Source organism: Neofelis nebulosa, chromosome 8 (assembly GCF_028018385.1).
Source record: "Neofelis nebulosa isolate mNeoNeb1 chromosome 8, mNeoNeb1.pri, whole genome shotgun sequence".
Taxonomy (NCBI): Eukaryota; Metazoa; Chordata; class Mammalia; order Carnivora; family Felidae; genus Neofelis; species Neofelis nebulosa.
The window spans coordinates 23,724,532-23,868,710 of record NC_080789.1 but is presented as its reverse complement, the minus strand read 5'-3'; the positions used below and the strand labels follow the sequence as shown (position 1 = coordinate 23,868,710).

The 144,179-nt window shown below is 38.5% G+C and overlaps 1 long non-coding RNA gene across 2 annotated transcripts; it reads left to right on the top strand.

Annotated features, from left to right (window-relative positions):
• The first annotated feature begins 59,661 nt into the window (after positions 1-59,661).
• Positions 59,662-133,667, top strand: LOC131519044 (uncharacterized). 2 transcript variants are annotated; one of them, XR_009265429.1, is made up of 10 exons: positions 59,662-65,880; positions 66,450-66,558; positions 67,095-67,207; positions 67,742-67,927; positions 68,984-69,110; positions 103,896-104,100; positions 123,253-123,460; positions 127,167-127,257; positions 131,738-131,900; positions 132,001-133,665. It is a non-coding gene; the product is annotated as an uncharacterized LOC131519044 (long non-coding RNA). The 2 variants fall into 2 exon arrangements; XR_009265428.1 differs by having other exon boundaries at positions 67,742-69,110; positions 132,001-133,667.
• The last annotated feature ends 10,512 nt before the right edge of the window (positions 133,668-144,179 follow it).

Here is a 144,179-nt window from a genome sequence, read left to right as displayed (position 1 = left end):
CTTTGAGTTTTCAGTCTGGTTGTCTCATCTTCCTGAATGCTTCACTTTCTCGCTGTTGAAATGGGAATCATGTAGGAACTCATGAAGCTGAGGGGAAATAAAGGGAGGCAACTTCGGTAAATGTGCTAAGCAAATCCCTGTCATTTTCTCTGCTTCCGATAAGGAGGGGAGTGACCAACCAGGGGCTAAGGAGGTGATGACCCCCAACTATTCTTACCTGAGACAATAGCTCACAAATTCTTAAGAATAGTTTGGAAGTTGGAACAATGGCTAACCATTTTATTTCTGAAGGATTTTTCCTTGACTCTCTGTCTCTCCCTATCTCTGTCTCTGTCTCTCCCTCTGTCTCTTTTTTGCCTTCATGAGCATTATTCCCACTAGACCCAAACTCAGTTACAAAAAATTGTATTTGACATTAAAAAAAAAAGTACCAGCATCATGAAATAAATGTAATTTTCAAATGTTACATAACCTTTGGGCATTAAGGAGTGATAGAGCTCTACCTAATCTCTCCAATAGCAAAGGTAACACAATCAAAGAATTACACAATGTTACTGCCAGAAGGAATTTAAAAACCTGACAAATTTTTAATCTCAAGGGACTTTTAGAGGATTCTTACCAAATAGACCAAATTTAAGATGAACAGAATCCCGGGAAGCAACAACCCATTCTTTTAGAATAAACTAACCCTTCAAAATAAACTACTGCTAATTAGCATAAGTTGAGTATTTACTGTGTGCTGGGCAGAGTTCCAAGTGCTTTATGTGTATTAATTCACTTGGTGCTCTTAACAATTGAACATAGAATCTTGCACCATGCTCCTAAGGGCCTGAACCAGGATTTTTCAGATGATCTGGGTCCAGATTGCTGTTTTCTAGTATAGATGACTCTATGCTAACTAAAGAATTTGTAGTACAGTAGAGCTTCTGTTCCATTCTCCCCCTCCTGTGTGTACCAACACCCCAATAGCAGCTGTCACTGGATTTTAGACTACACCCCTTAGGCTGCTTTGCAGCTACGTTTGGCCTTATGACCACCGTCTAACCAATGGGATACGAGAGAAAGTATTGCATGGGAATCCCAGGAAGACTTTTTAAAGGGAGTTGATCCAACGGAGACCCACCTCCTCTCTGTCCTTCTGCTTGTGCTCTTTCAGGCTTGCAACTTGATGTGAAAGTTGGTGCAATCACACAGTAGTGTGACCTTGAGGTTGAAGCCACATGCTGGGGTAGGTGGAGTAGAAAGATAAAAGCCCCCATTCCAACTTTGGTCTGTTTATCTCCAGACTTTTTTTTTTTAAAGAAATTTCTTTAATGTCCAAGAGAGGTCTTCTATATATTTTTTATTTTAACATATATTAAAATGAATATTTATCTCATTAAAACACATATTTGTTTTAATATATTTATTATATTTAATATACACTTAGTATTTAATATATTCATTTAATATTTTATTTTGTTGAAATGTATACTTTTAAAATATATATAATATTTTTATTTATTTTTAACCAGGGTGATTTCCCTCATCATTGAAATGTTCAGAGGTTACCGTTGTTGTGGCCTGGAAAAGCAAATCCATTTTATTATTAGGGTAGGGTAAATATAATTAGAAAATTAAATATATTTTTAAAATCATGTAATACATTTTAAGCCCCAAAACAAGGATTTGGGGATTATCTGCAGGTTTGTATTTATCTATGCCGGTGAACTCCACCATGCAGGAGTTTATTCATAGAAAATTAGCAACTGGCTCATGTAATCCTAGAAGTATATTTCCTAAAGTCACTTTTAGTTACAAAGAAACAAAAGATAGGGGTGTCTGGGTGGCTCCCTGGACTCTTGATCTCAGCTCAAGTCTTGATATCAGGGTGGTGAGTTGGGCTCCACACCAAGCATGGAGCCTACTTTAAAAAAAAAAAGAAAAGAAAAGGAAAGAAAAAAAGAAAGAAAGAAAGCAAAAGGAATACTGAGAATGTACATTATGGAGTATAGTGTGAGCAACTGCTTTCTTCCTTGCTAGTACCTGGGAGTTTGTGCAGAGGTAAGAGTCATTATTCAGCTGATTAGAAGTTTCTAAGTATCTTCTTTCCATAGGCTCAGTGAACACCTCCCTTCTCAGAGCCTTCAGAGTATTTTACAGATTTGGGAGAGAGAAGTCCCTTCCGAGTTTTCTAATTCTTAAAAAAAAAAAAAAAAAAAAAAAAAAAAAGTCAACCAAGGAAAACTATCGCTTAAACAGAGCCAAGTGAAGTGACTTGACATGAAATAGTCTTTCATTAATGTACGTTTTCATTTCTTCAGGCAACATTTAGTCCCAAATAAAGAAGAGATAATATGATTTTTCTTTTATTTATTTTTCTAAAGTTTATTCATTGTGAAAGAAAGAGAGCAAGCGTGTGTACAAGTGGGGGAGGGGCAGAGAGAGAGAAGCTAAGGCAGGCTCTGTGCTACCAACTGCAGGGCCCGGAGATGTGGGGCTCAAACTTACGAGCCATGAGATCATGACCTGAGTTGAAGTTGGACGCTTAGCCTACTGAGCCACCCGGGCACCCCACGGTTTTTCTTTTAATGTTGACACTGTGAAGATTCCAGTAGACTAGGAAAAGGTGAAATCTGATTTATGTTCATTTCTTAAAAGGGGAACATCCCCAGCAACTGAAATAAAATATACCTTCATTTCTAAAACTTTTGAAATTTGGACAAATAGTGTTCCATCATCAGTTACCTGGGGAGATTTGCAGATATTCTGATAACATCCTGTATCTGCATTTATTAAATCATTGTGCCACAGGGATCTGTTAGTGTGAGAGGACAATAAAACATTTTCCTGGGCATCGAACTTTCTTCAAGCTTCCACTGCTATTTGCAGATTCCAGAGTGGCCTGTTGGGTATCGTAGCTTTATTTCCTCAGGATTTCAGGCGTCCTCTTTTAACCCTTTTCATACCACCTGAGTTTCTCTGAACGTTTCATTCTATTATCAGTGGCAAAGCTAGTTTTGATTTAGGAGAAGACATAACCTATAGTTTAAAGTAGACTTTCAAGAAATATAATTAAGTTATGTTCTGTGAATTATAAATTGTGTTGTCTCATCTAGGTAGTTCAGATTTTTGTTGTCTGCTCCTACAGTCTCCCCTTCTCTCTTTCTCTCTCCTTTTTTCTTACAATATTAAAAGCCAGTTCAATGATTTCCTTATCTGAGGAGACCAGCTGTTTCCTGGAGGTTGGATCTAGTCTCTCCTTTCTAAATCAATGTCTGTCATAGGGAGACAGAAATATGTGTATGACTTACAGGATTTGTCTTCGTAATGATGAATGTTTAGTTAGAACATTGATTATAAAAATAGAAACCAGACTTTGAAAAGCAATTTAAAGCTATGGTATCTGTCTGTTACGATCATTAAAAGCTAATGAGTATATTTCTTTGGTGTAGTTAATCTTTCCACAGCCTAACAACAGTGTTAATGTGGGAAAGATTACATTTAGTGTATGATAAACATTTTGCTGATTAGTCCCCAAATTATATGCTAACTATTTAGCCCATTATTTAAATGTGGTGCAGAGTAGAATCTGCTTTTTAACTAACAATCATGTGGAAAATGATCCAGATTCGGGCAGAATTGAAGGAACGTTTATGTGTTCTATACTTGAAGATACATTACGTGTGATTAAAATTTTAAATTGTTGAGGGAACAGTTGTTTTCAAAGAGATCAAAGGTTGGCTTTATTCATACCTCTTACCGCAGTTGGTTTATAATTATTTATCAAATGTCTGACAAGGCTAATGAGTTTTGTCTACGTTTTCCATCCCTCTTACTAGAATTATGGTTTATTCTCTCCACTTTTGAAGATCATAAATATGCATAAAGCCACAACTGGCAGGATTTTCTCTAAATTGGAAGACTTTGTCATAAAGCAAATAGCTTCCTGAAACACCTGAAACCCAAGTTTGAAACATCTAAAATTCAAAAATTGTATGTGATTACAGTTTGAATTTTCAAAGAAGTATGGGGGTTTTAGATCTGGGGTGTAAATAGATTCTCTAATTCAACCGCTCTGTATTTTTTTCAAAGAAAAAATATCGATGAGAAAGGTCAACTGGGAAGTTACTGTTAATAAATTATTTATTTATAAATTATTGTTATTCATAAATTATAAAAAAGAGTCCCTCTGTATAAATGTCCACATGTGGGAAGTACCCGTATATACGACTCTATAATATAAGTAACAGAAAATGTGAACTGACTTTAACCCTGAAGAAGATCTGCTGGCTTCTCTAACTGGAAGGTCTAAACACATGCCGGGTTTCAGGCTGGCTTGGTCTAGCTGTTCACCGATGTCCTAGAGATCCTGTTTCTTTCCCATCTTTCCTTATCATCTGCTTTTCCTGAGGCCCACCTCTCCCGTGCTGGCAGAATGCCTTGACAGTTTTAGGCTTTATTTCTCCATATCAGACCAGCAGATGAAAAGAAAAACTCCTGGCTGTATCAGTTGAACCTTCTTTCCCCAAAGCCCCCAGAAAACTACCCCTCATGTTTACGTTGGACCAATACCCCTGGCCAGAATCACACTACAGGTTGAATTGTCTAGGGCTGGGTTTATCTGACAGGTAGCCAGGGAGATGGATAAAACTGTAGGCTAAACTGTGGATTAAACCATCAGGGTATATGCCTTGAGTTGGAGGAAGACCTGTGCCCACTCCCCGAACCCTCACCACTGCCCCCTATTTACAGGGCAAACAACCACAGCGCATGCTACTGTCTGTGCATCTTCTACTCTCAGTATGCATGCAAGCAATTTATGCTCATTGTAGAAAATTTGAAAACTGCCTCCAAGAGTAATAAAAACATTTAAAAAATCACTCACGATCTCACTTTAGAAATGACAAACCATGAACATTTGGTGTATTTTCTTCTAATCTTTTTCAAAGAGGCAGTATGAAGACGGCACTTGTATCTGTGTCTGTCAGTCTGTCAGTCTGTCTATTTTATGTCTCTATCTCCAGTTTTATATCCTGTTTTACATTTCAGCCTGACGCTCTTGGAAGCCTTCCCGCATAACATTTAGAACCTTGACTTTTCAAAGATAGTTGAAGACTAGAATTATTGAGGAGATAGTAAACAGTTATAGGCAATGCTTTATTTCTCATCACGCTTCCTAAACCTTTTCAGCTTGTCTTTTTGCATTATTGGGCTGAAAAGGTCACTGAGACTTTACTTCATCTCTAAATGGTTCTAAAAATTCCCCAAGGTCCCAAGGCTTACTGTGGAGTAGGATTGCAATCAGTAGAGGTACAGAAGCTGTCAGTTGCTGGAAGAGGGCTTTTTTGGATTATGGCAGCTAAATGCTGAACTAGGAGACCACTGAGAACTGATTGGGCATCAGGACACTCGGTTTTGGTTTAGTCTCTGCCACTATCCAATGTGTGCACTGAGAAATCATTGCAAATCCTCTGTGCCTCCATTTCCTTATTCCGCAAGTGGCTTAAGGGTTCTTATCTACCTTGTCAGAATAAACTAATGAAAAGTATAACTATGAGAGTTATAATTAAATGATTTCCTAATATATATCTAAATGTAAATCTCATTATTGCATTATAATACTTTGTATTATTTTATCCTCTTGTGAAGTGTTGAGATTGATAAAGCAGATGTTATTAACCCCGTATGACAGATGGGGGAACTGAGTGTCAAAATGATATGACTAACATTGGCATCACTCTGCTTATTTAAGGCATCACCCCTAGTAAAAGCATTTGGTGGTAAAGATCATGATCACGATGGTGACAATCACGAAGGTAATACCTAACAGTCAAGAGAGGTTAACTAAGAATTAAGTCACCATGAATAACATTTGCAGTTACCTGTTTTAAAAACTGGGCTTAATCGTTTGATTTTCTCTCAAACAGTAGAATTGGTGAAAACTTATTTTATTAAAAAATAAATTATTGGCTTTTCTAACTTTTGAAAGTAACACATATTCAGTAAAGACAGCTTGGCGAGCACAGGGAAGCAAAAGCAAGAAGAAAAATATCACTTTTATTCTGTTCGGTATAGAAAACTGGTAGTACCTGGCCCAATAGTAAGTTCTTGAAGGAAGAAATCATAGAGAGACCTAGAGATGACTCCATAATACAATAACAGTTATTAAGTGCTAACCCTGATGACATTATCTTAAGTGCTTCAAAGACATTAATAGACTCTTCATAATTATTGCTAACAACTTATGGAGTCAGTTCTAATATTTATCCCATTTTACATGAGGAAACTAACACAGAGACAGATTAATCCAGGGGATGGCCTGGAATCTGAGGATTTGGGGTACGGACTTCTAGCAGCATTCTATGGACCATCTTTTGGCCTGCTTTGCTTCCTGCAGAGTATTAAGCAAGCTTCAGTCTCCGACTGGAGCAGCTGGGAAACCCATTGTAGTGACGGCAGAAACCCTGGCTACTCATTCATTGCAAGGAATTTGTGGGGTTCCATGTTAAACCAGTCTCTTCCCAGGAAATGGTCAAGATGGCGGAAGACTGGAATATATAAACTCTTTAGGAATATTTATAGGATCTTCTTGTAGAGTCTGCTAATCAGAATCTTTCACAATCACATTGCTTTTAACTTCCTGACTTGATACAGTGACAAAATATATTTTGATTATAAGTTAGTGGCACAGCCTAAAAAAAATCTTAAAATTTTATGTATATTTCTCAAATTCTAAATAATAAACACATGGCAATTTTTTTTTTGTAACCAGAAAACAAAATCATGGATACTATCCCTTGGGAGGGGCTATAGCAAATCCTAGAGTCGGACGCTGGTTTTATGTCTAGAGTCTGCCACTTACCATCTTGAAGTCTTTGATAAGTTTCTCAACATATCTGTGGTTTCCACGTTTATAAAATGGGGAAAAGAACCTCACATACTTTAAAGCACGATTGTGAGGATTCTATGAATGACACATTAATAATTGTGCTGTCACATAGCAAATGCAATCTTAGAAAATATTCTACAAAAATATACTCAGCCATATATGAGCAAAGATGTTTCCAGGAGTACCGATTGTAATAGTGAAAAACCAGAAACAACCAACATGTCCATCCATAGGAGCATAACTAAATATTAGCGTACTATACTATGGAATAGTGTGCAGCCATTAAAATTAATCAGATGGGTCAAAACTCTACCATTAGATTGTAAGGTAATGAAGAGAAAGATATTGGTCATTATTTTATCCTTAGGGAACAAGATTGGCACATGGACAGGTTCTCAGTGATTATTAATTAAATCAAAGAATAAATATTAATTAACACGAACAAATAGCTATTATTTTTTATTTTTTACATTTATTTATTTTTTGTTTTTTTTTATTTTTTTGTTTATTTATTTTTGAGAGAAAGAGAGAGAGAGAGTGTGCGCAGGGGTGGGGCAGAGAGAGAGGGAGGCACAGAATCCGAAGCAGGCTCCAGGCTCTGAGCTGTCAGCACAGGGCCCAACACAGGACTCGAACCCACCAACCGTGAGATCATGGTCTGAGCCAAAGTCGGACGCTCAACTGACTGAGCCACCCAGGTGCCCCTATGATTATTTATTTTTGAGAGACAGAGAGAGACAGAGCAGGAGCAGGGCAGAGTCAGAGAAAGAAGGAGACACAGAACCCGAAGCAGGCTCCAGGTTCTGAGCTGTCAGCACAGAGCCCGATGCGGGGCTCGAAGTCATAAACTGTGAGATCATGACCTGAGCTGAAGTTGGACGCTTAACCAACTCAGCCACCCAGGTGCCTGACAAATATCTATTATATATTAAGTGAAAATAAAATAAAGTTATAGATAGAACTTTCTCCCTCATTCTTTACTTGCCTTTCTTACCCTTTGGGTTTTAGTTTCTCTGAGAGTATTTTCTGATCCCATTGTCTAGTGCAGGCCCCCTATTTCAGTCCTGTGTCTTGTTTCCTTCCTGCGGCTGATCACAATTTATAATTATCTTATTTACATGTTAATCTGAAGTTGTTGCTTTTCTCTGTTTCCTTCCTTCACTAAAATGTCAGGCACCAAAAGGCCAGAATGATGTCTCTTCTATTATAACCCTAACAGCCAAACACATAGTAGGTACTTAATAAAAATTTACTAATGGAATATAGAATCAATATGGAAGGATTCACAATAAACTGTTAACAGTGGTTTCCTCTAAAGAGGGGAGAAACTACAGGAACTGGGTAAAAGGAGTTTTTATTTTTCACTACATCTTCTGGATAGTTGATTTTTCAAAATAGTAACTCTGAGTCATGTTTATCACTAGAATATAGAACTATGCCAAAACATGCAGATTTGACAAGGACAGAATTACTATTTGCTAACTTATCTTTTCCATGGCCATCTCCCCCCATGGAATTTTAGTGCGGACGGCAACAGTGAGGAGTAGTTTCTGCACCATCACCCCCTCCCTCCCAGCCCCCCCCCCCCGCCCCCGATGGCCCACATCCATGGGAAGGACCTTTCAGTTTCGTGAGAGAAGGTGAAAGTCTTGATAGGAGACTCGCTCTTTATGGGGGATTTCCGTTTCCTTTAAGCATGTTATTTGATTATATGTATTTTGCTAATGAGTTTATTTAAAATGCATTTTCTAAGAGCCTCTCAAGGTGTGTTGAAGTATGGCCACAGGTGGTTGGGAAGATTATTTACCTATTAGTGGTGATGAGTGGAGACATAATGCACGGGGAGACAGAAAGGCTCAGGAAATTAGTATATAGCAATGTAAGCTTAAAGAGAGAGTCATTTCCATCCTTGTCAGATGAACAGGTGCTGAAATTGGGGGTAGGACAAAAACATATCCGGGAGATGTGACAAAAGCGATGAGATACTTCCAAAGTGGTGACAAGAGGCTGCCCCAAATTGCAGCAACCAAAAAGCCCACCTGGAAATATTTTAATGACTCAGATTGGAGACTAATTTTATATGTACTATTGAAACCATCTTTTCTCCATAAACATCTGCTGTTCTTTCCATAAGGGCAGCCCAAAATTGCCATCGGTGATGACATCATTGGCAAACTGCTTACCTCAGACTCACTGACGAGGATAAGCTAGCTGATGCCCAGTGGGTGCCCGGATGGTGGAAGAGGAAGATAATACTCTGACTCTGCTAGTCCCCCTCCCCCAACACACTTGCATACACACACACACACACATACACATACACATACACATATACATAGGATGGCATTGTATCACTGTGGCTACACGCACACACACACACACACACACACACACACACATGCACAAAATGCTGTACTGCCTCTGAATCAGTTTCGCAACCTCAGCACCCTTGACATTTTGATCCGGAAATGCTCTGTGCTGGGAGACTGTCCTGTACATTTAGAAAATGTTTAGCAACATCTTTGGCCTCCATCTACTAGATGTCAGTCAGTAGCACCACCAGCAGCCTCAGTTGCGACAGTCAAAAATGTCTCCAGACATTGCCAAATGTGTCCCGGAGGGCAAAACTTACCCTGGTCGAGAACCATCTCTCTAAAGCACATTTTTTTTTTCTAATAATGAGAACAATTATTAGTATTAAATCTTTGTCTAGCATTTCATAGCATAGAAAGCCCTAAGAATATGTTTCAGAAAGTCAATTTTATTGCCACCAGGGAAAACAGTATGAAGAAGGGGACGACTGTGTCTTACAGCGCTCCTCCACAAATTCTTATCAGATGAAATTGTTGGCCAGCAGGAGGCTGATGGATGGAACTCACCTCTTGGTTTTAGTTCCTTCGATGCCACCTGCAGCTTGGAATCCTGGGGCAAGTTTTTTGTTCACTTTTTTTTCCTTTTTAGAAAATGTCAAAAGAAATACCGGCTGTAAAGAACAAGCTATAACTTAAATTATTAACTCTATTTCATTTGTTTATCTGTTATGTTCTTATTCTTCAGGGGCTTAGTGAGAAGCATGAAGAAAATAGTCAATGAAATCACCCTTTTCCCCAATAATCAAAAGCCCTTGGTCATATTCTATAAGAGAAAACCTAGAAAGTACTTTAAATACATTCAGCAGTTTGAGTGCCACATGAAACAAATTATCTTTAGGTCTTTTTTTTAAATGTTTATTTATTTTTGAGAGAAGGAGGCAGACATGAGCAGGGAAGGGGCAGAGAGAGAGGGAGATACAGAATCCGAAGCAGGCTCTAGGCTCTGAGCTGTCAGCACAGAGCCCGATGTGGGGCTCAAACCCACAAACCTCAAGATCATGACCTGAGCCGAAGATGGATGCTTAACTGACCAAGCCACCCAGGTGTCCCTAACCCTGGGTCTTTAAGGTCTTTAACCTTGTGTGTCTATTCCAATTCATGCTTATATCAGCTTTGTTCAGAGAATTTTTGCCCCATTGTTTAATGATTTTTTTTTCTTATATGTGATATTGTTTCCCTACAATATTGTCTCTTCTCTCTCAGTCTCTCCTTCTGCCTCTGTCTCTGTCTCTCACTCTTTGTCTTTCTCTCCCTCTCCTGAGATTCACCATCAAAGTGCTGTAAGAAGAAGGAAAGCTTTGGAGCCAGTTAATCCTGAGTTCAATTCTTGGTTTTAACAATTTCAGCATTGTGACATTGAGCAAGAGTTCTAGCTTCTTAGTATTTCAGTATTCTAGTGTTTATGGGTCAGGAGAGTAACGGCCATTCTATGGGTCAAGATTCCTCAGTTATGAGTGACATATAACCTTATTCAAACTGGCATAAGGAAAAAGGAAATGTGTTAGCCAATATGAGCTAAAAAGTCCATGAGTAGAGCTATCTACCTTTAGGCAGGGTTTGATCTAGGTCTCACTGTGCTTTCTTTGGTTGAGTATATTCTCAGGTCCATTTAGCAACTCCTGTCCATTTCAGACTTGCAACATCTGACCAGTATAAGAAAAGGTCGGCTTCCTAAATAGATCAACCAAAAGTTCTGGGCTTGAGTCTTGTCATTGATTATCCCCAGTTGGTTAAGAGTCCAGATGTGAACCCGTAACTGTGGTGAGAAGGTTGGAATACACTAATTGGCCTAGCCTGCATCACATGCTCATCTCTCAGCCTGAAGAACATGGTGAAGAGCAGTTTCTCGAAGTCAAAGTCAAGGGTATACCATAAGAGGGGGAGCAGAGAAATAAGACAAAATCAAACAAAGACAAGACAAGATAAATATAGACAAAATAACCTAAAACTTGTAAGTCTACTACAACTACCTTGAAATATTGAAATATATACAAGTATCTGCTGGGGTTATTTTCTCCTACTCCAGAATTTGGAAAAGGCAAGATGTTATTTCACTCATTTTAATATATTTTTGTAGTGTGTGTGTGTGTGTGTGTGTGTGTGTGTGTGTGTGTGTGTGTGTTTAATGGGCATTAAAGTCTTTCTCTCTATAGTATTTGGTCATTTAAAGTATGTATTTAGTTTTGAAAAAGGTATTTTTGAAATAAGCTCATACATTCCATTCAAAAGAAACAAAAGGAGATATTATGAGTAGTGTCCCCCCTCCAGATCTCTGTTCCTCACCCAACCTAGTTGTCCTCGCCAAAGGCATTAAGTCTTACCAGTGTCTTGTGTAAACTACTAGAAATAGTTTTTGTCTGTACAAATAGGGACCTATTTTATCTCCCCCTCCCCTCCTCAGTGGCCTCCTCCTTCTTCTCTCCCACTCTTCCTTCTGCTTCTACACAAAATAGTAGCATATTTTACATAGCCTACTTCATTTTACATTTTTCACTTAAAATATATCCTTAGACATTTATCTATAACTATATATAAAGAACATTTTTGTACTTTTGCATTATAGACTATCAATGTATTCATTTGACAGACATACAGTAGGTGTTTATTATATACCAGGCCTTAATGAATAAAACGGAAAACAGAATGGGCAAAAAATATCTAATGGATATTTCTAGAACATTCTAATGGGATCAGACAATAAAAAAGAAAGAACACAAGCCAGTCATATATGTTGATGGAAAATGATAAATGCTATGGGGAAAAAAACCAAGCAAGAGGGATATACTGCGAGAGGGCAAATGTTTAGATCAGGAAAGTCCTCACTAAATTGACATTTGAGAAAAAAGGGAGGAAAAGAAATTGAAGACAGGGAAAGAATCATACAGTTTTGTACGCTAAGACTTTCTGAGGCAAAGGAAGTAGCAGGTACAAAGGGCCCGAAGCAGAGATGTACCTAGTGTGTCCAAGAAGAAACAGAGGCCAGTATTGACTGAACAGTGAGCAAGAGAGTAGCAGGAAATGATGCTGGAGAGGCAGTGGGCAGATCATGCAGGGCCTGTGGCAATTGTGATGACCCGGCTTTTACTCTGCGTGAGTTGAAGAAACAATAGAGGGGCTTCAGCAGAGGAAGAATGTGATTTTACTTCCATTTAAAACCCATCACTGTGGGGGCTTCTGGGTGGCTCAGTCGGTTAATCACCCGACTTCGGCTCAAGTCATGATCTCATAGTTAGGGAGTTTGAGCCCCGCGTCCAGCTCTGGGCTGACAGTGCAGAGCCTGATTGGGATCCTTTATCTCCCTCTCTCTCTGCCCCACCCCCGCTTGCTCTCTTTCTCTGTCTCTCTCTGTCTCTGTCTCTCTCTCAAAAATAAATAAACCTTAAAAAAAATCACTGTGGTCAATTTATGAAGAAGAGACTACCAGTAGGGAGGGCCAAAGGTGGAAACAAGGAGACTATATTAATACATTTTTCCAAGTGTTTCTGTTTTACTATCTCTCAAGAACAGATGTTGAATTGTTTCATACACTTATTTTAGCATGTTTGGTTATAATTATGATTTTTATCTTTAGATCTTACTAACAGGGTGAATTATAGTAATGGATTTCCAAAGAAAGAATCAATCCTACATTCCTAAATAAACCCTACTTGGTCATAGTATACTGTTTTGAATATGCTTACTGATTCTCTATAATAGTATTTTATATGGGATTTCTTAACTTATATTCATCTTATTGGTTTGTAGTTTTCTTTCTGTGCAAACTTTTTTGGGGTTCTGCCTCAGTGTTTTTATATTACATTAAAAATATTGGATGCTTTATTCTCTCTTCTGTGATCTTGAACAGTTTGAAATAGCATGAGAATTAGCTATTCTTTAAAGGTTTGTTAGAACGTCTCCTGTGAACCAAGTGAGCCTTGGGCTTTTCTTGGTGAGGAGATGAAAGTATTTAACAATTGTTTTTATGTATTCTATACATATTGAATACATATTCTATACATATTCTATACTAATTGATCAGTTTAGATTTTCTCTCTCTCTCTTTTTAAATGTTCATTGATTTTTGAGAGAGAAAGAGAGAGTGTGAACATGGGAGGGACAGAGAGAGAGGGGGACAGAGAATCTGAAGCAGGCTCTACGCTGAAAGCAGACCACCCAATGCAGGGCTCAAATTCACAAACCTTGAGACCATGACCTGAGCTGAGGTTAGATGCTTAACCGACTGAGCCTCCCAAGTGCCCCTGATTTTCTCTCTCTTCTGAAGTTACTTTTGCCAAGGTATACTTTCTTAAGAAGTTATGCATCTCAATCAGATTTTCAAGTTAATTTGCAAAGTTGTTGATCTGAGTCATACAATATGATTGCTTAAATTTCCTCTCTGTCTGTAATTATTTCTTATTCTCTGTGTTTATGTCATTTTCTTGATTGTATTAGTTAGTAATTTGTAGTATTGTATGTGGATGTGTTTGTTGCATTTTAAAGACCATCTTTTGTATTTATTTGTTAGATCTCCATATCCTCTGTATTCTAATTTACTAACTTTTGTTTAAATAGTCATCTTCTGATTCCTCATGTTTATCTTTCTTTAAATTTTTTAATGTTTATTTATTTTTGAGAGAAAAAGAGAGAGAGCAGGGGAGAGGAAGAGAGAGAGGGAGACACAGAATCTAAAGCAGGCTCCAGGCTCTGAGCTGTCAGCCCAGAGCTGGACGCAGGGCTTGAACTCACCGGCAGTGAGATCATGACCTGAGCCAAAGTTGGATTCTTAACCAACTGAGCCACCCAGGTGGCCCCCTCATGTTTTTCTTAATCTGTAGTTTCATAAGAATGCTCAATTCGTTTATTTCATTTTTATTTATCAATATAAATATATTTATATAATTATATATTTTATAATTTATATATTTTATATATTATATTAATAATAATAATAAATAATAATTTATCAATAATAAATTTTTATAAATTAATTTTAATTATAATTAATTAATTTATAATTAATTTATAATCAATTATATATAATTATAATTATATAATTATATATTTAAATTATTTTAAATGTTTTTAATTTTTATTTCATATTTAATTAAATTTTAATTAAATATTGTAAATATTTTAAATTAATTATAATTAATTAATTTATAATTAATTTATAAATTAATAATAAATTATTTATTAATAATAAATAATGATTAATAGAAATAATTAATTTATAATTGATATAAATATAAATATATATTTATATAATATAAATATTTAAGTCTGATTTCACTAATGACTGCTGTTTTGGCTTAATCATACAGGTTCTTATATGTAGAGGTATTTTTTTTTTGTCAGTTTTTAAGTATTCTGCAATTTTTATTTATAAACATGTTCTTTGACTCAACAGGTGGTTGACAGAGAGCTTCTAGTTTTCCGGGGTTATGGGTGATATTGTTTTCTGGCTCTGTTATGTTCCATGGAGATCAGGTAAGATTTTTTTTTTAAGTTTATTTATTTATTTTGAGAGAGAGAGAGAGAGAGGGGGAGAGAATGAGTGGGGGAGGGGCAGAGAGAGAGAGAATCCCAAGCAGGCTCAGCACTGTCAGCCCAGAGCCCAACTCAGGACTCAATCTTACAAATCCTGAAATCATGACCTGAGCCGAGATCAAGAGTCAGATGCTCAACCAACTGGGCCACCCAGGTGCCCTGATGATCTCTTTTATAAACACAGTCCTCATATTTATTTTCATCTGAATCCTGCACTTAAATAGATTCAGTTTTCGCTAGTGGTCTTTTGTCAAAGATTTTTCTATTTATGTATGAGTCTGCTTAAGTTTATTTTCTAGTAGATTCTTCACAACGTTCTCGTGTGAAATATTCTCTGAATAACATTTTAAACTTTTGGTTTTCTTTATACTTGACTGGCATTTTGTCTAGCTTTAGATTATAGGGTGACATTGTCTATTCTTAAGATTTTGAAGGTTGTGTGTTGCTTTGGAGAAGTTTAAGGCAACCAGATTTTTAAATTTTATTATAAGTTACTTTACTATTTTGACTGGAGAACCAAAGTGTTCATGTTTGTATTCTAATAACTTGTTAGTATGAAGCATATGGAGTTATTTTTTTTCTGGTAATAATGTACCTTCCCAATAGGAAGATTAAGTTCTTTTGTTATTTTTGGAAATTTGTCTTTATATATTTTAACATTTATTCTATTTCATTATTTTGGTTTTCTTTTCCTGAGACTCCACTTATGTGTATGTTGGATTTTTTGCCTGTTCATAACTCCTCTTGAGTTCCTTCTTTTCTCTCTTTCCTCCTTTCCTTTTTCCCTTCCCTCTCTCCCCTCTCCTCCTTCACACCCTTCCTTTCTTCCTTCACATTCTTCCATTTAATTTTCTGACTTTTCTTATTTATGCTGTTTGTTGCTCTTACTGTGTTTCAGCGGTGTCTGTAGTCTCTAACGCTCCTACCAATTTCACCTTCATTTCTTTTTTGTTTGTTTGTTTGTTTTTGTTTTTTGTTTTGTTTTGTTTTGTTTTCCCAGATCTCTGGGAGTTCATGTTCTGTCTCCTGTTTCCTGACTTTATCTTCCCTGGGGTCATGTACTCTGGGTTGCATTCTTGCTTCATAGAAGCAATTGCCGTAGTAGTAATAGTACTTAACTCAGAGATGAATATTAGTCAAAGTTTTCATCTGCTCCACTGAACTATTTTCAAGATTGTTTCTGGTGAGTGTTCTTCACCTAGCATTGTGTTGTGATTCCTTATCTTATTTTCTTGATTGAAATATTACCTGTTTTTTTTTTTTTGATTGCTCATCTTAAAGCAGAAAAAAAATTTTTTTTGAATCCATGGTTTGTTGGAGGTTTCTCTGTGTGGGCAGGGAAGACCCAAAACCATGCTTGTGTTGAGTAGGAATTTTCTTTTTGACCCAGGTGGTGGTGTACCACCTTGTTTAGCCTTCAAGTCTCACCAGCTAATAGCGAAAGCCAACTCTGGGGTGGTTCATGATGTAAACTTTCGTCTCTCCCTTCTTTCATAACCCGCTTCTTGAAAAAGTTAGCTTTTCTATGTTTTTCTTCCTTCGCTTTTCAGAAGCCAATCAGATCTAGGGCAAGTCCCGTCTCTAGCTGGTATACATCACTTTGGTGGTAGCAAAGCAAGTAGTCAGGTTTTAACCTTTGTTTGAGAAAGAATAATAGTTCCTTCTGATTCCTGCAGCTTTGTCCCCCTGTAGGTAACTCCGTATGATCTACACTGCTGTTGGCCGTGTAGATTTATAGATCCATTTTCTGATTTAAGGTCAGCTGTCTCCTAATCTCATAAGAAATAGAGCTTAAATGTCTTATTTACTTTCACCCAAACTCTTTGAGGGAGGGGAATTTCCAACAGGATGAAGTGAAAATACTAACTTTATACCACCTTACTAGAAATATTTGTCTCAATAGTCTTAACCCAAACACTTGGTTAAGTACTTCCACCATGCCTTTTTGTTTTGATCAGAAATAGCCACATCTCACATAAACTACATTGACAACAATGTTTTCATTTAATAAAATGAATAATTTATCATGAAATATTGTAATGTACTATAATGTACTATGCATTATTATTAATTTTGTATTTATTAGTAATAAAAATTTATGATAATTATTAATGTTATATATTACATGTTATATTAATTAATATATTAGTATATAATATATATGATAAATGATCAGTTATTCTGATCTCTTTTCTTTCAACCAATTTTAATGATCAATACATTACTTACTGGTGATTTTTTTCAAAAATGATTAGGGGCGCCTGGATGGCGCAGTCGGTTAAGCGTCGGACTTCAGCCAGGTCACGATCTCGTGGTCCGTGAGTTTGAGCCCCGCGTCAGGCTCTGGGCTGATGGCTCGGAGGCCTGGAGCCTGTTTCCGATTCTGTGTCTCCCTCTCTCTCTGCCCCTCCCCCGTTCATGCTCTGTCTCTCTCTGTCCCAAAAATAAATTTAAAAAAACGTTGAAGAACAAAAATGATTAAATAAATAAAGCCAGATTTTACCTTATAAAATTTATATTTCAGCCTTTATTTAAAAAAAAATAGGAACTAATGGTCCCTAAGGTCTAAATGATTAAACATCTAATTTTTTTTAAGTTTTTAATGTTAATTTACTATTGAGAGAGAGAGAGAGAGAGAGAGCGCGCGCATGAGTGAAGGAGGGGCAGAGAGAGAGGGAGACACAGCATCCAAAGCAGGCTCCAGGCTCTGAGCTGTCAGCACAGAGCCCAACACAGGGCTCGAACCCACGAATGTGAGATCATGACCTGAGCTGAAATTGGACACCAACCGACTGAGCCACCCAGGCACCCCTAAACATCTAATTTTAAATTAAAATTTTATTTAAAAATTTAAAAATTTTAATTTTAATCTACTTTTAAGTTAAAATTTTAATTTTTTGTGTTTTTCTTAGTAAAATTCATAACACAACTAGAAATAATAATACCTTAAGCTGTCAGTGTTTGATAACCCAATGGTTTCTGAGTCTATTAGTCAAAAAGTGTTTATGGCTGTATAAAATGAACATATGGTTCAATCAGTACCATCAGTGTAGAATTCAATCCAAGCCCACCATATGATTAGTTTTATTTGGAGTGTCATGTCTAATTGGAGAGGTTCTAATAGAAAACTCACCCTAAACTATGTGATTTGGAAATAAGAGGAAAAAATCTTCAATGGAATTTTCAGAAATACTATCAAAATTATAATAATAAATTCAGAAAAGACAATCTATCACATTTCCTCTTCCGCCCTCTCTATTACTGAAAACCCTTAAATCATTTCCCATTCCTCTTAGGATAAAAAAAATCAAAACTTCTTAACACAGCCAACCACATTTACTGGTTCTCCAGTTCTATCTTACATCATTCCTCTGCACTACGTTTTTTGGAACAGAAGATCTTTTTTACTTCCCTTAAACTTGGCATGTGCTTTCTCACCTCAGGGCCTTTGCACCTGCATTCCCTGCCTGCAGAAATTTGCCCCTTTTTTTTTGCTTGTTTAACTAATGCTCATACGTCAGATCTCAATTCAAGCGTCTCCTCTTCAGGGAACCTTTCCCTGGCGTCCTTTACTAGGTGCCCTGTTACATTTTCTCACAGAATCTATGCCTTTCCTTTGCAGTTTTCTTGTCTCCTCTACTAGCCCAATGGTAGTTTTCATGTCTGGTCCATGAGCATGGCTCCTTTTGTATAGTATTCTAGTCCCAGTGCTTATCATAGAACCTATTACATAGTAGGCACTTTATAAATATCCGTTGAAAGAATTAATAATGATACTTAGTATCTATTGGGCACTAAATTTATCAGTCACCTGTGTTATCTTACCACAGGAAAAGCCGATTTTGCTTTTAGAAAATAGGAAGTAAAGCAAAGGAAAAAAAGGAAAGAAGTGAATCTAATTAAGTGTCCTTCAGGAAGAATTTTTGATCTTGTAAAGTTCTGCATATTTACTTCTTACGTTGGTTGAATATGAAAGGTACCCAGGAGTCTAGAATTTGCATCAAAACTATACAACTCTAAAAGTTATAAAAATGAGCAGGGAATATAACGATGGGTTTTAGAAGATGTATTTGGCATTTTCTGCTTATAATTGGATTAGAATTACAAGTAGATCAAAATTTCCCACATATTTCTTATTTCTACCCTTGATCCTATACTAAATCAGAAAGCCTAAGGTAGCAAGGGGGAAATACGTTTTTTTTTTAAATGTATTGTAATCAGGCCTTTGTCTTCTGGAACCTAATGAGAAGTTTGCTTCGGGTTTTGATTTTTAATTTCTCATATTTATTCCACTTTGCAGTGCCTGCTTGATATGGCCCCACATAGAGCTACTCTGCTTTTGAAAGAAGAAAGTGCAGAAATTAAAAATTATAGAAGGTTAGAGCCAGAAGGGGCTGTAGAAATGATTTGTTCAAAGCCTCTCATTTTGCAGATGAAGAAACTGCTACCCAGAGAGCATATGTATTGGAACAGTGGTAAGAACTCTGGTCTTCAGACCTCCTTCCTAAAGTCCATTCCCAGACACAGTTGGTCATAGAGAAAGAAAGGTTTAGACCCCCTGTTGAACCTTGCATATCAAACTCTTTCTTGTTGGGACACCCAGGTGACTCAGTAGGTTAAGCATCTGACTTCCGCTCAGGTCTTGATCTCACGGTTCCTGGGTTCGAGCCCCGCATCGGGCTCTGTGCTGACAGCGCAGAGCCTGGAACCTGCTTCAGATTCTGTGTCTGCCTCTCTCTGTCCCTCCACTACTCATGCTCTGTCTCTCAAAATTAAATAAATGTTAGAAAGTTTAAAAGAAAAACTTGTTTCTTATTGATTTGACTTAGTGATAGAATGATTTTTAAAAAATCACACCTTGAAAATACATGAAATTTATATAGACACCATCATAATAGCATAAAAGTATTTTAACTTTTAAATCTATTTTCCTTAAATTTGAATTTTTATATCGTATAGAAGGTACCACTTTGACCCCTTTGGTACCTGTACAGCAGAAAGAGCACGCAGAGCTTTGGCATAAACAGGTCTATGTTCCATTCCTGGCTCTTCCACTTATTAGCTGAAATGTTGGGAAAACTGCTTACACTTAGAACCTTGGTGTCTTTATATGCAAAATTAAAACATTAATACCTGTTTCATAGACTACCCAAAATATTCTTTGGTAACCCAGCATGCAGATAAATGTGTATTTAAGAAATAAAATGTTTTACAGATTGCTACGAGGAGTAGATGATATGCCAGTGCCCGTCCTATGAAAGTTGTCTGCCAAGTCTTCATTTCCTTCCTTTTCTGAAACTAGTGGAGCTGCTCAAGTCAGCTTAGGTGAAATTTTGCTTTTCATCCTACAGAGTCAGGCTATTTGAGATTTCATAGGAAAGGCACCCTTGGAAATATTTCATGTCAGCGTTACCTGACATGGAACACGTACGGAGATTTTTTTTTTTTTTTTGTACTGAGTATTTAAGTGGTTTATAAAGTGACCCCTATGGTGGTTGCTGCTGTAAATGACAGGAAAATGTGCACGACTTTGTGATTGAAAATTGCTACTTACCGGCACACCAAACTTTTGTTAACGTATTGTTGGAGAGTATTTGCATACTAGGTTTAAAGTTCTGTCAGTTTAATAGATTCGACTATCAACCAGAAAATAACAGATTTTTAGTATAAACCAGCAAGTCAAATTCAGTCTGCCTCATGAAGCAGATTAAATTCTTTGGAAGGAGGCAATTTCTACATGACATTCGATGAATATACCACTTCAGGCTGAAATATTGGTTCAAATGTACAGATTCTGGCTTTTTCTACTTAGAACCCTGTAGCCTTTAAGTACCATAGTAGAATGTAGTAGGATAATTACCACTGTCTTTCTCTAGTTCCCAGAACCATGAAGAAGGAGCTAAATTAGCTTCCAGGTGTCATAATGTTTTTGAAAAGCCATAGAACTAGAAACTTGGAATCTTAGGTTTTTTCCTAGTACTATGTGGCATTGGACAAAACTACTTACCTCTTTCAGTCCTCAGTTTCCTTATTAGTAAAGTCATAGACTTGGGTAGACTCTCACTAAAGGAATACAATTGTGAGTCTGCCTCACTTACTGGAAAGATATCTTTCCAACAACCACGAGGGTCCAGCACCTGTGATGTCATTGCCCCATAAGGTAGTCTATAATATGTTTGTTTATACCTCATTCTTCTTCCATATAACATGCCTTAAAGCTTCTAAAGACAGCATTTTGCTCCCCCCTTCCCACTCTTGTCTTTTCTAGGCCAAATGTCCTTATTACTCTACATACTAATGTGGTTTCAAGTTATCGTACTGACCTGGTTGTGTCCTCTGAATGAGCTCCCAGTGCTCAGCATTCCTTCATTGCCTAGACTCCTTGACTTCAACATAATACTCATTATAAAACTTGCCCAGGGCAGAGGACAGACTACAGTTTTGTAGCTAAAATATCTATCTCTGTTTTCTCCATCTTGTTCACAAGGGGTCTTAAGACAATGACCTGGTAGCCTGGAAAGCCCTTATCAAAGAAAAAAAAAATTCCATTCAGGACAACTCATTTTTTTTTTTAAAGAATCTAGGGGGATTTCCAATTATTTCCATTTCCTTTGTGAATTGCTCATAACCTACCTATTCAATCATCTCTATTAGAATTTTCTTCAGAAATTGATGTCAGATTCCTTGATCTGGTGGCTCAGGAATCTAACTTTTCTCCTTTTTCTTGGGTATGAATACATTTACCCACATTCCATATCCTGGATTATTTCCCATTTGTCTATTTACACTAAGAGGACCTAAAATGGTCCTAATCAGTTCATCACTTTCTTGACTTGAATTTTTTTTCAAAGTCCCTAAATGTTCATTTTTCATCATCTCACCTCTCAATCCCTCTAAATCAGAAACTGCAGAACTAGTGCTTGGAAAATCTGAATTAGAATGCCTTTGGCTGGGGCATCCATTGTCCAGTCCACCTAATCCTTACCAAGGATTTTTTCTGTTGTGGTAACCTAGCATTTTCATATACACTGGTCCATGAAGTGTTTTGAGTGTGAAATCCTTGTGAGTTATACCTCTTTCAACTTGAAGATTGTTTTCCTTAGTAGTGAAAAAGAAAGCACAAACGGGGTTGTCGCCAAAGGCTACCTTTGTCCACATTGCGCTCTGTCTAGAATCCTCTTCTCCACTTCTTCTAACTGGTCAGAATCTTTCCAGCATTATATCATATAATAGCAGTCATAACAACAGCTATTTATTGTACACCTTCTCTAACCTACGCACTGTGCAGGGAATATGGAAATGAATGAGACCTGGTCCCAAGTTCAAACCCTTGGTACAGCATGAGGAAGTGATATGTAAATCTGTACGTACAATAGGGTGCATACTATGGTGGTTTTGCACATAGACTCAGGAGTCAGACTGCCTAGGTTCTAAACCTGGCCCTGATACCTAGTGACCATTTAGCCTGCAAAAAGTTTGTTAACTGCTCTGTGCCTCAGTTTCCTCATCTATGAATGGGGGATAATAGTAGTCCCCCTTATAGAGTTATTGTAAGGATTCAATGAATTAATGCATATAAAGTGTTTAAAATAGTACCTGGCACATATAAAATCTCAATCGGTGTTTGCCATCATTTTTTATTATTGTTAAAGTATACGTGTAGTAAGAAAAAATTCTCTGACCCTCTTTCTGTCCCCTATAACAATTCTCATGTATTAGATATTCTTTCTCTTTGCTATATTACTCTGCATATATATTTGTAACAGCCAACGCTGAGATGATATAATGTTATGGTCTCCAAGGTACTGGCTGATAATAAATTGAAATCTTTCCTCTTGTTTGTTTTAAAAAGCTGTTGCTTCAAGGTCACCTTTTCACCAAGTGTTCTCATTCACTGTCTTTGTGGCAGCCCCAATCCCTACCTCTAGTATTCTTTGGACTTTTCTAAATACAGCAACTAAAAGGTTAATTCTTGACATAGCAGGAGGCTTTTAAGGGTCCCACCCCAAAGCCAGTTTCCAGTCTCTCATTCTGATTGGCCAGTGCCCCATCTATACAGCTGTAAAATACTTTGAATTTCATCCCTCTGCCATTTATATAGTATATAGGTCCACAACCCTTTATCCATGATTCCAAAATTAGAAAAAAACAAAAACCAAGCTTCTTTCTTTCCTCCTTCCTTCCTTCCTTCCTTCCTTCCATCCTTCCTTCCTCCCTCTCTCCCTCTCTCCCTCTCTCTCTCCCTCTCTCCCTCCCTCCCTTCCTTCCTCCCTTCCTTCTTTCCTTTCTTTCAATAAACTGATACTAAAACTCATTTGACCATAAATCTTAACCTGCACTGATATATGGAGTTTGCAATCTTTGTTATCCCATTTAGTATTATGCTAATATGTTTTGCTACAAAACTGTTAATAGATTTATCATAAGCACTATCTCAGACTATACATGGATATAATGAAATATAAGTGGGGGCACCTGGGTGGCTCAGTTGCTTCAGTGTCCAACTTTGGGTCAGGCCGTGATCTCATGGTTCGTGAGTTTGAGCCCCACATCAGGCTCTGTGCTGACAGCCTTAAGCCTGCTTCAGATACTGTGTATGTCTCTATCTCTCTGCCCCTCCCCTGCTCTCTCTCTCTCTCTCTCTCAAAAATAAACATTTAAAAATAATTAAAACATAAATGTGTGTACATTGTCTGATATTCCTGAAGTACAAAAAAACCCTGAATTCCAAAATATACCTGGCCCCAAGATTTTCTGATAGATTTATGAATTCTCAGGCTGATACCTTGAATTTAAACCTTACCCTTTCTATATAAATTGTGTGATATTGAACATTTAGTTACCCTCTCTACACATCAGAATCCTCATGTATAAAGTGGAAATAATATCAGTAACTACTCACGGAATAGCTAATAGGATTCCATTCTATAAGGCATGGAAGTTGCTTACAACAGTGCCCTGTCTCATGGTAAGCACTCATTTATTAGTAACTATTATAAAATTTTGTTGTTTTTATTTGAGGGCGAGGTGTGTGCTTTCCAACTTTATCTTTGTACCTAGTGCACAGTGGGGACTCCAGAAGAGCTCTTTGGATAACTGCATGAACGAATGACTCCGTTTTGCCTCAAGTAGTGAATTGATCCCTTTCTTGTTGTTCCTCAAAAAAACAGGTTAACCAGGTTAAGAAGCATGTTTGGTTTTTTACACTTTTCACACACCTTAACTCAATCAGGCCTTTTTCCTCCTGACTGTATCTTATAGCTCTTTGTCCTCCTGTCATTTATATATGCCTTTATTCAATCATGCACCTTGATTTTTTTTTTAACGTTTATTTATTTTTGAGACAGAGAAAGACAGAGCATGAACGGGGGAGGGTCAGAGAGAGAGAGGGAGACACAGAATCTGAAACAGGCTCCAGGCTCTGAGCTGTCAGCACAGAGCCCAACACGGGGCTTGAACTCACAAACTGCGAGATCATGACCTGAGCCGAAGTCGGACGCTTAACCGACTGAGCCACCCAGGCGCCCCTCAATCATGCACTTTGAAAGCATATACTGTCAAGCAGTGCTACTTTCTTCAACTTTTCTTTGTTTTCCCTCGCCCCTTCTCCTTTTTCTTCCTTCTCCTCCTGTTCCTCTTCCTCTTTTTCTTCTTCTTCCTCCTCTCCACTTCCTCTCCTTCTCTTCTTCCTTTTTCAAAACTGCGGTCCTAAGAATTTCTCATCGTCCTGGAGACATCTTCCCTTTTGTGGTCCTCCTGGAGCACAGACACCACGAGCACCCACCCCAGCCTCTGTATTTCCTCGAGCTTTCTGAAATCCGCATACACAGAGTGCACATTTCTCTTCTGTGGCTATTACAAACCAAAAGAAGTGGGAATGGTCTTGCTAGGATCCCATCATTTTAACCCTCAAAACATTATCTTTGGTACTTAGGTTTCACTTTTGGTTTCCAGTAAAATGTTTAATAGCATCTCAATACACTTTGTTTTGAAAGAATTTAATACTTTTAATGCATTAAGAATTTAATGCTTCCTTAAATCAGAGTGAAGCTTAGGGAATCTGCCCTGATCATTGCTTACTGCATCATGTGAGAAGTGAAATTGTCCTGAAGGTTGACTAGGAGCTATCAGATTGTTCTGCTTGGAATAGAAGGAGACTTTTCTAAACAAGTTACTTATTGGAGTTAAAATGAAGCAAAATTCTGAATGTATATTTGATTTTTTTCCCCCCGATAAACCTGATCCACTTGATCTGAGAAGGTACCAGCATGGGTCTTTGCCAAGAAAAAAACCACCAGAGATAATTAGATAAAATGAACGAGGAGGTACTCATCATCATCATTGGATGTTGGGATTACTCATCATTGGAGTTACTTATCATCATCATGTCTTTCTTCTGTAGTTATTTATTTTATAAATTGTCTTTTCCAGTAGGGAAATATACAAGATACCCCAGTGGCATGATTCCCCCTGTTCCTTTCCTCTTCCATTTTTATCCAAGTCCTTTCTACCTGCAGGTTCATACAGAGGCATCCTCTTTCTTGACATATTGTATTTTACTTCCACTTCTTCCATTAAGCTTATTTATTTTAGGCAATGTATACCTTTTCATAATCATGAGTGCTATCATGTCAATCATCAGGAATACTTCAGAATTATACTTGCCTTTTTTGTTGAATTTTCTATTTCAATTGATTGTCTAAATGTTGCTCATTGATATCTCTGTGTTGGAAGGTACATTTATTATTTGTGACACATTTCCTATTACTTGAGAACTCAGGTACCTCATTTCTACCATTCACTAGTAAGCATACATAGATTCTTCTCTACATTTTTGGGCCTTTTACTTTCCTCCTAAGTGATGTTTTATCACCCTTCCCATCTGGTTGAAAAGTCTCTGCTAAGAACGTTCTTTCTAGAACACATTATTCTCTACCAAGAGTCCTTTATTCAGGAAGTGTTTACCATGTTCCAGAAAAGCAACCCAGTCCTTGACCCCATACGCATACCTCTCAGGCCCTTAAACTTCCTTGTTGCCAGTGATCTATTTCTACACTCAGTCTCAGTTATGTACTCTTATGGCCATTACCCTTGGCCTTGATGGAGACTACACTACCTCTGATATCTCAGCCTCAACTATCTCATTTTCTTTATTTTTTTTAATTTTTTTAAAAAATTTATTTATTTTTGAGACAGGGAGAGACAGCATGAACGGGGGAGGGGCAGAGGGAGAGGGAGACACAGAATCTGAAACAAGCTCCAGGCTCTGAGCTGTCAGCACAGAGCCTGATGCGGGGCTCGAACTCACGGACCGCGAGATCATGGCCTGAGCCAAAGTAGGATGCTTAACCGACTGAGCCACCCAGGCGCCCCAACTATCTCATTTTCACACTTCCATTCTCATCCATTCACTTCAGTTCTTCATTCAATTTCAACCTTATCAGGTCCTAAATTCATGTACCCTAACCATTCTCATTCCTGAGAAGAGAGAGAAGTCTCCTTCTCCCTCCTTCCCAAAATAGGATTCCATAGTCCATTAACATAACCATGGCCTAGCAAATGCTCCCAGTTCATTGTATCTAATTCTCTTTGGCCTTTTTTTTCTTGGCAAAGACCTAGGCTGGTACCTTTTCAAATCAAGTGTATCAAGCTCACTGGGGAAAAAAAACAATCAAATATGCATTCAGAATTTTCCTTCATTTGAAATTCAAGATCATAAATCTCAAACTTGCCTGACAACCCTTCTATATTTATCTAGTAAACTCATCTTTTTAACCCATCACTGATAGACTGTCTCCATGACCAAGCTCCTCCAGGCTCTTTTGTGAGTAGGCCCCCCTTGGGCTCTGTCCTTGATTCATTTAGTCTAATTTTAGCAAGAATCCTACTGAGTCATTCAGTGAAAATCTATCACCCTTGGTATCTGATCATCCTCAATATCTGATCAAATTCCTCATCTCCCCCCCCCACCCACCCCACTCTTGATATCGTATCATGTTGACCTGCCTTCAACAAAAATCCTGTCAAGTTGGTTTAGCCAGAATCCTCTTTACCCTTGATGTTTCCTGTTAGTAATTTTCCATCCACTGACCACCCGTCTGTTCATTGGCTATAAATTCCCACGTGTCCTTGTTGTGTTCTGAGGCAAGCTGATCTTTCTCCCCCATGCGAAACCTCATTGTGGTGGTCCCTCTCAAAAAAAGTCTTCCCTACTGTCTTTAACAATTGTTATGAATAATTTTTTAACATAAGAGGACATATTTTTACTTTATTTTTAAATTTCAACATCATCTCTTCTCTCTTTGCTCTTAACTGATCACCTGGACTCACACTTCAGTTAGAACATAGAAGTTCTTGGTCGGTCAAGAACTTGCCTTGCCCTCCTTACCACCAAATCTACACACCTATCTACTTCTTCACCCATCTTCTCTTTCTTCTCTCCTGTTATAATGGTGGAAATTTCTCTTTTCCTAAAAAAGGGCAATCCTTCAACTGATGCTCTAAATCTCATCCCTTCTTGGCTTTGTCAAAGACTTGAGTTCTTCCCTCATTCTCTTTCTCCTCAATCAATAAACACTTCTTTATTGAATGGATTAATCTCATCACTGTTAACATGCTCCAGAATCTTACGTATTGAAAAAACGAAGGAAAGCTCCCTTGACTTCATCTCCTCCCCAACCACTACTGTACCGTATACTTTCTTTTATGACCCAGCTTCTTAGAGATTTGCCTAAATATGAGATCTCCACTTCCTTACCTCCTAGTCATCCCTTAATTCATTCCAGTGTAGCTTCTGCCTCCAACAATCCGTAATGTCACCAATGAACACTTGATCCAAAATACTTTTTATATTCTTGCCTTACTTGACCTCTTAGCAATAGTCTGCACAGTTGACCAATCCTCCTTTCTGAAATAGCCTCTTTTCTTAGCTTCTGAGGCACCACAGTCTCTTTGGGTTTTTTTCCCTACCTCTTTGGTTATTTTCCAATTCCTCCTTTTGCCATACCTTTATATACTGACATGTCTCAGATCTCTAGCTCAGGACTTGGGTTCTTTCTGTGCAGACTTTTCCCAAGTGATTCTTTTTTCCTGGAAGAGAATAAAATAGTCTTTAAATACTATCTATAATAATCTGACTCACAAATTTATGTTCCCAACCAAGACCATGTCTTCAACGTACGTGTAGGTGTCTAAAATCTAACATGTCCAGAACTGAACTTTTGTTCTTCCCACCCCATCAAAGATTTCCCTTCCTTTGTATTCCCCATTTGCAACGACTAGGAATTGTTGGCTCCTCCTCTGACTCACCAGCCACAGCCTATCCATCATCACATGCCGACAGTTGTCCCTCCGCTATCTACTCAAATCTGTCTTCATCTTCTCATGCTGACGTTTCTCCCTAGTCCAGGCCATCAGCATCTCTTTTCTGGGTCTCTGTAGTAATCTCCTAATTTGTTTCCTTGTTTCTACATTTATCTTGCTCTAGTCTATTTTACACAAGGCATCCAGAATGATCTTAAAAAATAGAATTTGATACTATCGCTTGTTTGCTTAAAACCCTTCAATGATACTCCTTTATGTTTAGATCTAAATTGACTTCCAGTTCCCTGTCTAAACAACTCATAAGCCACCATCACCCTTGCTCACCCTGCTGCATTCATAGCGGGCTTCTTTGACTTCTTCAAACATGCAGTGATCATGGCATGATCTCGCTGTATCTGGAACTCGTTCCACACAGCCTGTGTGCGGTAGCTTCTTTCTTTAGGTTTCAGATTACAAAGATCCTTCCCAGAGGCACTATAATTTTCTTTAACACAATTACATATTATATTTGCTCTCTCCTTTTTTTTTCTACCTACCTCCTCCCCAGACTAGAAGCTCCACGAAGGCAAGGATAATGTCTCTTGTCCACAAGTGAAGATACATCTACCAAAGCGTCTGGTATGTGAGGTGTTTTAAAAGCATTTGTTTAACAGACAAACAAAAAGCAGAAACAGACCCATAGGTACAGAGAACCAACCGATGGTTGCCAGAGAGAAGGGAGTAGGGGTGGGTGAAATGGGTAAAGGGGAGTAGGAGGTACAGGCTTCCAGTTATGAAATGAGTAAGTCACGGAGATTAGAGGCACAGCATAGGGAATACAGTCAATGATATTGTAGTGTCGTATGGTGACAGATGGTACCTACACTTGTAGTGAGCACAACAGAATGTATAGAGTTGTTGGATCACCATGTTGTACACCTGAAACTCATGTAACCTTGTGTCAGCTATACTTCAAGAAGGAAAGAAAGAAGGAAAGAAAGAAAGAAAAAGAAAAAGAAAAGAAATAAAAGCACCAAAAAAAAAAAAAAAAAAAAGAAAAGGAAAAGGTTTTGTTCCGTAACTGAATCTGTAAATTCTAGCTGACAAGATCTCTAGTGCTGCCTTGACTCCTGTTTTAGTCTCTGTGAAGTTCGGAAGAATGAATCCGAAGATTGGTTTGAGAGTTACATGTTAATTGTTACTTTGTGTCTTCTCACGCTTAACCGTGACCTTGGCCAAGATACGTTAAGTCAAGAGAGTCTCCATTCCTTGACCCTCAAAGAGCTTAACTAAAATAGCTGTCCATTTACCATGTCTACCCACCCCACCATCTCTTGGAATTTTTACCATATACATCAATTTATATTTTTCTCTTTCAAAATCCACTTTACAGCTTATTTTCTCTGATGAAAGTGAGATGAAAAGGAGAAGAAGAAATCTTATTATGGCACATAATTTTGTTCACACTGAATAAAAATTCAGAAATAGCTAGCCTATTTAGGCTATATGTTCTTTGGAAATTAAAAAAAAATAGCATGAGGCTGGGATAAAATATGTGTTGTAATAACCGTAGGGTAAGGCCCATAGATCTATATATCTTCTAGAAACTCAAAGATTTCATTATGAAATATATAAGAATATATTATATCTTAAGTACTTTCATAGAAGTGTCCTTTTTCTAAAATGACAATTATTTTTATGCTTATTACCATTTTAATAGCTTATTATATATAAATAGAACATGAACTTTAGCGGTAATTGGCAATGGTGTTATTTTTGTCACAATCTTAAAAAACACATTCAGAGCTAGAAGTTTACTTGTAAAACATCTACAGCATCGTGACAAGAATTCAATATACTTAATAAGTTGTTAGAGTACAGACATTTCTCTTAGGATTATAGCAACCTATGACTAGGATTATTCAGGTGCCAAGATTATTAAATAACATGAGAGTTGGAAGAAAAATCAGTATAACAGTTAACATTCATTTAAATGCTCGGTGTTCATAGGGAGAAGTACCTAAAACAACACAGAACTAAATTAAGGACTGAACCCTCACTTCACGAAGTGCCAGGCAGACATGCGTGTGTTTCTTCCACAAGTTTTTACTGTTTTGTGTGGACAGTCTGGATTAATTTAAAAATGCGGTGCCCTTTTTTTTTTTCTAACAGAAAAAAAAATAGAATCAGCTGAGAGATAAGAAGAGAATAAACACTGAAATAAACATTGCAGCTGAAACTAAAGTAACTGAAGTAAGAATGTTTTCATAATGAACTTTTATGTTGAACAAGCCCAGACACTTGGAACGGTGTAAGCTATATTAAACCCTTTTATGAAAGGATTATGTTTTGCATGATGAGTGTTTTAATATAAGTACGGTACACAGCGTAAAATACTACTACATTTAACTCAAAGTAATTACGAGAATTCAGTCAAAATTATTTTCTCCTGCACTTTCACATTGATACAGAAGGAAAAAAAAATGCCTCTGGAACCTTTCACCAACATGTCTCTGTTTCAATTATTTTTGGCAGTGTATATTGCGTCTCTGCCTCAGCTACCTTTTATATCGACAGTTGGTAGCACAAGCCTTTTAACGCACAAAGGGTAGCAGCTCTTCAGCCAATCTGTGATAAAAGGAAAAAAATGAAATCACTATGGAAACTGCAGGAAGGATCTAAAAGCTCTCTTTATAAAGTAAACGTCTGATGTTTGTGACTGCAGGGGTAAAAAATTCATAAATCTGTATGATGCTATCGTTTCTGATTTGTTATCACTGCAAATGCCAACTCAAAGTAGCCTGACCTTAGCTTCATTAAGTGCCGTCTATTCAGAAATAGTTACTATTCAACAGGAGGAAGACGTGGTCTGCAGAGAGGTCAGGGGTTTAAGGGGATAGTGTGGGACTGAGCGAAGAAACTAATTTGCTTAGAATGTTTCCTTTCTTTTCTCATTTGATTGTCTTTTTCTTTTAAATCACAGTGATTTGATGGAATCAGGCACACCGAATTGTTCTGCTCTGCGTTTGATTTTGATTTGTTTTTCGTTCAGAAATGGAGCAAATCTCAAACCCAAATTCAACTTAGGAAACTATGTCTGTCTGTGATTTTGAATTGAAAAAACAAAATAGCTAACCCTCTCCTTCCAATCAAAAAGCCAATAAATATGAGGGGGAAGCCATTCTCACTTCAGCACCCTGGACCCCCAGGAGGAAGAAAATGCAGGAAACTGCAGCTACGGAGACAACTGATGAATCTGATCTGACAGGCGGACAGCAACAGACACCTGTGTCATGGAGGAAGTTTCAGGGTGTCTCGACAGTTCTCAGAAGTTAAGTGACTTTCAAAAGATAGTTGTATGGTTGTTCAAATAGGAAGCTTTTTATTTGATAATAGGTCACCTGTGGAGGAGGGACGATGAGGTCAAGAGGACGCTGAAAAATTCTCAAACACAAAAGTCTGCAAATTCAGTAACAGTCTTGACTGAGAGGAAGACGAATATTCAAGTAAGTAGACCAGTTTCAGCATTGCATATGCTACTATGCTTATTTTTCCGGTGTTTACAACTGAATACTGCTTCATTAGTTAGGTTTTCAGGCAATAGAAACTATGGCTTTTTTAAATTAATTAATTTATTTATTTATTTAGTTAGTTAATTAGTTAGTTAGTTTATGGCAACTTTACCACAGTTACAATGCATTGAAATGTCAAAGATTGATGTGCATGGTAATTGATTTCCTGTCGTCATGCCATATTTAGACAATTATAAACATTGCTAATCTAATGTTTCAAGGTACTTATGAACAATTAGTGATTCTGCACTAGCATCTCAAACACACTTTTGATGATAATAATATACTGAGACAAGCTCTATAAATCCTAAAAGGGCTGTTGTGTAAATGATGATTAGGACAAAATTAGTGTTTTTTTCTGCCCCCCCCCCCCCCCAGTGAAATGATTAAGGCTTTGAAAATGAAAACACAAGTATTTTGGTTGTGAGCATGCAAAAATTCAGCACAATTAGCAGGGAGAAGATGTTACTTTATAGTGATATACTTGTTTAAAATGAAAGAATATGACTAACTTTATTGAACTTCTACTACCACTAATGACTAACTCAGCTGTTTGTGTAACCTTTACAGTCTCATATTAGGAGAATGTTAATGGTCAATGATACAGAATCAAATGGAAGTATGTGTTTGGGTACCCAAACATAAGTACATGCATACTTTCATTTGAAAATATTTAAATGCCTCATACATATTGACTACACTGATGCTTTTTGTGCATATAATGAAAACCAATTATCTGTGGAGAAAACTCGACTGGGTGGAAGGAAATTAAATTGGTTTTTAAAGACTTTCTTAAACAGCAGTAGCTAGGGAAAGGTCCACTAACATTTTAGCTCAGGATTATAATGACTTTGCTATATTAATAAATCATGTTTTATCCTGACTTTTATCATGGATCAGGCCACTCTCCCAGTCCCTGTGAAGCCTGGAAACCACTGTAGGAGAAGGCAGGTACATCCTAACTCACTCAAAGGATGGGATCCAGGACAACATGTGTCTGTTAACAAAAACTTTCAAATTGTAATTCTTGAAGGAAATGGTCATATCCTGGAATATTCTGTGATTTTTTTTTTTTTAAATGCTGTACAGGGAAATCTTTACCAACTTTTCTGCGTAATTCCCTTCTGGGAGTTTCCCAACTTCTATGAAATGCTTTTGTGTTGAGTATCAACTCTCATCAATCAGCTCCATATTACTTTTTTTTTTCATTGTGCTTAAGTCTGAGACCACTTAGGAGGACATTTATGGAAACATGGAGAACACATTGTTTCACTTACACGTGCAACAATGCAAATTCTTATCCTTTGTTACTATGCAAAATAGTAACATTCTGTTCTCTGTGGGCTCTCAGAGTTGACTTCCAGCAGCTATTGTAAACTAAGGAAGGCAAAATACTTCACTGTTACCTCAAAATATCTGACGGCTTACTAACTGAAGAGTAAAATATTTCATTGAGTTTTTCTGAAATCAAATATTTAATTAGTTTAAACTGTATGTCAGTAAGTTGGTCAGGTGGACTCTGTGACGTATATACATTATTGTACTGCAGTGAGGGGCTTGTTAGGGATCAGTGTGCATCTTTCCCTCCGCTAATTATCCAATGGCTAAACATTAAATATTGCAGGTGTTTGGGTGATGTAAAGTAGTCCCTGATCCTTTCCGTTACATTTTCGTTGCCTTTTCAGAGCAGTGCTCTCAGAAGTAGTGTTTAATTTAGTGGATTAAACCCAACTAGCCTTTACCCCATCCTGGATCTTAAATATTGAAACCTTTAGCTCTTATATTTTATGATATATTTTCTAATTACCCAGTTTTCACAATCACATTTTTAAGGTTTCAGTTTGGAATGTAATCATGGTTAATATTTTACTCACACCCCACAGAAATTTCACCTCTCATGTCTGTCTCTCTCCAACTCTCAAGAAAGTCAGATTCTGTGGGATAAGTCACCAGGGAATGCCTTCATGACACTGAATACCCGTGGTCTAAAGGGGGTCTTGGAAGTTGTTCGTAGTTTGGTATTATTTTCTCTCCGTTAGAAATACTTTGTAACTCTGCCATTCACTTCCAACTTTGCAACCATCAGAAATCTCAATTCCATATGAGCTTTCACTCTGAAATTTACTTTCTGATCTCAAATCGGCCCACTGAGATAAGACAAAAAGTTTTAATTAGAATTTTAATATGTAACTGAAGGCATTTATAGATCATACACACAGGTGATCTTCTATGTATTTAATAACTGTGTGGAGAACTTAGATAATGTTTAATTTTGTGCAGAGACTATTTTTAACTTTACTGGAATCGGGTTACCTGCAATGTTCCCGGAGTGTCTCTTAGAAGTTTTAACAGTGTGAGGTTTATTGTGTGAATGAGTAACTGTAGGTGTCTCTAGCAAGGCCTGGGGGGGGGGGGGGGGGGGGGGGGGGGGTTATAAAAATTGGAATATTCTTTAATATAAAGAAGCTATTCTGTTTTCCTTTCACATTTCTCCTGGAAAATCTAGCTTCACATCCCTCAGTTCAAGCATTGTAGATGAAAAGAGATAAATGCCCAGCGGAGTACCAGGGGGATTAGCCTCCCCCTTGCTACTATTAATGAGTGGTGCCCCTAACCTCATGTGTTTATTCCTTAAAAACCTAGCACATGAAACAGTTCTTTTTTTCTTTCAAGAAATAGTTGGCACTTTATCTTGGACTTCTGCTTGACATGAATTATTTGGCAAATTGGGGACTGAAGTGTGAACTATAAACTTGGGACTGTGTAATAGGCTTCAGGGGTATTCTAGGGACAAAGACATCCTGGTAGGGATGTCACAAAAACAAAGTTTGTTGAGAAAAAAAATGATCTTTTCCTCTAATTCATGAGACAACAACAAAAAAACGTATACCTTATACAGATACCAGTATACACACACACACACACACACACACACACACACACACACTCACACACACTTTGCTGGAGTGTATCCTCTGTTTTTTATTTACATGTGCACATGAGTCTCATTAATGTTGATAACCCTCTTCATATGCCTCCAGAAAATAATGGACCCCGACTGTGAGAACTGTCTGTATTCAGACATGTTAAGAGCTGAATATTTAAAATCTGTTTGGCACACTAAGCTTGGTTTTCTGAAGACAACAGAAGTTGGACAGAAAGATCAAAGGAAAAAAAAAAAAACTACTGTAAAAGATAATGACATCTGGATGGGGCCTGGGTAATGCTCTAATTAAATGTACTTACACCTAAGTCTTATCACATGCTCAGGAGTGAGAGCTTAGATGCTCCTTTTAAACTGCAGCCTTAGAGGCAGTCATGGGGGCCTTGCCTGGGAGCTGTCACCTCTGCTGTGATCCAGCTCGTTCTATATGTGGACCCATAATCCATCCTCCTTTCTTTCACTGAATGGGCTTCCGCTATTTTGCTATTCAGATAGTCATGATAAATTAGGTTATCCCTTAAGCTTACAAAGATATGCATGTTCTTTAAAATAGATTTGAAAAAAAAATCCGTTTATCCACTTAGAAAAAAGCAAGCTACAAGATTTCTTGCCTTGTTGCTGGTCGTAGGTAAAGGTGAGCTTCATAAGAAACCTTGGATACTTTTTTCCCTGTTTGGGTAGTCATTTGACATCCTTTCCCTTCTGAACATAATAGCAGCTCGCCCTGAGTACAAAACACAAAGTAGACTTTCAGAAGTCACTGAATCAGGCAATTTTAACTTCTAAAAGAGTTTCTAAAGCCTATATTAATTGCACAGAGTTCTTTTTAAATTGGCATGACTTGAACTGATTTCAGAATTCTGGGATTTAGGGCAAGAAAAAGGAGGGAACTGTGTTTTCTAAGTCTTTTTTCTTTCTTTTTTTAAATGGAGTTTTGAAACATCATGATGCAATCTCTGATTAGGATTTTATTTTTTAATAAATAAAACAAACCCTACATATTTAGAAGAAACAATTGGGCAATGCATAGACATAAACTGCATATCTCATTACTATTGACAGCCATGCATAGTTAAACCTCCCCCTATTGCGCAGAGCATTTACCCTCTGGCTTTGTAAAGTGATGCTTGAGTGTGGGTTTTACAAAGGAATTTCATAACCATTTTATAGACTCTGCAGCACACCTACAAAATCAGAATATGCACCACGTTTCTTGGTTATATGGTAACAATTAATGAAATTGGCGTTCATTCTAGAAAAAAAGTCTAAAGTGCTTGTATATTGAGTCTTTTGCGGGGTGGGGGGGTGGTGGAGAATAAGTCCATCTCTTATTTTAATTCAATGAGAAACTACTTTTTCTTTTTTTTCTTTTTCTTTTGTTTTTCTATGCTCTGCCTTCTAATAGTTCCAAACAATCAGATGCAAAGCATTTTGCCTTCTACCACTCCTTAGGAGAAAATTAGTTCATTAATACACAAAGGTGAAAATTAGAAACCCACTGTAATCCAGGAAGGTCCAAGAATTTAAACAATCAAATATACCCTCTGGATCTCAGAATTCATCAGGGAAAATTTAGAACAAGTTATTTTTCTCTGAGCTCCCTTAATTTTGTGTTACTGCCTTAGACATAATTTAAATACTAATAATTTAAATACTGGTGAGGTTTGGGGAAGGCAGATGGTTTTTTTTTGGGGGGGGGGTGTTTGAGAAAGCAGTAAAGTCTAGAAAGAGAGAGTTCAAAACCCTCCAGCCCCTAGGAAAACAGAGGTCTACCAGGTTAGGTTTTTGAGCGGGATGTAGTCAATGTGCCACACCCCTGTGCAAAAGGTTGGAACCTTTTGGCTAAGGTAACACCACTCATGTTCTGAAGTATATATATTTATATTCAGGGTGCTGTGAATAACCCCAGTTTCTGCCTTCCTTTGAAAATTGGCTGTGCTATTCATCTTGGATGTCAAGATTTTCTTCTACTGGCTAGGTCGTCCTGGTTTAATCTAATGTTTCATTTCCTCCCAACAAAATAAGATATTTGCATCAAATTCAGCATTTCAATAACAGTAGTGAAAAGTCCCTCTTTGTAAAAAGATACAGCATTACTTCCTGCCATGAGTTCATCCGCATCATCTCCATTTATTTCTCCTGGGTGATGAGAAGACCTTTTGCATTTGACCAAAAAGCGCTAGTAAATAAGGAGTTAAAATGAAGGCAGGCTCACTGGTTTGCTGAGATCTGTCAGAGTCTGACTGGCTGGCTACATATCTGTCTCTGGAACAATAGGTACCTGTATTCTGCACGGACTGCTGGGCAGCACTGACACTCTGGAGAAGGTCTGCCTCTGTCTGCGCTTTCCTGGTGAGAATCCCCAATGACAGTTCCACTTTTCAGTGGAGGAGAAAAAAAATATCTGTCTACTCTCTTGACGAAGGACAGAGCTTTGATCATTTTTATTCAGGCTTGTCGTGGCTGGAGGTTTTAGGTTCTTAGTCTCAAGTCAGCAGTCTCTCTCTCTCTCTCTCTCTCTCTCTCTCTCTCTCTCTCACACACACACACACACACACACACACACACACACAAGCACACACACACACATCCACTCCCTCCCTCTCTCTTACTCTCTTCCTCTCTCTCTCCCTCCCTTATTTCCCCTCATAGGTTCTATGCAGGCAGATGAGTGCCACAGCTGTAACTGAGGCACAGAATGATAAACACAGTGAAGCCAATTTCCAGGATGGCGAGAGGGGGCACCGGAGGTGACAACAATGACAAGGACCCAAGGACCGCCCTTTAGACAAGTTTTAGGTAAGAAAATGTGTACGCCCCGATTCTTGCATGTTTGCACGCTTGTGGCTGAGAGAGACGTTGAGATAGAAAGCGAGTCTCAGTAGGAAAATATTTTCGCGAGGGTATCATCTGTGCTGTCACTTGCCTGCAAACCTGTGTTCTCAGGGCTTTGTGTTACGAGAATCGTTGGAGGTGAGGCGTGAGCAGGGCTGGGCGGACGGGTGAGCTGCTTTTTATGTCTGTCTGCTGACATTTATCATGCTGTTTAAATTTGTATCTGGAAAAAATTCTGTTTGATGATAGTTAGCAATGTTTTGTGCAACGTAGAGCATATGGCCGTGTAGAATTCAAGTGATGCTCTTTCATTCTTAATTTGAAATTATTTTTATACTCAACTGTACTGAGGTCAGAGAGTTTTAAAAATTAATGAGATTCCCTGTGGAGTTCAAATAGTAATGTCTACGTGAGCTGACACAAAAAAGATAAGATATAGCTGGTATATTTTTAAGGTGGATTTAACTGTCTTAATGGAACCTACTCCATTTGAAATGTATGAATTGTACAATAATTTATGAAAACCTAAGTATTGGGGGATATTAGTCCTTAATTTTTTTTTTTAATGACCTGGAGACATTTTGTCAAAACTAGCTATAGAAGAGGAATATATTGTGTGGAGGCATTGCTAAAACTTGATAGACATAATTGTTCTGGCAGTGGAGAATACCTTACACTTTCGAGGAAATGACAAATAATGAATGAACCACATGCTAAAAAATATGCAAGAGGGTGCTTTCATCTTAAGTAATATATAAAAATTCAGGAGATTTTTAGGGTGAAAAACTGCTGGCACGAACAAAGAAGCAAGTGTACCCATAGATGAGAATTCTTTGTCACAAAAATGAATCCCGGGCATGGATTTAGGAGGTTAAGTGATTTCTACATTCTCAGTGCCCCACAGAAGGGGTGAGTCCAGACATTTAAAAATGTACTGAAAACTTTCATTTCCCACAATTTAAAAACATTGTTTATGTTCTTGATACAACACATTGTTTAAATGAAGGGGACTGAAAAGCAGTCTGAGTATACAGTAATCGGGGCTAAAGATGCTTTTTATCTGAGTTCCCCATTTACAAGACCCATTCTGAGCTTCCTGTGATATATTGTTATGTAAATACTGTGCAGCCGGGGAAAGCAGTACTATGGAGATTCAATTTACTTTGAAAGTTGTTCATTATAGCAAGGATGAATGTTATTTATTTGATGTGATTCAAAGGCTGGAAATGACTTTTTCATTGTGGCGCCTTTTGTAATGGGTGCAGGGTGATCTAATCTTTTTAATTTTGGCTTTCACACCAGTGGAGATGAAAAGAGATCTGAACTCATTTATCGGTTGCTAGGTCCTTCTGGAGACCCAAGTCCTGTTCTTGGTTGCTATGGCCAGTCTGACCTCAATCTCTGTGGTTTTGGGGACTTAGGCAGTCTTTTTTCTTTCTTTCTTTCTTTCTTTCTTTCTTTCTTTCTTTCTTTCTTTCTTTCCTTTTTCTTTTTCTTTTTCTTTTTTTTTTTTTTTATTGAGGAGCATGCACCTTGATTTATGTCCAAAATTGTGGCTGAATGTCTTTGTCTGTAAGTGATAAATGGTGCCAAAAAATTCATCAGTTCTTACAAGTAAACACCGCTGTCCCACTAAAAATATGTTTTGTTCTGAGTTAATGGTATGGAACAAGGCAGCCTCCGCAAACAGCTATCTTTTATTGCGGAGGGGCCTCTGAAACTTGGAGCAAAGTGGAGGAAATTGGCACGTATTTTCTTGTGCATTAGCATTTCACTTGTGACTCGGTGATACCACTTTAGGCGGATTGGGGATGAGAGGGCAAACCTTCCGTGTCCTCACTTTCTCCCTAGCTGGGGCTGCCTGAGACACAGGCCCTCCCCGGACGCCTGGATTCGGCCGGGGGGCCCTCGGAAGTCAGGCGGAGTCCCTGATGGGGATGGGGTGGGCCTCCGCTCTGCAAGCGCCCAGCGCTGAGGCATAAATGGGCAGATGTGGTGCGGCTCTGCTGCCTTCAGTCTCGGGCTGGTTCTTTGAAGGGAAAGTTGTATCCAATACTGGCGACTCCCAGGGATGTTCTGCTTGTGTGCTACTTAATGGTCCCTGGATGTGCTTGCATTCTAGAACCTTGTTAAGAAAGGAGCCGCGCTGATTGAGGGGTTGTGGAGTATACAGCCGTGCTTAGCAGATGAGCCCTCCTGCATTTCCCGCTCCCTTAAAAAGTGCTTAATTGATGCTGCAGGGAGCATACAGTCCGCTAATAAGGTGATGCTGACAAAACAGCTACCAGAACCAGGCACTTAATGCCTATAAGCGCCGTCCGCTTCCCTCTGAGAGACTGCAGCTTTGTAGGGTGGTTTTTTCTTTTAATAGTAACGTGCTAATGGTTTTTATCCTAAATCAGCCAGCGCTGAGTATCTTCAGGAAAAATGAGTTCCATAAGAAGTGGCATCCTCCTCCAATGGGAAGGTAAAAAATTAAACATTTTTTAGAGTGCGATTTTCAAGCCATTTCATGTACTTCTTGCCAGTAGCATTAGAAAGCCGCTTTCTGAATAAAACTAAGATTGGCGCCATTCTTTCTAGCCATAAGAGGTTTAAAGAAGAGAGTATTAGGGATTTTTATCGTCAGTCATTTTCTAAGGATTGTCCAGCTTTTGTTAGCAAAATGCAATCAGGTACTTCGTAGGTTTCCTGTCAGCCTTGAAAACCAGCAGGTTTTTGTTTTTTAGAGGGCATTATCCTTTGGGGGATCAATAAAAACGATCTTTATTTTATGTGATTTTATTCCTAGGACTGGTAAATAAGCACAGGGATTGGGTGATGTCGAAGGTCTTCTGTCAGCCTGAAAATTCCTCAAAGAGCACTAGTTTTCAGAAAGAAGGCATAAGGACGCCTTTATTAGTGTTAATTGAGCTTCTTTAACTGTTCAGCTCTTTTTCGTTGAGTAGCAGTTAAAAGTTCTGTGCTCTGTGGGACAGGTGACCACTGTGGCTGGAAGTCATTTTCAAAAACTGGATTTTTGGAGGTATTTTTTTTTTCTAGTGCTTTATGAAGACTTGGGTTTTGCAAAGCCCAACTGGGGCTCCTTAACTTGGGTTTCTCACTTCAGGTCTTCTTGAAGGTAATACTTTATTATGAGTGGCTAATTTCACGAGAAATGTTTAATTCTAGGTATCCGAAGGCAAATGTTTCCCAGTATGTGGTATGTATCTCTGTGTGTATGTGAACATATTTTAATATAAAATGTCTTATAAATTTTACATCGTGCTTTGCTTTGCTGTTATTTCAAAGGATTTAAGTGAATGTTGGATAGCGCTCAATTTCCTGAAATGATTAAATTCCATCTCTGAAGAATCTGGGGAAAAGGCCTATAATGACATTTTGATGACTTTCATTTTAAGGAATAATAGAAATTGAGTACAATATTTTAATAGCTATTCTCTAATATCTCATTCCAAATACAATGTTTTTATTGCTCATTCTAGCTTACAATTTTCTGGTGATAATAATGTTGGCTGGTAATTGTTTCTTATGTAGAAATCATTCTATCCTTATGTAAAAGTTATTTCAGAAAAGTGTTCATGCATTTATCTCAGCTGAAGCAACCGCATTGAACTCTTGGGATAAAACAGTGAGTATTTCCAGATTCCTCCTATTTTATTTTGTACTTCCTTACAAGAATTAGGTGTATCTTAAAGGGAGGAATATGACAAATGATAGCTTGTGGTATAAGAGGGAAAACAATGAGACAAGTCAGGAGAAGGCTGAGAAGACAGAATAAATATTATGCGCTATCACAAAATTGACTTGGCATCTCCCAGATGTCAGGTACTTTTAAAATTTAAAAACAGACTAATATCAAATATATGTATGTAAATATGCAGTCATTCTATCTGTCTATATTGAACAGGTAAATGCATGTATGTAAACTTACTGTAATTCCAGCTAATGTTACCAGGAACACCTTAGCACCTCAATTCTTTCAGGAGATGTAGACACAAGTAAAGTTAATCACGTAGCTTTTAAAGAATCAAATCTTTTGGGAACTGGAGTTGTGACATGTTAGATCAATTTTCACGTAACTCAGAATAAAAATCTTAAATCGGTTTTTCTGTGCAAGTTACACAAAGCCATTAGCTTCCAAACTGCGTTGTTCTAAACACTAATTAGAAAAATTTGTATGCAATTTAACTTGATTGTAGTGAATATTTACAGTCAGAATATTACATTATTGCCGAGTTAACACGCCATCCATGCAATTTTTTATAGAAGCAAAATTAAACTCTACTATCTGCTTATTCTCCTCTCTTAATATGTTTACCAGATTTCCCCAAGTTTGCTTTCTTTTTGCACTTCATACTGCCTTCCAGATACCAGTGTTGCGGAGAAATTAGTTACTCTTAGTTTCTTTCTGCCTACTATAATTCTGGGTTTTGTCTTTTTTGGTATGCCATTATTCTTATCTGTCATCTAGACAGTTATATTGACTTTGAAGCTATTTGTGTGACCTATTCGTCTGTGTTTGGGCGGGAGAAGCTTATTTCATTAGAAATTGTGTATCGAGTGCTGAAAGATTTGAGTTGCCTTTGGGATGTTGTGCAAGGGCCTCATATTGGGATCTAGAGTTTCCCAGTGGTAGCAAGTTACTTGCATAATTCAATAAAATCTTTCCTTCAAGCTACCTTACCTTATTTTCCACCAAGTGGCAAGCCTCAGATTTTCACTGAGCATCATCTAGGAAACTTAGTATGAGAAAAACTGGCAGGGGTGGGACCCTCTTGGATAGCTAGTGAAGGTGTCACTCTAGGTTACTCTTCTGAGATGTTGGCAAGGATACATTGGAAAGTTTTATCTACTGGTATGTTGTGTTTAATCACCTCTGTGATCCAACAGCAGATTTTAATTTGCATTACCATCAGTCAGATTCTTTTGTTTAAAGAGTACCAGAATGATTTAAGAAAATACAAGCTATGCTAAAAATCTTAATTACACACTCTCTCACTCACTAATAATTAATCGAAGCATTAAAAAATTTGTTCAGATTTTAAAATGTGAAAATTGTAGCTTGCTTAATGGTATTTATAATTTTTTTTTCATCAGGAGATGGCTCGTATAGAATCATAATCCCTGAGATTCTCTGAAGTTGGTAGACTTTATGATCCTACACCCTATAGTGAACAGAACTGTTTTACATTTTTAATAACATCTCTGAGCCATAATTTATGTTCTTAATGTTGCCTGGCATTATTTAAGCACAACGTACTTGTGATCTATAAATCTTTGAAATTCCTGTATTTTTCTGACGATCGAATTCACAGTTCAACTGCAGACTGAAATATACCATAAGGCTAAGAATTTCCTTAGAGAAAGAAAGACAAGGTAGCAGGCACACCATGGTCAGGAACATATGGTGTACAGTTAATTATCAAAATCTCAAGGGTTTTAACATAGTTTACTGCAGGCATCTTCAACAATACTGGATTTTCAGAATATGTTTGAAGACGAATTTGATTTGCTAGAAATTTGAAACCGGGAAACCAAATAAATTATTTTTAAAATGTTCTCCCATAAGGATTTAGAAAATGTTCATTCATTCATTCCATAAACATTTATTCAGTGCCTGCCTTGTGCCAGACACTATTCTTATGGCTCTTAATTTAATATTCACCATTAATTCAACAGTCATTATTTGCCTGGTTTTGCAGATTATAGGAGTCTCGCCAGTTAGTCATACCCTATCAGCTAATCACATCACAATCCATAACATTTTGGAACTTGTTCTTCAATGATCTGTTCTTTAAATGGCTTAAAATATATTCTCTGCATATATACCAATTTAGAAGAATATATTGGCAAAGCAGTCAGAATATGTTTTAAGAAGTTATCTTGTCGATGCGTATTTAGAAGTGTCCAAATGCATCCTTCCCCCCTCAGTAGCTAGGCCCATGATGCAGCAAATACTAAATGGGTTTGTTACATTTGCTTCCTTCTAATGCTGCTCATACTATGTTCAGGGACCTCTAATTCTAATTATTAATGGTTAACATTTATTTTCTATATGCCAGTCAAGGTACTAAATCCTTTACTTTTGTATTCTTGTTTAATCCTTCAATTACATTATGAGAAAGGTAGTGTCACTATCCTTGCTTGTAGAAGAGGAAACTGAGGTTTTGAGAAGTTAACTCCCTCGAGGTCACAGAGCTTGCAAGCAGCTGAGATGACTTAAAATCCAACCGTTTCAGATTCTATTCATCCTTCCAGTCATTCAACCGATGTTATCGAGCTTTGATGATGTCCTAGGCCTGCTCAACATGTTTAGAATAAAGCAGTGGCTAGAACAGGCAAGCCTCTGCCCTTAGAATAGGAGCACGTAGTCACTTGATACATTCATTATGTTATTTCCCTTTGCATCTATGGATTCCCCAGAACCAATAGCATAAAACATTTGAATTTCAAACCTTCTTTAGACCTCTCACTATTTGGCTTCAGTCTTTCTTTCCAACTGCATTATTTACAGATTTCAAAAGAGGAATTTGCTAACCCGGAAGACCGGTCTGCTCATTGCCTCCGCGAAGTTTGCCTTGTGTTTCCTCCCACCATTGCTGCCCCGAAACACTTTTGCCACTGCTTTCCCAACACTTCCCATCCTTCTGCGTCTGGGTCAAAGCCCACGGTGCCAACGAAGTGTGTCTTAGAAACGAAATCCTAAAGTTGTTTCATCTGCATTGATCATTTGACACATGGCATTTGCAACAACTAAAGAGAGATGAGGCTAGGTAACATTTCACGTGTTTCCTATGTCCTGGCTGCTTTAGTATTTGTACATGTGCCCAGCTGATGTGTTAGCAAAGAGTTCAGGGAACCAGCAGTAAAATAAGAGAAGAAAATAGAAGAGGAAAAGGACTGGAAAGCTTGGAAACAAGAGCCCCCCAGTCTAGCACAGTGCCTGGTATAGAATATGCAGTTAATGTACATTTGAGGCTGGGAAGGGGAGAAGAGCAGCACAAAGGAAGGAGAGACTGACAATAGGAGGAAAGTTAGCAGGGAAAGAGAAAATAATATTCCTAAATTGATAGCCCCAGGCCTTGAAAGATCTTTAAATACTTAATTGGTGTCAGAGAGCCCATTAAGGAATGCATAGATATGCAAAATCATGAAAGATACACACTTGCATGTATGTTTTTGCCTTTTCCAGGAATAAACTGTCCCTCTTATCAACATTAATACTTTAGATATGGAATGAACTTTCTGGTGTTTCTAAGAGCAAGGGCAATTGTGTTATGTTTGTGTATGCGTATCATCACTATTCAGGCCCACGGTACAGGGGACTCTAAGTTGGTTGTGTTATTTTATGCTGTGTATGATTATTTCTCTATCCCTTGGGACATTATTTAGTATCACAGAAATTGCTGGCCACCTTACCCCCCCCCCCCCCAAGAGACTTCCTCTTAACCATCATAAAGTTTTATTGGTTAATACTTTATGTCAGATTTTTTTTTTCAATAAAAGCTAAGTTCGGTATTCAAAATCCTAATGCAATGTCCCCTCTACCAACAAGCAACTCTTGTGATTAATTTTATTTATGTTTTTCCTCCATTGTATTCAAAAGCATAGCCTTGAAATCTCTAGAAAAATATATATGTCTGTATTTTGTGTGGGTTCTCAAATCAAGTGCTTAAGGTAGAAATTTTATTTCATAGGAAAATCCAGGTAGATATTTCTTAAAGCAACTACTATGCGTGACCTTTGCTATGGAGTTATTTTATGGACTCACTATAAGAGCCATGGCTTGTATACGTAGTTATGAGTTGTAGGGCTTACTTCAAGGATGGATCACTAATACATAATGTATTTGTACCGTGTATTAATCTCCCTGGGTAAAGTAAGGTAGAAAGGCTGCACCTTGAACCAGGGAACATGATAGCCTGCGTGTACCCTCTACTTTTATGGGAGTACTCTGTTGAAGCAGCCCCATTCTTTGGAAATCCCTACTTGCTAGTTGACGTAAGTGAGGATAAAGCTTTCTCCATGAGGCTTTGAGCTACATCCTGCTTTTAGGAAACAAGGAATATTTCCACAGTCTGTATTTGTAATAGTAGCAGTTGAACAGCCCATGAGAGTTCCAAAAACGAAAATGTGCTCCAAGTGCTTATCACAAGCAGTATTGATGTCAGTAAAATGCTGAGGATGAGCTCGTCTCCCCCTTAACCCTGACTTTCCATGGTCCTTTCATTTTGACACTAATTTCAGGCATGAACCTTGGCACTTAGCTATAGTGTGTAATTGTTGGTATCTCGCTGCCACCTGGGTGCACAATGGCGAACAATATTTAGCCCCTGTGATTTGCCATAAGAACACACCACATGCAGTTGGAGAGGGAAATATTTAATCAGCCAATTTTCTCCATGCAGTCATAATCCGTTGAGTTGGTTGAAGACTCTGTTTTCTCTGAATTGACTGTTTGTTTTGTCACTGCAAAAATAAAACCTTTGGCTCCCTCCCAGATTCTTGTCATGCAAATTGGGGGACGTGGTCTATCAATTTGAATGTCCAAACGAAACGAAGGTATTTTAACAATGCAAAATTAAAAACTCATTTTGGTCAAAAGATCTTTTTTTAAGTTCCTTGAGTCCTCCGGTTTGTTGGCTCACTGTGGACGTAACATGTGAAAGGCTGTGACGCATGAATGATACTCTTCCATTTTTAGGCATGATAAGGCTGTTGATCTTTAAAATAAATTCCCTTTGGTGACATTTACAAAAATAGTTTCACTTTAGCTGCTTTTAATTTTAATTTTTTAATAAATGACAAAAATGGTATAACTTTCCAGTGATGAGAAAGTCACCTAGGAAGTGGGTACTTACTTAATGGAAACAGGAAATACCCATTGCTTCCCATCAGATGCTGTGCTTATAATCAGTCCAGAGAAATAGCTTTGACTAGTAGGAAAATGGCATAAGAAAAGGATTGTCTGTCTAAACAGGCAGCATATCATCTTAAAGACTAAGGTCTATTTTTTTAATCCTGGTGCTTTCAAAGTGCTGGAAAGATTTGAATCCAGAACTTAGTCCTCATTGTACTTTAATTCTGCTAATTCAGTGTAGTGCAGTGTGATCCAGACTAACCTGCTTCAATTCACTGTTACTCATTGGATTTCTGATATTTATGAATATTTTAGACTTCCTTCTGTCAATTATCTCTTCGATAGTATTTATTTTTTTGGCTGGGTAAGTATAATAAGAGATGTTAGTACATAGGACAAAGAATTTCTCATCTTTACCACAGAATATAATATTTTAAAGAGTTCAGAATTTCTGTGTAGTTTGGGGGCTTTATTGTTTTCATTCTAAGCTGAATTGAAGTTGGTACAGTGTGAGACCTTTCTAACTAAAATGGTATTGTTTTTACTTAGTAATCATGATTATTGTCATAAATTGGGAGAGACTTCAAATCATTTATTTACTCAATTATTCAGTTGGCTTTTTTCCCCCTTAATTATCTTGTCTGACCAGTGTTGCTAAAGGCACTGAGGATTTTACAACAGGCAAAAATATGTTTCCCTCATCAACTATCATATAATTGGAGAGAGAAAAAGAACTTTCAAGAATTAATTGGATAATATAATAAAATTACTTTTAGCAATCATACTTCAGTTCTGTGAAGAGAGAAGCTATTCCCTCACAGGTAGAAAGCAGTATTAACAATCAAATGTAGCTTTTTGGCCCACAACATTGTTTCAGATTATTTGTTGTGAGAACAGTAATGAGTACGTTCAGAATAAAGGCTAGTTCTTGAAAATGGATTTTACAATTTTCAATTTATTTCATCAGCGAAAAGATTTCATTTCAAGAAGACTTAAAAAAAATTAACCATGTCACAGGGTTAGTTATGAACTGTCCAAAACTTACTAATACTTTATTGAAGGTTTATAATAAACAATGTGTGTGTGTGTGGATGGGGGTGGAGTTTATTTACCATTGCCTCAATTGTACGTCATGATAGTCTTTTAAAATTTGGACCCAAATGAAAATTGAAACGTTTTTTGAAATACTTCAACTTCCTTGCTGTCTTGAGAAGACAGACTAACATATTCTAGGCAATGGAAAATTTTTCAAAGCTGTATTTAACAGTATCCTTAGGTGTGTAAAGCCCTGCCCGGACTTTGTTCCCTGGCAGAAATATCACACCACTCACCCACATGGCTGAAAACACTGGGCCAAGCAACACCTAACATTAAGCAAAGAGCTTTCAGATTTGTTCCTTATTCGTTCTTACTACAATTATAAAATTTGAGGATTTTAAGGAAAAGCAACTTCGGATGTAGGTACTTGCCATTTACCAGGGCAGCCAAAGATCAGCTAGCCAAAAAATTGTTAAACTTTAATTTACAAACCTTGAAGTTGTTGCCCTTAGTTATGTTAAGACCTCCATATTGAAAAGCCCAGTAATAATCCAATTATTCTTACTTTTGATCTTGTGGAGTTTATAGACATAGAGAAAAGAGCCTTGAGCATTTCTGCCCTCTCTTCTCAGGGAAGGGAAGAATTGGAGACAAATGAGCACCCCAGTCCTAGGAGACATCGCCTGTGGACAGTGTATATAGCATTTGATAAACCAGGAGGACAGATCCCCTCATATTAAGGGACCAGGGGGAGGGTGCAGCCAAGGACTCATTCTCCCGAGTCTCCTATTATGAATGGACTTGTACTAGATGCATCATAGGGAGACTCAGACAGAAGGATACTTAATGATCCCCACTCAGAAAATAGAGAGCAGCTTTCTGTCTAAAAAGTGGCAGCTCTGGGTTCTCAGTGTCTTTGAGAAGCAGGATCCACCATCCGTCTAAACAGATAAAGAGAGCAAAGACATTATGCACCTTCTCTCTGTGACTTGTGAATGCCTTTGGTGTCCCCAAATAAGGAAGTCCTTTCACTGCTGTCTACTCTAAGCTGTATTTCATTTTTGATAGACATTTGCAGAAGACATTTTCAGACTCCATGAAATGTAAAGAAAGTATGTCTGAGAAATTCTTCAGTTATATTTTTCCTACCTCCCCCAGCAGGTGATTTGGAACATGAAGTTTATAAACCTAGATACCTCCTATCAATCTCTACCTTTAAAACTATACGTTAGGGATGCCTGGGCAGCTCAGTTGGTTGAGTGTTCAACTTCGGCTCAGGTCACGATCTCGCAGTTGAGGAGTTCGAGCCCCTCGTCAGGCTCTGTGCTGACGGCTTGGAGCCTGAGTTGGATTCTGTCTGTCTGTCTCTCTCTCTCTCTCTCTCTCTCCCTCCCTCTGCCCCTCCCCCGCTCATGCTCTGTCTCTCTCTGTCTCAAAAATAAAATAAACATTAAAAAAAAACTACACATTTAGACTCACACCATTTGAAGAAAAAATGAAACCAACAAAAAAACTTGAGAAGGCAAAAGCATTCTGTATTGGGGAACACAATATATGGTTAAATCTGTGAATCAGAAGGGATGAAAGACAGCGTTTAGAAACAAAGAGATCAAGTTTTTGTTGAATTATGGATTCATCTATTCTCAGTTTCGCTTCCTAGATCATAATGTCCACTGTCTTCTTAAAATTTGATTTACCTCTAAGTATGGTTCAGTGTAGACATCCTTTCCTTGTTTGCTCTTTCTGGGGATGACACCTTTCTGGCACCTCTCGAGGGTGTTCATACATGACAACTTAACGTTGGTACAATTTGCTTTTTGTCATCCAAGTCTTTACCCCAGAGTATTTTGATTAATAATGTTTCTGATGGCAAATACAAATTCCTGTGCTTCATCTTGAAATATTTAAATATGAAATCAATATTACAGTGCTGTGTCAATGGCCAGGGGCACAGAGCATTTTTCTCACACCTATGGTGAATCCATATCTTGTCAATAATTGACCGTTAGCTTTTCAGGTTCGTGTTCATTTTTTAGGCTACCTCAACTGGTCATGTCATTGTTATGTTTGAGCTTAATGTCCTGTGATTTGAGGGTCTCGGATGTTTTTCAAAAGTCTAATATTCTAATATCTGAGCACACACTTTGAAGACAGGGTGATAAGAACTCAGACCTCCTTAAAGGATCATCTAGATGGCAGTTGGAGCATTTTCTCAGTTGATGTCTCCTGTTGTTGTTCACTCTAGGGCCCTAAATTAAGCAGCAACCTTTGAGGCAGGGAGGAGATAGTCTTTGGAATCAAACCAAATTAGATTCAAATCCAAACTTTGCTATTGCTTTGGACCAATTGGTTAGCATCTTTGAAACAGTTTTTTTCCTCTGCAAAATAGGGATTCTAATACTCACCTTACTAACACTTCTTGAACATTTCCCACATGCCAGGCATCAGACCCACATGGGCTATAAGGCAAATACTGTTATTATTCATGGTTTACAAATTACCACACTGAGGCTTAGAGAGGTAAAGTAAATCCACTCCAAAATACACATTGGTGCTAAGTAGTGGGGCCTCTTGTTGGTTCTTTTATTTCCGTAGAATTTCTTTTTAAGAAAGGACTTGCAGGGTCAAAAGGTATGTACATAATAAATTTAGTTCATTTCTAAACATCTTCTAGTTTTAAGCCCTTGACTATGAGAAGCAGTATTAAAGCTGTATTTTATATTTCACCATGTTGCTGCATTGCAGACTGTTGCTGTTTGAGAGTGTTCTTTGTAAGTGGCCGTGGAGAGCTATATGCTATGAGAACTGCTTTATATTTTTCTTCTTGAAGATAGTGATGATGCTCTCATCTTGATGAGCACAGTTCCTTTTCAGTAACGATTCTGGATAAATGGCTGTTGCATGGAATTGAATACTAGCCTACGAGGCAATTGTTATGCCTTAGATGAAGAGTGGATGCCATTTCCAGAAGAGTTTGACATTCTCAAGGAGGAGTTTTATAGCCTTGAAGAATTTTATATTTGTGATTTGTATGGCTCTTGATAAAGAAAAAAAGAGAATTATTTCCTAGGAATTTAAAACTTTGATTCTGTTGTGCTTCATCTCCTGCCCATTCCCCATTCACAAGACCCTGCTAACTTCAGCTTCTTCTCCTACTTCATCTGCAGGCTCTTGAAATCTGTGGGATGCCTAAGTGTGTACGGAAACACGGAAATAGCACAGTCCCTTTGGTTAAGAATAACATGTCAGTTTTCTTTTTTTGCTTTTGTGTGCTCTCTGGAGCTCACCCATGCATGATGTTCCAGTTGACTTCAAAGGCAAGTCTGTGGTTGGATTAGCTCCACAGGACAGAAAGCAAGGTAAGAAACAGGCTTAGTGCTTTCAAGGCCCACTGGGGAGCTGATAGAGCCAAGCTATGGGGTTACCAAGACGATTTGTTCATTTATGTCCTCGTGGAAAAACAGGGAAATTCGCATAATACTTTCTATCTTATTGTCACTATTAAAATCATTTTTAAGTGGTGACTGGACAATCCTCAAAAGGTTGCTTTAGAGCTATATAATTCCTATACTTGGGGAGTTTAAAGTCTAATAAAGAAAATATAAATATAACAACGATTCGGAGTGAGAAAATACTACTAAAGTCACGAAGACATGGAATATGCAAATAGGGTGATTTTAGGGTTAAAAAGGGATGGCCTAAAGAATAGTGTGTGTTGGAGAAATTGCTACTAAGGCACGTTTGCTCTCCAGATTTTGCCAGCAAAAGCAGAGTCCTGACAGAAAGCTAGAGCCAGGCGTTGCTGAGGGAAGTATGGAGAAGGCATCATCACAAATGAGGGCACACTCTGGGAGAAGGCTGAGAAATGGAAGAGACACGGCTGGACCACGTAGGCATCAAGATGACATGCTGGAGAAGAATATGGCAGGCTGGAAAGGGTGCGGAGGCAAAGCAGATAGGGCAGGGTGAGGTGCCCATGTGGGCTGTGAGGCTGGGGAAACCTCCCAGATGAAATGCCAATGTGGAAACCTAAGGAGGAATTGGGAGACATGAGGTCCATGGAAAAGCGTGGGAAACAGCCCTGGTGGTTCTGCTGTGTATTGACAGTAGGCTTATTCAGGACGTCTGGAAGCGGCACAAAGGCAGATGAAGAGTCTTAAGTTGAGAAATCAGAGGACCCGCTGAAAGAGGCCACAGTCATCCAGGTGAGGGATCACCAAGCCCTGGACTAACACCGAGGACACCGTGTAAAAACGAGGGTAACGTGGTAGTGACGGAGGATATAATCAAACAGAATAACAATTACATCCACAAAACCCAACATCAAAGAAGGAGGGCTCCGAAACAGTAAAGGATGGAAAGGGACTAATAGTTTGAAGGTCTTGCTTCTCTGATGGAGAAATGATGGATAGAGCAAGTCCAAAGATAGACAGGATCCCAGCAAATCCTAGAAAAAGGACCAGGCATACCTATTGTTATGTTTTTGTGTTGTTTTTTTTTTTTTCTTCTGTCTCTGGAAAGAAGAAGAAAGAGAATATGATTATTTCTTTGCAGTGTGACTTACTCCATTTTATCTCCAGGATCACAAAATATGTATTAGTTAAATTTATATTAAACTAAAAGCATTTTTTTAATTTCCTAGTCCCCACCCACTAGAGTTCTTTGAGATCATTTTACTCCCCATTGTCTAGGGAGACACTACAGAGAAACTGCTGTCTTTGTATTACTGAACCTCAGATTGAATCTTGACTGTAGTTATGTTCTTCTAGTGAATAGAGCAGAAACAGAAATGAATCATTTGTCTCCAGAAACTGTCATTCTGACTTTGCTTTTGGAGACACTGGCATGTGTACTGTGACTGGAACAATCCTGCTTTGATTTGTCATCAAACACTTGTTACTGGACTTTGAAAGGGAAGAAAAATATTGTGAGATTCAAATGAGCTTTTCATTTGGAAAAAGAAAAGGCTATGTGTGTAGCTCTCTGTTCTAATTATTGTCAGTAGGTGTTTCTCTCCCAAGAAGTATGCCGTAATTTTATGACCTCAGTACTGCTCAATATTTGCTTCAGTATCTAGAAACCATATTTTGATTTAATTTCCTAAATCTTACAAAATATAATGGAAGTGTCGGTCATAGTTGTCTTTTGGCTGGAAATTCTAGAAGAGGAAACCATTGAGTGGAAGCACCTCAGTTCAAAGTTACAAGAGAGGCTGAACTTGGAGAAGGAGCTTGTTTAGAAGGTCACAGGCCTACGTAGTGACAGAGCCAGGAAAAGCTCACATCTATTCATATCCAGATGACCCTCTTTTAACTATGCTGTGCTGTCCCTTTCTAGTGTAGGAATTTCTGTGCTGTAGAAGGCTAACTGCACATATAATTGCCATCCACCAACCAATCAGATTTCATGTGTGATATCTCATAAGGTACCTGCACATCTATCTCAACAGCATTATGACAAAGTACCATATAAGCGCTCTGGTAATGACAGGGCTTAAATAGGAGTTAAAGAGGTTTGGTTTTTTTAAATCCTGGGAGCAGGGCAAATTGCCCAAGAGTTTTCTCAGCTGGGAATGTGGTATAACAGAAAGCGTAAGTAAAAGAGGATAGGAGGGTGGAACAGCCACTGATGGAGCCACGGCTGAGTTTGCTGTGGGCTGGGTTAGCAGTTCAGAACAGCAGTTCAGGGCTTGGTTAGCAGTTTCATTCTTTAGCACAGCACAGTTCATTAGTTCAAGTGTATCCCTGTGTTTCTCCTGTTTTAAGTTTCCTCCCCTTGTCCTGGTTCCTGTCCATCTTCATTCCAATATCTCTCTCCCCATCTCATTCTAACCACTTGAAAATTTGATGTATATGTATTTTGTGCATTTCCTTGTCTCCACTTTGCAGTCCCCAGCATCTGGCACCTGCTCTCAGTTCACCACTGAACTCATGGTTCCTAAATTGCTCAACCAAGTGGGTGTTTTGAGCCTTTCCTGGATCTCTCTGCACATTTGGACTGATGGATCACTCTCTCCTTATTAAAGTTTCTCTGGTTGTTCCTTCCCCGTCTCTTTTGTGACTGTCTCTTCTTCCTCCTTCTTCCCCAGGGTTCTTCCTCAGCCCATTGCTCCCCTCCCGTATTCTCTTCGACTTTCAAGATTTGCAGTTACTCATAATTTTATTTGTAGTTCAAATACCTTTTTTTTTTTCAAATATACAACTGTCTGCTGTATCCATCAGGCACTCTCCAGTTTAATGTGTAAACTGATCTTATCATGGCCCCCCTTAACCTGGTCTCTCATTCTGTGCTCATTCTACATCATATTGTGGAACCACGTCCACGCGTTCACCTGGACTAGACCCCTGAGATTCATTTTTGGTTTCCTTTTCACCACTGTCGTTATCTTCCGTGTCCAACCCATTGCCAGGACTGGCTCGTCTTCCATCGTAAATGCTTCTTGCATTCGTCTGTAATGCCCATCATTACTACCACTGGTATAGTTCAGAACGGCTGCTATTTGGCTATGATTTCTCTTTTTCTTGGGCATCTGCATTATTTAAATGGCCTTTCTTCCATCAGCCTTATCACCATCAAGTCCCCCTGACATATTCATCCCAAGGCAGACCTGCCTCTTGCAAGCTTGAAACACGGGTGTGTTTTCCTGCCCTGCTGGATAAAATCCAAAATAGTCCCAACTTAAATTCTAGCCTAAAAAACACTACATCCTGCCCCACTCATCTTATCTCTAACAATTTCCTGTTTTAAACTTTGCTTTCCAGGCACAGACAACAGCTGGGAATTCTGCCTATGAACCCTATCATTTCTTGGCTTTTTCTGTTTCATTTGCCTTTAAGTCACTTCTCTGTCCTCTGTCCTGGCCCACTCCTAGGTCTCTTTTACTAAACACAAATGCGTCACCTCTTCTAAGAATCCTTCTTTTGTGTGTTTTCTCACCCTCCACCTCAACTATCCTTACCCATGCCCTGAGCATATTCCAGTCATGGCATGAGCTACATCATATTCTAGTTTGTGTTTGTGTGAGCTCTACAGTCGATTGACTGTTGTGAACAACTTGTTAGCAACTGATTTCTTTCAACTAAATTCAGACTGACTTCTTTGGATGAGAACTTGGTAAGTATTGGAAAGATCTCTCTTCCTCTGCTGATTTCGAGTCAGGGAGCTCTTCATGTAAGGAGTTATATGTATATAATTTACCTTTAATTTAATTTTACCTTTCATTCTTTAGCGAGCAGTAACCTAAGTCACAAATATACAAGTATCTTTATTTTACCTTCTCTCCCAACATCCACACTTTACCTACATTTTACTGCCAAAACAAGCTGAAATTGAAAAAGATGAAGTTGGGGCACCTGGTGGCTCAATCGGCTCAGCCCCATGTGGGGCTCCATGCTCCCTTAAGATTCTCTTTCTCCCTCTCCCTCTTCCTCTCCCCCCACCGCTCCCCCCTCCCCCCCCCAAAAAAAAAGAAAAGAAAAGAAAGAAAGAAAAAGACTAAGTTATTGGCTTGCATGGAACACCCCTGTTCGTTTAGAAGGGTCACAGGAATCTGTTTTCTCAGTTTCCAGATCTAGGCTCTTACTGCTTTGTGACATTGCTTCTCTGTGATTTTTAAAACATTTAAAGATAAATTTTATACGACCTTCATTCACTCACATGTCTAAAACATTGATTTTACAGGATAGTCAGTTACCATGCCAGAGGAAAAATTTTAAAGCTTTATTTATCCACATACACTTTTTTTCATACCAAGAAGTAGCACACTGAACTTTGCTGTCCCCAAAAATACTATAAATGCTATTTTCTCAGGAAAAAGAGTGAGGTTTATTTTTTGTTAATGAAGTGCCAAACAAGCTAGCCAACTTGCTGGGCATAATTAAATTGGAGCATCTTTGGCAGCACACTATGTAGCTCCCTCCATGCAAATGTTTTGCAAAAATTTAGCTTAAGCAATTTTTTTTTTTTTTTGGACAGATTCTCTTCAGGAAGAGACATTCAGGAATTGGGGGCAGTTCTCCCGATATTATAAACATTTTCAAAGACTGGTTAAATAAGCTCCATTATTTTCCTAATCACTTAATTCAAGTCTTTTCTTCTAGGCCCACCTACACACATTCAAATTTCAGCACTTGACCTATATAGGTGTGAATAAAGTGGTGGCCAGGTTCAGATTTAAAAACGTTGTTTGTAAAGTCCCTCCATTTCTAGTTTATATTCCTTCTTCCTGTGTTTTACAGTACTGTTTATTCACTATCTCTTTTTGTTCTTCCTAGAATCAGAGAGGGAACACACACATTCCTTAAGAAATCACTCTTAGAATATCCTACAGAAATAGATTTCCAAAGAGAACATGCCAAAATGGAAGACAAATAGATACTTTGTTTTTTTTAAGTACACCTTCTGATTTCACTTAATACATTCTCTCTTGTGTCTGCTCACCTCTTCTCTTGTAGCTCAAAAGCAGGCACAGATAATACATAAACAGATGAGCGTGACTGTGTCCCAAAGAAATTATTTACACAAACAGGTGGCAGGCTGGATTTGGCCCACTGTCATACTTTGCCAACTCCTCATTTAACTCGGAACTCTTTTATTTTGATTTTTAAAGTCATGGACATGAAAATTAATGCTTCCTTCCTTAGTGAGTAAAATTTTATAATCAGAGACAAATACGTGAATTCTTCAAAGATTACAAAAGATTAATACTTTTTAAGATCTTTTCTATATCTGAAGTTATTGCTTGTACAGTTGCAAGTTTCTTGAGGGAAGTGCAGGGATGATAATTTATCACACACTTTCACCATGACCAAATGCCTGCTTCATGATACAGGCATCTTTTTATTCTTTTCTTTTTTCTTTTCTTTTCTTTTCTTTTCTTTTCTTTTCTTTTCTTTTCTTTTCTCTTCTTTTCTCTTTTCTTTGTGCTTCTCTTCTTTCTTTCTTTCTTTCTTTCTTTCTTTCTTTCTTTCTTTCAAGTGTTTATTTATTTTTGAGAGAGAGAGAGAGCATGAGCAGGGAGGTACAGAGAGAGAGAAGAACAGAGGATCCAAAGCAGGCTCCGCATGCTGACAATGGAGAGCCCGATGTGGGGCTTGAACCAGAAACCATGAGATCACGCCCTGAGCTCAAGTCTGAAGCTCAAAGGACTGAGCCTCGCAGGCACCCCCAGGCATATTTTCAAACAAATGAATGAATGATTAAGGCTCTGTATGCCAACTGGTAAGTCAAGCTGATCCTGTTGCAGACAAAGTGTCAGACCCAATCTTTAAGACTTAGTTCCTTGTGCTCTCCTATTTCCAAAGATGCTGGCTTAAATGCACTGATAATGGTATAAAGAACAAGGCCATGGTCAGTGGCGAAAGTGGTGTGTGCTTCCACCTGAGCCCATGTTCTGCAACAGCTGATCGTGGGAGTGTTTTATGGTAAGCATGTATGGATAGGATTTTAACAAGTATGGTGTGGTTTTTTCTTTAGCGCTGTAATCTGTCACATTAAAAACAAGAAGGAAAACCCTTTTGCCTGTGAATGTGGGCTGAGGAGCATGATGGATTTACTAGTATTTTTGACTCCTTACATTTGAGGTTATCATGGGCATAGCATCTTGGGTAGAGCTTTGGAAGTGCTTGTAACAGATAAGTGGCCATATGCCAAAAAAGATGCTATTTACATCGGTTAAGAATATCTACTCTACAGATCTCAGTGAGCAATAAAGATAGTGGTAGGCTCAATTACAAAAGACCTGTAATTACATTCAACATTCCTTGAGTATAGGTGCCATAACTTGTATTTCTTTAAACTTATGTTTCTTTAAAAATTAATTACAAAAAATAATAATAATCACAGTGAAATTTTAAGAGGCAAAAGGAGCTCCCTCTCCTCCTCCTGCTCCCCCCTCCCTAATTCTACTTCCCTCCCCAGACAGGACATCTATTAACAGATTGAGCTTCATCTTCTTTTTACACTTTATCATACATACACTTTGTTTGTGTGTTTGAAACCTACCTGGGGCTATGTTTCTACTAGTTGCTTTTTATCTCTTTCTGTCTATCTATCTATCTATCTATCTATCTATCTAGTGACCATTCCATGCTGGCTGATTTAAAGCTCCCTCATTCTATTTCGGAAAGGAGTGCCCATTACACAACCACTTTATACTTTTCTCCACTGCCCCCTTTAAGCTGTGTGCTGTGCTTATAGCCGTTCCAAATATACTTGCATTAGAAATTAAGGAGGTGAAAACAGCCCTTTCTGTGTGGAGAAATGAGCGCCAACTTTAATTAATCTAGTTGTACTTTCAATTGATTTTTGGATGATTGTTGATCGCTTTGTAGAGTTTTATAGCACTCTGCCAAATGTGTCCTGGGTTCTTCCTGTGGCATATTTTTGTATAACTGTGTGTTTATAATTATTCAACCATAAGGACCCATGCCTGCACACGCATGCCCATGCACATGTGCAGATTTGTTTATTTCAAAGAGGCAATTCAGATGGCTAAGCTCAGAGTGGAAATCATCATGACATGAATCTGCCTTTTGTGACAATGGCACCCTAACAGATACAGTGTGCAAACACTGAACTTTCAGAACATTCTACTATCCTGCAATAATTGCTACATGCTTTTGGCCTTATTAACAAGAAGTTTCTTTCCCCTTCTACGTACAGAAACCTTTATACCTTACCATTCAGAGACAGCTATTTTTAAAATTTCCAAATTCACTTGCGGCTCTGTTCACTTCAAGATCTTCCCATCTATTCCAACTGTGTCAAACTATGACAAAAACAGAAGAAAACAAGAATAGACTATACATGTCACTCATGTTGGCTGAGAGTTGAGCTGAGAAAGCAAGAACTGGATGATGGAGGAATAAACATGCCATCGTTTGAAAAAGAACTCTTCTTTTTCAATCTATATATAACATCCATCATAAACTGAGCAAGACTATTGAGAGTAATAATTACAATACTATCTTACACTTGTCTAGTGCCATATAACTTGCAACGTCTTCTTCAAATTTTAACTCATTTCATCTTTCTGACAGTCCCATCAATTAGTCAGGACCGAGCTTATTATTTCCACCTTCTCTCCCAGCCCTGCAGTTACTTCCTGCTGTTCTTTCCAAACCTGGTACATCCGATTCAGAGAAGTAGAACTCCTGGCCTTCAGTGCCACCCAAAAGTCATCATGTTGGGCAATATGCTTGGTGATATGTTACACTGTGTACCTTTCTGTCATGGTTCACATCGCCCTAGAGAGAATACAAATCACTAATAAGCTGAGGTCAGATAATTTAGAATTATTGAGGTAATGCTACTTTTTTTTTTTTTTTTAATAGAGACCTGTAGTAGTATCCCAAATAGGTAGCAGGGATTAATGCCTAGGATTTATTCTCAGTTGTATCGTAGAGTCATTTGGATTCCATCCATTTCTCTAGGAAATTAGCCACTGATAATCATAATTATGACCCCTAGGTGTAGTAAGACAATGAAATGCCTCCTGAATTATTAAGACGTGTTAATTTATGTCTACTCTGTATGTAGTTTCAAATAGTTTACTGCATTGTCATTTCTTGAAAATTGGTCACCTGTATAGATGATATATACATAAGATTAAATTTTAAGTAATGGTAATATTTCTTTAGAAAAAAGCCCTGTTATCAGTGCTGAATAAACATGCCATTGTTTTATATGGATTTTTCCCCTAGATTTCTGTTTGATGTCCATCTTGACATATTTCCTCATTAGCTGTAGGTCATTATTTGAGAAAAAATAATGCCCAGCATTTGTATCCCATTTTATTATGCTATATATTGCTTTCACTGTCACATACATTGTCAAATTTATTATATAAAATAAGCCTCAGGGAGCGTTGGTGGTTTGTTCAAAGACACATGGCTAATAATAAGTGGTAGAGAAGAAATCCAGTTCCATCTGTCCAAGTCAAGAACTTTGTCCATCAATCTACAGCCATCTTGGAAACCAGTCTCCCAGAATTTACATCAGGAGGTGTCAGCCGGCCGTGGGCCTCTCTACTTGTAAGCCCATCTGGCTGAGTTTCTTTCAAGAGCTTGTCAATGTAGCTAATATCAACCAACAAATCAGAGATTCAGGAAATTTGTTGTGATCCTGATTATCAGTGAAAAGGGATAATGTTCCCAGTATTAGATTGCTTTCCATCCACTTGAAGAAGTGCATAGGATACACCATTTTGGAGGCAGATGACTTTATTCATCCTACAATACAACCAAGAACGGGCACCTTTGTTAGCTTTCCTTTTTTCTTTCTTCTTTCTTTCTTTCTTTCTTTCTTTCTTTCTTTCTTTCTTTCTTTCTTTCTTTCTTTTTTTAACATATATGAGAATAGTAAGCTTTAAAAGGAAATATAGGTGTGGGCATTCTCCATTTACCTTGGATACAAAATAGATTTTCAGCCTTTGATGAAAAGAACAGGCAGTGCCCCATTCCAAGGAAAGAGTGTGAAATCAGAGAGAGAACTCTGAAAAAAAGCTCCTGCTTACCCCCCATTCTAATCAGAATGTTTTTAAACAAGCTGCCCTGATATTAAGTGACAGAGCAAAGTCACTGCTTTTATGAAAAGTGGCGCGAGAAGGTGAGGGACACCTCTAAGGAAAAAGGGCCTTTGCCATTAATAATTATCTATAAGGAACAAATAGTGCCTGGGAAGTGGGGCTGGATTCAGAGAAATAGAAATCTAAAACATTAGGGCAGACCTCTGCTTTTTCATGAGATATTGCTGATGCTGAATGCATATTTCCAACGAGAACAAAGCTGATAACAAAGCCATCTTGCACGCATCCATTCTGGAATATTAAAGAGAAATGTCTCCCATGTTATTAAGCCACTTATAATTATTTCTGACATGTCAAAAATACTGAGGATACAGAGAATAGTCGAAGATTAGGGGTTAACATTTTTTTAATGTGATGTCAGTCTTCAAAGAATTGAACAAGTGGCCCCAGAAATGATCATTTCTTTAAGTATGACACTGCCACTTAATAAACCAGCAGAGAAAATATTGGAAGGAATTCTGTCAACATTCTGAGACTAGTGTAATTTTGAACAATCAAGCATAATGGCAAGATCAAGCCTCGTGTCAGGCTGTATGACTTGTAATTCTGTGAAATTATAAAACTTGTGAACAAAAGGGAATGAGAAATATGTAACTATGGAATGGAGGTAAAGAATCAGGAAGCATGAAATTCCAGTTCTGTCCCCTCTGACCTTACTGATATGCAAATTGGCTCATTATGTCAAATCGGCCGAGTTGAAACAATAAAGGTTTCCTAAGAAAAGAATTTCCAGTTTTACCACAGAAAAAGATAAGTTTTGCATTTGGAATGTCTGAAAGCATCTGAAGTGTTGTCTCATTAAAATTTATGATCAGAATTAATTCACATTCATTTTGTTAAGAGCCAAATCACCTGGGTTGAATTTGTGTGGGGAATCTTAAAAATAGATAATAAGAAGTGACAGCGGGTCTGCGGAGTGGCCAGTGAGGACCACTCATAAATCTGATTTTTTTCTTTTTCTTTTGTTAACTTTCCATTTGGCGTTTAGCGATTGGTGTTGGGGAATCAATGTCATTTATTGGCATTTGCGTTTGTTATGAAATAAGTAGAATCTTTTTTTTTTTTAAATAAGTAGAATCCTTTATAAATCACTCAGGTTGAAGGATTTTAACAGCCTTAAATAAGACCCAAACATGTGGCAATAAGAGAAAATAAGACTGCTGGAAGAAAATAATAATTTTGTGCCTGGTACTGTGCTCAGGTGACTTAATGATGCCCGCAGACAGAAAGCCTGAGCATGGAATGGATACCCTTCCCACAAAGTTGCTGAAATGGTCTGTTTCCTTTGCTATGGATGGCTCATCATCTCAAGTGAGAGACCAGATTGTGCTGTTAGGCTCCAAATTGTCCCCTATTCTCCACATCCTCTTGGTGGCAAAGGGCTGAGCAGAGCATTTCCTCTTCATTCCCTTGTTGTCCGCGTAGATAATTCCTAGTGGAGGATGCTGGCATCTCTTGCCAGTAAAAGTCGCCGCGCATTTCCTGGCCCTCCATTTCCCTTCTAACTGAATTACTATCAGGAAATGTACTTCTTCTCTAACACTTTAACCACCTTCTTCTACCTCCATGAGTTCTAATCCTAGAACCATCCCTCACTTGATAATACTATAGGCAGATGAGTATTTCTGGAACACACCTCGCTCATCTACAGAACCAGAGGCTAATTATTGTTAAAATCTCATTTCAGAATGAAAGTCAGCTGCCCTGGGGAGTTTAGGAGTCCCTTCTGAATGTTGATGGCAGTAAGCTTTCATGGGCACAGATGTAGGATTAAAAATGGAGATTTTGTGGGCTTTCTTTCACCATTCCATTTTCTGTCTACTTTCTTTATGCCACACGAGGCTGCACATTGACCTCTCTATTCAAAAATTTAAATCTTGACGGGGATGCTACACTAGACATTAGTACTTCCTTCCCCTCTGGATCACCATGGAATATGCCATCTCTGAGGTACTGGGACATGAGTCAAAGATTCTTCTCCTCAAGTGGTTCCCAAGTCCCACGGCACCTGAACCACAAAAAGGTAGTTCTGTGCATCCTGGGAGTCTACAGGCAGAAGTTTGAGCTTTACCCAGAATAGCTTCTCTCTGGTTCTTCTGCTGGGCCTCCAGGCTTCTCACTCTCTCTCTGGTGACAGTGTCCATTTTAGAACCAAAAAGAAGAAAAGTTTCAATCTGTTCTTTCTGCTTTGTATAACACTTACCAAATAGCTCAGTGCAGGTGGGTACTCAGTGAGTCGTTTTCCTCTAATACTTGTGTTACCCTCTCTTTGCAATGGAAATGTCTATTTCAGGTTCCTAAGCAGCCATTTGTAAATCACCCATGTGCCCTCAAAGAGTTGGGACTTAACCATAAGCCTAAGCTTTTAGAATAAAGAGAAGGTAAAGGAGCGAAGAAAGAAACAGACAAGCTGAATATGTGGATAGTTTTACTACTGTTGAAGTGCACAATTGTTAAAATTGCATCCCTGCTGTCCAGGTCTGTCCAGATCAATTTCACTTCAGCAACTCTGGGCAGAAATCTGGATTGTGTTATAAAAAACAAATAATTAAGCAAGCAATCCTTTTATGTTACTTAGAACTTTACTATATAGAAAAATCTATTCCTGGCTTTTGAGGTAAGTGTCTGACAACATTGTTAGCTCTGATGACTTTTTGAGTAGTTCTGTCATATTCTGTGATTTGCCTGAGCTCTTGCAACATAAAGGGGAATAAAATTATTTGTGGGATCTGTCACAGTGAATTTTTAAAGCCAAATTGTCCCCAGGCTGAAAGGGTTTCCTGTGACTACAACTGATTTTCCTAAAATCCATGTTAAGACTTGCAAACCTAAATGACAAAACTTTTGATTGTTAGTGCTTGGTGGCCGCTGAAGGCTATAGGCTTAGTTGCAGCCACAAACTAGATGTAATAAAAGCAATGACATGTATTTATTGAGTGCTTGGTTGAATCATTTTACGTGGATTAGTTTGTTTAATCCTCATAACTCTAAGCAATAGTACTATTTTTATTCCCATTTTATAGATGAGGAATCTAAGTCATGGAAAAAACTACTTGCCCAACTTGTAGCATCAGGATTTGACCTGAGGAGGCCTGATTCCATGAGGCAACAATTAGGTACATGCTCTATTCAAAGCCCCTATTTAATTAACAATTTTTATACTAGCATTTTATTCCTTATTTGTTATTTTCCACATTCAGTAAGCATCCTCCAGAATTTAAGTTTCAAAGGAGTAAATGGTGGGGGGCCTGGGTGGCTCAGTTGGTTGAGCTTCTGACTCTTGATTTCTGCTCAGGTCCTGATGTCACAATTTGTGAGATCGAGCCCCGGGTCGGTCTCTGTGCTGTCAGTGTGGACCCTGCTTGGGATCCTCTCTCTCCCTCTCTGTCTCTCTCCTGCTTATGCTCTCTCTCTCTCTCAAAACAAATAAATAAACATTAAAAAACAAATTAAGGAGTAAAGCGTATCCTGAAATGATGATCAGTGAGAACTGATTTTGCTTCTGACTACATCTAACTTATTCTGAAAGAAGGAGATAATGGCTCAATATGGAACAAAATGCCTGTGAAGAAGAAGCAGAAAATGAGCCAAGGGGCCAGAGCAGTTCATAGAGCAAAGCTTTTAGTTCCAGGCAAATTAATTCCACGCATATAGGAAAGAAAGTACCAATTTAAAGGAATCACCGTTTGATATAAATCCCTGTCCATAATACATCAGTTTGGCTAGCATGGCTGGGCAAGGAGAAGAGCAGCCAAGTAAAAGCATAGACTCTGGAGCCAGACTCTCTGGATTCAAATCCTAGCCCCACCACTTTCTAACCATGTGATCCAGGGCAAGTCCCTCCTTGCCTCTTTGACTCTGTGTTCTTATCTGTAAAAGAATGATAACAGTACTTGCCTTATAGGGTAGTCATGGGGATTCAACGAGATCATGTATATAAGGCATGTAGAACGGTGCCCAGCATATACTAAGTACCAGAAGGATGTTTGCTTTATATGTCCTTATGAGGTACTCAGTGTATGACCAAGATACAGACAGTGGTTTTATATTTAGACATTCTTAGGGCTTTCATATAGGAAAAGGACACAGTAGATTTGATTCATCTTAGATGCACTTTGCTAAATAAAGTAATTTTTAGATCACCTAGATTTATTTTAGTTTTAGAATTTGAGTGTTAATTTGTAAGGTCAATCAACTAACCTGTTGCCATGACTCAGTCCGAAGGTGGAATTTTGCTCCCAGCAAAAGGGGATTTAGCATATAAATTGAACGATTATCAAACAGAGACAGACTGGCCACTATCTTGAAAATGGGAGTGGCAAAAATGGGTGATAATGCTGCCTGCAAAATCCAAGGGATTAGGGAAACCAACCAGGGTTTAGAGTTTGACGTAGCAAATGTATTTTGAGGTGATATTGATAGAAATAAAGTGTAGCTCATAGATTATAGTCTGGATAGACTTCCGCACATTTAAATCTTCCCTCCTGCTTTCTTCAAAGAGTTGGAATGGATGGTCCGTGACAAAGCCTTCCATGGAGGTAAGAGAGGCTTTATTCCTTCAAGGCAATTTGGTCCAACTCTGCTAGTTCACCCATGGGGGAAGCCTGGCAAAATTCCAAAGGTGATTAGTGTTGTATCTATTATTTCACAGGGTGGAGTGTGTTTGGGTAGATGGAGGGAGAAACCTATAATTTCATAGCTGCTGGTTGAACATTTCTGCTAAACTTCTTTTTATTTTAAAAATTGGTGAAAAGATCTCAACATTCAAGATGATACGAGGTCATTGAACTATCCCCAGAATAGAACGTACCCACAGTGGTTGCTAAATCTTGGTGTGGTGCAGGTTGGAAGTCTCTAAAATATTTCCTGCAAAATATGAGTTACTGTTTTGGCCCATTTTTCTGGGAGATCTAAGTCAACTTTTTAATTACTTGAAGTCTGAAGGTTTTCCCCCATAAATAGAAAATCAGAAGTGAAAGCTTAACCTAGACCTTTTAGGAAAAAAGGTTGCATTTTAAAATCATGCCACCGCTGTCTTGTTTGGGAAGAGTTCAAGTTGGGTCCAATCAAATGTTGAGTCATCAACTATTTCAATGCCCATATTCATCATGCCTAAGAAATATAAGCATTCTTATTTTTTTAATAGGCTCTTTGAATCATATTCTAAATGAGTGCCATGTAAATAAATTAGCACAACAATCACGCCATGCTTTTTTGTCATCAGGGGTCATTTTCATCGGATGCTTAGTGATTTCATTGCACTTGTGTAATCAGGTGAAGAAGCTCCACCGGAGCATCCATGGGTCAGCTATGTAGACTCTAGCTGCCAAAGGCGCTTCTCCTTCTGAACAGAGCGCTTTGCTCAGCCAGTGTAGACATGGCCTGATAAACAATGGAACTTCTCCCTTGAGCTGGAGTTTGGATTGATCTAATTCTTTAACTCAAACATGTGCACAGGTTTGATGAGTGTTTAAATGCCTGCATTTTAGTAAAACAGGAACTTAAATTGACAGTAATGTGAGGAATCGCATAATTTATAATGAACTTGAAAGGCAGGAGCACTCACTGTTGCTCAAGCTAATCAAGGGACTATCAAATCAAGGGTTTAACATGAGCTTAAATATATGTGGCAGGAGGGTTGTTCTTGCAGGCTTACATCTGTCAGATCTTAACACTAAACCTGTCAGGGTGCAACATGGCCGTGTCACTTTTAACCAAGATGTCACATATATTGTGAGAAACAACCTGCTTTGTGTTTTCTTCTCTGGGATTTTACTGGGAAAAGCAAATGTAAAAGGGATTTTTTTTTTAACACTGCATTTTTATTTTGCAGATTCTCAGGCTGATGGAGAGAGTGACGAGCGGGTTGCCAGCTATAGTCAGCGTGCACAATGGCTGCAGGGGAATATATTCAGACATGCCCAAGGAGGTCTGCCCAGGGGGAAACACATACCTTTGAGGTTTAAATCAGGTGTGTGAAGAATGCTAGAACCGTGACTTCTCCGATTTTGTTTTGTTTTGGTTTGGTTTTTGCATTTATGTTTTTCAAGGAAAACAGGATGGATGGTGGCTCTTGGCTGTTCCTCAGACTCTTTTAATGCCACGAAATACGCCCCAAGTTTAACCTACTCTCTCTCCTAGGATGTGATATACTCTACTTGCTGCTCAAAAGGGTTGTCCTCTATTTTATCAAACCTTTAGATTTTAAAGAGGTGGTTTTTCATCTTCAAAAAGGGTTTTGATTTTGGAGATATTTTAAAACTGAGAACTGAAGTTTTTGCTATTTGCTGGGAAAAATAAATGCTATTTGTAATATAGGAGTTAGCCGCAAGAGACCTAAGAAAAATTATGTTCACATTATCTTTAGAAATACGTGTTCTCATTATCTTTAAAAAGTTGTTAAATGTCTCAGAAACGTCAAGAAGATGTAACATTGTTTAGAAAATATAAACCACATTTCCTTGCAGGATGAAGTTGTGCTTAATAGCTCTGTTTAATTCATTCAGAGACTACACGATTTTTGTTGCTATATTTTGTTAGAAAGGAAGGAGAGGCTGTTTCTACAGGTGTCATAGAAAAATCAATATTGAGCCACGGATTATTGGATCCCATAGAACCATGGAGACTTGGCAGTGAAATTCTTCCAAAGGTGAGTAGGGGCATTGATTTTCCTTCTCATGCCTGAAGAAATATGACACAGGAACAGAGGCTAAATTTAGACTGGAAACAAGTTTGATTTGAAACTATGTGCGTTTAAAAAACTTTGTGACAGTTGTTTTTTTTTTTAATTAAATGAGGAAATTGAATGTGAGCATATAAAATTTTTCTCATATATTTTTCTTAGATTTACTTTTTTCTTTATTCCTTTGCGTGCTTTTGAAAAAAAAAAAACCAAACGACTATTTGACCAACATTTTGTCTATAATTAAGATCCAGTGATTTCCTGTACAACATAAAACAGTCTCGCTCTTAAACCTATAACCAAGACTGCAATAGTCCTTCACCTTCTAAGAAAAAGCATATTATTTATACAATCACACTTAAAAATATGTGCCATGATTTTTAGACACGTACTTGCTTACTTGTTTATTTGTTTTACAGTTTCTCCTAGATTTTGAAAAGTTGAAAAGCTCAACATAACGCATTGGTTGTTTTCCTGCATTGCTTAGCATTCCATCCTTGCAGGCAGACGGTGTTCCTAGGTTTGGAAGGATAAATCCCAGGGGAAGTGAGCTGAAGAACATTTCATGCATCACTCATCCTATTATGAGCCCTGTGCTGTTCCATCTCTCTACAAGGTAAGAGATTTATTGTGAGTTGGCTTCTGCCAGTGGAAAATGACATATGCTAATGGCTCGTGCTTCCCAGTGTGTGTTTGTGGAACTCATAATTGAGAGTATAGCAATTGTTTTATACGCTGAAGAATAATTGGAAAATTTAAGTTACTCATACACTCTCTATCATGCACATCTGTCCCCAGGTAGCATGTGGTTGCCCTATTCTGGGACCCACATTCTGTAGTATTGTCTTCCACATGTGAAGTGGGGTGGCAAATTGGTCATTTTTATAATGAATTTGAGCAGAGTAGATGATCAAGAAAGATAATTCATGTCCTAAAGTAGAAAATGGCCAAATTACCACTTTGCTGTGTCTGGGCATAGATACAATTTAAGTTTTACTACTTTGTGGGATCAAGAACTGATCATAAGAAAGTTAAAATATAAAATGCTGGTGAGTTCATAGTAATGCATAGAGTTATATTAATATTAAGCTTTTCTTTCTGCTGTCCAGTGGAAAATTCTTAATTCTTTATCCTTTTCCTGAACTTGCAGGCTGGCTGAAACAACAACAGAAATTGGTGTGTAATTCGTATTCTAACTTTGGATCACCTGGTTAATACTCTGACTACCCAAAAAGACAATGTTCTATAAGAAGAACTATCTGTTAAAAGGCCTGCTGCTGCATTATTAATAAAATAACAGGGAAAATGCGATAATCTGGATGTCCCATCTGATGAGGTAAGGTTTTATCATGTCCCATAAAATGAGATTACATTTGATTTTATTTATCATTATCCCAGCCCCAAGAAAGTTTGCATTTGTCAATTTGACACAGAAATCTGTAATATAAAGCTTAATATACACTATCTAAACTGCGACCAATTTCAGGCATTAAAAGCCAGGCTATTTAATGTATTTTATTTATGTGTAAATTACATTGTCGTTGCTGTTTTTCTATCCTTTTCAGCTTGGAAAATTGTAACTCAGTATATCACACAACATACTTCAATAAAAATAAATTGTGTATATTATAGTTCTGATGGGGGGCAAAGGCATACTATTTTACTGACCTTTGGTGAGGTTTCACTTTTGATGTGTGAATTTTTAAATGTGAACAAACCAAAAACAGTGGCATACTTGGAAGTAATCTAAAGCTAAAATGGGAAGTGAAGATTTTGTGGTAAGTGCCAGCCTCCTGTTTGCTATTGCCATACTTCAGCATCCACCTGAGAAGAAAAAAAAGTACAAAAGACAATGGAGAGATGATGGAGGAGCTGGGCATATGGAAAGTTCCAGGTGCCTGTGGATACAATATGAGGATACTCAAATATCTAGTCCTCTTTTTTTGATACCTATCCTGTAATCCATCAGAGTGGCCAGGTGCTCTCTTTGTAGTTCAAAAATATTAGTGTTTTCAACATCAGTGCCCATTATGGCTATACCAAAATCCCCTTCTATGTGTAAAATATATCTTACCCATATCTGAGCAACATGATTGTAGCCCTTCTCTCTTTAGGTTAAGCACATTGTATGACTTCTCTTAAAATGTTGCAAAGATGAATTTCCACTAGATAATTTGTAGTTGGTAAAATATCATGAATTTTTCAGGGGAAAAGTGGCAATTAATGGAAACATAATTATCTTCAATGTGAAAATAGTCTAGGATGCTAACTTTGGCGAGCACAATGTCTCTAACTCATTATCATTTTCTTTGCTTATTTTGTTGTCATTCTTCGGGTTCTTTCTGGATCCATCTCTCTTTTGTTTCCCTTCGACTCCTCTATTGTATTCCAGTTGGCAGTTAAAGAACCGAAACAGCAATAAGACTGCGCAGCCACATTTTCCCAGTGCCACCAACTGGGCGTTAAGCTGACTAACGTTTTGAAAGCCCAGCCCATTTCGTTCACAGCAGGCAAGGCAGGTAAAAGCATTTCTGTATTAAAGTACACACTTTGTTTCTGTGGGTTCTTCTGATCTAAATTGTCTTGTTTGCCAGTTGGGGGAGAGAGACGAAAAGTAGGTTGGGGACCAAATGTCTGGAGTATTTGATCAAATGCCCAGCAACTCCTGATTATAGGATGCAGAAATTTCACCTTCCAGGATAACTGTGGTGGATTTTGCCAACCCAAATGGGTGTCCACCTTCACCCAGCATGTTATTGGGCTGCTCCCTACCACTGTCTAAATACAAAGCAATGGAAGAATTCCAAATAGTTTTAATAGTAACTCCTGGGTTAAAGGAAGCTACATATGCAGGGTGAAAATTCCCATAAAACACAGGTATACGGGAAGTTCCTCAAATAGTACATTTTACATGTTGTTGTTTTCTTCTATTAGAAGAAGAACGTGAGCATTTATTTCACTATGTTTTGTTAATTTGATTACTGTTTCGTAAGTGGTAAGTATACACCTCCTTAAATGTTTTATGAAGCTCACTTAATCAAGCAAATATGCTAAAGCACATCACTGTATTGATCCTTGACCTTTTGACCCGTCTCTCTGCCATGCGGGGTGCCTTTTTCTCGAGTTCTCCCAAATGAGAGCTTAGGGAGCCGACAGAGTGAGGAGAGGCGTCAGCCTTCTGTCTGAGCAGCAGCAGACTGTAGAGTTGTGTCACTGGAGGGGATTTCCTTGCGAGTGACAAAATTGGGATGAATAATATCAGTTTGCATTTTAAGGAAGCTTATGAGCACTATACTGAATTGTCTAGGAGGGATGAACGTAACATACAGTTAAGGCGGGAAGACTAAAGTTCTGAGATGTGTTAGATTACTGCAATAATGCTATGGCTCATTTTATGAATGAATCAACATATTACCCACCTGGTGCCCACATGCCATATATTGAAATAAATTTAACAGAGCCTCTTTCACTGGAGTCAGAGCCTTTACACACACCATCTTACCACGGAGTAGATCCCTAGTTTGTTTTATGTTCTATGACCATCGTATGGCCATTTCTCACCAAACAGGATCAAAAGTTAATAGAAGGTGCAGTGGAAAAATGCAATAACTTTGTCTTTGAACTTTTAGTGAAAGAAAGAAAGAAAGAAAGAAAGAAAGAAAGAAAGAAAGAAAGAAAAGAAAGAAAGGAAGAAAGATAGATGACAGGCCATGGATGCCCATACCATGACTATCCGTGGAATCTTTTCAAGAATGTGAAGTCCCTTCTACTTTAGCAGTTAGACAAATTCTTCAGCCAATTTGACTTCAACTTGGCAAAGATTTTCTATTTATAAATGTCCCTTGGGGGTCCATGAGGAATTTCAGATACCCACTTACTTTCTAAAAGAGAGTTCAGGATCAATAAGTTCAAAATATTTCAAAGTTACCATGTACTTTGCTTGACTGAAGCGGTAATGCCGTGGATATGGTCATATCCTTTCAGGCGCTTGACCCGGCTAAACTCCACTGCACTTTATGGCCTTCTGGAGGCCCAACATCATGACGTCTCACATTGTTCACTTAGTGCTTTCTGGTTTCACAACTCTTTCCCAGGATGGTCATGGTCGGGGGCAAAGGGTACAAGGGTAGGGGATAATTTTTGTGTGTATATTTCTTTTCCAATTTGTTAAGTGAAAAATGCTGGAGAATAAAATGTCCTCCTTTTGTTTATCGTTCAAATAATTGCATGAAATGCGAATCAAAGCATAATGGTCATGGTGAGTGAGGGGAGGAGGCAGTTACCCTTCAGCTACTATGGTTCTCAGGGGCCCACTATACTATCTTAATAAGCTGAAAGGAATGATGTACCATTTCTCTCTAACATGACATAAAGTTCCTTTAAATGGAACAGTTCCTTTAAATGGATTCATTTTTAAATCTGAAAGGCAATGGCCATGATCCAGGTTGAATACGTGCACACATGTAGTCACATGCATGTACTTCTTGTACACGTTTTTTAGCCAAGTAATAAAACTGGTGGAAAGGTGACCACAAGGACTCCTCTAAGGGTCTGGGGGATGGGTGTTACCCTAAACAGGTACAAAGGCAGGTCTGTTTTTTAATTTGAAGCTTTGGGCTTTAGCTTAGAAATTCACTGACATTTTACATTCTGTTTCATTATATGTCATGATTGTTTTACTTAAAAGAAAGTTTTAATTTGCTTACTGTTGAGTGAATCTGATATTTTAGATGAGTGTGCTGTGTTTTCCCTTTCATGAGTCACTCGAAGAACATTTATTGAGCTTCTGCTATATGCCAGGTACTATTTTACCCCCCCTTCTCCAACACCGTCACATATCCGAGACACTCCTATTTGAGGCTGAAAAGCACAGAATAGAGACACACAGAGATGTGAAATAGGTGGACTGGTAACAGATCTGTGAATTGTAAATTACTGTAACTCCTTGATACTGGGCACATTTTTCTACCCAGGGATTTTAGATGATCATTGTCAGAATTTCGCAGAAAGCCCCATCAAATCTGTACATTTTTGTTGAAGTTAAAGCAATTCCTTCAAGCTCTAGAAGGTTCCCTTCTTACTTTCGGTTTTTCGGGGACACAGAAAGGTCTTCGTTTCCCATTTCTACTTTGACACATGCTCCACACCTAAAGATTGACACCCTTCCATTTTCCCTCTTTCCCTCTTTGTTTCCCATCTTTTCTGAAGATAAACTCCTGCATTTTTTTTTTTTTACTTCTTTGTCTAATTTTTGTCTACTTGACATGTGTAAAGTGAAGAGATTAAAAAAAATCAGTGGATGGGGGGGGTCTGACCTCTCTGCTGCAGGGTCTAGAATGTTGATTGGTGTGTGTGTGTGTGCACGTGTCTGTGTCATATCATGAAAATATTGCAGCTTACGTGTAGTGCATAAATGTAATGGTTACACAGGAACTGGACTGACTGATTTGAATTCCTGCTGTACTGCTTAGTAGCTGTATAAGCGGTTTCTAACCCTGCTTTTCAGCTATAAAATGAGGAAAGTAATCGTACTCACCTCCATTGGGTTGCTGTAAAGATTACAGGGAATAATGAGCGTAAAGCACGGTGCTTGGCATATGGTAGGAGGTCAATAAACGTTAGCAATGATCTTTAGTGTTGCCATTACTTATTTCATGTCTATGCAGACACACACATACCCCCAAATACACAACTTTCCTATATGCTGCATTCGTCAAAGAATGATGGTCTTAGCCAGCATTGTGAAAAGGCCTTCAGAACTGTCAGCTTTTTGTTGTGAAGGTGCATTCTGTCTTTACCCCCTTTGAAGGCCCAGTACTCTGCCTCTCTTCTTGCCATTACTGGTAAAACCTCCTTCCAAGCAAGGACCTGAGATTTATCCACACAAAGGTCTAGATGACGGAGAACATTTGAGGTGTTGCCCTTGTAAAGGTCACGGACCTGTTATCAAAGATCAAATACTAAGCTGATGAGATCGCAGTCATCCAGCAGCAGCTGGAGAAATGTATTCGCCAGTGTGATTTCTCCTGGTCCTTCTGGACATCTCCCCAGAGTAGGAATGGTTAACTAGGCCAAGAGGTGAGGTTAGTTCTGCCGTGGAAGGTGCCTGCTGGGGCTCTCCTGGGGGTTGTCTGACATCCTCAAAGGCTGCCTCTCCAAGCCTGGGGCCATTTAGGAATATCTGTCAGCTTTTCCATTTTTTTTTTTTTTTTTTCACAATTGTGACTCTGGGTTTTGAATCTAGTTATGCTTTAGACCACAAGCTATAGCCCTTTGAACATTTTTTTTCCTAATACTCTCCTTTATTTTTGGCTATGTACATTTTTTTTCTGTACACACCCCATCCATATATTTATTCTTGGTTGCCCATTGTATTTCTCTCACAAAGGCCCGTGTTCGTGATCTAAAGTTGTTTGCATGTCAAACTATTATGCTGAGACATTCTCCTAAAATATTCTCTCTCTATATATAACAGTACTTCACCGGTATTTTTCATGCCTATATTTGAGAGTTTGAAGGGCTGGGTTCAAGTTAAGGTGTGCCTTCACCCCCAAAATATGCTTGGAAAACCATTTAATTCTCAGCCTCAGCTTGTCAGTGAAGTGGCAATAAAAGGATTTGCCATTGGGTTGTAAGAATCAAATCAAAGTATTCACTAAACTCAAAAGTAGCGTAGAACTTTTTAGGTCTTCCCTTTATCCATCAGAACTACCTCGTCAAGCAATTTTTTTTTTTAATAGAGGACATGAAGAAACACATTATGTTTAGTAATTTGTGAAAGAAGAGATCGAATTACCTTTCTTTGACATTTTCCCTCATTACCTGAAATCGCTCTTCTGTGCATTCTTTTATCACTGTCATTTGCCCTCTGTGGTCTTTTGTGTATTTTTTTTTTTTTTTATCGCTGAATCAGGATGGTCCAGGGGAGAAAGTTCTCAGTGAAAATCTTAGAAGAGACATGTCCACTGGTAAAGAAGGGCCCACACGGATGGGCTAGGTCCACAAACAGCTTCTCAAAGGATCCAGATCGTTCTATAGAATATGGGCATGGTCAAGCTATGATGCCCCACATCACTCAGAAGTTTGAACTAAAGCCACGAAGCTTAACATTTTCAGGATCCTCTACACAAGTGAGAAAATAATAAATAAAAGCTAATATTTATTGAGTAGCTACTATGTGCAGATACGTTCGATAATAACAATTAACTCTGGATTTTTGTAGATACCAAATAGGCACCGAGGTACAAATCTTACCCAATTATCTAATCCTTACAACAATTTAGGGACATTGCTATTAGGTCCATTTTACAGTTGAGGAGACTGAAATCTCTCTGACACCAAACCATTGTTTTCTGGATTTTCCCAAGGATCCTGAGATAGAGGCAGGATTAGGTGCATTTTGTACATGAGGCAGTTGGGTCACATAGGGGTTCAGTAACGTCCCCACCACTGTAGGTGGAATCCCATCCAGGTCAGCCTCACCCTACTCACTATGCCACACTGCCATTCTGAGTGCTTTAATTTTCAAAAAGGACCCCCTTTTTTTTACCCCCCTCTTAATTTGTAATCTGTTGTGGATTGATACTTCTGTAAAATATAATAAAAATGCACTACTGGAAAAATAAAATTAAAAAAGACGTACAAAACACAAACTCAATTATTTATTATTAGATTCAACAAACATGAAATTACCCAGGTTGAAAATAAAATTAAAAGCCATTTTAATTTTTTTTTGGCCCCTATTTGTTGTGTTTTTTATCTCATCAAAGTTCAAAAGCATGTCTTAACAATAGACCTTCACAAACTAAATTAATTTTGTATGAGATATGTCTATTGTTGGAAGGCCTATCATCTCAGAACCTACAGAACCAAGAAAACATAGAGCACTGTAAATTAGCTTACTTGATATAATAGAGATACCACTGTGTCACTGGTATATCATTCTCTCTCCAGAGGGCGGGCTCATGGTGGTGTTGATTAATAATATTCTCTCATGCTGCATCCAAGTAGGTTAAAGAAATTAAAAGGAGCATGATAACACAAAGCAGCAAAGCAAACTGGTTAGTCCCCACGGTGACTAGTGCTGTGCTGGGCAGAGCAAGTTAGCTTCGTGGATTCCACTTTTCAGCATTCCTGAAAGCAGATTTTCAAATAGAATGGCCATGAAAAATAGCAAATGCATATTTCCCAAGGGAGAACAGGATCCGTAGCAGGTGCCTATCTCCATATCCATCTGTAGAAGTGTCTGCAGTAAAGATGAGAGAAAAAAGGCTTAATAAACAGAAAATGTCAGAGTCTCTATTTTTGATTTTTATTTAGCAACATCATATCTCAGATTTCAAGACAAAACTGTTTTCGCCTGATTCCTGGCCCAGCCCTCCAGGCGAATCCCTGCTGTTAGGAATGCGGCATCTACAGGCAGAAGTGTTGGTATGGTTAATCTTAATTGGGTTTTAACTTCAAGGAAGAGACGCTAGGTTAGAGGATCTGTTTGCAGCAATCGCTGTGTCACCAGTGTTATGTTAATGTAGAACTTTCTCTGCATTCCATGGAGGTAAAAACAATGACCGAATACAGGGATTCTTGTTCGCACTTATAGTGGGCCCTTTGCTGACCATTACATTGGCGACCTTAGTCCCCTGAAATTCAGATGGAGCTCCATTCTTGTTCTTAAGCAATGCCCTGCTTTGGTATCTAATCCATTATTGAAATATAATATAATCATTTATATACTAATCATTCATTTATGGACTACCCACTAAGTGGCAGGTCTTGTGAGAGATAGCTAGATGGTGAAGAAACAATTGTGGCAACTTGGTTCCACCTTCAAACAGTTTCCAGCCTGGTGGGGAGGCACAGGATACAGAGGTAGATTTAGGACATTGCAGCACTGGCCATCATGAATGAAGGGACTGATTGGCCTGTGAATATAGAAGAAGTGACAAACTCAGGCAGTGGAGTCAGAAAATGCTCCACAGAATAGGTGACATACAGCCTAGAGCCGGAAAAGTAAATAAGAGTTTAAAAGTTAGTAATGGTGGGGTGCCTGACGGCTCACTTGGTGGAGCACGTGACTCTTGATCTCAGGGTCATGAGTTCAAGCCCCACTTTGGGCGTGGAGCCTACTTTAAAAAGTGTAGTAACGGTAAATACTTACAACAGTATTTTTATACAATGTGATTTCTTTGAACTCTTTTCATTGATTGGGACTCGTATTTGGTCTCCCAGTGGAATTAGTGTCTTAATGGATTATTTCATATTGTTTCTCTGCTTCTCCACATCACATTTCTTGTGTGTGGACCGTAGCTAAAAGAGTGGTTAAAAGCAAAATTTTATTTATGCTTTCCAACATCTCCCTACTGTCTTTGCCATACTGACTGTCAGGAGTTTCCTTCTAGTTTCAAAAACTCAGCATCTGTGATGATTTATTTCCTTCTTCCCCCATGATAAAATTCATCAGTAGTTAATGGGCTCCTAAATATAAAATAGGACTTCAGCCTTGCCTCAAGGATCTAGGAGACAAGGCATACCTAAGATAGCTTTTGATTAAGAAAAAGAAAAAGTAAGCTTATGCTTACTCAATATTAGCTATGGGAGCCTTGACAAAATAAGGGCTTTTGTTTTAGAAAATGAAAGTAAGTAAGCAATCTGTAAGGAGATTAGAAAATGTTTTAAAATACTTAAAAAAAAAATAATTCCAGAGAAAAAGAATGGTACAATAAATAAACACTTTTTAAAAAATGTCTATTTATTTTGAGAGAGAGCAAGCATGAGCAGAGGAGGGGCAGAGAGAGAGAGAGAGAAAGAGAGAGAGAGAACCCCAAACAAGCTCCACGCTCAGTGCAGAGCCCAATGTGGGCCTTGATCTCACAAGATCATGACCAGAGCTGAAATTAAGAATTAGACACTCAACTGGCTGAGCCACCCAGGTGCCCCAATAAATAAACACTTGAAAGAATAAAAACTATAACCATGCACTGCTAATTGGCAAACTAGACATGGCCAACAAATAAAAAAGATAATGTTGAAGAGCAGGAAAAATTGCCCAAGTGAGTTACATTGGCTGCCTGACAAAGCTTAGCTATGAACTAGACATTGGATGGGGCCACATAGAATTTAAGGGTCATTGGCAAGGAGTGTCACGACTATGGTCAATGTCAGCTAAAGGATGAAGGTAGCATATCCCCGTGTACAACAAGAAAGTGGCAAGAATAAATCCCAGTATCTTATTTGTGAACAAACATACACTGTGTCCCCATCCTGAATCCTACAACTCTGATATGAATTAAGACATCTGATCATCCGAAAAAGTTGATAGTGAGTACTCAATAAATGTCAGTCGCTATTCATTTAAGGTAGACTGACACAATTAAAACACTGTTTTTAAAGCCAAAACCAAAACCTTGACATCATCCCTTCACATGCCAGTACTGTTATTCTAGGGATGGAGACACTGCAGTAAATGAGAAACACTTATTCCCCATTCTGTAGCACTTATGGCTCAGACAGGGAAACAGATATTCATGTGGTGTTAAGCATGTGACAACAGGGTAAGTAGAGGCACAATGGGCATAACTAACAAGGAGAGATATAGCCAAGTGAGGTTTCAGTTGGGAACTGCAGGATCTATTGAAGCTAGCCAGGAGTAAATAGAGGCTAATATTGGGCAGAGTTTGGAGTCCAGGAATAAGATAGAGTGGGGGAAAATGTTGGGCAGATGTGAGTGATAGGCCTGGATGTCATAATATGGTAGACCTGTTGGCTAAAGCCCAGGATATAAGAATTTGGGGTCTAGCCCTGGGAGCTCACAGGAGTGGGAAGACCAATTACCAGGGGACGAAAGCCCTGAGAACTGGTGCCAAGTCAGACACTTACCAGGGGTCAGCTTAGATGTCTCTCTTGATCTGTTACAGTTTCCTTTCTTTCATCTGTAAAATGGTGGAAATATATACCTTGCCTAGTTCTTGGGTGACTGTGTGGATTGTATTATGAAAGGTCTTGTAAGTGATAGTCTGTATATGAAGATAGGTTTTCTTTATTAGTAATTTACATGGCTGGGGAAACCATTTGGGAAAATTCTCTCAAAATATAAATCCGGTTGGAAGATCTAGATCCAAGATTGTGAACTCAAATGAGCCAGGCAGGTCACATTAATATTGAAGGGGGCTCAAGCAGAGTAATGATATAGAATAGTGGGGACAGTGGCAAAGTGGAGAAGGCATGCCCTGTCCGAAAATCAGAGTAATGTGTTGTTATCTGAGAATATAGATCTAGCGATGCCACATCTTCTAATTTTAACCTCTAAATTTTTAAAGACCTTCTAATTTTAAACCTAGAAATTCAAATGTTTATGTGAACCTAGTTGGTGACTAGTTCAAGTATTCAACGCTGATACCTTGGGTCAATGTGAAACGATGTCCCTCTCCGCACACACCCCAAAGAGCTGTGGATTCTGACCTGTGGACTGTGATGTCAGGTTCAGATGAATAATGGAGAGTAAATATATCCCTAATCATTTGAAATTAATATCAATGTCATATAAGTGAGCCACATTCTTTGGTGCATAAAGACAGTTATACGAGGGTAGACTATTTCAGGAGGTGCATGATGGTCTTTGTGTTTCTTGTCACTGGGCTGCTAAGACGCTTTGCTTACTCCTTCACCTTCTTTCCCTTCTATAAAAGTCATTGCAGTCCTCAGAGTCCTACTTGCTGACTTCTGTATTAAATATGTCACTCCCTTGCTCGAGTTTCAAGTGGTACCTCCCATCACACACACAGATTTGATCTCAGCCTACTTTCTCTTGCTTTGTTTTCTTCACTCATCCCACCTAATCTCTTCTTTCTGTTGTATTCTTTCTTGTCTACAGCTTACTGAAAGCCAGCTACATGCCTTTTTCCATGCAAATTGAGCCTTCTGAACCCATTTTATTGGCTGTCCACTCTCAGAGTTCTTTAAAACCACAAATAGACAATTGCAGAGCTTATAGTTGTTTTTCATGGGCTTACAGGAATTTTCTTAAGCTGAGCAAGAAATGTGGATCTTGTTAATCGTTTATTATTATGGCTCTGTCTTATTAAACTTTATTAAATCTCAAACCAACTGAAAGAAGATGTAAACACCTGATTAAGAATGCAAAGACACACACACTTTAATGGCTAGGTTTAATCCAAACTTTAATGAGTACGTTTCCTAAAATACACTTCCTATTTTATCTTAGCATTTCCATCATAATATTAAAATATCAGCCTAAAAGTATTATTAGCCCAATAGCCTACATGTGTAATGGGTGTGATATCATAAAACCTCAGCTTTTGTCTTTGGGTTTTGCGTTGCCAATAAAGGAGGACTCTGAGTATTGTATGCCTTTTTTAGAAACATGAAGAAAAATGTTCTTAGAAAAAAATTACATGTGCTAAAATGGGTCACTTATATTTATTTTTCTATTTATTTTCATCCTAATACGTATGGTTTCAGACTTCAATTTGTTTTATATCCAGGATATGAGGATGAGGAAAATGAGTGATTTCCTTTCACTTATTGCCGTACTGAGTTCTACCCTTTGGAAACATGGAAAATGACTCTTAGACTTGTTCTCTATGATTGGAGAAGGAAGTGGTAAAGGAAATAATAGAAGAAGGATTACCTTCCTGGAAACCTTGTCACCCCTGTTTGAGAGCCTCTCATTTTTATTTTCATGGTGTGTTCACTATTATTTCACTTTGCTGTTGATGGCCTATGAAAGATTTTACTTAGAAAATGCGAGGTTCTCATTTCTTTCTAGGATCTACACTTGAAATGGGTGAAATTTGGTTGTCATGTATGTGCAAATTATTCAGAGGTGTCAGAGGCAAAATCAACGTGATGGTTTCCCTTCAGGTAGTCAATTAGAAAAATAGTAATACTTAACTCCTATTATTATGCTCTGGGATCACAAGTGAGCATAGAAACAGTTTGGAGTTAAGAATACCTAGGTAATCGGTGAAGAACACAAATCTCAAATGAACGACCGCTTGCAAAGAACTTGGGTTTTGACAAAAATGTACACAGAACTTGACAGCTGCATAGGACTGTGTTCAGATTTCTTCTACTGTGGTGCAGCAGATGCTTGGATATGACAACAAAGACTGAAAAGGTTTACAGTGAAAACTAACTGAGAGCAACACTTGTCTTTGGCAGTAATAAATACATCAGGCTTTTTACTGTGAATTGCAAATGGCCTCTTTCATGAAAACCATAAATATATGTGGTGCCAACAACATGCATTACTAACTCTCTCATTCTTTTCCATTAACCGACAAGGCGTATGTAGTTGTGGTTGCATGTTCACAAGGGAGTGGATAATTCACAGGTGGCTTCTGTTTTACTAAAATCACTTTTATTTTTATTCTTCTAGAGCTCTCAATATAATCCAAAGAGAAATTTCAGAGGTGGATGTAAGTTTTAAAACCACTGCCACGACGGAGTGTTTAAAACAACTTTAGGAAAACTTCTACTTAAATAATTCTTATTGCAAAAAAAAAAAAATCAAAGTTTGATAACTGTCCAATAGGATGGAAAGAAAATATGGTCAGATCTAAGTATCTGAAAAGTAGTTTATTTTCTGATACATCGCCAAGAGGATAAATACACAATACATTTAAAATAGGAAGCTATGGATCATGTAAAATATTTAGTGACTTCTATATATATGAAGTCATTTTCTTATTGAAAACCATTTATCTTAATAAAAGCAGCCATTAAGCTATTGTAAGTTCATGTAATGGTACATTATATTCTCTTTTTATTTATTTATTTTGAGAGAGAGAGAAAGTGCACACAAGCTAGGGAGGGGGAGAGAGAGAGGGAGGGAGAGGATCCCAAGCAGGCTTTGCGCTGTCAGCACGGAGCCTGGTGCTGGGCTTAAACTCATGAACCGTGAGACCATGACCCGAGCCGAAATCAAAAGTCGGATGCTTAACCAACTGAGCTACTCAGGCGCCCCTATGATACATTATATTCTTAATATATGTCAGATAGATAGACTGAAAAATATAAACATGCACGACCACCCAAGATTTTATATAATAGACAAGAATGTGTTAGTTATCAAGCTCTCTTGTCAACTGTCCAAATTTATCTCATTAATATAGCTTTATAAAATGACTTAAAAATCTACTTCCTTTATGACCTCTTTACCTAATTTGTGAAAGTAGCCTATGTACTTAACACAATAGACATATTGAAATGAAAACAGTAGTGAGTTACTTTCCCTGATTTCAATTTTATAGGTACTCACTGCTTCCTATATCCCAGGCACTGTGCTATGTTCTGGAGATACAGAGAGGAGTGAAATAAATTCTCTGTCCTAAAAGACTTCACTGTCAAGTCAGAGTGACAGGAAAATGGATAAATTGCCACACAAAAAATTAGTGAAGATTTAGTTTCAGTTACCTACTGGGGTAACTGGGACAGGTTTTACCTAAAAGGATGACATTGAAGCTGATTATTTTTTTTTTTTTTTTTTTTTTTTTTTTTATTTATTTTTGGGACAGAGAGAGACAGAGCATGAACGGGGGAGGGGCAGAGAGAGAGGGAGACACAGAATCGGAAACAGGCTCCAGGCTCCGAGCCATCAGCCCAGAGCCTGACGCGGGGCTCGAACTCACGGACCGCGAGATCGTGACCTGGCTGAAGTCGGACGCTTAACCGACTGCGCCACCCAGGCGCCCCTGAAGCTGATTATTAAAGGATGCAGAATGAAGACATGGGGGAAGTCATTCTAGGTGGGGAAAATAATACCCACAAAGTTTGCCCACAGTTACAGTGAGAAAATCAATACGGTGAGGCTTTGGGTATATGTACCTATGAAGGAAGAGAGGTAAACAGTGACTTAGAAAGATGTGATGAGGCCAGATGGTGATGAGCTTTGAATGCGAAGGAAAGGAATCTGAATTTTTAATCTTGCAGAAAATGGCCAACCAAGCTACATGATTGCATTTTTGTTTTCCAAATGGGCTAATGATTTGAAATACCCTGTTTTTATTACTGTTTTTTTTTTGAGATAGCTAAATATGCCAATCATGGAAAAAATATACATATTGCCTGTAAGGAGAAACAAGAAGGGAAAGATAAGAAAGGTGTTATAATTTTCTATCCCTCCAAATAATGAGCTGATTGTATGCATGGTGATGAGAATGAAGAAAAGAAGCTAGATTCAATAAACATTTCTGAGTTTGATAAATGTTAGTGACCAACAAATGTGATGGAACAGAGAGAGGGAAGAGTTAGGGACGGTACCAAATGTTCTGGTTCAGATGACTGAAATGGTTGATAATGCCATTATGATTAGTATTAAAAGGGGGGTGATTTGCCAGAGACAGGGAGAGAGAGAAATATTAAGCTTGAAATACTTAAAAGAAACGCTAGTAGCGATCTCCAGAGGTCATGGAACTCAAAAAGAATTGTGATTATTTCATTATTATTTATACCTTTTGAGGCAGGTGAATGTTGGTTGAACAGAGGAGGTAGAATTTATGTAACAGTAGAACACCTTTCTCTTCCACCTCTAATCTGGGAGAATGAGTTGAAAGCATTGAAGAGTGCCCCCATGGAAACTTGGCAAACTACTGCACATTTAAAGGATGAATAGGATGACAGAGTCTACCAAAGGAGACAGAAAGAAGCAAGGGAACTTTAGGGAAGAGTGATGCCGTGGGAACCAAGGCATAAAAGAAAAACATGGATTTTGAACAGAAGGGAGTCTTACTGGTGCCAAATTTCACTAAGCTGCCGAGCAGTATAAAGATGAAGCATCCAACCTTTGGTTGGAAATAAGAAAGTTTATGGTCATCTCAGAAAGATTGAATTAGTGGGAATGTAAGCCATATTATACTAGATGGAAAAATAAATGTGACTGAGGAAGTTAAGAGTAATAGTAGGCAGCCTACATTTTCTACACATTTGGTGTTGAAAGAAAAGAGGGGAATAGAATGCTACCGACAAGGAGTGGTAGGCTCAAAGGAGGTTTCTGAAAAAGCAAGAGAATTGAGCACATTTGAAGGGAAAGATACCGATAATTAAAGAGAGAAACAGAAGCCAAGCAGATTACCTAATGGAGCACCTCCTGGGGGAAGTGGAAGAAGTTAATCCACCTGGAGGAGAGACCTTAGAAAGAAAAAGGCATACCTGGGCACCTGGGTGGCTCAGGGCATGATCTCGCGGTCCGTGAGTTCGAGCCCCGCATCGGGCTCTGTGCTGACAGCTCAGAGCCTGGAGCCTGTTTCGGATTCTGTGTCTCCCTCTCTCTGACCGTCCCCGTTCATGCTCTGTCTCTCTCTGTCTCAAAAATAAATAAATGTTAAAAAAAATTTAAAGAAAAAGGTATACCTTTCTCCTCCAAGAGGGGATGAAAGAAGCTAAGGATGCTTGTCAGCTGGTACAATGAAGATCTTGCCACCTCACAGGCTCTTTTATCCTTTAGGATGTAGGAAGCAAGGTAGTCAATGAGGGTGGACAAGAGAAGAGTAGTAAAGGTTTGTAACATCTCTCTTGAGAACTAGGGCAGGGAGACGTGTTGGTGTAAGCGTAGGAGTTTCCGAAGGCATCCCTTTGTAATGGCATCAATCTGCCCGTTAGCGTAAGCTTTTACAGCACCAGCGAATAGCTTTGGAGCAGGAATAGAGAACATCTATTAATTAAACTACCCAGAGTTAGAAACCAATCCAGGGATATGACAGAAGGACAGCGGGGCAAAATATAAAAGTCTGAAATTGATGGTGCAGGGATGTAGGCTGGCAGAGACTAAATAATCAAGACTTACAACATTGCTTTTATTTTTTACTGCTATCTTGGAGGTTTAGGTGGAAAGACTTAATGTATTCTAAGTCAGCTTTAAAAGAAAACACATATTTAGACAGGAATCAGCTTGTCTTCTTCACTAGATTTATCATTGTGGAAGATGGCTTTAGTGGAGGACACCTCAACTCATTGGCTTAATTTTTTTTTAAGTTTTTGTAGAAAAATGAGTTCTTAGAAAGTTCATCGTTTGAATAGGATCTTATCCAGGAGACCATTACTACTTTGTCTCAACAGCTTTCTTTGTAATTGCTTGAATTCTCACTCACATTCTAGTTAGGAGAGAATAAAGATAGACCTTTGAGAAGGCGTAATTATAAATTTATTTGTAAAGACCGTTGCAGGTATACAACCGATACTAGACCTACTCTATTCTGTTGGTGTCTTAAAGTCAAATCTTTAATTTACTGTCACAAAAATTTGTTGAAGTCGGCCTTCAAGTATAAAAAGCTTTTTCATTAATATGTTCTCTGGGATGTGACATAGTGAACTATATGCTGAACTTGCTGGCCCCGTTCTGCCCTCAACCACTTAAATCCAAATACATCACTTTGTAACTTAGGGCTTCGGTGTAATCGGTATGAAAATGACTGTGCTTTCCTGCAAGGTTCAGGTTGAGAGCCTGCCATTCAGGAGAAATCATCTTATAATAAAATTGTCTTAGATCGACAGTTAAGATGGCTCTATCTTCTCTGGCTCCCTTTCCCTTTCTCCTTCCTGCCCCCATAGTGAATGGGGTCAGAATATCCTGGAAACAAATACAAGTAAAGTCAAACATCTCCTCATCTGTCACTCTAGTCTGCAGCACAAGTGTCCTAGCTTGATGTAGGGGCCTCCCGTGTTTGTTTCTAGAGCAATCGGGATTCATTCAATTGTTCATCTAGTCAACAAATATCTGTTGAGTGCCTGCTGTGTGATAGTCACATTTCTGGGTGACATCTGTGAACTTAATTCTCTGTGATGCTGTTTTTATCCCACTGTGTTGAAATTTTATGCTCATGTTTATGTCTTATCCACTAGACTGTACCTACCTGAAGAAAAGGATTGTGCCTTAATTCTTCAATTTCCCATGATGTAGCATAGTGTTTGACACATAGAGGGTCAAAGATTTGTTGAGGAAGTTACTTAGCGTAGTTAGATCAGTTAACCTGAGCACATTTGTACTCTGAGACTTACAATTGAGGAAACATATTTAGTTTATACTAAAGAAGACTTAGTATAACTATCTCTCAAGATGTCAAGATCTGCCGCGTTAAATACAAAAAAATAATAATTTTAATTAACTTGCTTTGTTTGGTGACCTCAGAAATGAAGCAACTTTGTTATTTTGGTGAAAGTTACAGTTAAACTTCTATGAGGAACATTTACTGAAAGTACCAACAATAGATGGCAGTGAAAAATCCTATTCATGAAAACCAGAGAGGGGCAGTTTAAGCCCATAAAGAAAATAAGATCTTTGGTTTTCATTGTTGTCATCTAATAAGTAATTTCTGCGAGTCGCTTATTTACTTTGTAATTGAGCAAGTCATGAAATGAATTGAGCATCCACGGATTTGTTGCAAATAAAGATGAAGCATCCTGTGCTTTTATTTAATAAGAAATTGAATTTTCGAGATAGTTAAAAAGGTTGGTACATTGTATGGTCATAATGCCATTATTCAAACAAGTGATTATCCAGTTTGCCTCAGTAGAGTGTTAGTTAGCCTGTTTGAGGGGAATATTTCTGTAAAATTGGCAGTTGCTTGAATTCCTTGGTCAAAATTGCCTTGATCTTTTATCACATAGGGAGTTACTCCTGAAAAACTGGTGATACAAACATTTGTCATGCATGTTTACTCTATGTGACACCCACCAAATGGCCAACATTTTTTTTTAAAAAAAATTCGGTTTACCACTAGTCTCCTTTGGCTTATTTTCATCAAAGAAGGAGAAGCGCTGAGTTTTTTTTCATGCACAGGTTTTTGAAATTGCATTTAGTAGTTCACTTGCCATTGTGGAAACATAGTTTCTTCACACGAGTCCGTGACTGGGATCTTGTTTCTCCTCTCCTGAAGTGTTTTCCTGTTTTCTACCTCCACCAGTTTTTTCAGTAACAGGGGTGAAAATTCAAACTTTGAGGTAAATTTCAAAGTTAAAAATTTCGTTTAATATTTTAATCTCTAATCTTACAGACTGTAGAGCAAAGAAGGGAAATATCTTAAGGAAAAAATGATTTTCTACCAGAAATTTGTAATGAACTCTTTTTGGAAAAGTGATACTTCTCTTTATCAGGAAGATAAAGTGTCTCTCTTTAGCAATTCCTTGCCATTATTTTCCCTGTCACGTTATCTTTCAATTTTATAAAACGGGGAGCATGGAATGGTGAAGAACACATAGGACTTGGTTTTGAGGTACCTGAATGTGAATCTTAATCCTGGAATTTATTTATGGTATGAGCCAGGGTGCCTCAGGTAGGAAATGATAGCTATCATTCGAAGAGTAATGAAGTAACTATTTACAACAGGAATAAAAATGAAGTTAGTTAACATACAGAGAGGTGTTTACTTCGCACTTGAAAACTATAGGGTATGATAATGACTAAGCTCATAGGCTATAATAAAGCCCATTGTTTACAGTAACATTTTGTTCATGCATATGCATTTGGATATAGTTTTAGCTCTTGCAAAGGCTTGATCTAATCCAAGACAATATTTAGCAGATACAAAACCCTATGTTTGGATTTTTAAAATCAGTTCCATGAGTATAGAATAGAAGTGACGTGGCTTGTTAACAGTGCAGATAAGCAAAGATCTAGCAGCTTTAAATGACCGTTTTATTCCTACATTTATTCACCAAGTATTTATTGAGTGCATATGTGTGCTCAGTGCTGAAGATGGAGCAGTGAACAAGAGAGTCAAGAATTCCTGCCTCCATGGTGCTTCTGCTCTAATCGATCATAAACTCAACCAAAAACAAATCTAGTGAAGGTACTTGAGAAAGAAAGAAGGAATCTGCTTTTATGTTGTAGTTTCCAACTACAGTAAATCAGGTCTCTGATGGATTTAATGCTTCTTGAACATACTTGTTTTCTTATGTTTATTTTTGGTGGTGCAAATTAAAAGGCGTATTGAGAAATTGGACTATCTTGGGAAGAATTTTCTGAATTCACTGTGAATATTCTGAAACCATGTGCACAGTGAATAGCGTAGTAGGAGAAATGGGTGAAGGAACTAGAAAAGAAAAGGGCCAGAGGAAATGATAGTTGACCTCAAGCATCTAAAAGGCTGATGCAAAGGAAGGGCGACAGACTGACTTTATGTTGTTCCAAATATAGGACTAGAACCAAAGAGTAGCAGTTTTTTAAAAAGTAGATTTCAGCTCAAGACAGAGAACTCTCTATTTAGAAGAGAGTTATTCTACAGACAGGACGTTGTCAAGGGGCAAGCTTCCTTTCTGCTGAAGGTAACAGGAAGCTGGAAGAACAAGATGAGAGGTCCTCTCTGAGAGAGAGACTGGCAAGATGTGCTTTGGATTCTCCAACTCTACAACACCATTGTGCCCTGTAGTTAACCACGGCAACAGATTACAGCCCCGAAAAGCTCAGAGCCAAAATATTTCCAGTGGCGATATCCTTAGAGGTTTCTGACCTTGAAGGTTTTTTACATTTATGCAACTCTAAAAGCATTCCTCTATCTGGCACATTTTATAAGGAAATGAGAATGAACTTATCAGCCACATTCAAGAAATGTTCTCTTGGTATATGGATTTCACTTTTGTTTTTTAAAATGGTGTCCCCTTGGAGATTTCCCATCTAAATCCATTTTCTTATCAGGATTGGAGATGACAGGTTATTCTACTACCCAAATATTAATTTCTATGGCCTATGTATATATTTCATTGGCCAACTTTCTGTGAATTTTCTGGATTTCTATTATCTCGTCCTAAACTCCTGGCAAGCCAAATTTCTCTAATAGTCTTCAATTCATTGCATTAAATGCCTGTTCAGCCTTGGAAGATATATTGATTTTTTTTTTCTCAGCAAAGTGACAAATACCATTTTCATGACCATAATAGAGATTGATTACATTTTATAGAACGCAGAGAGAGAGCTGATCTTAGTGAGACAACCTTGGAGCTTACAAAAATGAAAAAATCATTTGAATTAATAATGTTCATAAATTCATCTGTTGCTGATGAAGTAGAAGTATTTTGAGAAAAAGCCAAAAGTTCTTTAGCTGCACAATCACTGTGAAGAATTAAGGTAATTTCAGTACTTTGGGGGTGCTGGTTTGTGAAACCTTTAGAAAAGTTCATAGTAATTATTTTCCAGTTTAAAGCTATGACATTAACCCCAGGCACACATGGATATGTTGCGGGATAGTATTCATATCGAAGACCATTTTCAATTAAATCAGGACAAAAGTAAATTTCGATCAATGTCGGCTAAACTGGAAATGTTAAGAAGTCTGTGGGGAGAAGTTTCTGTTTCTGATATGATTTGTGTAGCCTAAATTTAACATTGAACCAATTTCCTTTGCGTTCAAAGCTTTTTACAGTTAGGCCTAAACTAGAACGAATGTTAACACGTTTGTATTGTTTTGCCTTGCTTGTCAGTAGCTTTTGCCTTGTGACCTAAAAAGTATTTTAGAAACAAACAAACAAAAAACCACGTACACATATCATAAGCCTTGCACATGTAAAGGGTACCTAGTGTGTTTTTTAGAGCAAATAGAAAGGAGAAACAAAGGCTAAGTATTTTAAGGTGTTGCAAAAAGCTATGATGGACCTGGAAAACATTGCTACAGAAGATTATGGAATTACTTTCTCTGAAAAGAAAAAAAAGAAAACCTTTAAACCAGGAAAACCAATTCATATCTGTTTAGGGACCTTTATCCGTTTGTTCATCTTCTATTCCCATCATCCAGCATTATATCAAACATAGTATGTAGCACATAGTGGAGCTCATTTGTTAAATGATTTTCTGACAGCAAGATTTTCTGATAGCAGAAAGAAATAAAAATCGTCCTAGTAAACAATGTTGTTAAGCTACTGATACATGCCATGGAAGTTTACTGTTTTTACCTCTAATTTGTGGAATTCTTACATGGCTACAAGTTGATCAGACTCACCTGGGGTGAGTTTGGGAGGGGGGGGGGGGTGGACAGCTAGCACTGGTGTGGCTGAAAATAAATGCATATTCTAAAATATGTGCTTTTATGTTTGCCATACTTAAGAGGAAAAATGACCATACCTGAGGATTCGAGAAATACCAGAGGAATTATGGATGTTTTTGTAGCTCACTTTTTTATTCTATGATTGTACCACACGTAGTGACACTCAAACATTTGTAAAATATTTTCTAATTGTTTCACAGGTGGATGTTTTGTCTCTTCTATAAGCTCCTTGTTGGTAAATTATTGTTGGTCTTTCCTAGATGTTCTCTATCAACCTGAGCATAACTTTGATCATACATCTAGAGAGAACACTTATATTGTTTATCTTACTGAACTTTCTAATTTTACATTTATGGAAAGAATACTTTGTTCAAGAACTTAATGTTTACTTACGTATTCTCACAGTTTGTAAAACAGGACTTAAAAAAAAGGTACTTTAAATAAAATAATAGCTGTAGGACTTGCTAATTGCCATCAAACTCTAGAAAACTCTGCAGTAAGTAGTTTTCTCCTTATTTCCTATCTGAATAGGCTTGATAAAGTTGTTCCTTTCACTGTGACAAAGTATACAGCTGACTGTATACAGTCAGCAAAGGATACGTGCCTTGTGTCGGTGCTATGAAATATATGAAAATGAGATTTAATTTACTCCACAACTGTTTCATATTTTATTTTTCCTTTCATATTTCTTAGAATTGGAATGGAGCTAGAATTCCACTAAAGCCAAATGAGATCTGGGAAATACATAACTCTATTCAACTATAGAGAATTTTATAATGAAGTTATGGGGTTTTTTTTCCATGATGTTTAAAAATTTTCTGTAATGTTTAAGAATTAAAGGACATTTTTTGACTTTTAAAAATACATAAATTAGCTTTATGTTAATTTTTAAAAATCACCATGTTGGTGTAGGGAAAACCCACCTTGTACACAGTATGAAGTTAGTGATTTAAACAGCATCTTTTGGAAGCGTTTTGAAAACAGATTGCTATTAAACTTAAATATAAAATAAGTGTTCATATTCAGCATCTCCATATACTATAAGTTATGATATTTTGTGGAAACCAAGTATCTAATAGTGCTAAATCAGTGAAGGTGGGTTTATGAAATGTATCTAATGAATAATCAAGTAGCGTAATTACCCAATTTAGCTTCTAAGCTCTGATATTATGCGGATCTGCTTATATCAGACTCTGGTCTTTAAAGATGTGAATATAAAGTTTTCCCCCATCAGATGGAAAGATTGATAGATTAATTAAAATAGAAAGGCTTTTGTAAAGTAGAAGTCAATACTTAAATCGTTAACGTTTCTGAATGGTTTTTAAAGGCTGTAAGTCCATTAAATTTTGAGAGTTAATTAATCAAAATGAAAGGAAGCCAGTTTCCTCTCTACACCATCTTCAAAAGTGACACTTATTTTCAGAAGTTATTTACAATCCTTAGCAAGTACTTAATGGATTTTGCAAATACTGCGTAAATTTTTGTAGCTACTTCAAAGATAAATATTAATTTTTTTAAGTTACAGAAGAACTTTTGCTTGTTGTTAAAGAAAAATGATACAGATGTGTAAATTAAAGAGTGAAAACCCTTCTTTTACTATTTTTCAATCCTACTATTGTTAATGAGCTTTTTCTATAAACAAACATGCATAAATGCACTTATTAACACACACTGCATTTTTCATTAAAAATTTGATTATTCAACGTGGCCCGGTCGGTTGAGCGTCCGACTTCGCCTCAGGTCATGATCTCGCAGTCTCTGAGTTTGAGCCCTGCATCGGGCTCTGTGCTGAGAGCTCAGATCTGGAGCCTGCTTTGGATTCTGTGTCTCCCTCTTTCTGCCCCTTCCCTGCTTGCTGTCTCTCTGTCTCTGTCTCTCTCTCCCTCTCAAAAATAATAAACATTAAAAAAATTAATAAAAATTTTGATTACTCAATACATATTTTTCTATAATTTGGTTTTTAAATTATTTATCTTGAACATCATTCAACAACACAAAGATTTTCAGAATTTGTGGCTGTAACTACACCATTTTCTGTAATGTATATGTACCTTCATATACCTATTCCCTTCCTGATGTTCTTGTAAATTATTTCCATCTTTTTTCTGTAAAATAATGATTATATAAGCATGTGTGTATGTGTGTGTGCACGTACTATCTATCCTTGTACACTTCTGGAGATACTTTTCCAAGCTAGACTTTCAGAAGTACTTTTTTTGTTGGACATTTAAACTTTTGTTAGATATTACCAATTGCTCCTTGAATAGGTGTATAAATTTAAACTCTCAAAAATAGTTATTAATAATCCTCTCAGTACCTTCACTAGCACTGAATATTATTTATTGTCTTAATTTTTGGTCCATATGATAGTATTTATGGATGATTTTGATAACTACTCTAAGGATTAATGAAACAAATATTTATTTATCTGAAGAGTCAGATTTGAATGAGAACTTCTGAAAATGGGCACTAGAGTAGTTATTAGAAGTAGATTAGTGTACTTTTAAAATATATATAATTTTTAATTTGAGAGTCAGAGAGAAAGTGAGAGAGAGAGAGAGAGAGAGAGAGAGAGAGAGAGAGAATCTTAAGCAGGCTTCACGTCCAGCACAGGACCCCACATGGGGCTTGATCCCACAACCCTGGGATCATGACCTGAGCCGAAATCAAGAGTCAGAAGCTCAACCGACTGACCCACTCAGGAGCTCCTAAAAAGTTTTTTTAAGGTGACAGTAATGTCTTACTGAAATGAGTTGGACTTCAAAGTCATTCTTAAAAACATATTGGAATATTGTGATGCCAGGGTGACTCTTTCGGTTGAGTGTCTAACTTTTGATTTTGGCTCAGGTCATGATCTCAGGTTTTCTGAGGTGGAGCCCTGCATCAGGCTCCGTGCTGGCAGAATTGAGCCTGTTTGGGATTCTCTCTTCCTCTCTCTCTCTCTGCCCCTCCTCGCCTTGCTCATTCTCTGTCTTTTTCTCACTCTCTCTCCCAAAATAAAAACTAAAAATAAACATATTGGAATATTAATATGTAGGAAATTTTGATGAGATTTGGGATTAAGGGCTTCTGCTTTTGAGAGAAATGGAAATATGGATGTTTATTTGGATGTTTATTCTTACCACATACCTAGATTAAAACGAGAACTTCTGATTTGGACTTCCTGCCCAGAGGTTTTTTTTTTTTGTCTCCCAATCTACCCTTCCCAAAGTCCTTGTAACCTATCCTTCAGTTCACTTCTTCCTGAATACTTTAAAGGTTTCCCGTTACCTCTAAGAGATGAAAAATAACATCCACACTTATGAATTTGTTCAAAAATCCAGTTTCTCTGTTCTCATCACCAAAGATTCTGATTCACAATGTCTGGATTGTGAGTTTTTAATAGGAAAGCCAAATGATTCTGCAGATGACATCTAGAGAAAGACTGAGGGGAAAGCAGTTTGTGTGCTAGTAAAGACTCCTCAAAATTACCTTTCTTTCCTTTTCAAGCTTGCACATAAGGTTCTATATCTGCTAGTTAAGTGCAACGGTGAGTCTTCTCTCTCCAAGTGGAGTGTAGGCCCTTCTGTCTCTGTACTTTCCCCCGGAGAACCAGTTCCCTCCTCTTCACCTCATACCTCATGTCCTAAGTGAGATCCCATCTCTTAAATGAAGACTTTGAGCTCTTCATCCCACAGTGTTTTTCGCTTCTACAGCATTTACCCACATCACACATTTGACACTTTCAGTTTGGTATTGTTACGTACCGTTCGTGTGTAATTCTCTGTATCCCTCACAGTGCCTTACACGTAATCAACACTGTAAAAATGTTGGTTGGTTGGTTGGTTGGTTGGTTGGTTGAGTGAGTGACAATGTAATTAGACTACCAGGGAGCAGGTCAAAGACTGCACTTCAACCCCACAAAGCCACTTCTTGACATTTTGCAGCTTGTTCTACTCCTGAGAGACTCTGTTGCTCTCACTGCAAATTGGATTGCTTGTTTTGGTGAATTAAACAAAAGCCGATGCTTACCATATATCTGTGTCTATTAATTGCGTGTTTAAATCACCCTACATGCTGTGCTTGAGAAAGTTAATCCACACCAAAGGTAAAGTTTTTAAATTTTATTTGAAGTCTAATGTTATAACTCCATACGATCTTTTCCCAGTAGGGTCTAAAGGCCCAGCGTGCTTAGCTTAGCTTTCTTAAAAGAAAATTGTATTTATGTTCAGAATAATTTCTTATCAGTAGCTACAACATAACATTGTGGAGAAGTCATTAGAATAAATGTACCATTTGTCACGGGCCCAGAGCCTTAAGTGCATTTGATTTCTGTGCTGTATTCTTGCTATATGGAACTGAATTGTGTAATTTAGCATAGCTCTGAGTATAACCTGGCACGGTGTTCATAAAAATTGGGATATACTACTAAAAATGATAATTTCCTGAGAATGGAAAATAGGATTAGCATATATTTACCAGTGTTACTCAAGATTGTCTCAAGAAAAGCACCATTTATTGGAAAAAAAATTGATCACAAGGTAGGCTTCTCCCTAACACAGTTTCATGACCTAGGAAAACATGCATTCTGTTTTTTCTCCATTTCGAAAAGTAAGCACTTGCTAAGTCACCTTGGAAAAATGGAGGCTACTTATTAATTTGTCATTTTTCCTGGACTGAAAATACCTTGACAAATAAAAAAAAGGACATTCTTAGGACATACATTCCTTTTTCTTAAAACTAGTACATTAGTGGAACATCTTTGGTCAGGCTGGTCTCCTGTATGTTTGACTGGAGGAGCAGGTGTGCTCTTCCAAAGTGTCTTTACAAGTGTCTCAGTGGGGCTTCCCTCCCACGCCTCTGCAGGAGACAGCTCATCTGTTTAATCCTTATGTTTTAGGCAACCTTTCTTATTATGCAGACAGGGCTCCAAGGCTCAGCTGGATTCTGACTCTCCGAATGAATTGATGGGGCTCTTTGATCTTAACTGTGTTTTCCATCTGTTTCATCTCCTCTTAATGCATCCTCTTCCAAACTCCCATCTTCACTGGTGCTCTTAAAATAAATGGATAATTATACAAATAAACAAATAAAAATTGCCATTTAAAACTCAGGTACAAATTTCACTTTTCATTTTGAATCTTTTTTTTTTTTTTTTTTGGCCATAATAAACTTTCTTGAAAAAGTCCCCCCAAATGATTTAATTATGTCACTCTGTAAAGGACCACCACACTTGAGAGTGTTTAACCACGTGTGTATGAACGTGCATGTGCTTTGTAGGATTAGATTTGCGTAGAAAGTAAGAATGACTGATCTTTGCAATTTAGTAAATTGTACAGTAACATAATATCTTATTAATAGATCATATAAGAGTGAGAGGCATACAATCTACTTAGAAAAATCTACCATGTAACTGAAAGATCTTGCTGGGAATATTTCTTTTTCTTTCTCTTTTTCTTTTCCTTTTCCTTTTTTTTTTTTTTTTTTTTTTTTAATGAGAGTGACTGAGGCTGAGTTACAGAGAAAATCAGTTGGAATTAGAACTAATCCACATTAAGAAATCTTTCCAGGATGTTAAAATGTCATCATTTCTTTTAAACACATCTTTGAAATGAGACGTACGTGTTTTTGTGTGAGGAGGAAGTGGAGGGCTGTTGATGGAACAACATGAATCATTTGCTTACCTGTATAAAGGTGATTAAGTGAACAAGAAGTATCAAATTTTTATCTGAGTAACCTTTGATATTCTAACCTCAAAATATGGAAACAGGCATTAATTCTTTCTGTTTTTAATTCTCCATGAATCCTCATTTATCTTTAAGTATACCCCGATCTTGTAATGATAATGTAATGTCAAAGCTGTCAGAATAATTTCAGCTGAGAGCAAAAAAACTGATGTTTACTAAAAGCCAGAGGCCCTTGAGAGAGTTATGAAAAGGTCTTTCTCTGAGAGGAGTAATATTGCGATATGCCCTGCTAGTCTGTTCAACATATCTTTATCCCAACATATATACCTTAAATAGACCATTAACTATCAGTGAATTGTCAGAATACACATCTGCCTTAGAAACATTGAAAGATAAAATATATAAGGAATATAATCTCTGATCATCACTAAAATATTGCTGTTTTAAAAATATTCAGCTAATTCTTTTCCACTCAAAAGTATCACTTAAGCCTCTGCATGGTACCCAACTCTGAACTAGGGAGATTTTCTTCACTATTTTTGTACTCCCCATATGGAATCTGAGAATAACTGTGCAGGAGGAAATATAAAAGGTTACCCCATCTTTCTTCATGCAGAGCAACTCTTGAAACCCACTAAAGATAGCAATACTCCCCTCTAGCCTGTTTGTCTCTCTTGCTACCAACTGGGGTGTGCTTTGTCTTTGTTTGCTTGCTCGTGTTTCAATGGGAAAGAAAAGATCGAGCAAGTAGCCAGGCATGGACGTGTGGCTTCAACATACTTCATTTAGGATCCATGACTTCATTTACTTGAGCTTCTTATCTCACACAACTGATTCCTGTGTTCCTTCTATAAAATGGAAACTAGAATGTCTGCCCTCTCCGTCTGTAATGATTCTGTGCTGTTGGAAATTCTGAAAGGTACAGGTTGGCTTTTCCCTCATGAAATGGACAAACACAAACCAAAATCTCATTTTCTCTGCACTTTTTGTGATTGACCGGTACTTAGAAGTTCCAATTTATTTTAGAATACTGTCAACTTGGATCACCGATGTGACTCCCAGGTCAATGCAGCTAGCTATATTCAAGTTTATTTAAAAGATGCTAAATTGCTACCTGCACGTTTCCTTGTATTCATCGGTTCTGGTCCATAGTCATTCTTCACTTGCTTCCTCATTACTTCCTAATAGTAATTGGGTAAGTCACTGAAACTCCATTATTCTACCTAATTGTCAGAGGTGATTTTCTTACATTATCCTCCAAAGAAGGGAGGGGAGAAAGCATTTATACTGAATGTATTGGTGGAGATGTGGTTAACTGCCACTAAAATGCCCCTGTACAGTCTCTCTGACCAGGCCGTTGGTCTATGAATGTCGCAGCATGGCCACAGTTCCTGGACATCTCTTGCATCCATAAACCACTAGAGAAGCTGCCTCAGCTCTCAGACGTTTCTCAAGGTTTCTGCATTTTCAAACGTGGAAGTTTGAATGACCCATGAGTGGTCTATGAAATCACCATAGTAGGGCATAGCCAGCATTGAAAATGAATAATAATAAAATAAAGTAAGAGAAAGAATAGAATTATCAGAGTACAGTGTGTGTTATATTGTTTCATGAACACATTTTTTTTTCGCCAAAAATATTCTTGAGTGTGTGTGGGACTTAGGTCTGTTGTAAATATTTTCTTACCATGGATCTCACTTTGGAAAATGACAACAACAACAACAAAAGCCTGAAAAAACAAAAACAAAATTAAGTTGGATCATATAACCCATAGTTAGCTTTTGCCTGGATGCTGGGTTTTAGAAATTTAAAGTATTACTTTACCATATTCAAATTCTGTTATTTTTTTCACCCATTATCCTCAAGCATATCAAGGGAACTAGCTCATGGCAATAGAAATGATAATGAAAGCTTAGCAAATATTTCCAGAATTGTTAAGAGTTAGGCCATATCAGCTTATGAGGGTACAGTATTCTTACTGACTAAACTGTTTACCTTAAGTAGTTGTTTTAAGAAACAGATGTAAATATTTAGTTACACAAGAGAAGCAACACAGATCACAGAAAAAAAAGATTTTGTTAATACCTTATTTTGTTGTTGGGTCAAATAGAATGAATGTAAACATTGACTTGGGTTATGGTAAGAAAGGAAATAACAGTTATCACTCACTCTTTTAAATATCTCAAGGTGAAAATCTTTGCCTTTTCACTTAAAAGATTTTTTTTTTGGTAAATGCACCCCTTCCTTTATGAATGATAGCATTGATTTTTTCCTCTTGCCTTGTATCCACCTGTAGTCAGCATAGAGAGGAAACTAGTTGTACTTTTATTGTGTATCTGCATTTTGTTTGAAGACTGAGAAATGTAAATGCAGAGAGATAAGCTTGAGAGAAAGAAGAAAGAAACATTACTTGGTTGCACACGTAAGTATATAGTTTAATATTCATTGCGTTTATTACCAAGCATGTCGTTCTTACCCTGTGTAAAGTTCAGGGTGTGCATAACCCTGGTACCTAGCGGCCAGCAGCAGCAGGGTCCCTCCAGACCCTGTCAGAAATGTGGCATGACAGGCTCCACCCAGATCTACTGAATCAAAATCTACATTTTAACAAGATCCCTAAGCGATTGTCATGATCATGAAAGTCTGAACATGAAAGTCTGAAAAGTGCTGACATAGGAGTATTACCAGTCGCTGTATGGACCTGTATTCATTTCATGGATAAGATTTACTCTGGAAAAGAAAAATTCACAAGTGGAGAGAACCAGCAGTTTTTCATATCCTAGTGCAGCAATTGGCCATCTAATGGTGTTTAAAATTAATGATGATGACAATGAGTTTGCTGCTGATGAAAACACCCGTTATTAGGGTTCCCAAGTGCTGGCCATTGAGTCTACTGTATCAACTAATCTGTTTAGCCATCATCTTTCCACTGTGAGTTCAATGCTGCTTTACAGACAGGCAGGAGAGGCCACAGGTTGCCTATCACCCCATTGCAAAGCCAAGCATTCTGATGGCTAACATCTGTGATTGGTAGTTGCACCTTTCAAAAGTAGGAAAGACTATTTGTTCCATATAAGGAGAAAACGTGACACGTGAAAGATTCCTATGAAGGTATCAATTGCTGTTTGTTTAGATAACATTTATAATTATCAATGAATCCTCAAATCTGCATATTTGAAAAGACAAGAACGGTCTTAAATTTGAAGCCCATACCAAACTTTCAGGTTATCAGTGTAGAATTTATTATATACCAGGAATATGTAATGTTGCATCTTGTGACCCATTGGAAACCCTTAGCTCTGAGCATTCTGCTGGCAACCTAGGGAACCTAGCCTTGAGAGTGAACTGCCTGTCTGACGACCAACATTTGTCCATTTGTAACATGAAGACTACTCCTGACTTGAAATGATTCTAGAATCATCCAGAATGTAGGAATGCAGTTAGTCTCTCATGTGCTGAATTAAATCCTTGATAAGGAAGACATCCTTTGAGAAAGGAGAGGCTGCAAGAATGTTAACATTTTGGCAGTTATTGGGTGGGGAAAATCCCCTCCTACAACAAATGCTATTGAAAATAGCATGGAAAGGAGAGTTGGAAGGGAAAGGTCATGCTATGGTGCAAACAACACTATGGGGGAACCTGGCTGTCAGTCACTGGAGTGTGCAGCTCTTGATCTCAGGGTTCTAAGTTTGAGCCCCACATTGAGTATAGAGATTACTTAAAAGTAAAATCTTAAAACACACACACACACACACACACACACACCCCAAAAACCAGCACTCTGTGTCCTGCAGATCAACTGGGCAGACGTAAGCGGGTGAATTGTGCCTACTAGCGTGGGAAATGAAGGGTGTCTCTTTTTTATAAAGAAACTAAAATAGACTGCACATTCAAGTAGGGATAATGACTTTTTTTAAGTTGTTAAATTTGTTAATGTTTTTAAAAGAGAGCTACATAACACAAACTCATACAGTAGCAAAGAATATATAGACAGTCCCTGACTTACAGTGGTTCAGCTTACAATTCTTTGATGTTAAAAAACAGTATTTTGAATTCTGAATTTTTATCTTCTCCTGGGCTAATGAAATAAGGTAAAATCCCCTCTCATGATGCTGGCCAGCAGCCCCCAGGCAGCCACTGAGGGTGCACAGCCGACACACTTACAACCCTTAACTCTTCTCTATCGATACAGCCATTCTGTTTTTCACTTCCTGTACAGCATTCAGGAAATTACATGGATATTCAACACTTTATTTTAAATAAGCTTTGCGTTGGGTGATTTTACCCAACAGTAGGCTAGTGTGAGTGTTCTGAGCACAGTTAAGGTAGGCGAGGCTAAGCTATGATGTTTGGTAGATGAAGTGTATTAAAGGCATTTTTGACTTACGGTATTTTCAATTGGCGATGGGTTTGTCAAGACGTAACTCCATCCTAGATCGAGGAAGATCCGTACTGTGAAGAGAGCTTTTCCATTCCTGTCCCTCAAGCTGCACATTCCTTACTGAAATCACTGTTCGCTATTTCTTGTGTATTTTTTCAGAGATTCTCTAAATATACAAACATTATGTGCAAATCTTTATTGAACAAAATGATAACGTGCAATACACTGTTCTGTGCAATTCTTCCTTCCCTTAAGATGTGTCATAGAAATAATTTCTGCTTTGCCCTCCACAGCATGGATATAACCTTATTTAACCAGTTATCTTTGGTGATTTTTTAGATCTTTCTCAGCCTTTTGCTACTGGAAATAGTGCTGCATTGAGGACCCTTGTGTACATATTTTCAAGCACATATGAATATATGTGTCCTCAGGTCTAAACATTCTAAGTTATGATTTATTTTTACAACGGTTAAGCAAAGGGGAAGAAATAACCAATTGGCACGATAGGCAGGATAATAATAATATTTACATTACATTATTTACTATGTGGTAAGTACTTTATAGTAGTCATTTAACTCTGATAACTCCATGAGGAAGTTATTAATATTCTTACTGTTTTCATTGTTGTTAGTAATCACCGAAGGAAGAAAACCAGGATGTAAATTCACCCAAGGAGGTTGATTGTGGATCTCTTGCTCCCCTTACCGAGCTGTGTTGTTTCCCAATGATTTCACCATGACTTCAGTAATGACAGAGCATTTTTGAATACCTACTGTGTGCTAAGCAACTGATATGTATAATTTAATCTTCACAATAGCACTGCAAGGTGGTGTTATTTTTTTAAGAGTGTTGATGAGATTTCATAACTTGCCCAAAGTCCCAGAGCCAGTAAGTGGGGAGCCAGGAATGGAATGGAAGCAGGCTGTCTGATGCCTGAGACCATGGCACAACAGAGAAGGGGCATTACGCATTTGATTCTACATCCAGTGGGTCAGAAGGCAGAAATGAAATAAATATATGTATGAGATTTAATTTAAACATATTCAGGTGATCAGAGGGATTAGGATGGGCAGTTTCAAGGGCCAGTGGAAGATAGTTTATGGGACACGAATAAAAGCATCCCGTAGCAGAATAGGATTTAGTGGTCTGTGTGGATCCACAGTGTCCACTTCTACATGCTTCTCCATGGACAGTGTTTCCAAGGCTAGATTGCCTTGTTCTCACTGACTGTTTCCATCTGTGCAGAAGTCCATACCTATGCAATGCATTTGTATAATAACCCATTGGGAGGTATGGCACTGGCGTGCCCCAGGGAGAGAGCAGCTCTCTGATTCTGCTCTAAGTTGGAATTTGTGCCCTTGGGGAACAGAAATCAGCAGGTACCACGTTGGAAAAATGAAAGGAAGAGCACTGAGATTCTAGGAGGTGTGTCAATTCCTCCAGGTCAGTTTCTCCTATTTCCACTTCAGTTTTTCCAGCAGTCCTGCTTCTTTACTGGCATGTCAAAAGTTGAAACCGGAGCCATCTTTATAAGACCTCTTGGTCTTCTAAAAATAATAAAGGTCTTAGAGGTCTTATGCAAAATATAATTTGCAACTGAATTTCTTTGTTCATTATTATTATTGCCATTAGTTTTTTATTGATGTATATTTGACATACAATGTTATGTTCATTTGTATGGTGACAGGTGGTGACTACACTCATGTTGAGAATTGAGTAACGTATAGAATTATTGAATCAACATGTTGTCATTATTTTGTATATTATTTTATAAACCAGTTTTATCATCTAGGCTATATTTCTGCGCCTGGTGAGTTTTCCTTGTTTCAGATTGCATCATTTATTTATTTTTTTAATGTTCATTTTTTATATTAAAAATTTTTTTAATGTTTATTTATTTTGAGGGAGAGAGAGACAGAGTGCAAGCAGGGGAAGGGCAAAGACAGAGGGAGACACAGAATTTGAAGCCGACTCCAGTCTCTGAGCTGTCAGCACAAAGCCCAACATGGGGCTCTAACTCACAAACTGTGAGATCATGACCTGAGCTGAAGTCGGATACTTAACCAACTGATGCCCCTAATGTTCATTTATTTTTGAGAGAGAGAGAGAGAGAGAGAGAGAGCAAGCATGAGCACATGGGGGAGGGGCAGAGAGAGAGAGAGAGAGAGAGAGGAAGACACAGAATCCGAAGCTGGCTCCAGGCTCTGAGCTGTCAGCACAGAGCCCAGTGTGGGGCTTGAACCCATGAACTGTGAGTCATGACATGAATCGAAGTTGAACACTTCACTGACTGAGCCACCCAAGCGCCCCAGATTGCATCATTTAATTCAGTGACTTTTTGGTGATATTTCATAGAAAAAAATAAAAGATGCGGTATAGATAGATGTGTCAGGATTATTTATATGGTGGTTATAGTAAAGACAATAACTAAGAAATGTTAACAAGTGTTTACTGCAGGTGAGGAAAGATGCAGAAGGTTTTATTCCCATTATCTGATTTAATACCAAGGCTCTTTCAGGAGGGTATTATTCTTGTTGTTCCCATTTTACAGATGGGGCCTTTTGTTCATACTTTTTGAGATTAACAATTCTAGTGGTGTTAAAACAAGCTTCTGTGTAAGAAGAAAACACGCTTTAACCCCGCGGAGCGCATATTTTCTTTTTGGGTATTTCTCCTTCCAATCTTTGTCCAAATGTACTCAGTCATCAGTATATGTGCAATTCTCTGTTTTGCTCTTTTCATTCACTATAGTCGTAAGAAGATGGTTTTCTTGGTCATCTTCATTTTCACATAATAACTGCATACAAGTAATTGCCCTCATTGATTTAATAATCTCCCTCTTTGGGAATGTTAGATTGTTTTCATTTTCTTTTATAGATGAAAAACTCTGTGTAAGTAGTATATTTTATCCTCTTGGATTTCCAAAGAAAAGGTCTTATTTTCAGTCAAAGACCAAAAAAGCTTTGACTCATTTTAACTTTGAGTTGGGATTATTTTCACAGGAGCAGATAGTGAGCACTATTGAAACACTTATTTTGGAATCTTAAGAAAAATTGTATCTTGAACTCTGTAGGTATGGACTGTTTTTTTTGGTATTTTAAAGATACGATTTTGAATGTATATATGACGATTGATATATAGTAACATAAGGCCTAAAGAATGATTTTTTTGCATCACTTGTTAAAATGTGTAAATTGGGCTTTGAGGAGGATGGTGTGTGCCACAAAAGTATTCATTCTTTATCGACATGTATTTCTTGAGAAACTACCACGTGTCAGGCCCCATGGTGGTCACTGAGTCTGTGATGAGGAAGGTGAAAGCCCAGCTCGTTTCCTAATGGAGCATTACGAAAGTCATGTCTAAGATTGTGTTGTTGTTGTTGTTGTTCTCGAGATTGTGCTGCAACACACCCTCATCCTCTAATATTTCCGACTCCTTTCTTCTTTTGCTTCCATGGACTCTGCCATATTTCTTAACTGCAGCCCCAGACATGAAGGACAAAAAATATTTTCCTTTCAGAAAGATATTTACATAGATATAATTTCTGAGAATTCCTGAAGCCCAATTTTCCTCTCTCATCTCTGTCCTGGTAGGATTTATCTTCCTAGAATGAACCGATCTTTCTCATAGTTTGGGGGATCCCTACATCACCTTAGCCCTGTGGCACATATCTTAGATTGCACCCAGATACATTTATATTTTCAGCACTCTGTGCTAAATAAACCAAGTGCAGGCACTTTGGACTTTCTGTTACTGGAACATCCGCATGTGAAAGTAAAATGTAAATTTAGGATACATCCATACATTATTTTTAATACCGCACACTAAACTTCAGTTTTCACAGGTGGAGAACCATTTTGGTCCCTTTAGGGGACCAAATGTATAAAATTCCTATTTAAAATGCAACTCAAAATTGCATTTTAATTTTTCACCAAATTCTTCCATCCCAGAAAGACCTACTAGTCTGTTGATGAATATAATTTTATTGTTGTATTGTATAGTACTCTTTTTTTTATTGTTTCTTTTTGAGAAGTGGGGAGGGTCAGAGAGAGAGTCTGAGATTGTCTGAAGCAGGGCTCAAACTCACGAACCCGTGAGACCATGACCTGAGCTGAAGTCGGACACCTAAGTGACCGAGCAGCCCAGGTGCCCCGTAACTGTTTTTTAAAGTCTGCAGTGCAAACTGTTTTTACTTCACTGATGTTTAAACATTTCAATGGGGAAAAATAATCATTTAATAAATATTACATTGATTTAATGGCTCACCATGCAGATCAAACTTTTTACTGGTCAACTGGATGTTGCACTTTAAAGAATATTGTAACGTCATTTTGTAGGAATGTTATTATGTGTGCTACCAATATACATTTAAATTTCAGTAAATTCCTTAATGCATGTGTGTGTATATCTACCTATCAACTGATGGATCCATAGATACACACTTCTATATGATTTCAGTAGACTGATATTTTTGAAGGAAAATTTTTGAATAGAATGTTAAAATGTCTGTCTCTCAGTCTCAAGTTGCATAAGTTATTCTTAACTGTGATGCCCAAATTAGTTTCTCACCTTTTTGTGTATAAATTTGATTTCAACTTTTATGTGAGGAAAAGTTCCAGGAATGGGAATTTATAGAGTACTCTTCTTGACGAAAAGGGGATAGATGGAGACAATTTCATAATGTCAGAATACTGTTTCCAATGGGTTGACTTAAGGCCACTTCGCTGTGAAGCTGGCTCCACGGGGTAACAGTCTGTCCGTAGACATTACCAAGGTAGCACAGAGGTGGAAAAGGAAATACAAAGGCATCTGAAAAAAGAACTCTGATAGATTTTTTTAATTCTCCTTAAATTTCTAATATCCCATATCCTTAACATTGGGATTAAAGTACTCTCTGTTGCAACTTTGCACATACCCTACTGTTTGAACTCAAAACCCTAAGAACTACATGTCTGAGATCTGAATGTATTCTGGGTCCCAAATCAATCTTGTCACTCCTCAGAAAGCAATGCAAGATAATAAGTAGTATTCACCTGATTGCTTTCCTGCTCCGAGACAGCTGGTGACGCGTGTCTTCCTGATAACCAAGAGTTTCAGATCTAAGGCAGGGATAAAGGGAAGCCGGGAGCTCGCAGAATCTAAATTTGACAGTCGATGGCTGAGGAGAGGGTCAGAAAGGATAGAATCGGTGACACGTATGAGAAGGGAACAAAATTTATCTGCTCTGGGTGCAATGATTAGATGTCTCTTTGTCTGGCTTTCTTACAGCGGTTGACTGATTGTACCCGCCAGCTGGCTAATATCATAATTAACAAAGTTGCTACTACATCTGCAAAGTTTAATCGAAAAACTTGCCAGTGATATGATGGCATTGTCACAAAGATCACAAGGGACACGGAGTTGACTTTTGCTCAAGGTGGAATGGCAAAGCTGTATGGGCAAGATGAGAAATCGTGCACTTGTTCAGCCAAAGGTATGTTTTGTTTTTGGTTTCGTTTTCCATAATTCTACACCTGGGCTTTCTTACTGAGATTTGCATTTGATGGCTTGTGGGCTCTTCTTTGTTTTGTGACCAAAATGATTCATAAAAAAATCCATATGCATCTTGAGCATTGACGGCATGTTCTCTGAAAGCTTTGGGGTTATTTTTTTCCCAGATCTGGAAATTCAGAAATATAATGAAATGGCTTTTGATACAGAGAATGGAGTATAAAGCAATGTTTTGCCTGTTGTTGTGTCTAATCTTTATCAGTTTTCAGAATAACCATTTGTTAACAAATATCAATTGAACATTTATATCGTGTAGTATTGGATTTATTTTGCTCAACAATAAAAGCCATTGCTCTGCTTTATTCTATTGTGTCAACCTAGTTATAGGAGTGAAAAAAAGCAAGCATAGTTATAGAATATGAAGAGGTTCTATTTCAGTTGCAAGAAATGCTCAAAGCAAGGGGAAGGAAGGCTGAGCTCTTGACTTTTGTCAAAGTAATTGGGGCTTTTTACATTTAGAAAGACCAGTATTTCTTAAAATGATGTGCTATTCCTCAATGCCAGTCTGGCCATTGACTGTTATACCTGTATTTTCTTTTCACTGTCATTTGCTTTGCCTGATTGAATATTCAGGCTCTGGGGAGTTTCCCAAATTATAGCCAGCACGTATTCCTAATTAATGAACTTGAATATTGATGGGGAGGAGCACATGTGCCTCTGTGTACATGCCTGTGTGCTTCCTCTGAGTACAAAGAGAGAGGAAGGTATCTCAAAAAATACGCAGAAGGTGATGTTTGAGTTATTTATGCTGTCACACCACCACTATATACCAAGGTGATCAATTTCCAGTATAATTGGGACTTACACTGAGGTCCTTTACTTTCCCTCTGTGTTCATCCAGACCACTATATCATGGCAAAAATAAAGCAAGAATTTGTGTGTGTGTGTGTGTGTGTGTGTGTGTGTGTGTGTGTGTGTTTTACCAACGCCATTCGTTGTGTGTTGATAGAAGTTTTTAAACATAATGAAATAACATTTTTGAAACAAATTAGTGCACAGCATGCATATTTTTAATAAACCCAGTTAAACTTTCTCATGGCTTTATTCCTAGTCATGGGAGACTAGCTACTCTGAACGTATTTATTTTAAAATGTGGCAATCAAGTTTCATATTCTTAAATTTAAAAAATAAGCCATTTACGGGACTGTGAATTCTAAAGCCGTTCAGTGTTCAAATAATAGAAAAACCTGTTTGTTGAAATTTTGGTTAAAATTTGACTTAACACATTTCCAATCTTCACTAAAATTTAATGATGACAAGAAAAGCTGAAAGTGGAGGTTTAAGATACTGTTTTATTGTATTTTGGACGTCATTTTCAAAAGAGAATGTTATTCTCATGAGAGAGACTCTTCTTTTTCTCTTCGGCTTTTCATCTCTCCCCTCCTGGAATCTGGTACGCACTAGGCACTCAATATATATTTATCGAGTGAGTGAATTAATGAATTTAAGTCCTTCTGTTGCTATTCAAATATGGTTAACATTGGCTTCTTCCAAATCAATAACTTTTGAATGCAGTAAACAGTATGGATAGGAGCAAGTAGATGAATGGCATAATCACAGACAACAGGGAGGATTAAGTTCCTAAAATAATATAATGTTGTTTTAACCTAAACCCCCATAATATTTTGTGTAATTGAGATTTACTATTGTAAGAACTCAGTTGGAGTAGCGAAGGTCTATGAGGATTAGAAGAGGCCAGGAAAGTAGTTCACAGCTGATGCACCCGTTCTTTTAAACAGGATTATCTCCTGAGATGTGTAGAAATGAACTCTTGACAGAGTTTCAAAGGAATTAATATTTTTGGTAAAATGTGCTAATGTAAAGAGTTAGAAGATTAGCGATGCATAATGAAAGCAGTGCGTTCTTTCTCATGGAAATAGGAATATAATAAATGTCCTGCAGGTGATTGGGGCCGTGGCAATTTTATTGAAGATTAAAGTTTGATTGACCTTTGTTAGGGTGATTAACCCTTCTGAAATTAAAAGCCAGAGCTGAATTATTCTGGCCAATTTAAATGCAAACATTGAGCAGGTCGTATGTCATTCAAATAATAATAATAATAATAATAATAATAATAATAATAAACCGTCCTATTCTAATGTTCATTTGTGCACGTCTGGATGGGATGCCGCTTTGGAAGGATCTCTGGTGAGAGCATCCCAGTGGCAGAGAGTATGGAATAATGTATAGATAATTGGGAGCACGTGGGCAGAGTCCCAGGCATCGCTCCCCGATCCAAACACGAAAACCACCACTCAGAAAAAGCAGGGAGCCTGAAGGCAATCACCACACACTGAAAATGCGTGCTCTCAATAGAAAACCAATCTAGGAATATCCTGCAAAGGTTAGGAGTAAATAACAGTGACATCTTTATTCTAATCTGCTGGCAATCACCTAAACTGCGTATTATATCCGTGTTGAATCTGTACGATGTCTCCTGAAAATGGGGGCTTTGTCGGTACAGTGGCTTATGAAGCTGTTTGTAAAAGTTGATTGTTCCCAGTGTCTAGAATTTTATTGCCTGTGATCTCTGAGTCTGTAAATACTTTCAGCATCTTTATTGTTAAAAAATGTTATAGGAGGGGCAAACTCTAGTTATTTACAAAGTTCCGTAAAGGGTTTGGTTTTATTTTTCTTTGTTAAGTTTTTCAGACACGTGTGTGAAAAGTTGCATATGCATAATCACTTCAAAAAAAAACTGTTTCCATTTTTCATATCATGTTAAATTTTTTTATTACTCAGTCGGTGAATATTTTAAGTTTTAAGTCCCGCCACACAGTGAACACATCTTCCTTTTATGTGTCTGTGGACTATTAAAATGATAATACAGGTTCTCTTCATTCTATATGTAATTTACTACTCTCTTTTCATCAAAGCATTCACTCTGAATGTGTCAAGGTAGAAAAGTCCCAAGTATTATAGTGTAAAAATTAAGAAGCCTGAGGTGCTATGGTTTATTTTTGCACAAGCTTTTCATGTACTCTTTTAACATTTTTTCCTGAAAGATAGGCTTCTATTCCAGGCCTATGAAGAAAGTCAAAGATGAAAAACCTGTGATAGAGTGACAGATAATTCAGCTAGCAAAGTGACTCTGGCATCCTCCAAAGAGCTGGCTAATACCTTGCAGCATAGATTAATAATATGTTTAGCTAAGATCTGTTTGTTATAAAGATAATTTCCTAATTCTTAATCTTGGGGCTAGTATTCAACCATAAATTGTAAACAAATATGTTGTTCTGTACCTTGCCTGATAAAGTGTAGATTATCAGCTTTGGCTTTGGTACATTCAATTGTCAAACTTTAAAAAAAAAAAATCTAATTGTTCCATGATAATACTTGCTTTCTTATTAGAGATAATTTTCACTAAAAAAAATAAACTGCTAAACGAAATCTCTAAAATAAGCACTATTAATTCTTCAGCTATAATTCAATAATCTCCTCTAATTTGATTCTTCTTGTTTTACCTCTTACCAGAACTGAATGAAAATAATTGGGGGCATTAAAATGTGTTGTAAGAACGACGTTCTCTAAACATAAAAACCGAATATGCCAAACTACTGATAACATCCCTGCATTGCCATCCATTACCAGCAATCTTCCCCATAAAAGAAAATCATGGCTCGAGAAGGCGAGATACATATTGTCGTAGTGCAAGGAAAAGACGTGCTGAAAGAGCAGAGGCAAATAAGATTATATTTTGTTAAATCCCAAATCCAGTCATTTGTTTTGCTTCAGTGTATTTAGAAGGCATTTTTATTTCTTTGTTGCCTTTGTTTCTAGCAGTCTGTTCCCCTCCAATCCACCTAATCCCAGACCTGACATTTTCTCTTGTGGCTGTAAAATAACATTCTTTACCATTAACAAGCAAAATTAATCCGTTTGATATTTTCTTGGGGCGGGGGGGAGTCCTTCTGTTTAAAAAAGGGACCGTTCAGAGAGTGACCAGTGGTGTCATTTTACTCATTGTATATTGTACTGTTGACAAGTCAACAATTTCATTCAATTCCACAAAAATTTACAGTAGACCTACTGGGAGCATTTTTAATGGTGCCGGGCTAAAGAGACGTGACAAGTGGCAAATGCGAGGATTTTCAAGGGTTTTAAAATCACTAACAGTCCACCACGAAGGAGTCACGTAGGAAGTTTTCAAGATGTTATTCTCCCTAACAGAGAGTACTTCTAGCATAAAATAATTCGGCTAATGTTGGTCAGGTGATTTTTTTCTGGTGATTTGTGTGACAAAATAATAGAGATGCTCTAGAAACAGTAAGCACTCCGATGCTGACTTTCCGGCTAATTGTGAAAGTTTTGTAACATTCGTGTTCAGGCGAATTGGAAGACTACCAAATGTAGTGTGGTGGTACATGGCCTGGTGATGCATTCCATGCTATTTGTATTGACACCACCTCTCCATATGACTCTGGAACATGGAGATCTGCTTGATAAAATAACTCTGACTAGAATGCCTCTAGCATTAGTATTTCTGGGGCCATCACGGACTACTCTGTATTGGGTTTCAGCAAGCATTATTTGAGCACCCCCTACGTGCCAGGCATTCCCTCCAACCCAGTGAGGTGGGTCCGTGAGGCATGTTTTATGGACCAGTAACCAAGGCTGGGGGGGAGAAGGATTTGCCTAGGTTGAGAGCTGGCGCCATACTTCAAGGCCTTCTTCGCCAGAGCTGGTGTTGCCATATCCATCGCATTCCACTTTGCTACAAACTTGGGGACTGTGATCGTGGGAGTTTTAGATGAATTTAAACTCTTTCCTCAGACAAAAGGATTTGCTAAGTTGCAGGGACTACGGGGAAAGAATTTATTCTCCCCTGCTTCACTCCTAAGGAAGTAAGAGAAGAGGTGCTTTAGAATGACATAGATTATTCACGGGCACATCCATGCAATAAACTTCATTTAGCTCATTTCGTGGAGACTAAAAATTATCCTCCCCAAATATTAATCACTTAGTTCATTTAAAGTCAGCCGTTAGGCTTTAAAAAAAATTGTCTTTAAAATGTTTGTATTGGGGCGCCTGGGTGGCTCGGTCGGTTGAGCGTCCGACTTCGGCTCAGGTCATGATCTCACGGTCCGTGAGTTCGAGCCCCGCGTCGGGCTCTGGGCTGACTGCTCAGAGCCTGGAGCCCGTTTCGGATTCTGTGTCTCCCTCTCTCTCTGACCCTCCCCCGTTCATGCTCTATCTCTCTCTGTCTCAAAAATAAATAAACGTTAAAAAAATAAAAAATAAAAAAAAAAATAAAATGTTTGTATTTACATATCTTTCACTTGAAGTTTGTAAATAATTCTGTTAACAGAGTCGAAGTCAGAGGTACCCCTTCTCACCTCATACACTTTCATTGGTGGAAGACAACCAATGATAAATGTGCCCCCATGTTTTATAATCCCTGCTCTTGAAACCAGATATGAGCACAGAGTCTGTCAGATTTCTATTCCATAGGGAATTGTCCAGTCGTTTATGCCAAATGAGCTTAAGGAAGTATGTGGAAAAAATATTTTTGATAAATATATACATATATGTATGTATGTAAATATATATACATACTTATATAAATATAAATATATATGTATATTATATATATATATAAAATACAAGTTGTGTGAGGTTACTGAAATATGAGAGAAAGACATCACACTACTTGCAAAACCCATCTTAGTTCTCGTTTCCTGATTTATTATGAGAACAAAAAATTATCACGGGTTAAACAAAAAGTAAACCTTTGCAAAATTAGCATAGGAGGTTCTAAAAGTTTGGAATGGAGACATACTATTTTCAGCTGGAGATTTGGTCCCCTTTTTAAAAGATGATTCTTTTGGTCTGTGAACTCTCAGAGTTTGGCTCAGAGGAGTGTGGTAGGTCTAAAGCCATCTCTGTATCCGCCCACAGGGCCTCGAAGCCTGCCTGAAGCACAGTAGGTACTGAGGAAATGTTTGTTAAACTAGATTGCGACTATTACCATTAAAATAAAGCTAGGGACACTGAACTCAGTACTTTATTATAAGGTCCTGGTGTCTGCATCAAGAAATAAATCTAAGGTTCAAAGTTAGAAAAGAGAAGGCGAAATTGAGATAGGTAGATAGAAAGGTAGGTAGGTAGATAGATAGATAGATAGTAGACAGACAGATAGATGATAGATAGATTCCATATCTACTATAGAATCCTTTTGAAAATGACCCAATTTTCCCTTTACTTTTAGCTCTAACTCTAAGCCTGCCAATTCCCTCCCACCCTGAATTGGTTACTGATAACTTACCAACAGCTGAACTAGTTTTTCTGAACAGACTAGAAAATCTAATCAAAGTTATCAGATTGGTTTATGTTTCTAGGAAGACAGAAAAATGATTCGCAATATTCATTTGGGGAATGAATGAAAGGCAGCTAGAGGGGATCGTGTAGACTCCGTGGCATAAGAGCGTTCACAAGAAAATGAGAAATTGCTATTGTGATTCTCACTGCAGCCCAAGTCCTTCACAGCAGAGAACATGAAAGTGTGTAAGAAAACAAGACCTACTGAGAGCATCCTCCCTAAGAGATGCTAAGCAAGACGGAAGAGCAAGTTTGACCAACATCTCTTCTAAGTACATAAATACTTGACAATTCATTAACCATTTGAGTCCTGCTTGATGATGATTAAACCCTTAGGTGGATGTGAATCAGCTTTACTATGTGGAAACATGGAGAGAAACAGTTATGAAAAATATGATCCAATTTCTGAAAATACAGGCCAATTAAAGTTTGAGATTTAATTTAGGAATTTTTACTCTGTCTGCATGATGTATATATTAGTGATGATTTCTCTCCCCTCATTCTTCATCTTTATAAGCAAAAGGAGATTTTTTACTTATTGACGTATTACTGAAGAATCTAGCTTTTCTCCAAAATTACACATTTTTTTGCATAAATGTGCCTAATTACCTGAATTCAGTTTTGATTAGCAGTGTTAATTGATGCAGCTGTGGATGGTATCTGTTTACCTAAATTACCATGTGCAAACAGCAATATGTCTGGAAGTGAATATGCTAAACTGAAAATACTAATTAGCTAAGACAGATTGTTATTCAAGTCACATCGTGGAGCTTTCTAATGAAAGCCTGGATGTGTCAGGGTTTTATGATATTCAGACAGAAATGTCTATATTACATATGATTTCTAAATTTAATTCATAAGAACAGATGGGATGTCAGCCAGGGTTCTTCCGCCTTATTCCAGTATTAATGTGAATATTTGACTCAACTGGAGATATATTCATATGTTTTTTTGTTAAGAAACTCATCATGTGCTTTGGTAGTGTGCCAGCCCTGCTCATCCAGACTCATTTATTTCTTGACCAATGTATCTCCAGATTACATCCACCTACTGTCCCAAAGATGAAGATAAATAAGCCACCTTGCAAATTTAATCACATCAACTGATTAATTTAATGAAATCCAATAGTAGGAATGTTAGTTAAACAGACAGCTTACAGTGAGTAGCATTTTAGGGGGTGTTTTCTTTTTGCATCCCAAATAACCACTGCTAATAATAACTTGATCATACGATTCTTAAGAAGCAATGAGCAGGTTGCAGTGCTAAAAGGTAAGTTCTCATTGCCTTCCTGTTGTCTCATCTTCAATCATTTAAAAATGGATAGCAAAGCGGCACTTCTTTTCAGGTGCCCAGTTTTAAAGTATTATAGCTTTTACTGTGTCTTTGATTCCCATTACCTGTGTCCTAAAGCATGACCTGCTTTGCTTAAGGTTTCTCTCCAAAGAAAGCATTAATCTTTCACTGTCTGCTGTGGCACTCAGCGCTCCTTAATGGCAACGTAACTTAGAGGTACCCAAAGATTAGAGTACAAATCCTACACATCATATTGTGAAGAATAATGGACCCATCCTCCCTTTCCCAAGAGGCTGAATAACTGTGCTTAATACATAATAAGTCTCCTCTTCCCAAAGGCTGTGAAAGTAAGGCCTCTTGACTCAGACTTAAGAGTTTAAGATCCCTTATTAGATATTTTAAGATGCCATGAGCAAAATGGGGATAATTTTCATGATGCAAATTTGAACATAATTATAGTTTGGCATATTTAATTTAGGTGTAAGTGAGAGTTATAATTACCAAAAATTGAATTATTTCAATTATGCTAATTTCTACTCCCAAAGTTTTGTGTCACTTGGGTTCTCTAAGATAGGTTTAGATCCAGCAAAATTACAATGGAATCTATACTAAAAATAAGGAATTTGTGGAAATGACTCTGCTCTCATTACTTTTTGGCCCCAGAAATGTTAAAGTACTATTAAAAGGCCCAGGAAACCAGGAAGTGCTTGAAATAGCTTAAATCACGGTGGAAAAGGGGACTAGTCCTGCTTGGGCCAGTAGTCTTCCATTTTCTGTATCAATACCAATGGTAGCATGACTGCTATTTGCTGTGTAATCAATGAAGCTAATCCCAGTATTTTTAAAATAAAATGTGTATAATCATTATGGTAATTTAATAGTGTGCTTTGAGAAATCACCTTCAGCATTGTCTTGCCTTTGTCATTCTAGCGCTCGTCTTTTCAAAAATGCTTAGTGCAAAATTCCTTTATTTTTTTAAATGTCTCTATTTTTTGAGAACTTGGGAGTATTGTATTTCCCAGTAGTTAAAGGTAGTAGTTAAAGGTATCCCCATGTTCTGTGCGTAGTCTCGGGAGTTCACTGTTAAAGAACCAAAATGTGTGTGTATGCACGTGTGTGTACATTCATTCATAAAATCGCCTAAATGAAGAGATGAATGTAGACATTATAGTCCACCCACCCGTTTGATTGTCAGGTGCGTTTACTTTTGTGCTGCTGTGTTCACTAAAGCCACTGCTAAATAAATATAAGTCTCCTTTCAGAGCATAGATAAAAGAAGAAAAATCCTCCCTCCCAAGTTCAGCCATCTCTTCTATTCCAAGTGATGTTTGGGGCACTCTTTGCTCGCCATGAGATTTCCTAGATATCCACAACCCAAAAGTTGTGGGTTTTTTGTCTCTATGTGTAGATGTGAACTTGTCTTGTGTCAGAATCTTTTCTATCATCTTTGTTGGCAAATGTTAGCCTTTCTACACAGTAACCTTAAAATAGGAAAACAGGTCAGTGATGTGAAAGGTAAACTAGAGTTACGGAGTTTTATCAGACATTCCAATGAATTGTCTTTAGGCAAATCACTTAACCTTGGTGTGCAAATTAGTTAATTTTAAGAATAAATACAGCTATCTTTCTGACTTATTAAGGATTTATCACTTGTGCCCAAGGTTCAATAGATCTGTAAATGAAGTGTATGAATCTTTTCTTTGAACTCTAATTGGCATGTGGGGGAAGCAGGTCAGACTGAGTTAAAGGCTGAGAGACTTAATCCTTTGAAGAAATTTTGATTTAGTTTTATTACTTCTAAGTATTGCTAATGTATTCAAAGACTAATTTGACTCTTTGACGGCTTCATGTATGCTGGTTTCTTTTCAAAAGGGTAGACTGTAGACTCCCTGAGGGATATCTTTGGCTTCTTTGTTAAGCCTTCCCCTGTACCTTCACATATTTCTATCACATGAAAAATGGGATGCACACAGTAGGAGCACTCAGGGTACACCTTGAGTGAACTGTGGGTGCCGATGAGTAAAAGTCATGGCCATTAACCCCTTTTATAACTCTCCATAACCTGCATTGTAAGATACTATATATTACCTGACCCAGAGGTAATAAACCCTCTGAAGATACATGAAAAACTTTTAAAGATATATTTTGAAAAAGTTGCATATTTTTTATCAGTTTATATTTGGTCAAAGGAGCCCTAACATGTTACAAGGACAGAATTCATTTGAATTTGCTCTCTGAGAGGTATAACATATGCTACACTTGAATTAATGCAAATTTCAGATGAATAGGATTTGACTTGGTAAGCAATGCTTTGTAAATAGGGAGACCTGAATGTAGATTTGGCCTCTGTCACTTTAGCAGTGTGACTTTGGGGCACTTCTTAATTCTTTTGGGCCTTAGTTTACCCATATGCAATAGAGAGATAATAATACCTACTTAAAGTGGTATTACGATGAATAAACCACATGATGTATATAAACACCTTAACTCAATGCCAATCATCAAGTCGACTCTATAAATAATAGATACAATTATTTTATAAAATACAGTAGCTCTGCATCAAAAACCAACAGAGATAATTAGAGAAATTTTCTTAATGTGGCATTCATTAACTCTTAAAGTCTTAGGCAGTATAGTGGTTCAAATTTCCCACCAGTATATATAAAAGCGCATTTTGTCCCAGGTGTATACGTATGCGTATGTGTTCATACACATGCACATATCATTTACATAGAAAGAATGAAATTAAACATCTGGCTTTTCAAGGTATGTTGTACATGAATATACCTTCCTTCTTTTCTAATAATTTCTTACAGCTCTGTAGCATTTCATGCTCAAAAATTATTCTGTACACATTATCATATATAATCTTCACAGTACTGAGATAGGACAAGTGACATTTCATTCTTCTTTATGAATGAGATATGCGGAGACGTGAAGGGACCTACCCAGTGTCTCTTACTACAGTGAGGGTCAGGGAAGAAATGAAGATAGGAGAAAACGTTCAGAGACTTTTTGTGGACTGTTTGGAAAAAAGAAGCTAGTAATGCTGTTTTCTCCATGCAATATTAACAGAGCAATGTCCTGTGAAATATTACTACATTTAAGTATAGGGCCCAGGGATGAGTATATTGTGAAATCCAGGACATTATCCAGGTTTTGACAGGTGGTGTGGAATTTGTTTCTCCTCGATAAAGATGTATTAAGAAATTCTGACTCATTGCATTGTTCACGACAGTTAAAGATTATTATTTCCACTGTTACTGCTAGGGTTTATATGGAAATGAGGCGAGCCATATTTTGAAAAGCTGGGACCAGGAATTTGGGTCTCCCTTAGGCCTGGCCAAAAGCCCAGAGGTCGAAACATGGGTGTGTGTCTAAGGATTTCTTAAGAAATTAGCACCGGGAGCCAGATGTTAGAAAAACCTATTCTTCCTTCATATAAGGAGCCGGTAATAGGAAACAGAAGATGACCCAAGGAAAATCATTTCAGTCATCATCATTTATTATGTGTTATGTTGGGTTACATTATTTCACTGATTCCACAAATATAAACACTTTGTATTTTTGAGGTATTGCAAAAGGTACTGTAGGAATATAGAAAGTATAAGACACAACTTCACCTTGAATAACTACCACATTATTATATACCTACTATTACAACAGGATATAGTTTAAGTGGCAGATTCTGCCTCCTTTAATTTTAAGGATATTAAGTGTTACATTTATTCATTCAACAAATATTAGTTCCTCCTTGCATTGGTAGTGAAATGCAAATATGGTCTGTGAAATTAGATGACCTGGGTGTAGATCACTGGTTCTCCACTAATTAGAGGTGGGGCAAATTATTTGAATCTCCAGCTTGCTTATCTATACAATTGAGTTGATCATAATAAGATCAATATGCGGTTAACAATCATTATAAGGCGCTTCCCACCGTGAGGGGCACACACAGGTGCTATCATTTCATGAAAGTGAGTGCTTCTCCGCTCAAGGGATGTAAAAGTAGTTGGAGTGGAAATCCACACACCTAGGGCAACTGGAGATTTCTACATGGCATTTAAGTAAGTACAGTCTAACATGGTCAGACTCCATAGGTGCTGACAGAATTTAGAAATAGGAAAGGTCTTTTAGGGAAAAGGAAAACAATAGCAAAACTGTTTTCTGAACCGTGTGGTGTCTAGATTCCAGCCATGCCGTTGTTCAATACATACAGCCTGATGAGCATCTCCCTGGAGACCACTGTTAATTTGAGAACCTACAACATCTGTGTGGTTTAAATAGGACCAGAGCCCAAACCTACACCCACATAGAACACGATTTCCTATTCAGTGTGGTTGAATAGGACAGCGTCCATCCCTGGGCTTTGATCAATGAACTACTTGGACCTAATTGATGCTGGGTTGTTGCCTTTTCAGACTGCAGGCATGGTAGAGTTTTGGTGTATGTGGACTCTTTCTGGGTTCTTATGTCCAGAAATTCCAAATTAGATTTTTGTCATTAGCTCGTCAAGCTTGTCTTAAGCCCACTTAATGAGGTCTGCCGGTGGAATGTCTTTTATGTTCTGTGGCCTTTATGCTTAGTCTCAGCTACTCTCAACTGCGGCTGAGAAGTTAATGAAGTCACCACAGTGCTCGCTTGTCTGCTGCTTTTGAAAACACACCTCGTATGTGTTTGGGTATTTAAATTCTGTTTTCTAGCTTTTAGGGTTTATATCCTCGTGGTTCATTCAAGTGCTATGGAAATAAGACCAGATGGATGTGACAACCAGCCATTCGGGAAATTACATACACATTACATTTTAGAAAACCAGCGTACATATGTCTATCTGGATGCGTTCATATGCTGGATTATTTTTGTTGCAGCCAAATGGTTGAGATTTCAGTGAGGCAGTTACCTAGAATGTCAGCTTGAGAATTCCTTTCAGAGGAAAAGCAGGGTCCGCAGTGAGCTGTTTTGTCAAACACAGTGAACGTGGGGACAGAGTTAAAGGTCCCGTTGCATTTCTCTACCTTCCTTTAGTTTTCTCCAGAGTACTCATCAGTCCAGACATTATATTCTTAATTTCTTTACTCCCTACCCTCCCCCTGATTCAAGGAGAGGAAATTCTTCTGCTTTGTCTAATACAAGCACTAGCTTGCCACATAGTAAGCACTCTACATATGATAATGAATAAATTGGCTATTGCTGAGATAATGAAATGGTGTTTAATCTCCCCTTGTGCTAAAAGCCAGCAGAACGTGGAGGTTTTCTTTTGTCTCTGAAATGATGAACATGTAATCGTGAGCAATGGTGATGATGGGCATGATCATGCCTGTCACTTGCTACGTGCTAGGTACTGGTCCAAGTGCTCACAGACCTTTTGTGTGGAGGCTGTTTGTCTCCCTAGCTTATGGATGGGGAATCTGAAGCACAAATACTCTGACATGCCAGAGCCAAGATTCAAACCCTTGGGCCTGCTCTTCTACACCCCGTGTGTTGTCAAAGGCTACTTTTAGGGTTTGAAAATAAGTTATCTCAGGAATTTATGCATCCTTTCATTTAGCAAAAATCATCCCGCAACTATGATCTATTAGTTCCGTGCTGTTCTTAAATATGCTATTTCGTGCAAGTATTCCCCTTGTACTCTAAGAAGTAGAAATGTGTAAAGGCAGTCACTTCTCTTATTTTATATTACTCTCTCCATTGATTTGCCCACCTACTTGGCTCTTGTGTGGAAGGGGAAAAAAAATGATGATAAATGCTGTAAATAAATACTCTGGGTTTCTATGCCAGTTAGGATATTGTGTTAACAATCCCAAAGCATATTGTCAAGCTAAACGGAAAAATTGGTACTGGGGATTCTACCTTGGCTTACTCATGGTTACTCAAGTTTCATTCTTACTGACACAAATGGGGATCGAATATTCAAATTTAGATCTGAATTCCAAATATATTAAAGAACTTTCAGCAACAAATGTGTCTGCCCAATTGGGGGTGGTTAAATTAAGATTAAAGATTGGTTTCTGTACCTCAGCACAGACCTCCCATGGTGGTGTATGCTTTGTCCCCGGTGAGTGCCAGAAGAAACGGAGAAGACAAATAGAATTGTAAATCCCCTACAAATTGGTGAAATCACCTCCAGACACATAGGTCATCAGGAAGTGGACAGTGTATAGCATTCAATGACTAATAAATCTTCAGAAGAATGGCAGTTTTTAGGGATAATTTGTGTAGTGGGGGAATAGTGTTCCATAGGAAGAGGGACCATATCCTCATAAGAATTGGGAATTTTGTTCATGACCTATGCATTTCCCTGAAACCTTTCCTATTGTCCATCCACACGGCCACATTATTTTACCAGTTCATTTTTCCGATACTTCTTTCAGTCAGTCCAGATACCCAAGTCAGTCTTCCTACATTCCTTCTCTTAAATTTATCAGTTCCATGAAATCCCACTCAAAAATGAAATAGCCTTATTTGGGGCTTGCATAACTCTATTGATTCCTTTTATATAATATGCATTTATATGTTATACATTCGTGATATTACCTAATTTGGTAGAATATCAATTCCTTGCCCCTACTGACTGAATGAGATAATTCATGCAAAATATTTAGCAAATTAAGGACATGGTAACAAACCCCAATAATGGCAACCATTACCTGTAAACATACTCAAATACATTGGAAGAAACTTGGAGAAATCCATTTTAAACAAGGACTTTGGGATGAACTCATGATTTTTTCCGTTCAGGGTCAGATAAACAAATCATAGGTTTCTCTTAAATTACACTCCAGGACTTTATCTTCATACTCTCTCTAGAATGCTTCCTTATACCTTCCATTTCATACATTATGAAATCAACCGGTCCTCATGTAACAATCATCATCATCATTATCATCATCACCATTATAACCATTTCTCCAAAAAACACTTAACAATATTTACAGAGTACTTTACACTTTATAAGGTACTTCCCTTTGTGTTTTCTTCTTCCCACAGCCCTCTGTGGTTGACATTGCAAGTACAGAGGAAACAAATCACGTTGCTAGTGTAGGACAGATCTAAGATTCAGAGTCTGATTCTCAGATTGCATATCACAATGATGAATGGGAGATCTGTGCAAAAATTGTACTGCAGACAATTTTTAATAACACCTGCAGGCATATCTCACCTTCAGAGAACAAATTTTGGAAATAATATTTTTGAACTAATCAGTGATTGAGCCTGACCTTAAGGAATGTAGACATTCTCTCTTGTATGTCTCTAGTTGGTGACTGTGGAAAGGGTTCTGAGACCTTGGTTTCCAGCTGCCCCCAAAGCTCTTGCAGCAGACAGAAAAGCAAGCAGGTAATCAGGGTATAGAGTTAAGAACATCTGCTTTCTTATCAGGACTGTAATGTGACAAGGCCAGAAATATGACGGGTTATGGCATTTTTTTAAAGACTTAACATTTTTAGAGCAGCTGTAGGTTTACAACAATATTGAAAGGAGGGTACAGAGAGTCCCCTATATACCCCCAGCTCCACACATGCACAGCCTCCCCCGTTATCATCACTTGCTAGAAAGGTACTTGTTTTCTTTTTTTAACCAAGGATGAACCTACATTGACACATCATAATGACCCAAATCCATAGTTTACCTTAGGGTTCACTCTTGGTGGTGTACATTCTGTGGGTTTGTACAAACAGCATAATGACATCTATCCATCATTGTAATATCATACAGAGTGTTTTGTCACCCTATAAATCCTCTGTGCTCTGCCTCTTCACCTCTTTCCTCACCCTACCTTTGGCAAACACTGATTTTCTTTCCATGTCCATAGTTTTGCCTTTTCCAAAGCATCACATAGTTGGAATCAAACAGTATGTAGCCTTTCAGATTGGCTTTTTTTATTTAATAATATGCATTTGAGGGGCGCCTGGGTGGCGCAGTCGGTTAAGCGTCCGACTTCAGCCAGGTCACGATCTCGTGGTCCGTGAGTTCGAGCCCCGCGTCAGGCTCTGGGCTGATGGCTCAGAGCCTGGAGCCTGTTTCCGATTCTGTGTCTCCCTCTCTCTCTGACCCTCCCCCGTTCATGCTCTGTCTCTCTCTGTCCCAAAAATAAATAAAAAACGTTGAAAAAAAAAATTAAAAAAAAAAATAATATGCATTTGAGGTCCCTCCATGTCTTTTCGTGGCTTGGTAGCTCATTTCTTTTTAGCACTGAATAATATTCCATTATCTGGATGTGCCACAGTTTATTTTTCCATTTACCTGCTTAAGGCCATCTCAGTAGCTTGGGTCATCTATTTCGATGAAAAAAAATTCTAGGGATGAGCAAGTCTGTTCATTAATGTGTCTAATACTGCAATGTTACCAGGACTCCACATAAATATGTCTAACAGCTTTACAGCGAGAGATAAATGAGGCATGGATGTTTACAAATTATTTGTGTCGTTGGATGGGATGAGAAATGGGAATATGCCAGTTTCCTATTGAAACAACAGTTCAGCAGTTGACAAAACATTCCAGATAACAGGAAGGACTGTCTGTGGGTGCAGTGTGAGTGCTTAGTCACTGCCAGGTAAGACAGGAAATGGAGGCAGATGATTAAATAGAGCTAAAGGAGATAATGCCTCAGCCATTATTATTATTATCCACTAATTATTGCTGTGTTTCCACGATATACCCCAAATGTGGGTGCTGTCTTCATCCTCGAAGGGCTTATATCTGGGGTAGACGAACAGTGCTATTTTTGACTTGTTTTCCTAGTCATTGAGAATATTCGAAGAACATACTTGAGGGTTGGTGGGAGATTTAATGTTTCACATCTATGTTTTTAATTGAGGAAATGTTAGCGTCAAAGTAAATTTTGGAGATTTTGACTATTTTGCTGTGGTGGAAATGAAGAGAAAATATTTTGACCACATATGAAACAAATGAAGAAAAGCTTACCAACCGAATTTTAAAAATAACCAACGAAGGGCTGATTTGGAAGGTTTATTTTTATTTTATCAAGCCCTAACAGAACTCTAAGTTCTGAAAGCAGAAACTTTGGGGAGAATGATTTGGGTGGGTCGACAAAACAGAAAAAGGGTACAGAGTTTGCTGGAAGGAAGACAGGCCTGCCCATTCCCTGCTACTCACCTGGAAAGGTTTTAAACTCTGAAAACAACATAGAACAAACACATCTGCACATCATTAGCATTAAAATAAGGTCCTGTAAGAAGTCAGAATATCCTTTGGGAACAAATTGGTAGAGTCTCAAATCCTTTTCAAATTGCAGAAGAGAACATGTTTTACCTTACCATCCTGTGACTGGTAGAGCCTTGAGAATACCTTGTGTATACATATGTATTTATTTGATTTGTAAAACAGGCCCTTTTCCTTCATAGCCAGAGGAGCCACTCCCAGAAAGTGTGCAGGCAGTCAAAACATTTTCAAATCCCAAAAGCCAAAGGAAACTAGCTTTTCGTTTATTTACCGGGCTTTGTCTTTCTAAACATTTTCTTTTTTAAACTGGCCCTAAAAGGGCAATAAACTAAATCCCTAGTAGGCCTGAGAGGAGAAAAAAAGATAAAGATTAAAGGACATTCAGCAGGAATGTCCTGCAAATGATGTCTGCCTCAAGATGTATGGTCAGTGAGATAAGTCTAAACAGAAGAACAGTCTAGGACAATCTGTGCTCTCACAACGCAGCTAAATGATCTTGGCAACATGCTTATCACAAACTCAACCAGGTAGCATATTTGTCAAAAAAAACTTACACGAGGGTTTTTCTCCATCCCAATCTCATTACTATGTGTCAGCAGTGCATTAGGTATTGATGAGGACATATAAACATTCAAGAAATCGAGTGGTATTTTTTTGCTGGACATGTAGCTGTTGACATGGAAGCAGGTATTAGAAAATAAAGGGTAAGTTCAAGATCTGTGTTCCACAGAAAGAGAATGAAGTGACTTAAACCAAGTTTGGAGTTTCAAATCTCTACAGAATTCCATATTTTGTAAAGAATGAGTCCTTCCCCTTTTAAATACCAAGAGACCAACCCACACAATGTTTAAGTAATTAGCTTCAATCAAAAGTTCAAAGTTGAAAACAAATCGAGAAAATCGAATGGTATGATTGGCAAAGGACCCTTTCTTAGTGTCCTAAATGCTGTACTGAAGCCTTCAAAAATAACTAAATATTATAAGAACTGAAATAATATAGATGGGGGTGCAGATGTAGGGACATTGACTGTGTTATGACAGTCCAGAAAGGGGCTTCTTCAGGGAATTCACCCGGATCAGATACTTTAAGGTGTGGTTGGATCCCGTAGATCCAGAACAAAACATCATATTTTGTGGCATCTCTCCTTAATAAATCTCTTTACACCATACATTCATCTGGCATATGTACAAAGTGGGGGTGGGGAAGTAGGCTTACCAAATCCCAGAATTTAAAATTTATGGAGTTTTCACTAAAGCCATCGAGGAGGGAATAGGGCTACCTTTACTGAGTCTCTGCTGTATTCCAGGTATTTATTATTAACCTCTACTTGTCACAACTATCTAGAAAAATAGATAACACTATCACTATTTTTAGAAAGAGAAATATGAAGCTAGTTGTGTTTAAGGAACTTTTCCAAGGTCACTCAGATCAGATTTTTAAGTGAGAGTTGCTTTCAAAGCAACTGACACCAAACGTGCAAGCTTACCACCTTGAGAGGCTGTACCAACTTGAAATTTAATCAGGTCACCTGGTGGCTCAGTCTGTTAAGCATCGAACTCTTGATTTCGGCTCAGGTCATGATCTCACGGTTGTGAAATTGAGCTGGATGTGGAGCCTACTTAAGATTCTCTCTCTTCCCCCAACCCCCCCCCGCCCCTCCCCCACTCTCTCAAAAAATAAATAAATAAATAAAAATAATCAGTGGTGGTTTTGGTCCATGGTTAACAAATGCAAAGTCCTGACCCCCTTTTCACAAAGCTCCTTGGGTCCTCTTGATAATTGAATTACCAGGCCTGGCATTTCTTATGCCATCTAGGGAAAGATAGAAGGGTAGCCAAAGGAGGGGAAAAAACAAGAGAAAGAATATTGGATCTGTCTGCTTGGTGGTTTCTCTTAGAGGAAGTAAAAGGAAGACACTTCTTTTCTTCTCTTTTCTTTTCTTTTTTTCTTTCTTTTTTTTTTTTTTTTCCTGCCTAAAAGGGAAAGGGTAGCATGGGGTAAAGGTAAATAGAGAATAGTGATGTCGTGACAATGAACCAAACAGCACAGGAGAATTGGTTTGGGGGTAATTTCTCCATCTCCCTGATCATCACATCCTTCACTGAATGAGAGAATATTCTGTTTGGCTTTCAGGCTGAGGCTGTCATGCAAGAAGTGTATATTAATTTCACATTTTCTCATAACTTTCTTTTGAGGATAACCATTTTGGTTTTCTGCTGTTTATTATTTCAAAGGCATCTATATGCTAATATATCTTATGCTAATTATTTTCATGTTTTCCCCTTAGGTTATGCTTCATATCACCCACCGGGGAGGATCATCTCTCATGAAAATTTCCAAATTTGATTTTGAAAATTATTCAGAAAAATTTAAGCCACGCTATCTCCCACTGTAGGAAAGAATATACTCTGGAGGTTCCTATAATTCAAAGAAAATGGACTGGGATAACATTTGGGTTTGCATGCCACCAAAATCCTCTCGAGAAGGACATCCAGGTACACAAAGCATTTAACATTGTGACATTGAAGTGTTGGAAGAATAATTAAAATAAAAATCTAATAATGTTTTTTTTAGAAATTGCTAAACGACTATGTTTGATCCAGGGACGAGAAAGGGAAAAGCTGTTTTCATTCTCTTGGCATCTGAGGTGTAACTGCTTTACTGCTATAAATACCATATTTTGTGTGTCATCACTTCTTAGCATCATTGCTGGAAAGTTCATTCTAATAATATTAATGCCTGAAGCTGAGTTTCTGCTTAAAGAAAGAATCTGGTAAAAGAGGAATTTCATATAATTAGCTAGTTTGATGTTTTCTTCCAGCTTTTTCTTTACAGTGTTTTGTTTTTGTATTTTGTTGTACTTTGTTTCGAAAGTAGGTTGCAGTTTTGCAAAAAACAAAACAAAAAACATAGGAAATTAGCCAATTAACCTGTCTTAAAAATATTTTTTCAGGCATCTTCTTTGGAAGATAAGCAAGGCCTAAAGAAATGATTTCTCAGCATGAGATACTAAAACTTAGATCACTTTGGAGGGTAGTTTACATGTCTCCCTTGGTTAAGAATCAGACCCCTCATGTCCACAAGCACTGTCAGAGGCACAAGGAAAAGGCCCCCCCCCCCTGTTTCCCCAACCTCTGCATTGTGCTCTGTCCTGCTCAGCACTTAAGGAAACCAAAGAATCAAGCACTGGGGGGGCTTCATACTCCAGACTTAAGTTCATTTTGTGCCCCAGCCCCCTCTTCACCTGCTCTTCTCTCCACCTCTCGGTTGCTGCGCCTAATTTCATTTCTATTTTCTAAATGCTTTCACTTGGAGGCCTCCACAATGACTTCATTCTGGCACCTCAGCTGATGCTCTTTCGCCTCTCGGCTCATGCGAATGCCTCTTGAGCTCCAAGACAGCTGTGTCAGGAGGAGAGTTTCCTTTGAGGGTGGGAAGAAAGGTCTCCTTCTGCAAGGGTGCCGGACAAACAAACGCGGCTCTCCTCCAGACAGGGGGGTGCTCAGAGCACCCCGACTAAAGACAGGTGTAGACAGGTACCTGGGCAGCGTGTGTTAGGACTGCAACCAGCATTTCACCATGTACAGTCATCACGTCTCCGTGAACAGGGAGAACCAGGGCTGGGGATACATTTGGTGAACTGGTTAGAAAAAATGATCGTCAGTTAAAGGTACAACAGTTTGTTGAAACCTGGCTATGTTCGGTACATTCTAATGAGATAAAAGACCTGCCATAGTTGATGTGCTAATAAGCCTATGCGACCCCTCATTCTTTTCTTCTCGTGCCACTTATTTGCCCGTGACTATAACAAAATAGCCACACATCTCCCCTTCTAAGATTGTGTGCAAAGAAGGATTCGACCTCAGTGCAGCCCCAGCTAAGAAGAAACTTTCTCTTCTCGCTGTTCTCTGAGCATAATTCAAAGACAACTCAAATAGAAAAGCAATTTGTGTGCAATTAGGCTCCAAAATTTATTAGGTGGAGGTGAACCATGCAATGCGATTAAGGAGGCTGCTCTGAGTATCTTATTCCCTTCATGTATTAAATTCCATAAGGACAGGAAAGAGATCTATCTATCAACAACTGTTAGCCTGTAGCTCTGGAAGGTGGCTGCATTTTGTGGACTGTCAGCAAATACTTGGTGGGCATGACTCAGTCTGTATTAGCAATGAAACTTGGTTCAACAACGCCCCAGAAATGCTGTGTGACCTGCGAGGAGTCGCATTCCTGGGTCGTGTAATGCTCATGGGGCATGCTTCAAAGCACAAGGCTTCGAATAATAGGGACTGGCATCACATAAGCCTGGAGTTGAGTTCCACATCAATACCTCCTAGTTTTCTGACCCAGATGAGTTTCTTGATCTCCTTGAGCCTCATGCTCCTCGTGGGTAATATGGAAGGGGAAAAAAATTTAAGTTAGCTGTGCAGATTAAGTGAGTGTGTGGTGCCCACACCTAGTAAATGCTCAGCTAATGGTCACTACTTCTTTTATCATTATTATTTTTACTAGTTATACTACTTTTAGGATTGTTCTTATTATTATTAATGACATTAATGTTTGGGTGAAATGTCCAGAATTTTTCCTCATAGAGAACTTAGGTAGTGGGGATCAGGAGATACACACGTGAGATAGTGTTTTTGCTATGAAATGAAGATGTGGAAACCTCGAGTTTTAAGGGTGATTCACCGGAAGCCTCTGTACCATCACAAAGTGTCCGTAAACACTTTTTGTGGTTAAATCTACCATGTTGCACAAGGTAAAAATAATTTTAAATCCAAGCAAACGGTACTGCTTGTATCTAACCAATGCCAGACATTCAGGTAATATAGGAAAACAAGTCACTTGGAAGATAGATATTTTTATCCTCCCGGCCAAGAATTCAAATGTCCAGCTAATAAAACTGGCCTTTTCACTTGTCTTTGGGGAACCTGAGAGTATGAAAAGCCATTTTGTGAGTGGCTTTTTCCGTTGCTGGTAGCGGTGGTTGTTGATTACAGGATACAATTTGAAACTCCTGAAGGTTGTGAGGCATGGCATGGATCAGGACGAAGGCTTTCTATAAGAAAAGCCATCTTGCTGATGGAAAAGCCCTAGTGAGCTGCCAGGCCATCTTTGTGGAGCCGGAACATCGTAAGAAAGCCTGCGGTTGGGTCTGTAGGCCATTAAAAAGTTTCAGCCTCACTACTAAACAAGAGAAGAGTCGAGAGTCTTGCGTTTGCCTCAAAAACACACGCCCCTCACAGACAGAAAAGTCAGATGTTAATTAAGCCTTTGAAGGGTTAGAGTGGATCATGCCATTCCATATCAAAAAGTCAGTTTTGACTTCTAATTGCATGCCAAAACCAACCAACCAACCAACCAACCAACCTGCAAATGTATTTGCTAACAAAGGTTCTTATTGCACACAAGTCACATTTAAAGTAAAAAGACAAATCTTTGTTTCTTTGTATTTGGAATGGTTCGAAGCCCAGCAGAGCCTTCATTGAGTCTATATTTGTATGTTCCATTTACTTTTTACCATTTCCTGTGGATTTCCTTCTTCATGAAGCCATCCCTCAAAGGAAATGCTGACAATAAATTAATGTCCATACCTTGGTATATTTTGTGGTGTTTCATTTTAAGTATTCACATTTGGATTCAAGTGCAGCATCCTTTACCTTTGCTCAGCATATAGTAGAGGCTAAATAAATAGCAATTGAAAGAGACAGGCTCTCTAAAGTTACAGCAATATTTCCCTAGATTTTCTTTTCATTCTGTCATTCTTCTGTGAAGTTCGTGTAATTTGTCCTCAAATGGGCAAGATTTGGGATTGTTCACAGTCACAAGTGAGAGAACAAAATAAGAGATTTTCATTTGTAAGATTGCCTTTCTCTTATCTATTGGTCTTGCCTCCCAGACTGTCTGTCTGTCTCTGGAAAGCAAAGTCAATAAAAATGATTAGAGCTGGCATCTCACAAATGTACACCCTTAAACCATGAAGCAGTAATGCTGTGCAGGAAATATTTTTCTGACCTTTTCAAATTGCATCCAACTGTCTCGGGAATTTCTCAGTGACTAGAGGTAATAAGGTTCAATCCGTTTTACTGGCTGGCTTCAAATTTAGTTCCTCCACATCTCTAACTTATCTATTCTTTGCATCTTGGCTCTGGCATCCATTCAGCACAGAAATCCATGCATCTAATCTTTTCTCCCCCTTCTTAGGTTTTGCTAAAGGATCACACTGTGGAATCTACAACCGTGACAAACTTCTGCACTTACTGCCCCTTGAAAAACAAAATATTGGCATGGGAAGGTTAGTGGGCATGTTGTCCTTTCGGAAGCCCTTGTTGAATGTAATTAGCTTGTAGATTTCATCCCTGTCCTACACCACAGTTTTTACCTACGTGATTTATGCCTCAGTAATCTTCATTGTGTGAAACTTTTCCAACTTAACTATATCACAGGCACTCTGTAGAATATTAAAGGGGCAAACCTATGAGAATTTCTTTTGTGTTAAATTTTGATTTTTTTTTTCTGCGAGTCCAAACGCAATGGGCATACTCTTCACCAGCAACCTGCACCTGCCCCCAGTAAGGACAGGAGTCATCCAAGTGTGACGCGCTAAAAGGCAGCTGGGCCGCCCCCTTCGTCACCATGTTCCCTGAAGGAAAACAGAGAACAGAAGCTGGGGACACGTTTCTTGACCTCACAAAAGTGTTGGATGTCAGGAAGCCTTGACAAGGAGTTCAGAAATCTTGTCTTACTTTTCATATTTAGAGCATCTCCGTGCTGTGATTCTGGGGAGCTACCAGCGTTTCCTCGTTCCTCCAAATTCAACACACACTGTTGTTCCCACCCATCGCCTGCGCCCTGCCTTCTGCAGCGGTGATTAGAATCTTGGCTGGAAGTTCCTGTGGTCAGTGGGGCTTGGAGCCTCTTTCTGGAGCCTCTCTCTGTTCATGGGCAAATAGCCACCAGGAGGAAGAAATCTTTTTGAAGTTGCCCTTCTAAGAGTCTGTGTTTGCTTGTACACTAATTGTCAAGTTTGATCATCATAAGATAATTGGCTTTATAGAAATGAGATCATTTCAAACAACTCTATTCAGAAAAAAAGTTTAAAAAAAATAAGTTTAGAGGGAAGAGGATGAAGAACAGGCTGGTTTTTTTCACTCACGTGCAGCAATGTATTTTTTTTTTCTTAAAAGAAAGTGAGTAGATTTATGCAAAAGCTCATCTTCATAATATAGCCTATTTTTTTTTTCATTTGACAAAACAAAAATAATGGAGTTGGTGACAGTTGAAAGAAAAGATACAAAGTATGTTTAAGAATGGGTGTTTTTTGAAGTTGCTATTTCGTCATATGAAACTCAATCCATCTTGCTACTAGATGTTGACCTGGAAAGGGACAACAGTCCTCATGTTATCCCTTTACAGCCTGGGTGTGGGTAGCTGGTATTTTGTTCAGTAAAGACGAGGTATTCGGGCAGTTTTGCAAAGTCAGACTTACCCACTGTTTGCCTTGCAGGGCAGTGTTTTTACCACCAGCCGGGGCAGAGTGAGGGCTTCCCGGGTGACAGTTGCTTGAATGGAACTGTGTGGTGCTCCTGACGGTGGTTCATGTAGGTGCGCATATGCCTGTGTGCACGCGTGTGAGGTGCGCAAGGTGTGCACACGAACTTGAGTGTGGCATCGGAAGACACCAAGCAGCTCCAAAACCAAGTGGCTTCTCAGCTCTGCCTGGGGACCTCAGGGTCTCAGTGGATTGCAGACTTTGCTCTGCCCAGGAACCCTCCCAGAACAGAGAGGGGGCTCGGCCTGCGGGCTCAGATTATTGTACAGTGGGCACCTCCTGTTTCCCGTTTCTAAGATCTTTCCTACCGTCGTGTCCAGCCCTTCCACTGCAAGTGTAAAGTGACTTGAATGTGGTGGGACAAAGGCGTGAGGCAGCGCGGGGCTCCATTTGCCATGGCTTGTTTTGTTTTGCTGGGTAGTCTTAGAGTTGGAGCGCGATTGGGGAACGAAGGGGGAATTGCCAGGTGAAGAGGGTAAGGGGGATGAGAGGCCTGATTAGCAGTGCGGTGGAGACTAATTACTAGTCCTTCCTTATTGGGTAACTGCTATTTCCTGGGTGTGGCCTGCATCGCTCAAAACCACCCTTGCTCTTCCGAGGCCCCCCGGGGAAGACGGGCTAACTACTCGGTTTACGCGGGGGGGGGCGCAAAGTGAGGCGTGAGACCATCGAAACGGAGTTTGTTTCTGAGCGGCAGGGCCATTGTGTGAAGAGAGTTGTTTTTACACGGAAAGGAAGGAAATAACTCGTACCCAGTGGGCTTTGACCTTTCCTCTTCCTCTTTCCCCCTCCTCTGTCACCTCCTTCCTCCTCTCGCAGGGCTTCTCCTCCTTTTTCTTTTCTCAAAGAGAGAATCAAAGGAGACCCAGCTGCTGAAACGCCATCCCACTGTGCCTCCTGCGACAGCGCATTCTTCTTTTCGTGCTTGCTGTTCAGCTACTTACTTGTTTTGAAAGTTTGATAAAGGGCGCCGAGTTCTGCCTCTAGTGGCTTCTATCATTTTCACATAAGGTAATTTTTATTACCTTAAAAGAGTACTACAGACGGCAGAAGATGGCGATTACAGGCTGTCCTCACAAGTTCACATTCTGCCCCGCCTAATCTGCCGTTCGTTCGTCCGAGTTAATGATTTATCGGGGTGAAAGAATGGATTGAGGGAGGCAGAGACGCAAAGGTATTTTTGTGAGTAGCCCAGCAAAACCTGTTTCTCCAAATATTATGTTTCTAAATCAGGATTGAACTCCTTCAATTAAGGTCTCTTTTCTTCTTGTATTTGCCTCACATATCAATATTACAAAAATAAACATGTATGATTGCCGAAGCAGGCTTGTTATTGTGGCCTTGGCTCGATGGAGATGTCGATGCCCGAGGATTCAATTTCGCTCTTACAGTGATAACTAATACGCTCCAATTTGTTTCTCGGGGAAGGAGCTTGGTTATTTATTCCAGGTAAACTGGGCTGCTTCTGTTGCCACAGCATCGAGTAGTCCCTGAAACTGAGGCTGGCCACCTGATGGGGCCTCCTTTGTTCCCAGGCATATCAGAAGACAGAAAGGACTCAAATCTTCACCAGACTGGTAGAATCTCAAAAGCTCAGTCACCACCGTTCACTGCAAATATATCTCTTCCTAGAGTGGGTGTTCTGGAAATTCAGACTGCATCTCACTTGCAATAAATAGCCCCCTTTAAAATTTCAAACAGAACCCCACAGGAAAAGCAGCATGGCTTTAGATGGAAAGATGATTTCAAACTCTCTCTCTCTCTCTCTCTCTCTTTCTCTGAGGTCTCTTGAATATGCATGTGATCCCAGCCCAGAGTTCTTCCAGGAAAATCTTTATGTTTGCACAGGTCTCCTTCGATTCCCACTATCATCCTTATTGGAAATCTAAATAAATCAAAATAATCTAAGCAAGGATAAATTGTTCCGAAACTCTCTGCCACACACAGTTCATCTCCCACACTTTGCTTTCCATTACTGCTGAGGGAAGGGAAATGATGGCATCAGCTTTAAATCTATAGATTTAGTAGCGGGCACCTGCCTGTGCCTCTGTGATATACTGGCGATCTCCACTTATTGTTGGGGTTGCGGCAGTATTTATTTTTCCTTAATTGGAACCCCACGGATACCCCGTGGGATTTCCTCCCTTTGGCTAGACAGTATATCCATATAGACATAGAGCATAGCCACCGTGGTCTACTGTAATAGTAAGAAATATCAACATGGGGATCAAAATTAAACCAACACCTGGGCTAACGGAGTTTCTAGACTGGCTTTTGATATTATTAAGAAGACACCATTTTTCTCAGTGTTTATCTTTGGAGTTAAAGCAATGTCAGCAGAAATTCAAACTGAATACGCTTTATCACGATGTTTCCTCTTCTGTTTAATTCTTCATCGGGTTGCTTCCAGGGGTGAGGGATGACTGATAAAATTACCAAGTACCCCACGTAATGGACACGTAAACAAGAAACACGAGAGGTTTGGGCACACTATGTGAAAATGTTACCCTTTTATTATATCTTCTTCCTTTTTAAGTGAATGAATATGTTAAGATCAGCTTTACACAAATGCTTTGAAAGCTCAATTTTCTTAAAATTACATTAATTACAATGAAATTAACAAGTAAATCCCCTTTATGTTAACTTAGTGTCAAAACAGGATTCATCACCTTGGACATCAGAGGGCCCCTTCATTGTCTTTATTTGTGCTTCCAGCATTTGCATTTGCTTATCCCTTGTGCTATTTTTATTTTTGTCATTGGAGTTCATGAAGACTTAATCATCAGCCCTCTAATTTTCCAGAAAAAAAAAAAAATGTTGATTTATTGAACTGACTGCCGAAAAAGAAGAGGAAGACGAAGATGAAGAAGATCAATCTGACATTGTAGGTTAATAGTAGGGAACAAAACACATTCATAATTAGAAGAGAAAAGGACTTTCCTTGTTCATTCCAGTTTATAATAAAAAGCCCCTCGCCAAAGTGTCTTAGAAAATAATGCATTCAGACTGAGTCGAATTACCGCCTAGCAGATTCTATTTATCTGTAGCTTAAAAAGCAGCTGCGTTTTTGTAAAAAGCAATGAATGTGGCAGTCCTACTTAAAGGTAGAAGAAAAAGAACACCCCTTGTTTTGTAATAAGGGGATTTTCAATTTAAAAGAGAGAGCGAGCCTGTTGTGTGAAGTACGGTTATTACATTCACTGTATTCTATCTCACCCACCAGGAGGCTAATAATGAAGGGCCGGGGAAGGAGGCCAGTGCTAGGAGGGTTATCTCACTGCCTCAGATGCTGGATAAGTCGAAGGAAGCAGAATCGCTTTTGGATGACATTCAGAAAGGCCGGAGTGATTATTTGGGAGAGAAAAGCCTGCCTATTCTTTTCCAAGGTAAACAGTTCATTTCATCTGTCAGCTGCACGTTTCGATGTAAAAATATGTTTATGTAAAGATATCTATAAAGTTTGCCTTTAAAAAAAAATCATTTTAGGTGCGTGACTGTTCCCCTGGCCTGCCCATCCACTGATGAATTATTAGCAACGTGCCTTAGACAAAGGACGCACGGGAGCCCCACCACACCTAGAGCCACGCTTTGAAGGATCTGCCACGCTCCCTTTTAATCATGCGAAAGAAATTACCCACATGGAGTCAGCAGAAAATGAGAAAGTAGAGCTCGTGCTGCGAATAATTCCAGCAAGTGCCAAGGGGCTAGTTGAGGAATGGCTTCATGAAGTGAATATCTTTAGCTTGTACTTAGGGTTTGGTTAGCGTATAATCATTTTCTCTTTTAGGAGCGTTGACTATCCTCAGTGTCTTTCCTCACTAAAGAGTGCTCAGAGCATTCGTCAGGATGTTGACAGATTTAATATCAGTCTCGTCCTTGTTGTTATTTACTATGACTAATTTTACATGTGCAGATATGCAAAAATCAATTTAGGCGGAGAGGCGCTCCGGAGCCAACGACTGTTAACCGCTGTATTTGTGTGTGTCTCGCTTGCGAGTGGATGTCCAGTAATTTCTGTCTCTGTGTGTGTACGTGCCCTTGTTCTTGTCTTCTCTCCGTTGTGCCATAGGTTGGGAGGTTTGGCCAGCCAATGCCTGCTCAGATGTGGTCTGAGGCTTTCATCTGATTTTTGGACCAGGAAAAAAAGAATGTGTCACATCATGATTAATGGTCAATCTGAATTTTCAATTCATATGAAAGGAGAAGGGGGAGGAGGATATGAGCCCAGTGATGAGACTAACCTTTTCCCTTTGGGAAGAGCATGATTCAAATTAAACATCACTTTCAGTGTGAAATTAGTTTGAAGGCTTCTTTTTTTTTCTCCCCCCCCCCCCCGTGCCTGGTTTAACTCCATGGTGGCTGCTCCTGCAGAGAGGACCCTTCCATCCGGCCTCTGTGCCCGAATCTGTTCCCAGTAGGCCATAGTTCCTCTTCTTTTGTTTTATTTTTCTAAAGACCAGGTCCAAGAAACCAAAAAAAAAAAAAAAAAAAAAAAAAAAGAATATTTTACTATAAAAGCATCATTATTCACAAGATAAGATTTTCCCCAAAACATGTTATTTCTTTGTGTCCCACTTATGTTTCCAAAAAAGAAAAATAAATAAACAAACAAATAAGTAAACATGTAAATAATGTTCTTCTTTTGAGGATAATTTTGCCAGGGAGGAGGAAAAGGGAAAGCGAGGGATCCTTTCCAAAGACCTTTGAGTGCCCTCTGCTTTATGCCAGTTTCTGCTAGCTGAGTGAGCCACATTGGAGAACAGCAGCCCCAAACCCCAAGCTTTCCCTCAGTTCTCTAGTTCCCCACGTAACCGAGTCACAGGATCGCCATGTCAACCTGCAGCAGCTCTGGCTTCAAGCAAGCATATGCCGGGACAGTCTGAAAATACCCTTCAGTACCTACCAGAGACTCAGGCCCAAGCTTGTAGAAAGAACCCACTGTCCATGGAAACGCTGGGCTGCTTGCCCACCCGTGCACATTCTGGATGCCACAGTTAGGCGTCATCAGGATTTGATGTTCCATTGATGCTCTTTCTGGAATTTGGTGGCTTGTAGAGAAAGGACAAGTATAGAAAAGGCCAAGAGACAGGCTCGTTCTTCCATGTCTTTTCAAAAAGAAGATGCTAGGGCTTTGTAATCCCTTTCCTACAGGAAGAGAGGTGTGGTGGGGGAGGGGAAGCAGCTGGGTGGGTGAGGTAGGGGAGGGGAGGCAGCTGGGGGCAGAGGTAGAGGTGGAGTGGGGGAGGTGGAAGGTGGAGGCAGATGAGCAGCTGTGTTTATTTTAATACATATCATTTAACCCTCACCTAAAAACAAATTGGAGAGGTTTGGGAGTGCATTAATCTGGACCCAATTAGCATGTCTTTCTCCTTCAAAAGTGCAACCTGAGATTAATGAATATAAAGTAGAGTTTCAGATGCAGTGCTTAAATCATTTGCATGTTTCATGCATGATAATTGAATTTATGTATGCACTTCCTATCATTTAACTATTTCCAGTCTCCTCCCTGTGATTCACACAAACCAAGATTTCATTACAGTAACCTCCAGGTGGAAATAACTTGCCTAGACCTTACTCCTAATGAGGAACTCAAGTTCTTGTTTCTTTTATTTGAATTTGAATCATATGATATTTTTTTAAAAAGCAGAGGGAAGCTCTTATTAGTCTGGGACAGCCTTTTAGGAGTTGGTAAATAGGCATTCTGAGTTTATTTTTGGAAGGCCGGAAAATCCATGCGAACTTATGGCATTGACTTATCAGTGGTCACAGAGAATTGGGTTTCAGTGTGGTCACTTATCAATATATTAATAACTCTGAGAGCAATGTCACTTTAATGCAGCATAAAGAACGTTCTTGGGCTCTGGGCCTGAGGTATTTAGATCCCTGGGAGATTTAGTGCACCGGATTGTTTCTGGCATAGACCCTGGCTTCTATAGATGTGGGTGGGGGGATGGTGTCAGCCTCCATGAAGGTCTGTAGATGGGCAGTTAGCACTTGTGGTCTCTTAGTATGTTGTAGGGTTTTTTTCTCTTTTTTTTCTTTCTGTTTTGTTATTTAGGTGTAGAAGGCTTAATGCTGACTTAGTGTGAGCAGGTGCTAAGTTTCCCCCTCTCCAACTGCCCCAGAATGAAAAGTCTGAAAGCTGGCAGTGGGCATGGAAGAGAGCTTCCTGGGGAAGAAGGTGAAGCAAGCGGCTTAAAATAAATCCCCTGGTTTCAGTTCGTATCAGTGATTTGTCTGTCTTCTGTCTTTCCTCATGTGTTTCCAAGTCCGATGTCAAAGTGATGAGCTTTTCTCCAGGAATTCTTCCCAGTGTCCTTTGTTTTTGGTGAATTCAATGGTTGAGTGTCGCTGAGTGTCTCTGGTCTTGTTTCCTGGTCCTTGTAGCTAAGAATGTCGTTGAAGGATAAACTCTTGTTAATTTGTGATGTCACAATTTAAGTGTGCTTCCCGTCACTTATGTGTAGTTTAAAATGTTCCTTAATGTAGCATGAAATGATTGGTTAGCTTTGAAATGGTTGTGAAGTCATGTGAAGAAAATAAGTTTTGCATCCGACCAAGATAAATTCACTCTAGTGCTTTATGGCTTTTTATTCCTATGTGATAGTAATAAAGTCTCATGTAGGGATGGAAGCCATGAAATACATTGTGAAAAATCATCAACTAAGAAGGGGCCATCAGTATAGAAAACGATAGCCTGTGCAGCTGTGAACATGATGGAGAAATGACTTAGTGCATAGCTCTGCTACATGTTTGGTGTCTCTTTGAGTTTCTTTATCCTTAGGTTTTTGACAGCTAAGGAATCTAGGTTACAAGAGTTGATTCATCTTCGTAATCATCGATTTACATGCACATTCGGGTTTGCACATTTCTGTTTATCATACATTTTTCTCCGTGTCCTATTATCCAATGCGTTCTAGGAGAACTGTTAATAGCCCACCAGTCTGGTAGGCAGTGATCAGTCCTCCCATGGCTTCTTTCTCCTGTGGCAGTCTTTATTCTGACACAAAGAAGAAATCGTCAAGTCAGACTTGACCTCTTGGAAATGTGGTCCAGATTGCTCTACTCCCAAGCTCCAAAAAGGTGTACATTGCATGGGCTAGATCAACGCCTCCTCAGATCCATAAATCCACCAGGCCAGTTCTATGTACACGTGTAGCTCCGGTAGGGAAACACCCACTGTGGGAGAAGGAGGAGGGCTTCAGGGTGGAGTCAGGTTCTCCTCTCTGCCACTTGGAGCCCTGGGGCAAGTCTTTTCACTCTTTATCTTTAAGATTGGGAGAAGTAACATGGCTGGCAAGGTTGTTGTAAGGATTAAATGAAGAAATGTATACAGGACCTGGCAAATTATTGAGCGTGTCCGAACAACAACAAAAAAAGCCAGTGAGATTTGTTTTTCTATTTTCTTCCCTTTCTTCCCACTCTCCTAGCCCTCCCCTTTCCCTGCCCTCCCCTCCCCACCCCTCCCTTTGGACATTGGTCCAAAAACAGAACCTTTGAGAGAGCAAAGAGTTCTTCTAGAATATCAAGTTGCACCTCCTTTCCATATGTGGCTTAAATGCCTTGGTTGGGTTCATAGTTTCATTTTTTTCTAAATGAACTATGTTAATGTTGATGATTGACCTATTTCACTTTTCTTTTTTTCTGTACATACATTTTTCCTTGATCTGTTTTAATATTGACTATTGACCTATACTCTTTTTTACTGGTTTTCTGTATTTTTTTTCGATGAGAATTCTAATAAAGATTATTTATGTTATCTTTTGCCTCTCCATTTCCTCCACACAATGGGATTTTAGCTTGTGCTCTGAAAATGTCTGGGCTGCCCCAGTAAGATAAATGCTGCCTTTTCCTTGGAAACTGCCCAGGGCAAGGCAGAGAGAACCTTATTCTCCCTGCATTTGCATATCAATGGACTTGGGGAAATTTGTCAGTTTAGTTGTAACTTTGGTGCTGGTTTAACTTTTAAACGTATAGAAGTTATCATTTGACTTTATCATGAAAGTCTGTAGAATACTTGTGAATAAAGAAAAGGACTTCACAAGTACACAAATGCCAAAACTTAAAAAAAAAAAAGTTGTAGAATGATGTAAGTGTATTACATGCTGTAAAAAATAGAATATAGTGCAAATCAGTGACACCATATGTGTATCTAGAATTATTTTATTATGACCGAATATTTCTTTATTCTCTTAAGTTTATTTATTTTTGAGAGAGAGAGAGAGATTGAGGATACAAGCAGGGGAGGGGAAGGGCAGAGAGGGAGGGAAAGAGAGAATCCCAAGCAGGTTCCCCACTGTCAACACAGAGCCTGACACGGTGCTCAAACCCATGAACCGTAAGATCATGACCTGAGCCTAAACCAAGAGTTAGATGCTTAACTGGCTGAGCCACTCAGGTGCCCCAAAATTTGTTCTTTAAACCCCATGCTTACCTCTATATATCTATCCAGAACTTAGTAATGTCTCTGATGCTTAAGGACATTAGGTAGGTATTCAAATATTTGTGAATAAATGAATGGGGAAAGAGGGAAGGAGAAAGATGGAAGGAAATAAAGAAATAGACGGTCACATCACCCTAAGAAATATATTGTATGGTTAGGGAAATAGAGTAAACACACATACATAGTTAAGGGTGAACTGCAAGAAGGAGAGTTTAATTCTGTAGCAGAGTAAATATTCCTACGTCATTCAAGATAAAATGTAATGAACAAAATGTAATGAACAGAATTACCATAGGGATCCAGAGCAGGAAAGTTCCCTAGATTCAGGGTAAGATCCATGTTAGGATTTAAAACATCAGCCAGATTTCCATAGACAAGAGTCAGGGATTTAAACATTAATTTATCCAGGAATTTATGAAAAGCTCAAGTGAGTGGTTCTTGGAAAATTTTCCAATGTACAAAGTATTCTATCCTGGAGAACATATTTACTTCTAAATATCTTCACAAGTACCATTAAAAGCAGATAGTGGATTTTAATGGACCCACTTGCTTAGATTAGTTAATTACTGCAGAGTCTCCATGGGCTGCAATCAGCTATTATCCATGTGGGGTAGTCTAAGTTGCCATAAGTCTAAGTTGCCAGCATGCCCATGATTTCAAGGGTGGACATGTATTGGCTCAGTTTCTCCCCTCCTTTCTTTGTATGGTTGTATTTAAACTCTGGCACTTGATGGAACCTCGAGGCCACTTGTGCAGTAGTAGTAGCCTTCGAGAAGGACTCAGCCTCCCTCAACAGCTCTGGATATTGAGTCTGCCACTAGACATGGGCCTCTTCAGGGTTATTGGTTGGCAATAAATCTCACAGTGATGCCTGTGTAAAGTGCATATAAATATGTTGGCCAGTGGAACAGGATGCTGCACTCACTCAGCAAGTGAACGAGCCCATCTCTGTCTTGCCAGTGGTCATGGATAAGCAGGAGACAGGAGCACCAGCAAAGAGTGAGATTGTGATTAGGGGACAAACAGTCCTTCTCCTTTCCTCTCCCTCCATGTTCTCATCTGAAGTTCCACTTGGTCAGAGCCTTCACCAACAGCATCACCCTAATCAACGGAAGATACCATTCGTGGGATCTGGGTTTGGGCAGTTTAAGAAAAACCAGATCGTCTTACACATTCAAATCACAAAATGTTGCAATTGTTGGAATTGTGAGGCCTCCTTAGAAGGCGAGATAGAGAGCTCAGAATGATGCTCTCATTTTTCCGATGGTCCCTGGTACTCTGAATCCATGGTTCAAATAGCAAAGCCCAATCTTTCTAGTCACAATTCGAACCTCACCAAGTAGGCATGTCTTCTGAGGTGTTTTTGCCAGAGTGGGGATGGGCTCGGGCTGGCCCTGGCCCACACACTCGCTCACCTGCCTCTGTCACCAGAGTCACCCCCATCTATGTGCAAGGCATGACTAAGGGGGAGGTCCACCCAGCAGCTCTTGATCACAGTGGTGTCTGCACAGGAGAGCAGAGCCCAGAACTCAGTGAGCACCACATAACATGACCCTCTTGGTCATGGCCTTCAGGTGTCCCATTTCCAAACCCATTCTCGGAATCAGATCTCCAGAAAGGGATGCCCCAGACCCTGTTCTTCTAGATTAGACTGTCCTTGGGTTTGAAACGAGGATGGTAAAAGGGTGGAGTGGAATGGGGTCTAAGAGGATCTCTCATGATTTTACTGAATGGCTCTCCCCACACAGCCTTTCATAAAGCAGGCACCAAGACATATGATCCAGAGATTCAGGCCACTGATGCCAGGCCTCCTTACCATTCTTTCCACCATCAGTCCTTGTCAAGAATATAAAATAAATTACTTGGTTTAAGTTAATAACATTAGCCACATTTCTAACCAAGAAACATTAAACACATGAAAGAGATACACAAATATTCTGGGAGTATGTTGGAGTAGAGAATATATAAGCAACTTATTCATCACCCCAAATTAGGTTACAAAATAAAGGCTCAAAATACACTGATGACTTAATGGCTTGGTTAATTAAATTCAAGGTCTGCAATCAACCACAGGGCCCCACATGCCTGTATTCCCTCCCCCTCTCCAACCTCATCACCTGTCCATCATTCATCCAGTCCAGCCCCACTGACTTGTGGCATTTCATGAATGTACCAAATGTGTTCCTACTTCAGAGCCTTTGGAATTGCTGTTCCCTCTATTCAGAACACTCTTCTTGGGTATTTACATATCTCACTTCTCACCGCCTCAGGTCTCTGCTTTAAAGTCTCCTTATCAGTGAGACCTGCAAGGACCGTCCTCTATAAAATAAGTCCCCTCCTCCTCCAGACACTGACCATTCTACTCTTATCCATCTTTCTCCACAGAAGGCACTTTTCATCATCTGATATACAACATATTTCCCTGCTTTTAAAATAGTGATTGATTGATCATCTTTCCTCACTAGAACAGAAGCTCCAGGAGGCCAGGGGGTTGATTTGTGTCTCTTGTTGACTGCCTTATCCCCAAAGCCTAGAATTGTATCTGCGCATAGTAGACACTCAAATATTTGTTGAGTGAGGTAATACTTATCTGTCATCCCCAGCCATCTATGTGTTAAGAGACAGACATTATGTATCATAATAACAAAGAATTGCTTCTATGTCTCACCATCTGAATTAACCATGCTTTAAGCATTGTATTTTCATAAGATGTGTAGCTTTGTTTTTCCAGTTTCCCCCCTTATAATAATGTTATGTGCGTCTCTGCCCTTGACTTTTATGCCAGTTCTTGGTTAGAATAATTTTTTTGTTTTTGTTTTGAGAGAGAGCACAAGCAGGAGAGAGAGGTGGAGAGAGAGAAAGAGAGAATCTTAAGCAGGCTCCACATTCAGCATGGAGCCCGACATGGGGCTCAATCCCATGACCCTAGGAGCTGAGCCAAAATCGAGTCAATTTTCAACCGACTGAGCCACCCAGGTGCCCTAGGATAAATTCCTAATCATAGAATGACAGTATCAGAAGTTTATGGACATTTTTATTGTTCATCACATACATTACCAAATTCCTTTCCAGGCATGCTGTGCCAGTCCACACTCCTGGCAGAACGTAGATGTCAGAAAATTTTTGTTGGACTTCTTAAAAATCACTATTATGCCACTTCTATCAGGTTAGACATATTCCCTTGCTCCCTTGGGTCTTTTGCCTTATTCTTCCTGAGAGTCTCAAATTGTACTATATTTACTTTTTCAATTTTGGTTCTGGATTTCTAGGATGAAATAAATTATTTTAAATTGTATTTATTTATCTTGAAAGAGAGAGAGGGAGGGGCAGAGAAAAAGGGAGAGACATCTAAGCAGTCTTTGCACTGTCAGCATGGACCCTGCCATGGGGCTTGATCTCATGACCCTAAAATCATGACCTGAGCAGAAATCAGGAGTTGGACACTTAACTGACCGAGCCCCCCAGGTGCCCCTGAAATAAATTATTTTAGAAAGAGAAGTAAAAAAATCATCCTTTTCAGTTCCCCTATTCTACATACGAGGAAATGAAGTCCCAAGATCATTCCAGTGGTTGTAAGCAAGGCTATGAGTGAGGGACCCAGGACTGCTCTCAAGTCAGCACCTGAAAATACTTAAAAACCATGAGTCAACTAATAGGCATCAGAGTACTCCATGCTAACTCTTAACCATCAGAGCTACCTGTTCCTTATTAAAATGAATGTCAGAATGTCCACAAGAGTAGCTCTTGATGTTGAGAGATTAGCTATATTTACGATGTGTAGGATATAACTTTTAAGTTGAGCTACCTGTTCTACTTGGCTGTGTTAACTTGTTCTAGAATCTTTTATTTTAGTCTCTCTTGCACAATCTGGCTCCTTCACATTTATCTTCTTTCTGAATTTCATAAAATTACAAGGCAACCAAGAAACCAGCAGCATTCATTGCATTTCTTTGAATACAGGTAAAACAATTAGATTGCTGGTCTGTTTACCAAAAAATAAGACCTTGTGCTTCTCTGGAACTGACACAAAACTGTCACTTAGAGACTTCGTGGGAATGACTATTCAAATCAGCATATACATTTAGAAAAAGCTCTGCAGACATCTATCTACACAGACAAACACACGTAATCTCCCATTTCTTTGTAGAAAAATGTACACTAATGAAAAATTTGGAAGTATACGTTGCCTTTCCTTTGAGATCCTCAAAACTGGCCCTTTACATTTTTTTTTCTCATGTGTATATGCCTTCATAAGATCTCCTTTCAGATAAGGTGTTCATACTTTATTCATGAATTGAATTGTTATGAGAATGCCATAGCTAAAGATCAAACCATGGCTAACATCCATGGTAAACAAGAACAATTAACAGAGCCCTCTTTAATTCCAGACACATCTTGAGGGATGAATCAATTGACAACTTAAATAGGACACTGTGTCCTCATAAAAAGCATTAGTATACAAATATATGTCTTATCCTGGTGCCTACTCTAAATTCAAGAAGTCTGAAATTCCAAACTATTTATGGAGAATACACTATTATTTACTGATAGGCATTAATGGCTCTATAGAAAATGTAAGAGCCCAGGTGAAATAAATAACTCAATTGACAGGAGACCTCTCAAGGGAACTAGAATGAATGAATTTAATAGTTGTTCACCATAGTTGCATGGTGTAGATGTGTACATGTGGGTGAATCCCACTCCCATTGTTCAGGAGAACAAATTTATTTTAGATTAAAGGGCAGAGAGTAGGCTCGGCTGAAAGAAACCAGACTATACACACATCATACATATGGTTTTGCAATTTTTTTTAATTTTAAATATGTATTTCTTGATCCATATTCCTAGATTATAGAAAATAATTTCAGTAAATACTTTTCTCATTTTTATCAAATCCAGATCCTTAAAGCCAGCTGGACCCCCAACATCTGTCAGAAGCTGTACCCTCTCACATCTAGAAATAACCTTCTCTTAAGACGTTCATGGCCTCTTCCCTTCTCATTTCATTTCCATACTCTCTCCCCCGACAAGGTGCAGAGGAGCTAAGAAAACAATAATCCACTAACAACCTGTCTCAGACCATATCTTTTACCATATCTTGGTTCATCCTCTCAACAACCTTACCAGGAGGATTTTATCCTCATTTTTTCCAGGTTTGGGAACTGAGTGAGAAATTGTGAGTCACTAGGCTGCTTTTCACAAGATTCTCATTATACCCCCAATGTCCGTCCTCAGACCAGGGCATGACTCATAGTAGGTGTGCCAGTTATTAAGATATTGTCTCTCAGCTCCAAATGTACCTTCAGTGCTTTGTATACAGTGATACAATATAAGTCTTTCCTACTTCTCTTCAGAGGTTTGAGATCAGAGGGAGTGCCCAACACCACCACCACACCACCCCTACACACGCACGCGCGCACACACACACACACACACACACACCTTTCCTTGTTTCCTGTAATGGCTAACCTGCCCAGGAAAGGGAGGACTTGGGACTCCCAATCACTGCCCCCACAGCTGTTTCTTTCTGTTCATTGTTGCCAGCATTTCCCCATAATTCTTGCTAAAGTTCAGAATGATGCTAGAAAAAAGCAGGGATGGTCCTATCAAGACAAAATATCCTCTGAGTACCTGAGTGGCAAGCTTCCTGCTTCCCATGAGGGAAACAAAGTATCAAGGATTACTGAGCCCCTGTGGGGACACTTTCTAGACCATACCCACTTCCTTGTGTAAATACTACAGTTGTGGGAGGTCTGTATCCTAGGGCAGATGGCATCTAGAATAAAGGAGAATGAAGGAGTAGGTATTTCAAAGTGACTGAGCCATCCTTTTGCAATCCACACAAGCTTTCGATACTAGAATACAGAGCACATTGTCCAATGATGGCTGGTGAACGTGACGGTAGAATTACAGTCAGAGTGCCCAATGCTGCCCCTGGCTAGATGCATGACCATGAGACGTTCACTTCCTCTCCTGAAGCTGAAATTCCTCACCTGAGGAATTCATCCTTCCCATTTCAGGTTGTTTTGAAGCCCAGCTCAAGCTCTGCATAAGCAGAAATATTTTGGTAAACTACCACTTTGGAAACGTAGCATCTCCAGGGTTGTTAGGTTGGAAACTGACACAAAATGGCAAAAATGTAATTTCACTTGAAACTTAATGTGGAGATTTTAAGTTCATTCACTGGTTCACACGCCGAGCCCTGTGTCAGGGGCTGGGGATAGTGCCAAGAACAAGGCAGTCACAGTCCTCAGTGGGGCCCAATGGCATGGGGGGAAGACACGGACTGAACAGGTGGTCACAGTAGGATGAGCGTCATGAAAGGGGGTGACCATGACTCAATGGATACATGGCAGTTTCCTTGGGGGAATCAGAGAAGGCCTCCTAGAGAAGTGACATTTAATCCTGGTTTCAGAGGTGGGAGGCCACAAGTTCCTGAATATCATAAAACTAGAGTGCACAAAGCTGATACTCTCCTATCCTTCGATTGCCACATCTTACCTAAAGAGTCAAAGTCATTCCTTTTACTCTCACATACACATACAAATTAAAAGGAATTCTTAGGCTAAAGATAGATGTTTACACAATGCATATCCCTTTCGGACCCTCTTTGGCCAGCTGAACAGGGATTCAGCACCTCTGGAACCATGATTACGAGATGCAACTCCATTTCTCATGGTGGGTATAAACAGGGGCCATGTCTCCACTTCTCTGGAGGATAAAAATACATTTTCCTATCACTGCATAAGCAAATCAAGGGCTTCCCATCCAGCTACTTTCCTAAATAAATCTCTCCTCTCTATGCACAAAACTTTTTCAGAGAGGGGTTATTGTGCATGACCTCAGACAAGGTATGGAACCTCTCTATAGAGGAAGAGTAAAACCACAGGGTGTTTCTTGGAGGGTTGTTGTAAGGGCTAAATGAGTTATGACTTAAAATAGAGCCTGAAACATACATAGTAAATGTTATACAAGTGGATGCTAATGTTACTATGATTACAATCACTGTTTCCTTTGTGTTACCTCCTACTTACTCCCGGTTTACTCCAATTTGCTTATACCCCATGACTCATAGCCATAAACAGCTCTTGTTAAGGCCACCAATAGCTTCTATGTAGCTGGAGCTGAGGAACTATTTCAGTTCTCATTTTACTAACTTCTCCATAGCAATCTACCCTGTTGATCAGTGCCTTTGGAAAATGTATATTCTGTTCTGTTGATG